We start from the raw sequence: 131,008 nt of genomic DNA, 5'->3' as shown, positions 1-131,008 counted from the left end.
TAATGTTAAAAAAAAAATTTTTTTTTAATCAGAACACCAATGTTCCTAACAGCATTATTCATAATAGCCAAAGTAGCAACAACCCAAATATCCATCGACAGATGAATGGATAAACGAAATGTGGTCTATCCATACACTCTACAACATGGGTGAAGCTTGGAGACATTATGCGAAGTGAAGTAAGCCAGAAACAAAGGAAAAAATGCTGTGTGATTCCAATTATATGAGGTACCTAGAATAAGTAAATTCATAGAGACAGAGAGTACATTAAGGATAACTGGGGGAGGGGAGAATTGGGAGCTATTTCAATGAGTACAGAGTTTCCATTTGGCATGATGAAAATTTTCTGGAAATAGATTTTGGTGATGGTTGCATTGTGAATATACTCAGTGCCACTGAAGTGTACACTTAAAAATGGCTAAAACGTAAATTTTACGTTATATTTACCACAATTTATTAAAAGATCATCTGGGTCAGCATCCTGAGTTTCATTACCATCTATGGCCCCAGGTCCCTTTTTTGAGTATTTGAAGGCTAACTAGTGTTGATGGAAATAACAGGTGAGAGTGAATGAGTCTATGTTAACATACGGCATCACGGACCCTGCTTAATTCTAATATCCACTGTTTGCCAGCTCCCTCTAGGAAAAGCAGGTCCCGTATACACACTTCCACCCTACCTCTTTGCTGAAGGTGGGTGGAGTCAGTATAACAAATTGCTACTATTTAAATTGAGGACAGGATTTCCTCAGTGTTATACCATCTTTCAGTGTGTCGGAAATAACGGACCAATTGGCTAGCTTAAGCGAAAGTGAACAATTTATTAGGAACACAAGTGGTGTCTCATGGAACCCAAGAATAGAAACACAATTGAGCCATAGGAAGAACCTGGAACTGTGGGTGAGGAACCGCAGCTGTCCACTTCTGCGTGCTGTTTGCTCTCAAAGGGTCCAACTGTCTCTGCTACTCTGTCCTCATGGAGTGGGAAAAGGGCCCTCAACTTCCAAGCCTACACAGTGACAATCTCCAGTACACCCATTAGAAGCTTTAGGAAAGAAGATCTGACCCAGTTTCAGTCAAGTATCTATCCAATCAGCTGGCAGGTAGCGGGGAGGGGTGCATGTAGCAAAGACCAGGCCACCCTCTGACCTGTAGACTGGGCCCAGGACCAGAAGAGGAGCAATCACTGAGAGACGGAAGACACCTAGAAAGGAGCCAGCTGGTCCACCCTGCTGTCAGTCCAGTGAAACAAGCTTGTCTGACTCCCGGTGGACCAGTCCAGGTGATGCTCTGGAGTTAAGGCAAAACCAAGATGGTAAGTAGCCCTCAGGACCTGAAGGACTTATGGAGCAAAGGCCTTTAGGAAGTTGTAGGTCACAAAAAGGCAACAGACTCTGCCAATAACAACAATAGCTTTGGGTTCACAAAGAATTTATATGCATATATGCACAACCCAAGGACACAGACAATGGTGGGGAGGGGGATGGGATGGGGTAGAACGGGTCATTGGAGAGAAAAAGGGACATCTGTAATATTTTAAACAAAAATAAAATTTAAAAATTAAAAAAAAACCAATAGCTTTGGGTTCAGAAAGAACCTCCTTAAGCAAAAGAGGAATACACAGCTGGGTATGTTGGCCTCTGGTTCAACTATTAAAAGCAACCCAGGACAACAAATTTGGAAAACAGCCGGAGTTCGGCTGGGCATGGCTCAGTGGCTGAGCATCGATCTAGGATCCAGGAGATCGCAGCTCAATTCCCATTCAGGGCACATGCCCAGGTTGAGGGCTTGATCCCCAGTATGGGGCATGCAGGAGGCAGTCAGTCAATGACAACTCTCTCATCGTTGATGTTTCTCTCTCTTCCTCTCCCTTCCTCTCTCTGAAATCAATAGATACATTTTTTAAAAAAGAAAAGAAAAACACCTGGATAGCAAAGGTTATTACTTCACCCAGTGCCCTTCAAGAACTGAAAGTGGCCCTGACCATTTTTTCTCAGTGGTTAGAGTATCAGCCCATGGACTGAAGGGTCTCAGGTTTGATTTTTTTTAAAAAGATAAATGGTTAAGACACCAACTGTATTTCAGATCTTTGACTATATTTTGCATTGTACAATGGATTTCATTTTTCATGAAATGTCCACTTTTCTACTTGTTAAAATAGAGGTACTGATGAAAAAAAAGCATCCCTGTTGTTATCTTCTGTCAGGATACGATCCCTGGCCCCAGTGCTTGTGGCTAAGGGAGCAATATCAATGTTGAACATCCCCCATGGCCTCCCAAGCACAGGAAATTAGGCAGAAAGAACTTCCTGGGCACCTTTCCTGATAAGAGCTGACTAGCTCAAGGACCACCTGGGACAGCCACCCTAGATGAAACCTGCCTCATAGTCTTTACACTCTAATGGAGTCTACAGTGGGATTCTTGGAGTAGATACACCTGCTGAGGGGTGTTCTCCTTAAATAAGTATGACCACACTCCAAAAGAAGTAGGATTGTGCATTCGGTCTTTGAAAAAGGGAAGTTACAGAGGGTCTGTGAACAAAGGATGGTCAATGGAGAGTCAGGTGCAGGTCCACAGGTCCCAAGCCAGGGATCATCAGAGTCTAAGGACTTTATTCCACCAAGCTAAGTTTTCTCCACTCCTCCCCCAGCCCGTCCCCACCTGCCCTCAGTTATAATGCTGCTTGGAGAGGCCTGAGCAGATAATGTAATAGTTTTCACTCAAGCTTTGGCCTGCAAACCCCTAGAGAACTAATTTGATTTCTTCCTTTTTAAATTGGATTTCCCCAAACCATCTGCTTCCCCTTTGGCTATGCAGGCAGGATCAGATCTTATCCCAGTGTAGAATTTTCACTAGGAAGGAGCCAGAGCTGACCTTCTGGCCAAGCAAGGCAATGAGGGACCAGCAAGGCTGTTCCAGCACAACCTGCAAGGACGGTACTGCTTCAAAACCTCCTTGGAGCTTTTCAGGTGAAATCCAGCTCAAGGGTCAACTAGCAGTGACATCCTCTTGATAACCTCCTCCAACACCTCACCCCTCATGATCAGCTCTTTCAATGCCTCATGCCCCCTCCTTCCACAATGTGTTCTGACTGGTCAGCAAGGGGTTTCACTAGCATGGAGGTGGCTCATTTGGCAGCTGTCTGCATAGGAGGCAGATGCCACAGCATCAGTATAGGCACATGCAAGAGAAAACAGACCATGGTTTCCAAAATAAGTAACAATTTTCTCTACCAAGAGTCATGATCCCAACCATTGATTTACTAAGACCCCTGGGCTAGGGGGTCCAATCACTAAGGTCCTCAAGTGATTTAATAAAGGTACATTAGCAAATTCATCAGGTATGAACACACAACATTCTGTTTGAATAATGACATAGGTGCCTTCTTGTGATGCAGTAATAACATCCAGAGCCATCCTAATTTGGAGGACAGTATTTCTCATTAGAGACACTTCAGTATTCAGTAGAGACAGGCTTGTCTGGCTGTCATTTAGGGCTTGCTGGGTGAATTTAGTAAGGGCTTCTATATGAGCTCTAATGTCCTCCAGGCCAATGGAGGGAATAGAGACAGCAGCCAGGTGATTGTACCAATGAAAGGCAGTGAGGACACCTCAGGCTCTTGCAGGTGAGTTCAAATGTCCCTCCGCATGTCCTGACCCCACAAGGGCACTCTCATGATCATCCATCCACCCCCCATCTTCCTGTTGTCCCAGCCATATTCTGAGTTCATTCAGCCCACTGGCTGCTGTGTGAGGGGCTCTACCTGGAGGCCCCCTGTGTACACTGCTAGGAGCTGTTGCTTTATGGGGGTATATTGGGGTTCTGTCCCTTTCCAGAGCTGGGATCAAAATCCTAGGGGCACTCTCCCCTTTTGTTGTCTCTGCCACAGTGCCCAACCCACACCTTCCAGAGTCACAAATACAGCTAACTCAAACAGTAGCCCTGATTGGGAGATGCCCAGAGCTTTAATCTCCTTCACTCATATTTTTGTCTTCTCAAAGGTGACTTGCTGCTCTGATCCCCAGTCCCACATGTGCCCTTTTTTTACCAGGAAGCATAAAGGACAGAGGCACTGTGCCAGGTGGGGAATAAAACTCCTCCAAAATCCCTATAAAGGCTTACACCTCTTTTGCATTCTTAGGGGTTGGATAGGCTTTCACTTTATCAAGCACAGCTTCTGGGACAACACGCATCTTACCTAACCAAATGATCCCCCAAAACTTTATGGCAGTGCCTATGCCTTGAATTTTCTGTGGGTTCCTCTCCCATTTGTCCCTCACATATGTTCCAGGAAAGTCTGCAGCGTCCTGCAGCAGAGGCACGTCTCCACATGTTAACATTATGTCATCAATGCAACGGGCTCATTTTACTGACGTGGGAAGGAAAACCATCCCATGTCATTGTGTGGGGCCATGCATGTAGCCTTGGGGAAGCACATGAAAGGTTCATTGTTGCCCCCTCCACAGGAAGCCAAATTGATCTCAACCTATCAGAAACCTGTACTGTCAGTCATTCCATGAATCTCCTTGAAGATGAAACACCTTGGCAGGAACACTTGCAAAAACATTAGAGTAAAACGAACTGTCTGTAAATGACAAAAGACTTAAAAAATGCTCATGGTTAGACATCTGGTAAGAATTCATTATAAAGCAATCATCAATAAATCAATAAATAGCAAGTGTTGGGAAGGATGTCGAGAAAAGGGAACCCTCATGCACTGTTGGTGGGAATGCAGACTGGTGCAGCTGGTATGGAAAACAGTATGGAGTTACCTCAAAAAATTAAAAATGGAACTGCCTTATGACCCAGTGATTCCACTTCTGGGAATTTATCCAAAGAAACACGAAACACTAATTTAAAAAAATATATGGACCCCTATGTTCATTGCAGCGTTATTTACAATAGTCAAGATTTGGAAGTAGCCCAAGTGCCCATTAGTAGGTGAGTGGATAAAAAAGCTGTGGTACATTTACACAATGGAATACTACTCAGCCATAAAAAAGAAGGAACTCCTACCTTTATGCTAAAAGTAAGCATGGATGGACCTGGAGAGTATTATGCTAAGTGAAATAAGCCAGTCAGAGAAAGACAAATACCATATGATTTCACTCATATGAGGAATATAATGAACAAAATAAACACACAGAATATAAACAGCCTCATAGCTGCCAGAGGGGAGGGGGATAAGGGGAATGGGCAAAAGAGGTGAAGGAATTAAGGGGAAAAAACCTCAAAGACACAGATAATAGTATGGTGATTACCACAAGGAAGAGGGGTAGGGAGAGAAATAGGGTAAAGGGGGGATAAATGGAGATGGAAGGAGTCTTGACTTGGGGCAGTGAACATAGTACAATACAGGTGATGTATTATTGAGTTGTACACCTGAAACCTGTATAATTGTATTAACCAATGTCACCCCAATAAATTCAATTTTTAAAAAGTCTATTAATTTTTTAAAAATTAAAAGGGTTAATGTATATGTAACAGGATGAGAACATGAAAGTTTCAACTCGGACATCATGATACAGTAGATATAAGATCCCAAAGTGGGGTGCCAGGTGCAAATTTTCTATGAATTCACCTAAAAACCAGTCACACAACTACTCTTTTGCTATGGTGATGCTGGGCGGCAGTGGCTTCCATGAACTTCCATGATGAGCTGGGGCTGTTCATTGGAGTGCAGGCCACAGTAACATCCTGACACTGGGGATGATACAGCTTTGATTAAGGTTCGTGGTAAAGTCACAGCTTCATTTAAGAGTGCACTAGAAGTGGTGGCATTTCTGAAACTCTGATAAAAGATGCGGCACACTTAAAACAAACTCTGTTAAGAAGCACTGAAGAAAAAAACTAGCTAAGGAGGGGAATGGGGAGAAGAGAGGAGCAGGAGGAGGAGAATGGGGGGGAGGGGAGAAGGGAGAAGGGGGGAGGAGGGAAGGGGGGGAGAGGGAGGAGGAAGGGGGAGGGGGAGGAGAGGAGGGGCACACAACTTCACTGAAACAGAGGTAAGTGGCAGCTACAATGGTCAATTGTTCCCTTTCGACAAAAGGCACTAGCATTTACCTGAATACTATTGCTTTGGTTTAGAAATAAAGAGGCGACAACTCTGTCTGGTCCGCTTTTCTTAATCTTTGAAGAAGTTACCAGCAATGAAGAAAATGAACAGAAGAATGAAGATGCAGAGATAGTATTTCAGCAAATGAAAGTTAGGCATCCTCTGAATCTCTTTGAAACAACCCCATGATGTCAAAAGAAACCCAGGAAAAACCTAGACTCAGTCAGTGGCCACCGCCCCTTTCCATCAGGCTACCCCATTATTTCCTCCTGGACCAGCATGGATTCCCCCATCACCTCCTTGCTCCCAGGCCTTCCTGGTGATGCTGATGTGATGGAAGGCTTGGCTCATGTGTGACATATTGGGCACCCTCTGGGTTTAAAGCAAAGGTGGACAAGGAAGATCACAGCACTTCAGTTAAGTATAGATACCTCTCCCCCAGGGAGAACAGTAGTATTTTATCAAACCCTGTCTGACATAAGCAAATGTTTAATCATTTTCTCCATAAATAATTGGCTGTTATGTTTAGTATAATTTACATCTCCTTGCAAATGTAGTCAGTTGGAAATTGCTAAATTGCCAATGTATAATTAGAGTCTGGTCAAGAAGACAGGATCCAAAATAGGTAATTCATCAGAGTGGATTTTATGTAGGAATTGGCCAAACAAGTTTTGGAAGACTACAAAATCAAAAAGAGTAGCGAGGGAACACAGGAATGATAACCACAAGAAACAGCTACCCTCCTAGGGTGTGGGGAACAGAGGGAAGAGGTGGGGTCATGGGGCCCTGGAAGCTCTGAGAAGGGAGCCAGCAGAGCTGGGACTCAGACCTCAAAGAGGGGCCATGTCCCCACTGTGGGTACCTCTGAGGGCTGTGGAGAGGCTGATTCTGAGAGTACTACACTCTCTGCCTCTGATAATTGCCTGAAATTCCTAAAATCTTCTCCAAATGGGAGCTCAGAAAATGCAGATAGGCAAGCAGACAGGAAAGAAAAAGCTGGCCACACCTCTTTCTCAGCAGCAGGCCTCTCCCAGCACAAGGAAAGTGGCGATAACTTTGACTATAATTGGAAGCTTTGACTATTACCTGTCACTGCACCTTGCAATTCTGGAATGAAGACTGTGTTTGGCAACTCAAAGTCACCATAGTACTTGTGAAAATAAATAAAAGAAAACCTTATTCAAATAGAGTCAGGAAATCCTGAAAGTGTAGCTCTCATGAACATATGACCTGTTGCACTTTACAAATTGGGGCAGGAAGAAGCTTACCTTACTACCCCCAGAAGAAGGGAAAGATTTTTCTCCTTGCCCAGCAATAGCCCAGCAAATGAGAAACCACCACACTCAGCCAATGAGAAGCCACTGCCACCCTGACCTCTCATTCTCCCCCAGTGGGCTTTTGCTCCTAATCACCCCTCCCAACTGTCTCCTTTCTCTCTATAAAATAACTTTCCCCTCTTTTGTTCTCCAGACTTGCCTGGTTCCCATAGTTTGCGTGTCCCAGATTGCAATTTCTCCACTATTCCCAAATAAACTGATTTTTGCTGGTAAAATAACTGGCTATATTATTTTAAAAGCTGACAAACTTTACCCTAAAAGTCATCAGGAAAGTCATGGGACTGCCACACATCTATCCTGGGCAAAGAAGAACTGCCTCCACAGAACACAGTTTAGGAACAGGGTGAGACAAAAGAGAGTGGCCGTAAGATCGCAACCCATGGGCCCTACTTGCTTGGCCTCCTAGGTGCAAATATAAAGTGCTTAGCACATAGTAGACACACAACAAATGGCCTAGGGCCCTGACTCCTCCCACAATGCTACAAGGACCATTATGTAAGAGTGTTAGAACTCAGCCTCAAAGAAAGATGACAAAATTCTCAGGTCTCAGTTGTGCCAAGAGCACGGCTATCTGAAAGAGTACCAACCACAAGCTCAGCTTTCCACAACTTAACAGGACTACAACATCCCCTGGGCTCCAGGGCTCCAAGCACTGGACTATTTCCAACTACTGTCAATAGTGAGCACCCAAATCCGCAATGGCTAGCCAAGCAGCCTTTGAGTCCCTTCATTAACAAGGTTGCTTCCATAGTTATCCTGTGAAAAAGGCCAGGGTCTTGCTGACCAGGCTTGTAAATTTTCCCTTCCCTCACCCCCCAAGGAATAAATGAAGCTCATTCCTTTCTCCATGCTGTGGAATTCATCCTGAATCCCAGTGATTAACAGGTAGGGACCCAGATAGAAACCATCAGCATAACAGTCCCAAATCAACTCTGGGGAACACAAAACAAAGTAGATTGGCACAGATATTCACAGCCTTCTATATTCTGGTCTCATTCTTTCCACCCAGCTTTATATATCTCTCCATCCCAAATGCAGGCCCTACCCCACTCAGGTCTTTTATTTTCTTTTTTTTTCTAAGAGAACATTTATTTCATTAATCACAGAGGTAGAAAAACTAATTCCTAAAAGAAATGGGTTTAGGAAACAAGCCTATTATAGAGGCAAATGAAGGGCCCTTGGAGCTTAGGCGTGAGGAAAATAATGCTAACAGGTCTCCTTTGAATCAGCTCTTTACCTTAATACACACTGTGCCCACCACCACTAACTGAAAGGCAGAATTGTAAAACCCACCATCCATGAAATGTAGTGATTTGTAATTGTATTGAAGCATGAAATCTGAATTTCATGCTGTGAGGATGGTCTATAAGAGTGAATCAATCAGCTGGAGAGGGAAGCTGTGGGGTGGAATTGCAAAGACTTCCCTGGGGAATGAAACAGACCAGAGTTTAAATCCCGGCTTTGCCACTGAGTCACCTGAGGCAAGTCACTCAACCTCTGAACCCCGTGCTCTCCTCCATAAAATGAGGGGTAATTTGTACCTTGCAGGGTTGCTATAGAGCAGGGAGAGGGACTCGGTAAAACGATGGCTGACCTTAATGTGTTGCCATCCTCACTGATGAGAACGCTTGGAGAGAATGAGTGAGAAAACCTAACTCAGACCTAACATCAGAGGCAGGTCGCCAGGGCTGCTGAGGCAGGTTGGAATGTGCCGGTGGGGTACAAGAGCCAGGTGCAGGCTCTGGGCTGGGAAAGGACACGGAAGGGTTAGAACTAGAAGTCTTTGAGTAACAATCACCCTGCTATCGTCCTCTATAATCTCCTGGGACCGTTTTTAAAAGAGTTTTGACCCTGTACTAATAGCTTTCTCTCCAGCACTACCCCTGAAAAGTCTTGTTGATTTCAGGATTCACAATAAAACCTCTCCAATGACCTGTCTTCTCACTTCTTCGACCTCCACCCACTCTCATGGCCAGTGGCTTTCAACCTGTTTGTCCATGACCCAACCGTACATGTGACTCAGTACACACACATCATATATAAATATCCACATCTACACATACATCAATAATATCAACGTACCCTTTCTGCATGCATTGTGTTCTGCCATTTCCTATTTTGTCCTATTTCATTTTTATAGATGCACTAACTTAATTCTGTCATTCACTAATAGGATATGTCTCTCAATTTGAAAAACACTGCCCTAGATTTTTTCATTACATCACTCCAGTTTCAGAGACCAAAAGGCTGGGAAGGAACCAACTAGGATACTGAGATGAAGTAGCCAATGAGGTAGAAGAACAAAGGAACCCTTCATTAGTGCAGTCATGCGCTGCATAATGACATTCCTGTCAACAGAGGACCACATGTAGGACAATGGTCCCAGAAGATCATAATGGAGCTGAAAAATTCCTATCACCTAGTGACAGCATCGCCATCATAATGTTGTAGTGCAACACATTACTTACTGCAACCTTTTTGCCTGATAAAATTTAAAAGGTTATAAAAGTTCAAAGTTAAAGTAAACTAAGGTTAATTTATCATTAATGGCAAGTGCCCTATATATACAGGTGTATCATTTTTAAATCTTTTAACCACATTTTTACTGTAACTTTTCTATGTTTAGATATGCAAATACTTACTGTTGTGTTATAATTGCCTACAGTATTCATGCTGCACATTTATAGCCTAGGAGTAATAGGCTATACCTTAAGGCCTACATGTGTAGTAGACTATACCATCTAGGTTTGTAGAATGCCCTCTGTCATGATCACTCAATGACGAAATCACAATGCAAGACTCTCACACTCTCTAATCTCTTCCTGTCACTCAAACTCATTGCCTCTAGAACTCCAAGTTCAACTATTTTCCAACCCCACCTCTTGCCTCCAATCTTACCACCTTCTCCTTACCTCTCACCCCTCATGATGTCACTTCTTCTTTATCTGATTTAGATTACAAAGCCCATAATAATCATCTATAATTGATTCATTTAATAAAGAGTTGCCTAGTTTTCCCACTCTATGCCAAGCACTATTCTAGGTGCTGGAGATACAGCAGTGAACAAAACAAAGACTCTGCCTGTGACGAGCTTTTTATTGGAGGGAAAACATAATAAGCAAATAAACAAGAACATTTAATCTATTTCAGTATAATAGCCAGTGCAAAGGCCTAAGGCAGGAGGGCGCCAACAGGTCCCAGGGCAGCACAGAGGCTAGCAAGCTGGAGCATGGTGAGCAAAAGGGAGAGGAGGTCAGGAAGAAAGCAAGAAGCCAGATGGTATCCTAGGCTATTCCAAGGACTTTGCGTTTTACTCTGAATGAGATGGGCTATCATGGCAAGATTTGAGAAGAGGGAGAATCCTCATCTGGTTTATGTCTTTAAAAGCCTCCTCTGTTTGGATGATAGATGGTCAGGAAACCAGGGAGGAAGATGCCCACTAAGATACTATTGCATTAATCCAGGTGAGAGATGATGGTGATTTGGACCAGGGTAGTGGGAAGGAGGCAGCAAGAAGTGGATATAATTTTGAAGGGAAAGCTAATAGAATTTGCTGATAGGATAGCATCAAGGCTGATGCCAAGGTTTTTGGCTTGAGCAGCAGAAAATATGGAATTGCCCTTTACTGAAACAGGGAGAGTTTAGGAGGAAGTTTGGGGGTGAGGGAATCAAGAATTGAATTTTAGATACATCAGTTAAAAACCCAAGTAGAGAAATATGTAGTCAGAATTTCAATATATGAAGTTCAGGGGAGTGGTCTGGGAAGGAACTGTAAACTGGGAGATATTAGCATCTACTTGATATTACAGCCAGGAGACTAGAAGAGAGAGAGGACCCACAGAATGAGTGAAAACAGGAGAGAGAAGAGCTCCAAGGACAGAGCCAAGAGGTCAGGTTGATGAAAAGAAAATGGTGAAAAAGACCAAGAAGGAGTAGCCAGTGAGGGGAGGGGAGAAATCAGAGTGTAAAGTCCAGGGATGCTGGGAGAGAAAGTGCTTCCAAAAGGAGGGAGAGATGCTCCATGCCACATGATGAAGATGCTCAGCTTTATCAGTAACCAGGGAAATGCAAATCAAGACCACAGGGAGATACCTTTTTATACCATTCAACTGGTAATAATTTGAAGTCTGTGAAGACCATATGTGAAAAGAGGCTTTATTCGATCCCCATCAGGACATATACAATAGTCAACCAATGAATGCATAAATAAGTGGGACAAATCGATGTTTCTCTCTCTCTCCCTTCCTCGCTCTCTCTCAAATATTTTTTTAATCATATTTAAATAAATAATAAATAAATAAAAATCTGAGTCAGCGCACGTACTTCTCTGCTCAACTCTGCCCCCTCCCCCTTGGCTTTCCTTCTCTCCTTGAGTGAAAGCCAGTGTTTTCAAGGGCCTGTAAACTCTCTGCCCAAACTGGTCCCACCACCTCTCTGCCTTCTGGCTCAGGCCAAGCAGGTACCCACTTCCTCTTCCTGTTTCTTCTGCCTGGAGATCCTGTCCCCAGATCTACACAGGTGCCTTTCTCATTGCTTTTCAAATGCCATTCTATCAGTGAGGACTTCCTAACCCAGCTAGCCCTCCTTGTTGCAATCTATCCCCCTTAACCTGCTAGCTTCCTTTCCACAGTTCCAATCACCCCAGTTTGTCTCCTTCAATGAGAATATAAGCTCCCGGAGGAAAGGACATTGTCTATTTTGTTCCAGTGCCTGCAAGGTGCCCAGAACTAGGGCTACTTCCAAGGTATGCAAGGTCCTGGGCAAATATTCCTTTTCTGGGCCCCCATTGAGTTACACAAAATCAGCCTATCAGCACCATTCTGACAACTCAATCTACCGTGATGCCACACTAGCCAGCAGGAGCCAGCTCACTCCAGGTTGTTCTCCTGGAGCTGAGCCCAGGGATGGGCCCTGGGCACAAGTCCCAGAGTTCCTCGGGTCAAGTCCATGCATGGGGTAGGGGGTTGAAGAGCTTGCTGGATGGGAAAGTGGAAAAATGGCTGCCAGCCCCAGGTCTAAATGTGGTACTGCCTAGCACACAGAAGATACCACTAAAAATTACTGAATGAATACACTGAAGTTATTTTTTCCCTTCTTCTCTGCTCCTCTGTCCAAATTCCCAGGCTAAGAGACCACAAGCGTTCACCTAAACAAAGGCTGCCCCCCACCCCGAGAATGCAGTTTGACAGCTCACATAGAGGAGAAGGCACAGAGCACAGCAGAGGGGGCTCCTGCCCATGACCAAGGCTGGATCATTTGGGGTATCATTCAGTGAAGTGGAGCATCTCGACTTGCATAAATGAGCTTCCTGGACCCCCAGGCCACAGGTTCAACCTACAACTGCTTACACGGGCAATGAGGTCCCCACTGCCCTAATCAGTGATGTTTACTAGAACCAGATCAAATCTCCCAATGATATCTAAGGGGCTTTTCTAAGCCCTGGTGAAAGCCAGGCCGGGGGGGTTGTTGGGGGCAGGACCCAGGGTTTCTGCTCCCTGGAGCTTGACTTGTGCTAAGTGCTTGCCATATCTCACCCATTCTTGTCCTCTCAGGAGCTCTCATGACAGAGGCTTTATGATCCCCATTTTTACAAATGAAGAAAGTAATGCTCAGAGAGGTTAAGTAACTTACCCAAATCCACACAGTAAGTGATGGAGTCAGGATTTAAGCCATATATATTTTGCCTCCAAAACCCTCAGCACCAGCCTCCTGTGCCACACACATCTCAGGAACCCAAAGGCTTCTGGACCCTGGGAATCTGAATTTCAGGGTGCTTGATGTCCAACCTTCAATGTCCACAACGGGAACAGGATGTATAGATACCTAAGGGCATAGGAAGAGACCCTCCTGCCCTCTGGCCAGTGTGCCTACTTGCTGTGGACAAGCCACAGGAGAGGACGAGTCACGGCCTTGTGTGGGATCAGAGGCTGGAGCCTCCAGCTGAGGCAGACTGAGAATCTATCATCAGGACAGATTCACCCGCCGAAGATGAGACCAGTGGAGGTGGCCTTCTCACCTGGCCAGTGCTGAGAAGGGCAATCGATGCCTGAATGGGCCTCGGATACTGCCTCATCCCAGCTCCTGTGGGAGAGGGAACCAACCCCCACCTTCCTAAGAGCACCTGGGGAGACAGAGGCCTGCCTCCTCTCATTAAGAATTCTCAGAAAGCATCCGGCCACTCCTGGGACCTAGCAGGAGGCCTGGAGCCAAGATGGGTAAGAGAAGGAGGAATTCCCCTGTAAAGGAAAATGAGAGAGATTTGATTTATATTTCTGAGAGGAAGAAGATAGCAATAAGAGAAGGCAGAGAAAGAAAAAGGAAGGAAGATGAGGGAAGGGGGAGGAATCCCAAGCAATAGGGAGCTGGAGCCAGGGATGTAGAAACAGCCAAGAGAAGCTGCTATTCTAAGAACATCTGGTCTACTATCTAATTTGCAGTCGTCACTGCCACTCTGGAAATTCCCTACACCTCCCTGGGCCATCAGTGAAGCCTAACACAAACACAGATGCCCCATGGCGGGGTGGGGAGGAGGTGGATTTTGAAATGAGGGAAGAAGGTTCCAGTTGACAAACAGGAACCATGCAGGCAGTGGTGAAAAGATGGCTGCCTGGGCAGAAGCAGAAACTCGGGGGGGGGGGGGGGGGGGGACCAAGAGCTGCATCCCAACCTGCACCCCAGGCAACCTTAGAAATCCTGGGAAGACATTGGACCTTCCACAGTGGGGGTGAAATGATGAACCAATCTTATCTAGACATTGAGAGGTACAGTGACCCAACCTTCTTTCTGGCTAAAGTGTTAGGACCTTCTACCTGGTTCTACTCATGACCTCATGTCTCTGCTCTGGTCACCTGAGTGTTGTTTTTCAAGTGTCATCATGTGCAGCCTGGAGGAGATGCCTCCTTGGTAACTGCATGCTCTGTGGCCCTGAGTCAACCTCTTTACTTCTCTGAGCCTGGGTTTCCTCATCATAAATGGAGACCTCAACACCTATATGGGTTAAACTGAAAGCCCCTGTGATAGTTAATTGTTTGTGTCAACTTGGCTAGACCATGGTGCCCAGATATTTGGTAAAACATTATTCTGGATGTCCTTGGGAAGGTATTTTGGATGAGATTTACATTTAAATCAATGGACTTTTGAGTAAAGCAGATTTCCCACCACAATGTGTGTGGGCCTCATCCAATCAGTTGAAGACCTGATTAGAACAAAAAATTGACCTTCCCTAGGCAAGAAATTCTGCAGCAGATGGCCTTTGGACTTGAACCACAACATCAGCTTTTCCCTGGGTCATCAGCCTTACAGCCCACCCAGCAGATTTTGGATTTGCCAGCCTCCATAATCACATGAGCCAAATCCTTTAAATACGTCTCTTTCTGTGAATATGTATATTCACATCCTATTGGTTTTTGTCTCTCTGGAAAAACCTAGCGCATAGTAGATGTTCCTTCAGGTGACTTTCCCCCGGGGCTGCTGTGAGGCTGAAAGGAGATAAGCTTTCTTTAAATCTGTGGGGCTTATCAGCTCTGAGCCTCACTGGCAAATACAGCCTCCCTGCTAATGAGAGGTGACCAGAGTCAATGTAATCCCCAAAGGAATGCTTTTGAGGAGTGATGGCAGACTCTGGTGAGAGCTGTTCGGTCCACATAACAGCTTCTCTCATTGTTCTGCTGGGTGGGCAGGGGCATGCTTTCTGGTGAGGGCAGGATTGCTGGGTGAAACACTGCCATCTTCTTCCTCTGGGGGAGATGTTCCACCTGAGTCAAATGTCCAGACGTGTAATCTGAAAAGTATACATTAAGCTAAAGGGTCTTAAGTATGGGGTGCCCTTGAAAACACCCTGGCCACGGCCCTCATTTTGCAGATGGGGAACAGAGGCATAGAGAGGGGAGGCCATTTGCACAGTTAGGGACAGAGCCAGGAACAGAGCCCTGGCCCACTGGTGTCATGCCAAGAGGTTTCAGGTAACTAAGTCAATGAAAAACAAACAGGTTCAGGAAGTTTCTCTAGATCACATTGCAATGAGCAGTGTAGTCAGGATTTGAACTCGGGTTTTGCACACTTTGAAACCCATGTTCCTTTCACCACCCCTGGTGTTAAGGTTAAGAGATAGCCCAGACAGAACACAGGCACACACACACAGCTGTTTGCATTCCCTTGTTTCCATTTCCATGTTTCTCCCTTTGACTTCTCTTGAACCAAACCACCACCTTGTAATTCTTTTCCCTCCCACAGTTCCAGACAGACCTGCCTCATTAAAACATCACAGTGAATGGAACAGCACACATTTTTGGAGTGCTTTCTGTGTGCACATGCTGCACATCAGATCTAACGGGAAACAAACTTGCCAAACTGTTAAATGGAGGGAACAAGGTACAGACAAGAAAATGGGCAATTACCATCCGGAGGAGGTCTCCACCCCCAGCATTTGGGAGAGAGTCCCCCACAATACTTTGGGACCCCATGCACCAGCATATGGTTCCCAGCCCTCTGCACTAGAGAGAGAAATCCCCACCCGCCCAGCGAGCTACTTTGGCAACCCCTCGCTCAGGAAAGGGAGCTCGCTCCCTCCCCCAACAGAGAGGGTTTACTTTTAAAGACAGGAAAAGTCTAAGCATGTTCTAATGCTGATGGAAGAAACCAGGAAAGAGAGAGGTTGAAGGCTTGGAGAGTTGGGGAGGAAGGCTAAATAAACAGTGGAGCGGGTCCCTGAGGAGGCTCCAGGTGCCCACGAGAGGGCAGGAGGGTGGTGAGGCAGGTGAGGTGGGTGTGGGAGGGAGGCTGGGGAAGCACCTTCTGTTTACTGCCTGTGGTGGAGATGACCCATCAGCTGAGAATGTGGGGGTGGATGAGAGGCGAGGGAAAATACGCAACACTTCCCAGTCTGTCCAGCCGAGAGTACCCTCTCACCCAGAGGACTTAACCGCGCACAGACAGTTTCTCAACCTGTCCTCATTCCATCTTCTCAACACCCGCAAGGAATGTTCTTGTCATGCCTCTTAGTGGGAAGGAAACAGCCTGAGGGGAGTGCACACACACATGCACATAAGCGCTTACACACCCACGAGCGTGCACACACGCGCGTACACACACTCCCTAAGGGCCATAGGGAGGCAGGGCTGCTGCCCACCCCCCTCGCCCTGGCAGGAAGGCTTTTCAGAATGCAGGTGCGTGAGAGCCGCCTTGCTACAGGAACGATCTCGAATCTGCTCTCCACAAAGACAAGTTAGTAAATGATTCACATGTGGAAAAAAACAAGAGTCGGGACAGTGGGAATAATATGCTAACATTTTGTAATAAGTGAGGTGGGAAGGATGTGCTTGCTTATGTGAATAAAACATTTCTGGAAGGATGCCCAAAACAACTATAGTGACCTAGGGGGAAGGGAGCTGCCAGACGGAGAGGAAGAATTTTTAGTATATTCCCTTCTGTGCCTTTTGAATTTTGACATAGTTAAATAAGTAAATACATGCTTTAAAATACAAACTAGTGGTTTGACTAGTATGAAGAACACACTGTGTAAAACAAGCCCACAGTGGATCTACGTTGTGGTGTCATGGCTGAGAACCCTGTTCCACCCATGGTCCCTTCGCCCTTCCTTTCTGACCCCCTTGACTTCTAGTCCAAATCTTACCCCTCCAGAGTCTGAGGCATCCTTATAAACCACAGGAACCAGTAACACAAGTGTAGGCAGCCGCAGGGCCCAAGCCATGACCCCCGTGAATGTAACGGCAGACCATGGCAGGCTCTACAGTCTGGGACTGGCCTCATTCACCTTGGTTGCTACGATCACTCTCACTCAATTAGGTCAAAAAGTGAGGGGATTCTTATAAGGAATTGACAGTGAGATGGATCTGAAGTATTCCAGGGAACCCAGAAACAGCCACACAGTGGGCCTCATAATTCAGGAAGGGGACAGTGCTGGGGACCCAGAGCAGTCCAGAGCCTGGGTCGCCTCTCGGGAGGGCTGCCTCTTTCTCTGCTCTTTCTGGACATCTTCCTGTTCCTGCCTCCTCTACCAGAAGGCCCAGCCCATCCCCACAGCTCCAATATGGGCACAGCCCCATCCCAGGCCCCTGGGGCTGCCTTTGCGTGGGTGCCAATGCTGGACCAATCATCTGTGGCCAAAGGAGCCAGGGCCAAATAGTTCAGAACAGTTCCTCTCAGAAGGGGCTGTGAGCAGGATGGTCATATGGAATCCCCAGAATCCTTTGGACCCTTTCAGTCCTGAAGCCTTACTTGACTGCTCTAGGCTGGCCTGTCTCACCTAACCCCTGGGAACTGTGTTCCTGTGAACAGAGGCAAGATATCTTCCCCAAGCCAAAGAGCCAGAAAAAATATCTCTGATATTTGTTACGAGAGAGAAACTCCAGATTTATAAATACTTGATTACAAAGGGCCCACACAGGCATACCCTCCCTCTCCTCTCCTCCGCCACAACCTCTGGCAGCCACCCTACTTGCTGCCTTTGCCAGGGCTCCAGTGGTGGTAAAAACATTTGGAGATTTTGGACAACTCCTGCACACAAAAATAGAGAAAAGTAAACCACAGAAACAGCATGGGATTTTCAATCAGAAAGATCTAGATTTTATTTCTCCACCTGCCACTGACTAGCTATACCACCTTAGGCAAGTTACTTAACCTCATTGAGCCTCAGTTTCTTCATCTGTGGCACAGGAGTAACGATACCTAATTCACAAGGTTGGCATGAGAATTAAAAGAAATAATGCATATGACCAAGCATTGATGCTCCACAGAGGACCATTTCCACCCTTCCCCCTTCTCCCTCCCTGCACTTTCCTCTCCCGACTTCCTGAAATAAATTCCCTCAGTTTAAAGTTCACCAGAGTCAGTCTCTGTCAGCTGCAACCAAGAACACAGACTGAAGAGCCTGTGACCCTCTCTTCACCCCCACGTCTCAGCCCCCACGTGGTGGACATTTCTCAGGTTTTTTTGCTGCCCAGCACTTTCGAATACCCTCTCTATGTTTGGGGAATTCCCTGTCTTGTGTTCCACTCTCCCAAGGTAGAAGTCAGAAAACTAGGTCGCCGATATGTGTCCCAGGCTCAATTAACCAGAGTAAGTGAAGTTTCAAATTGTGAGTGAAGAAAGAGTGTGAGGAGGCAAAGACCACATGGGACGCAATTGGTGATGGAGGAGACAGAGGCATCGGATTTGGGGTCTGCTGGAGAGGACACCCCAGTGTCTGGGGACCAGTGTTGGCAGTATGAGATGCACTGCCCAGGACCAGGGATGGTGGCCTTCACTGACTTGGTCAGAGAGATGGTCTGTGTAGCCTGCACGCTAGGTTCTCTGGTCCTCCTGGAGGTTCCCTAGGAATCAAATATGCTAAAATAAACTCCTTTACTGACCAAAACAACGAGTTCTATATTTTGCAACTAAGAACACTGACACACACATACATACAGTACGTGACTGTTTTTATTTCAGCTTTATTGAGGAGTAATTGACATAAAATTGTAAGATATTTAAAGTATACATTGTGATGATTTGATATACATATACACAGTGAAAGGACCCCACCCATCTACTTAAGTAATACATTCATCACCTCACATATTTATCTTCATTTTTTTGTTGTTGAGAACATTAAGTTCTACTCACTTAACAATTTCAATTATACAATACATTGTGGTCACCTGTAGTGACCATACTGTACATTAGATCCTCAGATCTTACTCATCTTAGAGCTGAAAGTTTGTAACCTTTTACCAACCTCTCCCAATATCCCCCACCCCCAAGCAACAACTTTTCTACATTGTTTCTATGAATTTAACTTTTTTTCTTTTTTAAGATTCTACATATAAGTAATACCATGCAGTATTTGTCTTTCTCTGCTTGGCTTATTTCACTTAGCATAATACCCTCAAGATCCATCCATGTTGTCACAAACAGCTGTATTTCCCTCTTTTCTGTGGCTGAATAGTATTCATTATATATTTTCATTATATATTTTCTTTATCCAGTCACTCATCAATGGATATTTCAGTTGTTTCCATATCTTGGCTATTATGAATAATGCTGCAGTGAACATGAGAGTGCTGACATCTTTCGATATCCTATTTTTTTTTTACTTTGGATATATACCCAGAAGCGGGATTGCTGGATGATATAGTAGCTCTATTTTTAATTTTTTGAGAAGCCTCCATACTGTTTTCCATTAGTAGCTATACCAATTTATATTCCCATCAACAGTGCACAGGTTTGTTTCCCTTTTCTCCACATCCTAACCAACTCTCATCACTTGTCTTTTTAATGACAGCCATTCTGACAGGTGTGAGGTGATATCTCATTGCGGTTTTGATTTGCATCTCTCTGATGATTAGTGATGCTGAGCACCTTTTCATGTATCTGTTGGTCATTTGTATGTCTTTTAAAGAAAAATCTCTATTTGATTTCTCTGGCCATTTTCTAATTCTATTCTTTTTGCTTTTTTCCATTGAGTCATATGAGTTCTTTATAGTTTAGATATTAAGCCCTTATCAGATATATAATTTGAAAATATTTTCTCCCATTCCATAGATTAACTTTTCATTTTATAGATAGTTTCCTTTGCTTTGCAAAAGCTTCGTCATTTGATGTGGTCCCTCTTGTTTATTTTTGTTTTGTTGCCTTTTCTTTTGATGTCAAATAAAAAAATCTTTGCCAATACTGATGTCAAGGAGTTTGATGTTGTTGAAAATGGGATAATGAAGTCCCAACTAGTATTATATTGCTGTCTATTTCATCTTCATGTCTGTTAATATTTGCTTTATATATTTAGGTGCTCCCATGTTGAGTGCATAAATATTTACAAATACTATACCCTCATGTTGGATTGATTCCTTTATTATTATACAACGACCTTCTTTGTCTCTTACTACAGTCTTTGGCTTAAAATCTATTTTGTCTTATATAAGTATAGCTACCCTTGCTTTCTTTTGATTTCCATTTGCATGGAATATCTATTTCCACACCTTCACTTTCAGAATAGATGTGCCCTTAAAGCTGAAGTGAGTCTCTTGTAAGCAGCATATAGTTGGGTCTTGTTTTTTATTTCATTCAGCTACTCTATGTCTTTTGATTGGAGGATTTAGACCATTTATATTTAAAGTAATTATTGATAAGTATGCACTTACTATTGTCATTTTGTTGTTTTCTGGTTGTTTTGTGGTGATTCTTTTGTTTCTTTCTTCTTCTCTTGCTCTGTTCTCTTGTGATTTGACAATTTTCTGTAATAGTATGTTTAGAGTCCTTTATTTTTATCTTTTGTGTATTTCTATAGGTTTTTGCTTTGTGATTACTATAAAACATTTGCTTTGAGACTTACATAAAACATTTTGTATTTATAAAACTATATTTTATGCTAAAGCAATTCAACTTTGGATGCATACTAAAACACTATATCTTTTCTCTCCCCACATACATATTTTATGTTTTTAATGTCACAATTTACATCTTTTTACCTTGTGTACCCATTACCAAATTATTGTATAGTTGTTTTTAATACTTTTATCTTTTAATCTTCATACTATATTTATAAGTAATTGACCCACCACAATTACATTAGAGTATTTTGGATTTAACTATATATTCACCTATACCAATGAGATTTATACTTTCATGTGTTTGTGTTACTAATTAGCATCCTTTCATATCAGCTTCAAAATGTACCTTTAACATTTCTTATAAGGATAGTCTAGTGGTGATGACTAACTTCAGCTTTTGCTTGTCTGGAAAACTTTCTCTCCTTCAATTCTGAAGGACAACTTTGTGGGGTAGAGTATTCTTGGTTGACATTATTTTTTGTTTTAGCACTTTGAATATATTATGCCACTCCCTTCTGGCCTGCAAAGATTCTGCTGAAAAATCTGTTCTTAGTCTTAGGGGGCTTACCTTGTATATAACAAGTTGTGTTTTCTTCTGCTGCTCTTAAGATTATCTTCTTCTCTTTAACTTTGCAATTTAATTATAGTGTGTCTTAGTGTGAGTTTCTTTAGATTCATCTTGCTTGGAAATTTCTGGGCTTCCTGCATCTGACTAATAACTTTCAGCCATTATTTCTTTGAATAAGCTTTCTCTCCCTCTTCTCCTGGGACTCCTGAAATGCAAATATTGCTACTCTTGATGGTGTCCCATAAGTCCCTTTAGTGATCTTTACTCTTTTCTATTCTTTTTTCTTTTTGTTCCTCTGATTGGATGAATTCTACTCTCATGTCTTCAAGTTCACTGATGCTTTCTTCCACTTTATCTAGTCTGTTTTTAAACCCTTCCATTGAATTTTTTCAGTAATTGTATTCTTCAACTCTGTGATTTGCTTGGTATTTCCTCATATTTTCTATCTCTTTGTTGAAAGTCTCATCTTGTACATTCATTGTTCTCCTGACCTCAGTGAGCATCTTAATGACCATTATTTTGAACTCTTTATCAGAAAAATCACTTATCTGTATCTCATTAAAGTCTGTTTATGAAGTTTTATCTCATTCTTTTGTTTGGAACATATTCTTTACATTTATATTTTATATTAATATTTCTTCATTTTCCTTGACTTTCCATGTTGGTTTCTGTTCATTAGATAAAACAGCCACCTCTCCCAATCTTGAGGAAGTGGTCCCATGTAGAAAAAACATTATCATTCAGCCCAGCCTGAGTTCTTGGTTGTCTCTCAAACCTTTCTCATTGTCCAAACTGTCTTCTTTATTCTTAGTGGCTCCTAGTAGTTGAGGATGTGCCAAGACCTGTCAGTTCCCCTAAGAAGCACTTAGATATAGGCTAATTGGAAGCCAAACCCTCAGGTAGCAGCTCTTAAAGTATGTAAATAGGTCTCTTTCAGGGAAAGACTGAGAGATGCATGTTTCTATCTGTTCTCTCTGCACTGAGCCCTGGGAGCATAGTCTATTAAGAATTGTTTCTTTCTTTGCTATAATCATGTTGGTCTCATGGATGCAAGCCCCATTGGTTTTCAGAGTTAGGTGTTTTGGGGGCCCATCCCTCAGGTGGAAGTCTTAAAAGTTGGAGTACAAGATAGTAGATTCAAATCCTTTGCTCCTTGGGAAGAAGCTGGGAATTGTGCATTCCCTCCTGATTGTATGTTGCTGTGCTGGGAGTGGGATTTTTGGTCAAAGTGTGTCTCGGCCTTTTTACCCATTTTTATGTGGGTATTTTCTCATTCATCCAATGTGTAGAAGTCACTTGGCTGATTTCTGGGTTTCTTTAAGAGGGAATTATTCCAGCTGTCTCTGTAAATTCAGTGTGTCTGTGGAAGGGGGTGAGTTCAGGAGCATTCTACGTCATCATCTTGAACCAGACAGTACCTGATTGTTTTTACTTATTTTATTTTTTTTCTATTTATTGAATATATTGGGGTGACACTGATTAACAAAATCATTCCGGTTTCAGGTGCGCAATTCTACAACTCATCATTTGCACACTATTCTCTAAGTTCTTCTAGTTGGGCTAATAATATTAATATGAGGTGGATTAACAGGAGAAAATGTCAAAAATTTATTATGGATGTACATTTTGGGTATCATAAGATATGAAACTCAAAGATACAGTGGGCAGTTGAGGTTTATATGCCATTTTGGACAGAGGACAAGGAGGGTGGGGGTCTGGAACTTCAAAGAGAAAGCAGCAATTCACAGGCAGATGAGAAAGAGCAAACATGTGGTAAACAAATTCTTGCTGGGCCACCCAGAAACAATGGGACACAGAGAAGAATCTATCAAACAGACTTTTGCTTGCATCTTCCTTGTCCAGCCACACATAATTCCAATATGCTAAGTGGATGTGCTAAGATTCCCTTTCTGAAGCAGGTTCTTCTATCTGAATTCCTCTTTTTAAATGGGAGGGTCAAAAGTTCTTTCTGAGTCTTTTGATTCTTTTTTTTTTTTTAAATATGTTTTTATTGATTTTAGAGAGAGAGGAAGGGAGAGGGGTAGAAAATTAGCAACATCTATGAGAGGAGTGACAACAAGATTGCGGCATAGGTAACAGCAGTACCCTCTGTCTCCCACACCACATCAAAATTACAACTAAAATAAAGAACAACCATCATTCAGAACCTCCTCAAATCTAGCTGATCAGAATTCATACAACCAGGGAACTGAAGAAGCACATCGAGACCAGCAGTAGAGGCAGAGACGCCGGTGGATCAGGGCTGAATCATGGTGACACGGCAGTGGTCCCCCACCCAGGTGCCACAGTTTAAAACCCAGAGGGTTATCTCAGGAGTGCTTTCCCAGAGGAGCAAGGGGTCCCAGACCCACATCAGGCCCCCCAGCCCAGGGTTCTAGTGCAGGGAAGAGAAGTCCCCACAACTTTGGGCTGTGAAAACCAGCAGGGATTGTTGCTGAGTGATGCAGAGGCTGCAGGAGTCCCAGGCTTTTCTCTTAAAGGGCCGGAACACAGACTTACTCAGACGCATTCTGTCTGAGCTCCAGGGCTGGGCAGCAGCTTGAAAGGAACCTAGGACATTCAGGTTCCTTTCTATCTTTCAACTATCTTGCCTGGAAACAGGGAGAGAGCTGGAGGGGCAGCTTTCTCCTAGACAGAAGAGCTGGCAGAGGCCATTGCTCCTTTGACAAGCCCTCCCCACATAGAGCCAGCATGCAGGCACCATATTTGAATCTCTAGCACCTGACTCACACCTTTGGTCCCACCTTGGTGATTCCCAGACCCCGCCCCTTCCTACTTACAAGCTCATCCAAGCCATTTCCAGTGACTTTTCTATGCAAGTGGCCTCTCTAGTCTCATGCTTAGGACTTTCCTAAAATCTTTCAAACAAGCAGCAGCTGGCCTCAGTGTGTCCCATACCTCTTGATAAGTCGGCCCCAGGCCTGGTTCTAGTGGCAGTTTGCATTGGTTCATACCTTGGCTTCTCCTGGACACCTCCAAGCCCAGCACCAGTAGCAGCCATCTAAGGTTTGCTGTGTAGCTCATGCTGGGTGGCCCTGGGCAAGGCACAGGCAGAGGCTGACTTTGCACCTCCCAGGAGGCCCCAGACACAGTGCACCTGGTAGTCAGCTTCAACCACGTTGGATTACAGCCTTATCACATCCACAAGTGACACATTAAAGGGGCAGACTCTGTGGACACCAAAGCTCCACTGAAGTAAATCCTGCTCCATAGGGGTGTCTTCAGCACACCAGCTCTTCAGCTATAGCTGCAGCTGTTTCTCACAGCCAATTGGTCTGGGAGTCAATTCCTCCCAGTGACACCAATAGCAACCAAGGCTCAACTATATCAGAATAGTGCACACAGCCCACACAGAGGAGCACCTAGAAGGCCCAGCTCAGGTGACAGGGGAGGCTGAGCCACTGGACCCAACAGGACACCTACTACACAAAGCTACTCTACAAATTCCAGGAGACATAGCAGCAGTTCCTAATACATAGAAACAAACACCAGGAAGCAGCCAAAATGTGGAGGCAAAAAAACATGTTGCAAAGGAAAGAACAGAAGAAATCTCTAGAAGAGGAACTAAATGAAATAGAACCAAGCAAGCTAACAGACAGAGAGTTCAAAACAATGTTTACAAGGATACTCAAGGATCTTAGTAAGACTACTAAGGAAACTAGTGAGATCATCAGTGACATAATAAATTACCAATCAGAAATGAACACTACACGAACTGAAATGAAGAATAATTTACAGGGAATCAACAGTAGAGTAGAGGACACTGACAATCAAATTAGCAATCTGGAATATGAGGAAGCAAAAAACACCCAACCAAAAGAGAAAAAAGAAAAAATAATTCAGAAATATGAAGATAGTATAAGGAGCCTCTGGGACAACTCTAAGTAGCCCAACATTCATATTATTGGGATGCCAGAAGGAGAGGAAAGAGAGCAAGAAATTGAAAACCTATTTGGAAAAATAATGACAGAAAACTTCCCCTACCTGGGGAAAGAAATAGACTTACAATTCCAGAAAGCACAGAGAGTCCCAAACAAGAGGAACCCAAAGAGGCCCACAGCAAGACACATCATAATTAAAATGCCAAAGGTTAAAGACAAAGAGAGAATCTTAAAAGCAGCAAGAGAAAAGCAATTAGTTACCTACAAGGGAGCACCCATACAGAAATTTTGCAGGCCAGAAGGGAGTGGCAAGAAATATTCAAAGTGATGAAAAGCAAGGACCTACAACCAAGATTATTCTACCCAGCAATGCTATCATTTAGAACTGAAGGTCAGATAAAGAGCTTCACAGATAAAAAAAAGCTAAAGGAGTTCATCACTACCAAACCAGAATTGCATGAAATGTTGAAGGTCCTTCTTTAAGAAGAGCTAATGAACAAAAGAATCTGACAAACAAAATATACCCAGATACATTGAAGCATGCAACAGACTGTTGTATCTCAGAGGGAAGAGGGAAGGGGGTTGGGGGATGAGAAGAGATTAACCAAAGAAGTTATATGCATGTATGCATAACCCATGGACACAGACAATAATAGGGTGAAGGCTTGGGGAGGGGCTGGGAGGGAGGTGGATGGGGTCAATGGGGGGGGGGGAATGGGACACCTGTAATACTTTCAACAATAAAGATAAATTAAATAAATAAATAAATAAATAAATAAATAAATAAATAAATAAATAAATAAAATAAAAGAGAGAGAGAGAGAAAGAGAGAGAGAGAGAAAGAAAGAAAGAAAGAAAGAAAGAAAGAAAGAAAGAAAGAAAGAAAGAAAGAAAGAAAGAAAGAAAGAAAGAAAGAATGAATTTATGAGAAACATTAATCACCTGTCTCCTGCACACCCCCAACTGGGGATCAATTCCAAAACTCAGACATGTGCCCTGACTGGGAATTGATCGAGTGACTTCTTGGTTCATGGGTCAACACTCAACCACTAAGCCACACTAGCCAGGGAGTCTTTGGTGTCTTAATAATCAGCTTAAAATCAATGTCCCAAAAGGCATATTTTGAGGTGGCAAAACTTTGGTCCCCTTTAATACCCAGTGAACTTGAAGAAAATGCTGATACCTAGGCCCTGCCCCCAAGAATTCTGATTGGATAGATCTGGGGCTCAGCCTGGGCATCAGGATGATTTCAATGTGCAGCTGAGGTTGAGCCACCACTCTTCTGAGGGGTGAGTCGGTGAGCCTTTAGGGAGCAGCTCATGCATTGTTCTTGTTCAGCTGTGTTTTCAAAACTCTTGTGTAGAATTCACTTTCTTCTAATTGTTTTTGAAGGGTGTTCTAGATTCTTCCATCAGAAGTACCCATGTCTCCTGTGGGATCTGCTTCTGAAGGAGTCATGTCTCCTCTCTGCATCTCCTGGCCTCTATCTCAGTTTAAGAAATTTTTCTCCTTAACCACCCATCAGTCTTCTCACCCACCCAGTGGGGTTCATTTCTTGCAGGTTCTGGGCAAGGTGGTCACTCCTCTGAACTTATTACCTGGAGCTGAGACCCTTGAACTCTGAGGCTCAGCCCAGCTATTTTGGCAGCCCAAGGACCTTAGTGAACCCTCACATCTGTCTTCATTCCACAGGTCTCCACCTGACTGCTTCATTATGACATGTGAGCTGGGTGGAGTGATTGCTTCCTCCCCTCCTCTTTCAATCATGTATTCCACCCTACAGTAAAGCTCTATCTGCCCGCTCCCACCTTGATAGCCTTTTCTGTTTGTCTTTGAATACTAGGTGTTATCCTGGGTAGCAGGTGCACATGCTAGGTGTTAGGCTAGGAGTCTAGGGACCTGTGTTCTGGACTAACTGTGTTCCCTGGGTCACATCACTTAACCTCTCTGACTTTCAATTTCCTCATGTATTGAATGAGCTGATGTACCCTGCCACCTCACAAGATTGCTGTGTGGTTCAAATAGGATAGTCTGCAAACATGTCTTTGGTGACTGCCAATTGTGACACCATTGTTATCTATATTTATCAAATTGGAATCTCTTTTCTAGTTGGCAGAATGAGAGGTAATTTGTCCTTTCTTAGGGAACACCCAGCTGGTATTAAAGTCCCTGACAATGGTATATCATAGAATCTTGTCTCCCTTCCTCATTGAATCAGAATGTACTCATTGAGAGCCTATTGTATGTACTCAGCACAGTGTTAGAGGTGAGGGGGTCCTGGGCTGTTTTTTGGGAAGTAAGGCAATCCACACAGAAAAATAAATGGGTAGAGCCTGGCCAGTGTGGCTCAGTTGGTTGGGCATAGTCCCATGCACCAAGAGGTCGCCAGTGCATTTTCCGGTTGGGGCACATGCCCAGGTTGCGGGCTCGATCCCCAGTGGAGGGTCAGTGTCGTACAGGAGGCAGCCCATCGATGTTTCTCTCTCATTGATGTTTCTAGCTCTCTCTAAAATCAATTCAAAAAACAAAAAAAAGAAGTGGGCAGTGCTAGGTGAACACAGAGTGCTATAACAGTGAGTGCTTTAGAATTTCCAAGGGACGATGTAGCCTAAATGGTCAGAGAATAAGTACTTTATTTAGAGATAGAGCCTGAACAAGACAATCCCAGAAGGCAGGGTTGGAATCTGGTGGAGGGAGAGAAGAATGTGGCAAAGGAAGGGTGCCCTGGGAGAGGCTGCAGAGTGGAGCTGGGGAGATGCTGAAGGAGAGAAGGCAGGCCACCCTTCGCCCCAGTTTCTGTAGTAACCCAGCTCATCAGGACTTACTGGGCATGGAAGCCTCTTAGGCACCAGCATCAAAAAATGGTGTCATAAAGCAGTCACTGAACAAGGCCATGGCCCCTTCCCTTCCTTTCCTTTGCTTTTCTAAGCAAAAAGACCATCCTCCTTCCAGTGGTGCCCTACCCTGCTGCAATCCGCTGCCTACTGGTGACCATTTTTTATGCATTTACAAGGAACGATGAATAAAAACCGCTTCTTCCCATCCCACTGGCATGGGGCAGAGGCAAAGCAGCCACACTTTGATATGTCCTTATGTTGCCAACACAGTAAAAGTTGCTTGTTGACAACAGTCTAACTGTGTTAGGTTGCCAGGTCACCCCTCATCATGACTCCCCAATAATCCTCTCTCCATCACTCCGGGTTCTCTGGCACCCCCTGTGCCACCTCATGCTGTTACTTCCTCCCCATTCCCTCCTCTCCGACATAACATGGTCTGTCCCTGCCCAAGTGCCCTCTACCCTCCACCCAGAGCCACCATCCATTGTCCTCCTAAAAACAGTCCTTGGAAATGGGATGCAACACGGGAAATCACTCTGTTTGGGGCCAAGAAGGAAGGAAAGAGGGACAGGAATGGAAAGGGTGGGTAATGGAAAAAGTGACTTCCCGCTATTCCCTGGAATTGGGCCTGGAAGGCTGCTCAGAGTGGTTGCCATGGTGACGGCAACCATTGGTTCCCCTTTCAGAACTGAAGAATGTTTGCTGTGCCTTTCCTCCCTACTCTGATACCTCAGTCCCTTCTCCATCTGCTTTGCACTCTAGCAGGCTGAAGCTTGCTTCTACAGGGCTCTCTTTCCCTCTGGTTTCCAGTCAGCCAATGGGAGACACCACCAGGTCCTGGAGGATGAGAGGAGTGGAGCTGGCACTCATCTCCCTGGCTCCCTTGCCGCTGTGCTGCTGATGGGCAGTGACTTCATTCTCCAGGCCACAGCCTTAGGCCTTGCTGGCTCCTGTCCCCTCGCCCTTGCTTCCTCATGCATCAGAGTGGTGGTGGCTTCCAGCTCTTGCTCCAGCCCCAGGGTGCTTCACCATCACTGGTTGGTTTCCCTCATCCCTGCCTGTCCCTCTATGATTAGTCCTTCCAATAAACTTTCCTCAGTCACCCCTTATGGATAAGTTCTCTCTGTTTGCTGCTGAGACCTGACTAATGCAGAGACTGTCTTAACCATAAGGAGGGAAGGCAGTTGTCTCAGGACTCCTTTCTTGGTGGGTCGGGCTCTGGCAGGCTGGCTGTGTGGGTGGGGTATCCTTTCAGGTGTGATTTGAGATGTACCCAAAAGCCTGCCCTGCCCAGGAATAGCTGGGCTGAGATCCTGAAGCTAGAGGGCCATTTCTCTGGATTAAAATGTGTCTCTGTAAAAATGCCACATTCCCTAGGAATGTGAGTACTTTATCTACTCATTCATTTCTCAACAGTCTTAGTTTCATCAAAGACTGTGTCTATCTTCATCGTGTAGACATGGGTAGCATGGGTCTGGTGAAGAGTAGCCTTAAATATCTATCTGTTGGATACATTTGTTTACCATTCAACAAATGTTTTTTGAGTGCTTACTATGTTCCAGGCACTGTTCTAGGTGCTTGGGATATATTAGTGAACAAAACAGACAAAGATCCCCCTCAAACAGAGAGACAGACAGTAATCCCCCTCAAGAAAAATACACATACACACACACATATATATATATACATACATATAATTTTGGAAAATTATGAGTGCCATAGAAAAATAAAAAGACCAGGTTTGAAAAGTCAGGAGTGCTGAGGGAGGTGTTATTGAAATTTTAGGTAGGGCGGTCAGGGTAGGCTTATTAAGAAGGTGACATTTGAGCAGACTTGAAAGAGTAGTGAGGGAGCTCTGCGGCTATGGAAAGGGAGAGAGATACACACAGAGGGAATAGCCAGGGCAAAGGCCCCATGTCTGGAGTCTGCCTGGCACCAATAAGGAACAATAAAAAGACCAGTGTGGCCCTGGCCAGTATGGCTCAGTTAGTTGAGCACTGTCCCATGCACCAGAAGGTCACCGATTTAGTTCCCAATCAGGGCACATGGCAGGGTTACAGGCTTGATCCCCTTTAGGGCGCATGCAGGAGGCAGCTGATCGATGATGTTTCTCTCTTCCTCCCTGTCCCTTCCTCTCTCTCTAAAATCAATATAAACTTTTCTTTTTAAAGCCCAGTGTGTTTGGAGTGGCATGGGGAAGTGGTTTTCCATGACAACTTCTTGCTTCTTTTCTGGGCCTGACCTACCTTTCAGGGTCTCTTGCCCTGGCCCTTAGGCCTCCGAGGCCTGCCACCCTCGCCAGAGAACACCACTAAACCCCATAACCCCATCCAGACTTCTGTCCCATGCTCTAAGGAGCCAAATCTCTTCCTGTTTCCTTAGTGCATCTAATCTCAGAGACAGTTCAATAAGAAAGCAAAATCTCCTAACAAATGAGATAAATGTGGCTCCTAGGAGTTGTGTTTTGTTTTTTAATTTAAAATATAAAATATTACAAATGTCCCTTTATCTCCCCAATACCAATTCCACCCCATCCCACTCCCCTCCCCAGTCCCTCTCCCCACCATTGTCCATGTCCTTGGATTGTGTATATATGCATATAAATTCTTTTGTTACTCTCTCCCCCTCCACCCACCCACTCTCCTCCCTCCCTCTAACATTCGTCAGTCTGATCTACGCTTCCATGTAATTGAATCTATTCTGTTCTCCAGAGTTTTTAAAGTGGATATTTGAAAATCCACCCACATTGGTGAAATTTAATGCAGTGTAACACACTGTATTAAATAACAATCAATGAGTATGTTCTGATTCAGTGAGGTAGGGAAACAAGATTCTATGATACGTATACCATTGTCAGAGACTTTAATACCAGCTGGGTGTTCCCTAAGAAAGGACAAATTACCTCTCATTCTGCCAACTAGAAAAGAGATTCCAATTTGATAAATATAGATAACATTGATGTCACAACTGGCAGTCACCAAAGACATGTTTGCAGACTATCCTATTTGAACCACACAGCAATCTTGTGAGGTGGCAGGGTACATCAGCTCATTTAATACATGAGGAAATTGAGAGTCAGAGAGGTTAAGTGATATGACTCAGGGAACACAGTTAGTCCAGAACACAGGCCCCTAGACTCCTAGCCTAACACCTAGCATGTGCACCTATTACCCAGGATAACACCTAGTATTCAAAGACAAACAGAAAAGGTTAGCAGGATGGGAGATGATGTTACCAGTGAGATCTCAGTTATTGTCTTCTTGAAGGAAAGATTTCAGTCAAGAGCAAAGTGCAGCAAAGCAAGCAAGAATTTATTGACCGCAGCAAAAACATACTCGGATGGGACATTTATTAAAGCCGGGGACAGTGAAACAAGGAAGGGCTTAACATAGAAGAAGTAATAGGAGAACCTAGGCTGGGCTGCTTTGGTTCACTGGGAAGTCAAAGAAAAGGGCGCCTTGGATACAAGTTCAGGGGGTTAGCCTGGGACGGACAAGCTGCCGCAGCCCATTGCTCCTCTGGTTCCAAGTTGCCTGAGGTTCCTTCACACCTCTGGGAGAAGGAGAGAGGGAAGAAGAGGGGGAAGGGAAAGGTGCTGGCGTGCTCCCCAAAGGGAGAGCATGCTGGATCCTTCATCATGAGGGTATTTATCTCTCTCTCTTGCAGGTAGGAATCTTAAAGGAGGTCTCAGAGGGGGGTTTCAATAACATATTCATCAGCTTTCCAGGTGATCTCTTTCAGGGTTGTGGTCTCCGATCATTGGTCAGCCCTAGGGCGGGGTCATTAGCCAATACAGCTGGTCCTGAGTTAGCCATGTCTAATTTTGCTGTCTAATTTTCTGGGCCTGGAACTGAAATACAACTGAGGCCTAGATGTTATCTTTAGGGAGGAAAAGCCTGGGGGGTCTAAATCACATGACCAGCGATATGAAAGTTCAGGCATATCTGAATGACCAGTGATAGACTAGAGGAGGAAAGGTTACCCTGAGGGTGAGGTCCTTGTTTTCCCAGTTTTGCATTTTGCTAGGCCCCCAGGCTTTTCGCCCTGGTGAACTTCTACACTTGGCCCATCAACCTTGCTCTGCTCACATCTGTCTAATGGCCTATCACAATGACAGATATAACTGTGCTCCAGGGTAGAATACAAGACTGAAAGACAAGGGGAGGAAGCAATCACTCCACCCAGCTCACATGTCATAATAACACAGTCTAGTGGAGACCTGTGGAATGAAGACAGACATGAGGGTTCACTAAGGTCCTTGGGCTGCCAACTTGGTTGGTCTGAGCCTCAGAGTCCAAGGGACTCAGCTCCAGGTGACAGAGCTCACACATGTGACACAGGCACCCTTCAAAGCCAATTAGAAGGAATCGACTTCTACATCTGAGAGTCCAGTAGGCATCAGCATTTTCTTCAAGTCCACTGGGTACTAAAGGGAACTAAAGTTTTGCCACCCCAAAATATGCCTATTGAAATACTGGTTTTAAGCTGGTTGTTAAGAAACAAAAGACTCAGAAAGGTTTAGAAATACAGCTACACAAGAAAAATGCATGAGCTGCTCCTTTATGGCCTGACTCATCCCTCAGAGCAGTGGTGGCTCAAGCTTAGCTGCACACTGGAATCATCCAGATGCCCAGGCTGAGCCCCAGTCCTATCCAATCAGAATTCTGGAGGGCAGGGCCTAGGAATCAGCATTTTCTTTGAGTTCACTGGCTATTAAAGGGGTCCGAAGTTCTGCCTCCCCAAAATATGCCTATTGGGATATTGATCTTAAGCTGCTTATTAAGAAACAAAAGACTCGGAAAGAACCTTTGACCCTCCCCCTTACGAAAGGGAATTCAGATAGAAGAACCTGCTTCAGAAAGGGAATCTTAGCACATCCACTTAGCATATTGGAATTATGTGTGGCTGGACAAGAAGGGTGCAAGCAAAAGTCTGTTTGCTAGATTCCCCTCTGTGTCCCATTGTTTCTGGGTGGCCCAGCAAGAATTTGTTTACCACGTGTCTGCCCTTTCTCATCTGCCTATGAATTGCCACTACCCCTTTGAAATCCCAGACTCTGCCCCCCTTGTCCTCTGTTCAAGATGGCATATAAACCTTAACTGCCCAATGTGTCCTTGAATCTTATATTTTATGCCACCCCAAATGTACATCCATAATAAGTTTTGGACACTTTCTCCTGTTAATCCATCTCATGTTAGTTTCATTACGCATCCAGCTGGAAGAACTTAGGAGGCAGGAGGAAAATTATTTTTTGTAACAAACCCAGCCCCCATCAGTTTCAATGTACAATCAAGGATGAGAATCATTGCTCTCCAATGGCCTGGGAATCTTTTTGTTTAACATGCTCCCCATATGATTCTAATGAACCCCTAGTCCATCTCACTCTGTTGAAAGGTCTTTGCAAAGCTTTGCTAACGGAAACTCTCTAAAGCAGCAAGTATGGTCTACTAAGCCAGCAGGGGGAATAGTTGGGGCTAAGTCCAGGGGCAATAGGGATAACTAGCAATGTCACAAAAGTCACCCTCGTTGATCCTCTTCTGGCCTTGTGGCCCCTGAGGAGAAAAGACAGGGCTTAGGCCACTGGCAGGAGTAGGAGAGCCAACAAGGCCTCCTCTGCCAGAGCTGCAAATGACACTGCTCTTCAGATTCCCTGAAGATGCAAACCACTTACAGTATATTACTAGTGTTAACAAGAAATGACAGACCCAAAATGGAGTCAGTTTTGCTAAGCCTCACCAAGACCTAATACCTAACCTCATTGCTGTTTCAACCGCTCCCAGGAGTGGCATTTTAAACCAGTCAGTCCCGAATTTCCTGGTCAACTTTAGTCAGGAACCCTGCCTGATAAGACCCCAGGCCTTCTCCTAAGGGAAGGTGACTTTGCCTGAAACAATCCACTCTTTCTTGTCCCCTCCTCTTTCTGCCCACAAAAACCACCCATTTCGTACAACTTCTCAGAGTGCTCTTCTAGTTGCTGCCAGATTCATGAGTCACTTAATAAAACAAAGTAGATCTTCACATTTACTTGTTTTAATTTTGTTCTTTGACACTAGACTCGACCAATATTTGAAGTCAGTCTCATGCACACAGCCTGTAAAGTCAGAGGGGTCTGGGTTTAAGTCCCACACTGTACTTCCTAGCTGTGTGATCCTGTGCAAGTTACCTAACTTCTCCCAGCTTCTGTTTCTTCAGCTGCCATATGGGGATGATAACAGTATTTGTCTTAGTGTAGTTGTGAGAATCAAATGAGGTAATTAATACATGAAGAGCACTTGGAATAATACTTGGCACGCAATAAGTGCCCTATAAAGATTAGCTAATATACTACACACACACACACACACACACACACACACACACTAATTGGCTGTGTGCAGGCTCTATTTTAGGCACTTTCCATATACCTTGTGAGTGGGATGCCCAGACCCAGGCGCTCTGGGCCTCCTTCCTGAAGCCGTTGGACAAGTCACTTCCCTTCCTGAACCAGATCTACGAAGCAAGAAAGAGCTCAGCAAGATCTCTGGCAACTTGACCACTACTAGGTTTGAGCCAAACCCTCTCTGGGCACCTTCTTCAAACTGCATTTAGGACGCAGGGGTTCCTATTCCTCTGATTTACTCTGAGAAGAGGCGAAAATACCCAGACACACCCAAGAAACAGAGCAGGCTCCCTCCCAGTGGTTTTGGCAGGGGGCATGCTTCCCTCCGGGGCCACCCACAGCCCAGCCCTGGCACAGAGAAGTCCCGCGGATCCCAGCCCAGGCCAAGGCGCGGCTCTGAGCGGGTTCTGGAGAGATGTAATTCCCGAGGGGCGGGGAGGGACCTCGGCCCGCAGGGAGGGCCACCCTGGCCCAGCCCCAGGGCCTCCGCGCAGGGCAGCGCCTTGGCTCCGGGAGGCTCGCACACTCTGCCCTCTGATCTCGCCCAGAAGGGGCATCTGTCTCCTCCAGGAACGGGAATCCCGGGGGAGCAGCCGCCCTGGAATCCCGGGGAGAGGCCTGGCCCTGGCCCCAGAAAAGAAAATGCGAGCCACCAGTCCGAGCGCGAACCCCGCAGGAGCCACGGGCTGCTCCACGCGCGGCGAGGGGGAGCCGAGCTGGATTCAGGGAAAGCCGGGGGCCCTGAACCCCGCTGAAAAGGAGGCCCGGGGCGGCGGGCGGGGGAGAGCGGGGCGACGACGGGGCGGCGCCCCGGGCCGGCGCTCCCGAGGCTCAGCTTTGAGAGGGCGGCAGGGCGCCGTCGAGGGGGGAGCGAGGGACCTTGGGGCGCAGGAAGCTGGCAAGGGCTGACTCATCCTCCTACCGCCTCAGTGAGTCACCCGCGAGCATCTGGGCCCCACAAAGCGGCCACTGTCCCGCCCCGGTCGCTGCGCGGTGCCCCCTCGCGGCCGCCTGAAAGCGCGGGGGGGGGGGGGGGGGGCAGCGCCCCGCTGCCGGGCCTGGCTCGCCGGGCCGCACCCTCTGGGCTTCCAGCGCCCTCGATCTGCTCTTAGCCGGTGTCTGAGCCGAGCAAGATGCTGACAGCGACGGAATCTAAGCGAAGACTATATGAGGTTCCCGGTAGTATTTGTTTCTTTTCTTTTCTTTTTCAAAATATGTTTTTATTGATTTCGGAGAGAGGAAGGGACAAGGAAAGAGAGAGAGAAACATCAATGATGAGGCAGTCATAAATCCGCTGCCTCCTGCGCGCCCCCCACTGGGGACAGAGCCCGCAACCTCCTGCCCCTGCCGAGAATCCAACGTATCTCTGCTTCATGGGTCTAAGCTCAACCACTGAGCCACGCCTCTCCCTCTCCCTCCCCCTCTCCCTCTCTCCCTCCTCCTCTCTCCCTCCCCCTCTCCCTCTCCCCCTCCTCCTCTCTCTCTCCCTCTCTCCCTCCTCCTCTCTCTCTCTCTCTCTCCCCCCTTCCCTCCCCCTCTTTAGTATTTTTCCATTTTCTTGTAGATATGAGCATTTTCAAAATAAAAAGTTGGAGAGATCTCTCTCTCACTTTTAAAAAATGAGTTTCCTGGCCTCCTGGGGACCCCAAGCCGAGACTAGATTGGAGCTGGAAACTGGCAGGGCCTATCCACCCCACCCCCACCCCACCCCCAGCCTCCAAGAGAACAGACCAGAAATACCCCTTTGCTCCATGGGAGCCAATGAGCGACCTATCCTACTACCTCTGTCCCCACCCGGATGTGGGTTCTTCACCCCATTTCCCACGTTAAGCACATATTTTCATACAGTAGGCCCTCAACAAAAATGTACTAAGTGAGCCCTGGCTGGTGTGGCTCAGTTGGTTGAGAGCAGCCCATGCACCAAAAGGTCACAGGTTCGATTCCCAGGTCACGGCACATGCCCAGGATGCAGGCTGGGTCCCCAGTAGGGGGCATGCAGGAGGCAGCCCACCATGTTTCTCTCTCATTGATGTTTCTTTTTCTCTCTGCCTCTCCATTTCTCTCTCTCTAAAATCAATAAAAACGTGTGTGTGTGTGTGTGTACACGTGCATATTTTTTTTTAATGTACTAAGTGAAAGAATGGATGAGGGACCTTGGAGCACAGGGGGACAGGAAACACGCAACAAGAATGGGGGTCCTATCCTCTCCTCCAGCTACACTATACCTAGAAATCTCACAAGACTTGCTCATCAGTAGGCTTCGGCCACCTCCTTCACCCACAAGGAGCTAAGGCATTAAGAGTGAGCACCTGCCAGAGTGAGCACCCACCTGCTCACCATGCCAAGCGCAGGTGGATTCCATGCCTGGCACCCAGCATCCTGACTCCCAGCTTTCAGTCTGGCACAACTACCTATTTCCCTTGCCTAGTAGAGCCTGGTCCTGAGTCAGTAAAGAATTCACTGGAGACAACACGGGACTAATAATAGTGGCCAACATCTACCCAGTACCATGTGCTAGTCATGTGTGCCATGCTAAGCCTTTTATGCATATTATTGTATTTAATACTCACATCCACCCTTGGTAAGTGTTATTATGTGTCTATGCTTAGAAAAGGAAATGAAAGGTTAAGTAATGACATAATGACATTTGTAGAGCACTTAATTATTTAGGCAACACTTACATTTAATTCCACAACAATTTGGGGAATGAGGGACTCTCCCTCCACCCCTTTTACAGATCAACTAAATGGAAAAGTAAATGATTTGTGCAAGGTCACACAGCTCTAGGCCTCACACACCAAGTCCTCAGGTTCTTTCCGTTTCCCTCCACCTCTCCCTGCCCCAAGCAACAAAAGTGACTCACTCTCTTAACTCCTTATCCAGATTCCAGTAGCCATGAGTAATTTAATCTGCTGGTAGCTTTTGCATCTAGAACAAACCCCAAACAAATCTCCCTGCTAGGCAACCAGCTCATGGGATAGGCTTTTTTTTTTTTTTTTTAATTGACTTCAGAGAGAAAGAGGAAGAGATAAAGGAAAAAACATTGATCACTTATTTATGCATTCATTGGTTGATTCTTATATGTACCCTGACTGGGAATCAAGCCCACAACCTTGGTATATCTGGACGATGCTCTAACTAGCTGAGCTACCAGGCCAGGGCAGGACAGGGATTTCTTTTCTCTGTTTTGTTCACTGCTGTCTCTCCAGCACCTAGAAGACTGAATCTCTACATATCTTGGGGCTCAATAAATTGGTGTTGAATGCATGAAACTTCTACACCAAAAGAGGCCAGATGGCCCCCATCAGACCTCAATAAAATTGGACGATCAGGAAATGAAGGATTGGGGGGAGGGTGCTAAGCATCCAGCTTTAGCACCCTGTCCTTCTTGTGGTCATCTCTGGCCTGGCCACTCCTCCTCCTTCCCTGAAGACTCAGCTCCTGGCTCACATCTTGCTCTGCACCCTACTCCTCTCATTCTTCCAGGCAGTCTCACCCTCCACGTGGGTGGCCCACACATCTCCCTGGGCTCTCTGTTCCTGGTCCTGTTTCTCCCTGAGGACCATTTCCTCCACCTCAGCCTCCCAGTCCCAGGTCATACCCCGGATCTTATTACTTACCTGAAACAGCCCTGCCTCCCCGGGCACCCTTTCCATTATCTTACTCTTTGGCCACCTGTTCTAAGACTGCCTTTGAAACAGTTCTTTGGTGACACAGAGACTCCAGCCCATGAACCCTCCTCTGCCTTCTCTTCACTCTCCACCAATCAAAGAGAGTCAATGGATCTTCATTAGACTCACTCTCTTGCAAAAGTCCCCAGTCCCCTTCCTTCTTCCTCCTATCATACTCTCCTAACAAAATCTTGGCCCTGGAAGAACTACTCTGGCTGCACCAGCAGAGCCAAGCATTGATGGAGAAAACACAACCACCAGGCAAATGGGGACCCTATGATTTCTTGCTCACCACCGTCCAGTGAGCCCCAACAGCACCCGACAAACCTAAGATGTTTTTGCTTTAAGCTCCCCCTCCCATTCTCCTTGCTCCTCCTCAAAGCTGCCCCGGCCCCCTGCCTCCTTCCAAATTTCACCTGGCAGCTGGAATGTAGAGCCATCAGACAAGAGCTTTCTCAACTTCTTATGACCAAATTCACCCACCTACATCAGACCCCAGGCCCCGTCTCCTTTTTCTTTCCTGATACCACAGAGGAAGAAGGGTCCTTCTCCCAAAGGCGAGCTGTCCACAGGAGCCCTGGATCCCATCCTCTCACTTCCTCTTCAGTTATTTTCCCCACTCTGCTAACTGCATCTTCACTCCCCCCACCAAGCATCCCCTTTAGCATCAAAACATGGTCTTCTACAAATACATTTTAAAAATCTAAAACAACCACCAAAACCCCCATCTTTCCCCACATCCCTCTGGCTCAGGACTGCCTCACTTCCCTGGGGTCCTTGAGAGCCCAACTCAGAGCTGTCTGCTTATACCGTGTGCACTCCCTCCCCTCCGTCCTCTCTCTGTCGGCCTCTGCCTCTCCTTCTTGACCAGAGAGCTCTTGTCCACATCACCAACACCCCCATGCTTCTCAGACCAGTGGGTGCTGGTCCTCATGCCATCAATCATCACAGAGGACCACTTCATAAGGGACCACGATGGTGTGGGGGCTGCCGGGCGCTATGCCTCCTGCTTCTCCTCTCACGTCTCTGTCTCCTCCTCAGCTTCCACCTCCTCCACCCAAATCTCAACATCTGGGTCTGGTTCTAGGCCCCATCTTCTCCATTATACTCTGCCTTGGATATCTTGGCCATCCCATGACCTTAGACACCATCCATATTATGGTGATTTCTAAAGTCTCTCTCTTGCCCACAAAACTCATATCCAACTGTCTACTTGACATCACCACTTGAATGCTTCCCAGGACTTTAAAAATAGAACAACACTGTTCACTGTTCTCCATCAACAGGCTCACCATCTCAGGATAGGCCACTCCATCTAGACCATGTAACATCCTTGCACTTTGACCATCTTCAATCTCTTCTCTACCCCATCCAGAGTGATTGTTCTTCCTAATTTATCATTTCCAAAATATTAATTAAAAAATAAAAACAATTGAAAGCAGAGCCTTAAAGAGATATTTGTACACCCATATTCAGCGCATCAGTCACAATAGCCAAAAGGTAGAAGCAACCCAAGTGTCTATTGACAGGTGACTAGATAAACAAAACATGGTGTATATATACATATACAATGGAATATTATTCAGCCTTAAAAAGGAAGGAAATTCTGACACATACTACAACATGGATGAAGCTTGGGGACATTATGCTAAATGAAATAAATCAGTCACACGCATACACTCACAACCTGTGCAATTCCACTTACATAAGATATCTAGAGAAGTCAAATTCATAGACAGAAAGTAGAATGGTGGTTGCCAGAGGCTAGATGGGAAAGGATGGGGAATTGTTGTTTAATGGCTATGGAATTTTAGTTTTGCAAACTGAAAGAATTCTGGAAATTGATTGCACAACAATGTGAATGTACTTAACACTACCGAACTGTAAACTTAAAAAATTAACATAGTAAATTTGATGTTTTGGGGGGGGTTTGCAATTAAAAATAAAACAGAAAAACATAAATTAGCTCATGCTTCTCCCCTGCTTAAAACCTACGATGGTTTCCCATTTCTCTGAGAATAAAATCTGAATTCCTTACCTGCTCTAGAAAACCCTGATGACTTCTGCTTCCCTGTCACTCTCACCCTTGCTCAGGGTGCCCTGCTCAGCCACTCTGGCTGCCTCCGAGATGTGTACCCAGGCTCTATGTTCACATCTTCCCACTGCAGTCTCCTTCACTCTTTACGCTGACCTAACGTTCTATTCCCTCAGACAGGCCTTCCCTGACAACCTATCTGTAGATTTCCCCATTTTTTATGTTGCTGTCCTCTGTTTATTTCCTTCAGGGCACTTTTCTCAATTTGCAATTTCTTGCTCACTAGTTTACTGTCTGTGTCCCATTAACATGACCACCACAGCCACCACCTCCAGATGCTAAGCTCCAAGGCAGAAAACAAAGTTGTTTGTTCTCCTCACATGGATACACACTCAGCCTCTCATACATCTTTGCTGATGAGTGAATGAGTCTCTCACATTTTTCTCCATGTAGTAACAGAGCACTGAGAGTCGACCATTCCTGGAACTAAATCCCAGCCTCTTAGTAGCTTTGTGACCTGGGCCAAAGTACTTGAACTTCAGGTTCAAATGGAATATCTTGCAAGGTAGTTTCAGAAATTATGTTAACATACCAAGTGCTTGCCACGGGTAGATGTCAACAACTTAGTACCTAAGATCACTATGTTCTACACCTTCAAGGGGATACATTACATTCTACACTTCAAGGAAATGCTATTGCTTTTGGGGGGGTGGTCACAAGTCACTTTGAAAGTTTGATTTAAAATATAAAATATTTCTCTAGATAGAAAAATGTAGCTAGCCACAGGCATGCATAGTTTACATATAAATTCTAGATGTTCACTGACCATCAGAAGCCTGACCATAGTTACCAAGTTAAGAACCCTGAAATAGTGGAGAAAAACAAAGTTAAAATGATGAAAGAACTGAGGGTTGGGTAGTGTTCAAGAATGCCTGGAGGAAAACAAGAACTGTAACCAGACTCGCGGGTCCAAGGCAGGCATCCTCAGTTCAACAGTGCCTCCTGGTGGTGGGCTGTACCTATTGCATAGGACTCCCAGGCCAGAGGAAGAAATAGGATTCCATGGGAAAGTGCTCCTTCATCCACTCTCTGAGTCTCCCCTTCAGCACTTCAGATGGCCTCTGTCCACCTACCCGTCCTTCAACCATCTTCCCCACAGTCCATCTCTTAGGCATTTAAAATCTCTTGGAGCAGTGAAATGTTTCCAAGGACAGTTTTATCCATGGGTCCTCGGGTAGACTGGTAGTTTCAGGGGAAAAAGTAATCAACAATGTTGTCCCTACCTTTCACACATGTGAAATATGGCATTGATTATGGCTGTCACAAACATCTCATTATGTTAATAATTACTGCATGCCTAATAATTATTACAATCTTAAAGGTTTCAGAACTGCTTTAGCTACAGGGGTCATTTACCTTGGCTAATCTTATTTTCCTGTCATATGTGTATTTTTATTTTTAAAATGTGCTTTATGTGTCCCCAAATTACAAAAAGCCATTAATATGGCTTTATAGCAAGGAAGATATTAAAGTATATCTGACAACTCAGAACAATGTCATCCGTACACAGTGAACAGAGTTTCAGTGGGAATATAATGAATATGTCTGTATGTGCTGGGATGATGGAAATGTAGGACTGATCATTTTGCACAAAAAGCAAAAAGAAGCTGCAGCCCTGGCTGGTGTGGCTCAGCTGGTTGAACATGGTCCCATGCACCAAAGGTTGCCAGGTTGCGGAGCTAGATCCCCAGTAGGGGGCGCCCCTTGATGTTTCTCTCTCACATCAATGTTTCTCTTTCTCTCCCTCTCCCTTACTCTCTAAATTCAATAAAAACATTTTTAAAACGAAGAAGCAGCAGCAGCTACAGGCAGGAGCTGCCACCAAGATTATCTGGAACTGGGTTTTATTGGCTGTTCACCTCTTATTCTCAATGTATATCTGCTCAAAATATGGCTCAGAGTCATCAAAGTTTCTATACAGGTTCCAGTCAGACGCTACTGATTTTTTTCCAGAATAAGCACCAAATAACATTGCCCAGAATACAAATTTAATTTTGTGTTAAAGACAAAGAAAGACACCAAGAGTAGAGTACAGCACTCAAAGTTGGACTCACTGCTCAGAACGAATACAGGTACAAGACACTAGCACAATGTCAGAGAAGCCAGACAGATCAGCTGTGAAGCCCATGAACAAATACTTAGGGAGAAAGCAGTTTCATCAAGTGCCACCGCTGGATGCCACACGAAAACGGCAAACAACGTGCAAGAGCGATCACCATCATGTGCGCCTGCTTGCAGCATTCAGCTCTCATTATGGTTGGCTAAAATCCTGATTAACAGGCTGTGAAATAGCTTTTAGAAGGGGAAAGCACATGCTATGGCAAAGAAGTCATTGAAATTTTGTTCGCCTCTCTCTAAAATTCCCAGCAGCCCAAGAAAACATTTGTGTTACTAGAGATTTTTTTGTGAATGAAAAAAACACACCAGAATCAGTACAGCTGGAGCACTGGCTTTGGGAGCAAGAAGGCAGTGAGTTGATTTTTTTAAAATATGTTTTTATTGATTTCAGAAAGAGGAAGGGAGAGGGAGAGAGGGAGAAAAACATCAATGATGAGAATCATTGATCAGCTGCCTCCTGCACGTCCCCTACTGGGGATCAAGGCCCAAATCCAGACATGTGCCCTGAGGAGGAATCTAACCATAACCTCCCCATTCATGGGCCGATGCTCAACCAGTGAGCAACACTGGCCTAGTGGGAACTGATATTTTAATAAAAGAGGTTGTGCCTCTCTTTGCTTCAGTTTTCCTTCTGAAAATTGGGAATGATGATGACAGTAATAGTAATAATAATCCTCTTTCATACAATTGTGATAAAGATTAGTGAAGAAATACAAGCGAAGTCCTTAGGACAATGTCTGGTGTAAAGTACTCAATCAAAGTTATCTATTAGTATTCCCATTACATCAATGCCAGTTTTAACACTGCTTAATTCACAGAGAACCACTGACAATCCTCAATATCTTCCTGAACCCAATTCAGTGTTGCAGGAAATAGAAAACATTTTCACCATGATTCAAACAGCAGTCACTAAGGATACATTCTTTTCAACGTGTTCATGCAGAAATAGGGAGCAAGGACAAGAAACTACTTCCTCTTCCCAACCCCTAGGAAATCTGCTGACTCTAGAGAGCAAAGGTGCTCCTATAAATTTTGTTTTGCTTTAACATTTTTATTGAGATATAATTCACATACATAAAATTCACCACTTTAAAGTGTACCCTTCAGTGGTTTTTAGTTACTCACTATGTTCTGTAACCATCATCACTATCTAATTCCAGAATACTGCCATCAACCCAAAAGAAACCTCGTACTTATTAGCAGTTAGTCCAAATTTCCTCCCACCCCCATCCTCTGGCAACTGCTAAGCTGATTTCTGTTTCTATAGATTTTCCTGTTCTAGGCATTTTATGTCAGTGAAATCATATAATATGTGGCTTTCTGTGGCTGGCTTCTTTCACTTAGTACAATGCTTTCAAGGTTTATCCATGTCATAGCGTGTATCAGTTCTTTATTCCCCTTTATGACTGAATAATATTCCATTATATGGATATACTACATTGTGTTTATCTATTCATCACTTAGTGGACATTTGGGTTGTTTCTACTTTTTGGCTATTGTGAATAAGGCTGCTCTGGACATTCATGTGCAAGTTATTATGTGAACATATGTTTTCAGTTTTTCTCAAATATTTCCTCTTAACCTTCTGCAGAACTGTCAAACTATTTTCCACAGCAACTGAACCATTTTACATTCCCACCAGCAATGTGTGAGGGTTTCAATTTCTCTACCTTGTCACCAACACTTACTTTCCTTTTTTAATTGTTATAACTATCTCAGTGGGTGTGAAGTGATTTTCCATTATAGTTTTGATTTGCATTTCCCTAATAATTTCTGTGGCTGGCTTCTTTCACTTAGTACAATATTTTCAAGGTGCTGAGCATCTTTTCATGTGTTTATTGGCCATTTGTATATCTTCTTTGAAGAAATGTCTATTCAAATCCTTTGCCCATTTTTAAATTGTTGTCTTATTGTTGTTATTGACAGTTCTTTATATTTTCTGGATATCAAACCTTTATTAGGTATATGATTTGCAAATATTTTCTCCCATTCTGTGGGTTGTCGTTTCACTTTCTTGTTAGTGTCCTTCAACCCACAAAAGGTTTTTTATTTTAATGAAGTCTGGAATAGAGACATATTTCTTTTTTCTTTTTTTCTTTTTTGTGGGTTTCTATGTTACAAGATCTGTTTGTTTGTTTTTATTGTTTGTGCTTTTGGTGTGATATCCAAGAAACCATTGCCTAATCCAAGATCATGCAGATTTTCACCTATGTTTCTTCCTAAAAGTTTTACTTTTAGCTCTTATATGTAGGTCTTTGGTCTATTTTGAGTTAAGTTTTATATATGGTATGGGGTAAGAGTCCAAATTCATTCTTTCGCATGTAGATGTCCAGTTGTCCCAGCACCATTTGTAGAAAAAGTTATTCCTTCCCTGTTGAATGGCTGTGGCATCCTTGTCAAAAATTAATTGACTTTAAATATGCATTTATTTCTGGCCTCTCAAATCTATTCCATTGATCTGTCTGTATACTGGTGACACACTGTGTTGATACTGCAGTTTGTGGTGAGTTTTGAAATCGGGAAGTATGGGTCCTCCAGCTTTGTTTTTTTGTTGTTGTTCAAGATTGTTTTGCTTATTCTTGGTTTCTTGCAATTCTGTATGAAATGCAGGACTTTTGTTCATTTATAAAATATAAAATCAGTTTTGATAGGGATTGCATTGAATCTGTAGATCAATTTGGTGAGTATAGCCATCTTAAGAATACTAAGCTTTCCAGACAACGAACGCAGATGTCCTTAGGCTTATTTAAACCTTCTTTAATTTTTTTCACCTATGTTTCATAGTGTGCAAGTCTTGTACTTCTTTGGTTAAATTTATCCCTCAGTATTTTATTCTTTTTTATGTTATTTTAAATGGAATTGTTTTCCTGTTTCACTTTCAAATTATTGAGTGCTAGTGTACAGAAATGCAGTTGAGCCCTGGTCAAGTGGCTCAGTTGGTTGGAGTGTCATTCCATGCACCAAAAGGTGGTGGGTTCGATTCCCGGTCAGGGCACATGCCTAGGCAGGTTCGATCCTCAGTTGAAGTGCATGTAGGAGACAACCGATCAATGTTTCTATCTCTCTCTCTCCCTTCCTTTCTCTCTAAAATAAAAAATATATATATCCTTGGATAAAAATTAAAATAGAAATGCAACTGATTTTTTAATATTGATTTTGTGTCCTACAACCTTGCTCTAATTGGTGTTTTTGTAAATTCTTTAGGGTTTTGTGTATATATAATATCAGGTTATCTGCACATAAAGATAGTTTTACTTCTTTCTTTCCATTACACTAGATTTTGAAATGCAAGGTAACACTTTGTGACATCAATAATGTTAATAAAGGAGAGACAACAAGATGGCAGCATAGGTCACAGCTGCACCCGCCGCCTCCCGCAACCACATCAAAATTACAACTAAAATACAGAACCACCATCACTCAGAGCCTCCTGAGATCTGGCTGCACAGAAGCCCCACAACCAGGGACCTGAAGAAGCACCGAGACCGGGAGGAGGGGCGGAGACTCGGCCGCGGGCCCACACCCAGTGCCGAGAGGTAAACCCGAGAGGGACATCTCAGCGGCGGAGCTTTCCCAGCCCCACAGCAGGCCCCCAGCCCAGGGCTCCAGGGGCTGGAAGAGACGTCCCCACAACTCCAGGCTGTGAAACCAGCGGGGACTGTCCCTGAGGGTCACGGAGGCTGCGGGAGCCCCAGCAGCTCCTCCTAAGGGCCCGGCACGGACTCACTCGGACGCTCCCTCTGAGCCCAGCGCCGGGCAGCAGCCGGAAAGGACCCGGGACACTCGGGGAGGAACTAACCTGCCTGAGATCCGGGCGAGAGGTGGAGGGGCGGCTTCCTCCCAGGCAGAAGGGCTGGCAGAGGCCATAGCTCCTTTGGCGAGTCCTCCCCGCACACAGCCCGCAGGCAGGCGCCATATTTGAATCGCCAGCACCTGACTCCCACCTTTGGCCCCGCCCCGTGATTCCCGGAGGCCCCGCCCCCCCCACCTGCAGCTCATCCAGGCCATTTCCAGGGGCTTTTCTATGCAAGTGGACTCTCCAGCCTCAAGCTTAAGGCTTTCCTAAAATCTCTCAAACAAGCAGCAGCGGGCCCCATACGGCTTGATAAGCGGCCCCAGGCCTGGCACTGGCAGCAGCCTGTATTGGCTCATAGCTGGGCCTCTCCTGGACACCGCCAAGCCCAGCACAAGTAGCAGCCAACTACAGTTTGCTGTGTAGCTCATGCTGGGTGGCCCTGGGCAAGGCACCAGCAGAGGCTGACTTTGCACTGTTCAGGAGGACCCAGAGACAGTGCACCTGGTGATCAGACTCAACCATGCTGGATTACAACCCTACCACATCCACGAGTGACACTCAAGGGGTGCATTTGGTGAGCACCAAAGCTCCACTGAAGTAAATCCTGCTCCATAGGGGTGTCTCCAGCACAGCAGCTCTTTGGCTGTAGTTGCAGCTGGTCCTCACAGCTGATTGGCCTGGGGGTCAATTCCTCCCAGGGATGCCAACAGCAACCAAGGCTCAACTACAACAGGACAGTGCACACAGCCCACACAGGGGAGCACCTAGAAGGCCCAGCTCAGGTGACTGGGGAGGCTGAGCCACTGGACCCAACAGGACACCTACTACGCAAAGCCACTCTACAAATTCCAGGAGACATAGCAGCTCTACCTCATACATAGAAACAAACACCTGGGAGCAGCCAAAATGTGGAGGCAAAGAAACATGTCACAAAGGAAAGAACAGAAGAAATCGCTAGAAGAGGAACTAAATGAAATAGATCCAAGCAAGCTAACAGATACAGAGTTCAGAATTTTGTTTATAAGGATGCTCAAGTATATTAGTGAGAGTATTACGAAAACAACTAAGAGAATTGATGACATAATAAAGTACCAATTTGAAATGAAGTCTACATGAACTGAAATAAAGAATAATTTACAGGGAATCAACAGTAGAGTAGAGGATGCTGAGAATCAAATCAGCAATTTGAAACATGAGGAAACAAAAAACACCCAACCAGAAGAGAAAAAAGAAAAAAGAATCTAGAAATATGAAGATAGTATAAGGAACCTCTGGGACAACTTCAAGAGGCTCAACATTCATATTATTAGGGTGCCAGAAGGGGGGGAAAGAGAGCAAGAAATTGAAAACCTATTTGAAAAACTAATGACAGAAAACTTCCCCTACCTGGGGAAAGAAATAGACTTACAAGTCCAGGAAGCACAGAGAGTCCCAAACAAGAGGAACCCAAAGAGGCCCACAGCAAGACACATCATAATTAAAATGCCAAAGGTTAAAGACAGCAAGAGAAAAGCAGCAAGAGAAAAGCAATTAGTTACCTACAAGGGAGCACCCATACAACTATTAGCTGATTTCTCAACAGAAACCTTGCAGGCCAGAAGGGAGTGGCAAGAAATATTCTAAGTAATGAAAAACATGGAACTACAACCAAGATTTCTCTACCCAGCAAAGCTATCATTTAGAACTGAAGGTCATATAAAGAGCTTCACAGATAAGAAAAAGCTAAAGGAGTTCATCACCACCAGACCAGCACTACAGGAAATGTTGAAGGGTCTTCTTAAAAAAGAAGCTAATGAACAAAAGAATCTGACAAACAAAATAGATCCAGAGACATTGACACATGCAAGACAATCATATTTCAGAGGGAAGAGGGAAGGGAGGTGGAGGGTGGGAAGAGATTAACCAAAGAAGTTATAGGCATATATGCATAACCCATGGGCACAGTCAATAACAGGGTGAAGCCTGGGGAGGGGGTGTGAGGAGGTCAATTGGGAGGGAAAATGGGACACCTATAATACTTTCAACAATAAAGATAAATTTAAAAAAATAAAATAAATAATGTTAATAAAGAGCATTTCTCCAATAGCAAATAGTGTATACCTTAGTTATGTATCAGAACCTATGACTCTGGATCCAAATTTCATAATTTTAATGTTGGGGATACAATATCAGGACTTCTTAAAGCTAGGACTCAGTCTGGCACTATTGCATCATCCAAGTTTTACTATTTCCCAACATTTGGGTTTTTTTAGAAAGAAATAAAAAACATATTACTGGATATATTTTAAAACCCAGTATTTTTAAATGGTAAACTTTGTTATGCATATTTTACCACAATTTTTTTTTAAAAACTTGAAATTCTACATCAGAACAAAAAGTACTTTCCAGAGCTGAACAAAGCCAAGGATTACATAAGAATCCATTTTCCACCAGCTCCCAAGTTAGAACAGTCCATCTTCCAACTTCTGAACATAATATGCTTCCAGACTTAGGTTCTGGTAGTTCTGCAAACCATCTTCATGAGAATGTTTCCCATGGTTCTGAGTTCAAGTCTCATCTGCTCATCCAGGACTGTCTAATGAAGCACTTGATGCCATTCCTTACGTTTTCCTAATTTAGTAGAAATTGTTAAGAGAGAAAAACCTGACTGAATATGGCACCTGAGCTATAGCTCAAACTATCAGACAGCAAGCTAAATATAAATACTTTAGTGAAAATTACAAATAATATCTTTCTCATTGATTTAAAGCAAAGCCATTGTTATTACTTTTTAAATGTTCTATTACATTCTTTTAAAATTTGTGACAATTTTTAAAATTTACCAAAGAGTTTGGCAATTTGTATGTATCAGACACCCATTAAAAAAGTCTGTGGAACCCAGGCCCGGTGGCTCATTTGGTTAGAGCATTGTCCCATAAACTAAGGTTGTGGGTTCAATTCCAGGTTAGGGCATATACCTAGGCTTCAGGTTCGTGTCCCTGATCAGGAGCGAACTGAGCGATGTTCCTCTCTCACATGGATGTCTCTCTCTCTCTCTCTCTCTCTCTTCCTCTCTCTTCCTCTCTCTCTCATTCTCTCCCTTCCTCTCTCTCTAAAATCAAAAAACATATCCTCAGTGATGATTAATAATAATAAAATTTTTAAAAGGTCTGTGGATGCCAAAGTTTAGTAGAAAGTAGTAGATTTAGAAAGCGCACTGGACTGTGAGCCAAGAGGTCTAGATTCTGGTTTTGTTTTTCGCCTTGGCCATGCTAATCAGCTTCTGTAAGTCCTTGTCCCCCACTTTAAAATAGATTGGCATTTCCTCTGCTGGCTTCCTCACCGGGCCTCTGCGGAAGCCAGTGAGAAAACGAATGCACAAGTGCTTTGTAACCTTTGTAAGTCTCCGTGCAAATGTATGAGGTGAGATAATCTTTTAAGAAGCCATCTGTCCCTTTGGCTTCCCTTTCTTTTCGTGCCTTTGTGTATGTCCCTACCAGTTGTCAGCCTGTTCTCCCCCTGCCACCCCCTACCAGCTTTGCCTGTCACCCCCAGCACCATCTTGGGGAACAAACCCTGCTTGTCCCTGATGACCAGGCATCTCTATCTTGTTCTGCCTCGTCTGTGCCCCAAGGTTCTCTGTCTCTCTCCGTTCCCTGGGCTCCTTTCATAATTATTTGGATGCAGTGGGGTTTCTGATCCACTTGGAGCTGCACATCTCTCTCTCACACACTGCACATACCCCCAGGCCCATCTGCAGAGACCTGTCCCTTAACCCCACTCAGCCCCTTGCGCCAGCCTCGATCTTATTCCCTCCCAAGGAAACCGGCACTTGACATTCCACAGACAAAAACTCTCTACCCCATCACCTTTGCTATAGCCTGGGAAGCTCTGCAAGGTTGTGATCCGGAAAAGGGAGAGGAAAGGTCCCCACCCTGTGGGCCCCACCCTCTAGGAATGGATTTATGCTTCATTGTTGGTGGCAACCACAGAAATGACAGGTGTCTGTGAGTCAGATGGTAATAAACAGGATTCTTTACTAACAAAAGTTGCCTGGGACAACCCTGGGAGGGCAGGGCCTTACATTTCTAGGTTTGGCCTCTGAGAACCTCCTAGAACAGTGGGAATTATTTGCCATTCTTCTGGACTTCCTTCTCAAGACCCCAAGCCCCACTTGAACTGAGTTCCCATCCTGAGCGTCTTTGCATTTCACAAGCTCACCATGCTTGTCCCTGTGACTCTCCACTTTCCTACCTGAGCTTCCAGTTCCCTGAAATTTGTCTCCTTTTTACTTAGAAAACACCTATTTGTCCTTTAGAGCTCAGGCCCTTTGAATGTCAGGTCCTTCTCTGTGTCAGGAACCCCATAAAAGATGGAATCTTAGTTCTCTCTCCCTTGAATGAAATCTGGAGGTGCAGGGCGCTCTCCCTGGAGTCCTTGGTAACCCAGGCTCCTTCCCACTCTGCCAGCCTGCAGGGACTCTCTGCACTCCCAACAGCAGGATGGGGACAGGAACAAGTAGAAGAGGAGCCGAGGACTGTGCTGTAAAACAGGTCATTAAGTCTGCCAGGAGTACTCAGCACATTGAGAGGCAATCGATTTCCGCCATTGCCTCCTTTCTAAAATATTCCTGCCTGCAGTCAAGGCATCTTCCTGCCCTCCTGTCCCACCTGCCTGTTGACATGCACCACGGCTCTGCCACTTTATAAAAGAAAGGTGGAGGTCTTCCCAACCATGTGCTAGAGCAGAGTAGTGGGGACAGCGCCCCCTCACCCCACACCGAGGGCTGGCAATAGGGTGCCTTGTCTATACAGAATTTAAATTTTAAAACAGTAATGAACCAATAGCCGCTGCTCCTTATTACCACCCTGACCGGCAATTCTAAACAGCAGTGATAAAACATTCCTCCCATGAGAAATATTTTGTTGGTCTAAGTTCCAAATCTAAACAAATGCTGTGGTGCCATTGGCCTTTGAGGGGGACCAAAATTTTGCCACCCAAAATATGCCTTTGGGCATGTTAACCTTAAGCTGGTTATTAAGAAACAAAAGACTCAGAAAGAACTTTTGCCCCCCCCCCTTTACCTGCCTAGAGGAATTCAGATAGAAACACCTGGTTAAAGGATTATAATATAAACTAAAATTGGCAAACAGGGAGAAATCTAGCAGAGCCTGTTTGCTGCCCTTCCCTCTGTGTCCCATTGTTTCTGGGCGGCCCAGGAAGAATTTGTTTACCAAATTTGCTCTTTCTTGTCTACCTGTGAATTGCCTATTTTTCCTTTGAAATCCCAGACCACTGTTTCCCCTTCTGCTTGGTCCAAAATGGCATATAAGCCTCAACTGCAGAGTGAGTTTATGAGGGCTCCCCCCTTGGGAACCACCCTAGCCCCCTTCACACCAGGTGGGCGCCTCTGTCCCTGTGGAACTACATATCTCTGCATTTAAACAGCAGATTCAAAGGAAACAATGACAGCACCATGATTGTAAACACAAAGAAATAAATCAAGTTATTTCACCTCCATCTACTGTACTTTTAATCTCTGTTTAAATTTTAAAACAGTAAAAAGGAGAACAAATTTGCTAGTTGGGCTATTTTTGTTTAGTAAGAGCAAACATGAAATGTAATATTTCATTTCATTATCGCGGTGTTAAATAATAATCCATGCCATTGCCAAACACCTCAGGTATAACTTAGCCTCTCATCCCTCTCAAATTTTATTAAGATATAATGCTCAGAATGTAAAAGCGTCATGGCCCCAAACAAAAAGAGACGAAAATACTGATTTTGGTGAATCTTCTTTTAATTGAAATCACCGCAGACCTGTGGTAGGTCTTCATGTTTCTCTGTCATGTGTACATAGTTATGGGCACAATGTGGAATTAAAAATAAGATATTTTGCCTGGCCCGAGTAACTCAATGGTTGGGCATCAACCCATGAACCAGAAAGTCATGGTTCAATTCCAGGTCAGGGCACATGCCTGGGGTGCAGGCTCGATCCCCAGTGAGAGGCGTGCAGGAGGCAGCTGATCAATGACTCTCTCATCATCTATGTTTCTGTCTCTCTCTTTCCCTCTCCCTTCATCTCTCTGAAACCAATAAAGATATATATATATATATATATTCATATTTTTAAATATTCATAATTCTTAAAAAGCATCTGGGTGACGTCTCTGGGCCATTAAGCACGCTCAGTGCCCTTGCTCGGTTCTCAGTGGTTAGCTAGAAAAAGCTTGGCCAGCACTCAGCCATCCTGCCTGGGTCTGTTCTCCTTTGTATATTTGCGTGGCTTCAAGGAAGAGGAAGTGAAAGTTTCACTTACTTTCAACAGATGAACATGACATTTTTAAATAAAAAGAATATATATCAGAGGCACTTTAGTGTTTTACATTTTTGTAAACATTTATTGACTTATAGAAAATTTTTTTCCATTAACTTTTACCCCCAAATTATTGGATAATGGAAAGTCACATTCTTTTTGTTTTGCCTTGTTTTGTTTAATTTGGACACATGCCTCCTGCTTTCTGTCAATCATCAGTCATTCTAGACTCATTTGTTTATTCCTACCATTCCAAAAACATTCCTACCATGTTCTTATTAGGTTAACTTAGCACTGTGATGTGATCCCCTTGAACAGAATGCGTTTAACAGCGATCACTAATACGCCTTTTGTAAGCCTCCACCTTACTAGTACTAAAACCTCTTCATGTCGTTCATTTGCTCGGAGCCCTAGTTATTCTAACAATAAATCATTATTTATTCATTGATTCATTTTATTTATATCAAAAACATAAGTTGTGCTTATAATATATCAGGTGATGTTCCAAGCACTTTATGATAGTAACTTTTTTGGTCCTCACCATCACCATATGAGATAGATACTATTATTAGAAAGAGTTCGAGGCACAGAGAGATTAAACAACTCGCCCAAGGGCACACAGCTAAAAAGTGGTAGAACCAGGATTCAAATCAAGGCTGCCTGACTCTATACATGACCCAGACAACTGCACTACACTGCTTATCTGAAAAAACTGTAAGGAAGTTAAAGGGATGTTCTGCCCATCTCACTGGGGAAATACAATCCCAATAATATTTTTCTTTTTAAATTTAATATGAATTTAAAATATATTTCTGTTTTGATCAATTTTATACTAATAACAACTCTAAAGCTATGTGGAGAGAGTGTGAGAGAGCAAGTGGGGCAAATATTAATAATGGATGAGCCTAGGAAAGGAATATACAAGAAGTCACTATATTATTTTTGAGAATTTTTATAAATTTTAATTTTTTAATAAAGTTAAAATAAAAGTGAATCGTTTTATTTTAAATGTTAATATTGATAACATGCTAAAAGTTACATTGAAAACTATAAAGGAAAATTTTAAATCTAAAAAATATGCAAAGATGCACATAGTTTTCCAAAATTCTTTTGGGCATGGTAACAAGAACAAAGTTTGAAGACAGTCTTAAGGAACATTTAGGAAACCACCATGTGACTCTTTTGTTTTCACCCCATTGGCCAAAACTTGCCACGTGGTCACTTGCATCCCATCTCACAGGTGAGTTCCAAGAAATCAGACTCTAAGATGGAAATAAGAGGTCTTTTGGAAGCACTCTTAGATTCAACCCCTGTAGAGGAGAAACAAAGCAAGACTGGGCAGAGGGGGAAGTAGGGAGATGATGCAGTCACAACAAAGACCTTAGCCAATCCCATAGGCAGCTCTAGAGCTAGGATGGCCCTGTAGAATTGTCCCAAACTGGAACAAGGGGACTAGAACTTTATACATCCACATTAGCTGGTCATTGAATGCAGGCTGCCTCAGGGAAGGGGATAGAACCTTGTGTGAGGCAACCCTTCAGCTGAAGCAGTTGCTGGGAGACTCAGCTTCAAGCTGTCACTCGTGTCCACTACATCCCCATTTCACAGACACAAAAGTTGAGGTTCATCGAGATTAAATAATTTGCCCAAGGTCATACAGCTGGTAAATGGTTGTACCAGTTATCTATTGCCGCATACAGTAAATGCTGCATAACAAACATCCACAAAACCTTCAATAACAAGCTAATAATGATTATTTATGTTTGTGCATGAGTCTATAGGTTGGCTAGGAGGTTCTGCTGATTTGAGTCAGGCTAGGCTGACTTCAGCTGGGCTCACTTATGCATTTGTGGCCCTGGGTCAGTTTTACTCTGCCTGCCTAGAATGGCCTCAGCTGGGATGACTTGGCTCTCCTTCACATGGCCTCTCATCCTCCAGAAAGCTCTCCTGGGCTTGTTCTCGTGATGGTGGGAAGATTCTGAAAGCACCCAAAGCCTTTAGGACCTAAGATTGGAACCAATACATCATCACTTCTTCCACTCTATTGGCCAAAGCAACACCAGGTACTGATGGAGAGGGAAGGAAAAGAGAGATAGAATGGGGGCCCAGGAAGAAAGTAGTTTTCTAAATCCCCCCTCAACTGTCTACTCAGCCCCTTAGGATTTCCTTCTACCTGCCTTGGACATGCATTGAATGCCCAACATGCCACAGACAATCATAGTCAATTCTTTTATGGGTTTACTAGCCACCCCCCCTTTAGTATGTTTGGTTACACTGAGCAGAAGCGTAGGCAACACTCCCAAAGGGAGCACAAGAGTAGATGGCTTTCTGAAGGAAAGGGAATGCAGGCGCCGGACAGGAGCGATCAGAAAGGGGGGTTGGAAGGAGACGGGAGAGGTCTGAACAGATGCTATGAGGAGTGATGTTTTGGGAACAGAGTGACGTTTGAAGATGCCTTTTTTAGAAAATGTTGGTGTGTGGTGAGCCACAGGACCCTATGCTCCAGGACAACAGCCTTTAGCGAAAACCAGTGTCATTTCTCAAGGCTTTGGAAGTTATAGTTCTGTTTCTTTGAACGCTGAGATGACCTTTAGGATCGAAACAAGGCAGTCAGTTTTCTTTGGGTTTCTTGCCATATGACAGGCATACCCATAGCAAGCAAATTTTTCTCCTGTAAGACAGTGGCTTTGGAGTGAGACCATTTGAGTTCAAATCCTGGCTTTCTTCTTGCTAACTTCGTCATCTTGAATGTGGAATGCAACCTCTCTGAGCCTGCTTCTTCATCTGTCACAGGAGGGTAATATCTAACTCAGGGTTTGTAAGGATTAAATGAAACGAAATGTGTCAAGTGCTTAATTATGCCTACACGTAGTAATTGCTTTATTAAAAAGGTAGCTGGTATTATTATCATGACCCTAAAATTTAGTCGTATTATCCTCATTTTACATATAAGGATGGAGACTTACAGAAATCAAGTCTGCCTGCCTCCTAAACCCTTGTGAAGGGCTTGCCTTGGTACAAAGACACTGACAGAACAAAGAACAATAGGAAAGCATAAGGCCATGACTGAAGGTGGAGAAAGATTCATGCAAAATTAGGGTGGAGACCAACATAAAAGGGAAGCGAGGTCAGAGGAAGTCCTGCATGCTTACAGAGGCCTCCTATTTGGAGTCCAGTGGTTGGACCAAATGCTCACACAAAAGCCCTGTTAGATGTGGGGATTAGATCCCAGCTGTTCCATATGCTGGCTTTGTTTTGTTTTTTAATTTTTTTTTTATTATTTATTTTAGAGAGAGAGGGGAAAGAAGAGAGAGAGAGGGAAACATTGATTTCTGCTGTCTCAATTATTGATGCATTCATTGGTTGATTCTTATATGTGCTCTGACCAGGGATCGAACCCACAACCTTGGGGTATCAGGACTATGCTCTAACCAACTGAGCTACCTGGCCAGGGCCCATATGCTGACTTTGTGACCTTAGCCAAGTTACCTTACCTCAGAGACTCAGCCTTGCATCTATCAAATGGGATAATAGCAGGAGTACCTGTTTCATTGGCTTATAGTGAGGAGGTTGATTAGTGCATGCTGACCATCCAGCACAGTGCCTGGCACACAGGATAGGTCCTGAGACCCAGGTGCCTGCCCATATGAACCCAAACTGAGAACCTGGTTCTCTAAAGGATCAGGTTCTGGATCCTGCAAAAATGACCCAAACTGTGGTTCAATTATCCAAAAAGGGGTTCATGATACAGAGAAGAATATTCCCCAGAGCATGAGGAAATCACTTTAAGCTTGAGATGGAGGTATTTGGGTAAGACATGCGAAAGAAGTTCCTGAAAATCAGGTTTGTCAAAATAATTAGAAACAATGATTTAGGATTGTTGTGCCAGCATATATTCTAAGAGTAAAATATCTGCCCATCTTCCTGGGCTGGACACGATGTGTCATAATGAGATGGGCTGAGACAGTCAGCCACGAAGTATATGTGCTACCAGCAAGGACTGGATGTGACTCTGGAGCTAGTAGCAGTTGACCATGGTAGAAAGTGGGGCTATTCTAACTTTGAAAAGTGACCCAGAGCCTTAAACTTCTTAATTACATGTATGTTTGCTCACCCCCAGGCTGAGGAGGTAGAGACCCAATGTCAGTGCAGACCTGAGAGAGGAACTAAAATGACTGCTTGGAGCTAAGGGGGCTTGAAAGAAGTGACCCCACTGTCACTGGTCAGAGCCATTTGAAGAAAGACATCCTGAGAGCAGCATTGCTGGAGGTTGTCAGGCAGAGGCGGGGATCATCTGCCAAGGACATCAACCAGCATTCCTGCATGGGGAGGAATGTTAGACTGCAAGGCCATATGGGTCCTATTAAACAGGGAAAGGTGGGACTCCGGAGCCTGTCCACTCCCTGGCTCCAGAAACCAAGTGAAATGTCATTGCATTTCCGGGGGCTGCCACTAGGGGAGACTGTGGCTCCTAGGAGCAATGGGGCAAAGGTAAGCAGCCATGACCTCTAGAGATCATTCACTTTTATTACGTTCCTGTCATTCTTGAAGGCCTGAGCTGCATGGGAGGAGAGAGAAGTGGAGAACATGCTCACAGGTAGGGGACTCAATGTCATCACCTTAGTCTCACCTGCTAAGGAACCTGCCAGGGGTTCCTGAGCCACATAGGCCCTGTTGGCCTGGCAAAGGTTCCACAGTCCCTTGGATGCTGAGCATGTCAACAGCAGGAGGGGCTTGGTCAGAGCACAGACCTGGACTTTCAGACACCTGGCACCAGGCTCAGCCCCAAGAAATTTCCAGAGGGTAAACCTACCTTTGGAGCCCTCGCCTTCGCTTCTTTTTTTTTCCTTCTTTTTTCTTTTTGTTGTTGTTGTTGTTTTGTTTGTTTGTTGTTGATTCTCACCCAAGGATATTTTTTCCGTTGCTTTTCAGAGAGATAGTGGAAGGGAGGGAAGGAAGGAAGGAGAGAGAGAGAGAGAGAGAGAGAGGGAGGGAGGGAGGGAAACATCGATGTGAGAGAGACATGTCGATTGGTTGCCTCTCGAATGCGTCGCAACCAGGGGCAGGGAGCAAACCCACAACCCAGGTATGTGCCCCTTGACTGGGAATCAAACCTGCAGCGCTTCGGTGTGCGGGCCAACCCACGCTCTAATCACTGAGCCAAACTGGCCAGGTCCTCACCTCCTCGCCTGTTCACTTTCCCCCTCAGCTTCCACCAGAAGCAAAGGTCCCGTGACCTCACAGGGCCCCAATCTTGGCTTAAGGCAAGAAAAGTATCTGATAAACTAACCTTTTCACACTAAAGCAGAGGGAGCCCCCCTGCCCCCAAGACAGGTGTTGCTAAGCCATCTTAGTGCTTTTTCTTCTGAGCTCTCCCCTTCGATAATCCACAGAATCTTTCTTAACATAATATTCCAGGGAAACCACTATTAATCCATCAGAATTGGCATGCGAGGAAGGTAAAACTTACATGAGCACTTGTCCTGAAAGGTCAGAAACCTTTATAAGGAGCACCGAAGAAATGCTGAAGCTACAGTAATGAACCAGGAATGCCAAACTGAAGTTATGGAAGAATTCCAGGTATTTAAAAAGCCAAGGCAGAGACAGAGATGACAGAGTAGGCAAGTCCACCTAAATGTCGAACCTATCTGATTCTAGCAAGTCAATGCAGCTCAGCTCCACAAACACTGACCCAGAGCCTTCAGCTTCTTAATGTCATGTACTTTGGTCACCCTCAGGCTGAGGTGCCCAGGCCCTACTAGTAGCTGGTCCCTGGTCTCAAGGAGCTTGGAGTGTATTAAGGGAAGTGGACATATATGCCACAGTCCTGGGCAGAATAAGAATGATGCCTTTTAAAGAAACGCAGTGGCCACGGCCGTTGAAAACAGGGAGGAAAGCGATCGCTCTGGTTGGGGGATCATCAGGAAACGTTGCCTGAAGAAAGCAGTCCACAGGAAGGACCTTTAAGGAGGAAGAAGTGGAGATGGGAAGACAAGGGGCCGATGCCAGCTGAGGGAAAGTACTTGAGCAAAGGCATGGAAGCAGGGGCCGGGGCAGATTTGGAGAGTAGGAACGTGGCCAGGGGTGAAATAGGGGGTGGCAGGTGAAGGTCAGGAACTGTACTGGGGTCACACTGTGGAGGTCCTTGGATGCCAGGAAGAGGGTTTGTCCTCCTAAGTCACCACCCGGAGATCAGCTGCTGGAGGGCGGGATGTGCCCAGGAATCCATCAGGGCAGACTCTTAGAAGGCCTTTGAGAAAGCCTGCCCTGTCCCCCTTCCTTTTTAACTGTGTTTCTCTATATCTCTGTGTCTTAGCTCATGTTGTTCCCTCCTCCAGAAATGCCCTTCCCTCCTACTCTACCCAGCAAATTCCTACCCATCATAGAGTTCAAGCACAAAGTTTACCTCTTCTGTGAAGCCTTCCTGACTCCCTTATGTAGTTATTAGTCCCTCCAAAGTGCTCCCACAGCTCTTGGCTCATTCTTTAAATGTATAACTTAAATATCAACGTTCTGTTCACCATTAGTCTGTCTGTCTCCCCATACTAGTCTGCAATCTCCTGGAGGTCAGGGACTGTCTCTTATTCTAGGAATAGGACTATCCCTCATATCCCTCATGCACAGATGAACGCTGCCAGTAAGTGTGGAAGGAAGGGGGAGAGGGGGAAGAAAAAAGGTAAGGAAGAGGACATCAGTTCTGCTCTAAGTCACTGGCAGCTTTGCTCAGTGACTGGCCTCCTGGTTTTATCTGCCTCACATGACCTGGTGCCTCCCAGATTGAGCTTTCAGCACCCTCTCCCCCACTCGGGGCCAAGGAGGACACCCTTGCCATCAGCTGCCTCCATTAGCGCCTGCCAGCACCTCGTTAACCCAGATGGCTGGGCCCTGCCTGAGAGGTGTGGACTGGGCAAAGCTCAGGGCTCAAATGAGTATCCTTGACCTTCCTTCCTATGGGGGGGGGGGGGGGGGAGAAGAGACTTGGGGCCTCCCTATGCCAGCCCCAGAAAGTTACCCTCATGCTGCATCAGATAGAAGTTTTCAATCCACAGAAGCCCTGTCTTGGACAGACACCCTCTTGTCAGCTGTGGGTTTGAGCTAAGGGCCTGATGAGGGGTATCTGTGCTAGGAGAGAAACTGAGGCATGCAGAAGGGATAGGACTCAAGCTGAAGGTGTAAGGAAAGTCTGGGGCCAGCCAGGAAGAAAGACAAGTATCCAGGTCCCCTCTCTGGGTCAAAGGCAGGTGCTCCCCAGTGCCACTCAGTAGGAGCCAACCCTCCAACCTCCCAATTCTTCAGGCTTCATTCAGCTCCCTGAGCTGTGTTTCCCTCGGCCTGTCACATGGGTCTTCTCTCCACAACACAGAGGGGCCGGGGCAAATGGAGGTTGTGAGAGCAACAATCTGGCACGGAGGCCAGAACAGAACAAGTAGACCGCAGGAATCCCAACTCCCATCCCACGCAGGTGCGCAGCCACACCTCCAGCTTTCAGACGCCGCTCTCCTGGACAGGCCCTGGGGCAGGGAGTAGGTGGAGATCGGATCCCAGCCTTGAGGGAAGTGAAAGGGTTAATTCTTCCAGTACCCACCAGGCCAGTCTAACCATCTCACCCCAGAGTGCCCTGAGTCCAGGCTTGTCTCTGGCGTTCTCTCAATTTCAATTTCCCTCTTACTCCCCTCCACCTCCTTCTTGGAGGAGAAGCTGGGGACCCTCGATACCAGCTCTCTTCGGAGAGTCATTCAATACTGCCAGTAATCACCACCTCCTGGTTTATTATTAGCTCTCTTTCCCTCATGGCTACTCTTGTCATCTCTGGATCAATTGATCTCTCTCTCTCTGAATGACAACAAAAAAGTGTCGCTATAATAGACACACACACTGTAAATGGAAAGGAAAAAGGGCTTCTCTCTACTGCAGTTCCTGCCCTAAACCCCTCCGATCCACTCGGAGGCAGGAAGCAGGAGGTAGGATGCAGGGGCTAAAGGTACAAAGAATTCTTCTGAACCAGCAGAGCAATCACATAGCAGCAAGCTCAGAAAAAGAGAATATTGAAGGGCAAGTATGAGGAAGGCAGACAAAATTAGAAACCAACAAATGAGTGTGGTGATGGCAAGTGGGAGGGGGGTGGGGAATGTGTGGAGGGGGGCAAAGGAGAAAATGGAGACATCTGCAATAGTGTCAACAATAAAAATAAAGTTTAAAAAAGAGCAAAAAGAAAAAAAATGAATAGCATAAATAAAAGTGGCCAAAAAAATGATCGCTGTTGAATCTGGGTATGTGGGAGCTCATATTATTTACACTTTTTGTATGTTTAAATTTCTATCATAACTTTAAATTATGTATGATGTTTACTAACAGCTTAAGCTGTTTGACACTAAAAAAACAACAACAAATGATAAAGATTTCTCTCCCAAACAAAATAGTCATCAGAGTCAGAGTGAGGGCTAGAACACTTCAGATCATTTAGGTGTTTAATATGCCAGAGAGGAGAGGAGCGTGGAGATCTTTCCCCTGGTGATACCAGATTATGCTTTTGAACGTATTTGGTAAATGTCAGAGTGCTCTACAAGTGTAAGGACTTGTATCAGTCCCTGCATAGCCGGTTTGCAGGAGGAAGACCACAGGACGGATGGGGGGGGGCACTCAGACCTGCCCCTGCCCCATTACAGGGTCTTTGGCTTCCTGGCTGTATGATTATAATGATCACACATCCACGGACACTTCTGATCCCCAGTATCCACTGCTTCTGCCAGGCAACGCGTCATGATTGAGGGATATGAAAATGCGGTCCTTTTATGTCATGCCCAGCAAGTGCCCTTCCTCGAACAAGTCTGTCAGCAGCTGCGGTAGGTGCTTGGATAGCGCTCGCGGAGCCTGGAGGTGCCCGTTTGCCGGGAAGGGTGAGGGTGCTCAGGCCTCCCACCCCAGTCCCAGGCAGTGGGAGAAACGTTAGGTCAGGGACCTGGCACCAGGTGCGGTCCCTGGGGCAAAGGCAAAGTCCAGCCTTCCACAGATGGCCAGGGCAGTGAGAGATAAGGGTCATACTTTGGACTCCAAACCAGAGAGCCCCACGAGGACCCCGAGATCCCGGGCCCGCATCCGTCGCGTTGGCTGTCCCGCTCCCCCGCCCGGTTAAAACAGGAAGCGGAGGCAGGGGGAGGGGGATAGCCTGTCGCTCACGGCCCTCAGAAAGCGAGGCGGCACCTGCCGCAGATCCCTCGGCCGTTCCCCTGGCCGCCTGCCCGCGCTCGGCCCCGCATTTAGGCCCCGTGGCTCCGCAGCCTCCCCGGGGGCTGGCGTCGGGGGCGCCAGGTGGCGCGCGGCTCTAGCCCCACCGCCCCTGCGGGAGGGCGCTGAGCTCAGCTGCAAAGGAAAGCGGGACACGGGGGCCCTGCGAAGCGATGCCTCCTTCCCGGGAGAGCGGAGGCTGCGTCCCGGGCAGGGGCTCCTCAGTCCTCAGGGCCCCGGGGCGTCCTCAGCGCGCGCCGGGTCCGGTGCCCACGGTGAGAGGGCGGCGCCTGCCCGCGTCCCCGCCCCTGTCCTGTCACCTTCCCTCCCGCCCGGCCCTGCGCTGCGCTGCCAGGGTCCTGCGGGCCGCTCGGTCCCAGACCCAGGCCCGGCTGCGGGGCTGGCATCGCTGGGGGAGCTGTCGGCTAGCGGGCGCCCCCGGGCAGGGGCCGGCGGCGCGGCGGGCTGGCGCCGGGACACCTGCGGGCACAGGTGAGCGAACGGGGGCGGGGCGGCGGCGACGGGCGCTGGGAAGCCGGGTGGAAAGAGGGCGAGCGGGAGGCAGAGCCCTTGGAGAGAGAGCTGCTGGGAGGGGACCTGGGAGACAGTGACCTCTTTTCTTCCCTGCTCACAGACCAGAGAAAAAGTAAGGGGAGGGCCGATTAGAGGCCTCGGGCCCACCTGGAGGGGGCCCGGCAGCGGTTTAAGAGGCTTCTTCTATTCAAGCCCTTCCCACTCAGAGGGTGGGTCCTCTACCCAGGTGGAGGGGGAAGGGATGGAGCCCCACGCCTGGCCCCCAGCTCCGTATAGGGGCTTCCACAGAAGCTGGGGAAGACCAAATGTATCCCAAGACCAGAGAGACTCTGCTTCTGCTTGGCTCATCTCTAAGGCCCACGGCTTGATAGCTGTTCCTCCCTCACATCCTTGTCTGTAGCCAGGAGGGCCCAGGTAAGGAGTGGGCAAACTTTTCAGTAAAGGGCCAGATGGTAAATATTTTAGATTTTGAAGACTATGCGATGTCTGTCGAAACTAGCTGGAAAGCAATCATAGACGACCAGTAACAAGTAAATGTGTCTGTGTTCCATTAAAACTTTCATTATGGACACTGAAATGTGAGTTTTATATAGTTTTTCTGTGTAATGAAATAGTATTGTTTTTAAAAAACTTTTTTGAACTATTTAAACATGTAAAAAGCATTCTTAGCTTGCAGGCTGTACAAAAACAGGTGGACAGGTCTGGGCAGTCTCCTGCCCTCTCTCTCCATGACCTACCTGCAGCTTTTCCCCAGGCTGTGCATGGGGAAAGGGGGGCTGTAACTAGGTGCAAGGGGAATGAATCCCCTCACCTGGGAGCATCCAGGAAACTGGGGACTTGTCTATCGCTCTTGCTCTCAGCTCTTCTTAAGACTACAGCCTCATTTGAGGCCAGTGTGGGCACTTATATGCCAAACGTGCACACATGTGAAGGAGATATAGCTCCAAGGGCTTTCTACCCAGCATGTGGGCCATTCCCCACCCCCACCAAGTCAGAGATGAGGCAGCCACACTCTCCCAACAAGTGACCAAGCCCTTGACCCTCCGCCCCCCTTCCCTCCCCACCCTGACCCCTTGGTCTCAGACCTAGTGCCATCTACTGATCAAGGCTGGCCCTTCCATTCCTTCATTTTCTCTTTGCAGCCTCAGGGGACCCCTTCCTCCTGGACCTTGCAGCTATGAATCTTTGGAGGTGACCTAGGAGAGAAGGGATGCAATCTTCTGGTCCTCCAGATGAGCGTCCCCGCCGAGGACTTGTGGAGTCCCACATTGAGGCTTATGGGGGCCAGCATCGGGCTTCTTCCCAGAGCACTGCTGGCAATCTCCATGCCCGAAGAGGTCCCATGCTGGTGAGTCCAGGCTGTGCCCCAAAGGTGACCTGGGTGGAGCAGATGGGAGGATGCCCAGGCTTTCAAGTCTCTGCCTTTCATAGGTTCATGGGCTGCTCTATCACTATCCCTCACCCTACCTTCTTTCCTGGGTTGGGAGAGATTGAGGAAGGCAGTGCTGAGCCAGGCTCCCAGGACTCTACACCCATCCCAGACAGATGGGGCACTGGAGGCAGAGGGCCAGGAGAAGCCAGAGGCTCCACCGAGGTGCTGTTAGACAGGTCTGAGGCAGGGAGCTAGGGAGCTTAGCCAAGCCCTGGGGATGGCACCTCCCAGACTCCCACCTTCCTTGGGAGGAGGAGCCTGTGGGCTCTGAGTCAAGGCTGGAGGAAGAGCAAAGGTTCCGTGTCCCTCCTCTGAAAGTGGGGAAGGGTGTGGGGGGCTCCCTGGACTCCACCCTGGCTCCACCCTCCTGGCCTGCCTCCAATGCTGACCAAGGAAAGGGGTGTGGAAGCCAGCGGTCTCTCCCTCGGCCTCCAGGCTTCCCTCTACCTTGAGAACTGTTCTGCTTCCGGTGGGGGTATCCCCAGCCTTACTAGAGGAAGATTTGTCAAGAGATGGAGGACAGCTGGGGATTCTCCCTGGCTGAGGGTGGAAAAGGAGAATAGGAAGTCTGTGGGGTAGATCAAGCCACAGGCCGATCAAGGAATGTGACCAGGCCTGTCCAGGAGGAAACTTGTGGCCACAGCCTCAGCCTCTCACACGGAAGGGCAGCTGCTCCCCCCTGGATGGGACAAAGGCTTCATGCCCCTGGGGAGGAGCCGCACATGTGTGTGCCTTCATCCCCACATGTAAGGGAGGCTCTTCGCAAACCAGGGAAGCAGTGGGGGACTCAGATGTAGTGTGCACCATGCATTGTGCGTGCAAGCCTATGGCACAGGGAGCACATACGTGAGTGTGCAGACATGGGGAGGGGGACACACCAGAGCCCAGGCGTGTGCGTACCTGTGCGCTGCTCTGCAGGAGGCCCCTGCTTCTGCCTCTGGGCCCACTTGAAGAGCCAGCTTAGCATGTAACTGCCCAACCCACTTGGCCTCCCTGGCAGCAGCCACTGTGACTCAGGGCAGGAGCGGCTCACGCCAAACTGGTTTAAGGGGAGAAGTGAGTCAGTTCACCTTGCACGGGTGAGGGGTACCATCTGGAGCAAAGCCTGGCCCCACCCCACCCCAGAACTTCTCCTGCTCTTTCCCCAGGATCCTGGTCGCCTACGCCTCCAAAACTATGTCCCATTTGCCAAGGGTTCTGGCCCAGCCCGAGGCCTGTCTCCCTTGAAGTTTCGAGAACCAGAGCCTGAGAAGAGGCATGGAGTATTTCGGGGGGCTGGCCCACCTCACTCCCCCAAGCTCAAAGTAAGGATCCCCTCTCCCCCCATTCCCATGCTCACAACCTGAGCTGTGATGTCCTCCACAGACATCAGAGCTGAGAGCTCGGCAGCTCCTCCTGCCTGGCTCTGTCTGGAGGCCTTCTCGGGGAGACATCCCTAAGCCATGCAGCCTCATAAAAATGTCCACATTATGGGCAAATGTCATAATGCTGCCTGAGACCACTGGTTTCCTAAGTCCTGTTCTGGTCTCCATCTGAAGGTCCCGCTGAAGGGTTCTGTCTCAAGAGACCCCTGGAAGGCACCTTTCTGGTCAGAGAGCCCAGGTCAGACCCCTCCATCCAGGGACCTTTCTGTGGACCAAAGTGCCTCTCCATCCTTGTTCTAGTCACACCCTTGCCCCTGTAATCACAGCAGGGGTCGATCCCCCAGGCTTCCATGTCCACACACACACACACACACACACACACAGCCCTCCCTTGGCCCCTTGGGCTGGGCGCCCAGGCTGTGGCCACGACCAATCCCTTTCTCCATTCTACCAGGAAGTCATCAAGGGCCCTGATCTGGAGAGGAGGCTGTATACATTCAGCATGTTTGGGATGCCCCGCCTGCCCCCTGAGGACCGGCAGCACTGGGAGATAGGAAAGGACAGTGACAGCAGCCTGACCATTGAGAAATCCTGGAAGGAGCTGGTGTCTGGGCACAAGGTGGGCCTATAGCACAGTGTCTGTCCCCATGGGGTTACAGACACAAATAGACACATCTCACCTTGCCTCTTCCCAAAGGAGAGGCCTGGGATCACATGGGGAAAGCGTTTGGAGACATCGTGCTCTAGGTTCAAATCCTAACTCTGTCTCTTACTAGTGCTACTCACTGAGCCTCAGTCATCTCATCTGTAAAATGCAGATGACACCTATACACTGGAGGTTTGGTTTGAGGATTAAAAAGTCATCTATGACATAGACCCAGTAGCATTTAACAAATGGGAGCTGCTATTCTGTTCTTGTCATTGTTCCCCAACTGAACCAGCCCCATTCCCACCCCAGGAGATGAGCCGGGAGCTTTGCCACCAACAGGAAGCACTCTGGGAGCTACTGACCACAGAACTGATCTACATACGAAAGCTCAAGATCATGACCGATGTGAGTCTCCCTCAGTCCCAGCCCTGGCCCCATTCTCAGCCATATACCCATCTCCCTTGCATTTTCCCCAATATTCCCAGACTAGAGGAGCAGGGTTGCTGGGGGAAGGAGGGGCAGGATACCAAGAGATCCCCCTGATTTGAGACCTTTCCCGGATCTTGGGAGAAGGTTGGCAATATTGAAGTTGGGGGGTAGGGATGCGTTGAAGGGCTAGGCTGAGGTCCTGAGAGGGAGCAGTCAGGTACTGAGACCCTCATCTCTCCCTGCATCTAGCTCCTAGCCGCTGGTTTGCTGAACTTGCAGCGAGTAGGACTGCTGACAGAAGTGAGTGGGAGCTCGGGGGGGAGGGGGGGGGAGCCTGGTACATCCCAAGCTCTGAGCCAGAGGTGGGGGGTGAGGTTGGGGCTGAGGTCACAGAGAGCCCTCTAGGCTGCCCCAGTCTGAATTTCCACTGCCCCATTTTCTAGGACACCACCTGCCCTCCCGACTCCCCTTCTTGCTCAAGACCCCAAGCAGACCACAGGTCCCACTGTCCCGCCCCCCATCCAAGCTTAGCAGTTCTTGCCTGTCCATGACAGTGCTACCTGATGGTGACCTGCCAAGGCATGTTGCTAAGTCATGCTCCTCCTCCAGGTATCAGTTAAGACCCTGTTCGGAGATGTCCCCAGCCTGATTCGAGCCCACCAGAGCTTTTGGAAAGAGGTGCTGGAGCCTACCCTAGCGAAGACTCGAGCTTCGGGCCAGCCCCTGGACCCTGTCAGCCTGCAAGATGGCTTCCTGGAGGTGAGGCATGGCGAAGGGCTGGGTGAGGTGGGGCTGGGAAAGCCTGGGGCCCTGTCTGCAGGGCATGTCTATGCAATTGGAATCCTTCCATGATTTGAGGGGGTCCAAGGGTACAGCCCCTACCCCTAACTATCACTTCACCCTCTGCCCTTCACTTGACAAGTGTGTCCTCTGTCCCAGAGGTTCTTTGGTCTTCTGGAGACCATTATGACATGAAAATGCAGCTGTCTCAAGAAAGAGATACACTTAAGCTCTTATCAACTATAAAATCTCACTTCTCAGACAGAGATCCATTGACAAACTGGGAGCAAGAATGGGGCCTAGGTGAGGTATCCCCCCTAGGGGACTGGGGGAGGGGGTAAGAGGCCACAGGGGTACCTGCAGCATGGAGAAGTATGACAAGAGAAAGCAGGAAGGCCCAGGAAGACATGGGCCTTGCAAAGTTGGAATGCAGTAGTGGGGGGTGGGGGGGATAATCTCCTGGGAACCTTAGGTGGTCCCCTTCCACAGGACAGGGCTTCTGGGCCAGCCGCAGATCACCACCCCTCTGCCGGGTGAAATGGAATCTGCAGTGTCCTGAGAACGTTCCAGCTGAATTATTGATGGCAGGAGTGAATTCAGAGCAGCAGGGCACAGCAGGGGCTGTGGACAGGAGCTCAGAGAGCAGCAGTAGGTCGACCTCTCAGGTCCTCAGCTCCTCCTTGGAATCCAGAGAGAAGGGTGGGCAGTCATGGGAAGCAGGGATTGACAGGAGTTAGACTAAGGTTCTATGACAGGCGTCTCCACCCCCCACCCCACCCCACCCTGCACCCCATGTTCTTCAGCCAAAGCCTGTACCTCATGGCCTTCTTCCCCTTCCTGCTCCCTGCCCCATCTGTCCCTGTAGTTCAGCCAGCGGTTCCAGCCCTATGTCCAGTACTGCATGAGAGTGAAGCAGACCATGGCTTACGCCCGGGAGCAGCAGGACAATAACCCTCTCTTCCGTGCCTTCGTGCAGGTGGGAGAGGGGCGCCAGGAAAGGAGAGGGGTGGACCCTAGGCAGCTGGGTTCCCCCTCCCTCCTGATCTCTAGCCAGGCCCACGGCTGAGTTCACCACTAGGGTGGGGCAGGCTGGGGCTTGCAGGCTGCTGACCCCCTGCCCACCTTCCCTGGCAGTGGTGTGAGAAGCACAAGCGCTCAGGGAGGCAGATGCTGGGCGACTTGCTCATCAAGCCCCACCAGCGCGTCACCAAGTACCCACTGCTGCTACAGGCTGTGCTCAAGAGGACCCCTGAGGCACCAGCCCGCGAGGCCCTAAATGCCATGGTAGGCGGCCTGGCAAGGCCAGCACCCTTGGGAGTTGGGGGCCGGTGTGTGGAACTGCCCACACTAAGGACTCTTGAGGGTCTCTTTTCTCGGTGGATGGGACACTCAACAGTCAGTTTGGCACTGACTGGCGACCTATGTAAGGATGCTGTGGTTGTCATTGATCGGGTGGGACGTACAGGGTGTGGAGCCGAGCTGCTCCTTCCACACCCCACCCTCACCTAGATTACAGCTGTGGAGTCGTTCCTGCGACACATCAATAAGCAGGTCCGCCAGGGTGAAGAGCAGGAGAGCTTGGTGGCTGCAGCCCAGCGCATTGGGCCCTACGAGGTGCTGGAGCCATCCAGCGAGGAGATGGACAAGGTGAGAGAGGGAAGGGGGCTTGGGAAAGAACAAGGTTCCCAGGAAAGTGGGTGAAGTGGAGGCCTGGAGAGGAAGGTGCAGAGGTGCCACAGAGGAGTGTGCCCACCTTTCCTTCCCGGTGGTGCGGGCACCAGGGGTAGAGTTCAAAAGAGTAGAAAGGAGGCGCTGAAACTCTCTCCCCCCAAGCGGAAGACGGTTGTGAAGAACCTCCTTGGCCGGGAGGTAGATGCGAGTCCTACCCAATCCCCTGACCCTCTCCTCTCTGTGTCCCTCAGAACCTGCGTCCTTTCTCCAACCTGGACCTGATGTCCCCCATGCTGGGGGTTGCTCCTGAGCACACCAGGCAGCTGCTGCTGGAGGGACCTGTGAGAGTGAAGGAGGGGCGAGAAGGGAAGGTGAGGGAGCTGTGGGCAGGAGAGAGAAGATGAGAGATGGATTGAAGAGAAGGGAGAGATGGTGGGAGGTAGGGTAAGAGTCAGATAAGCTGGAAATGGGAGAAAGGGGGGGTGTCTGTGTCTGTGTCTGTGTGTCTGTATTTGTGTGTCTGTCTGTGTGTGTCTGTGTGTGACTGTGTCACTTCTGTGTGAGTACTGGGAAGAGGACATTGTTCTGGCTACAGCTCTGGTTGTTTGTATGTCCCTGAGTCAGCCCCTTTCCCTGCCTATAAAGTGAGAGAAAGGACCAAGCTGACATCCCCTCCAGCTGTAGCATTCCACAGTTGTGAACTTGTCCCTGTGTGTGTGCACACTCATGCTTGAGCCCCGATCCCTGGCCCGCCCGCCCCCTGCTCCAGCTGACTCTGCCTCTCTCCTACACACTCCCAGCTGGACGTGTACCTGTTCCTCTTCACTGACGTGCTCCTGGTGACCAAGCCCCAACGCAAGGCAGACAAAGCCAAGGTTATCCGCCCCCCCTTCATGCTGGAGAAGCTTGTGTGCCAACCACTCCAAGACCCCAGTATGTCTCTCCCGCGGGCAGCTTGTCCTTTCCTCCTGGCAAGGGGAGAGAGGAGCTGGGCTGGGCTTCTGGACGGTTAGCCCTTGACGCAGACCTTCTGCACCCAGACAGCTTCCTGGCGATCCACCTCACCGACTTCCAGTGCGTCTCCAGCGCCCTCATTGTGCACTGTCCCAGTGCTGCAGAACGTGCCCAGTGGCTGGAGAAGACGCAGCAGGCCCAGGTAGGTGAAAGCCAGGCCAGGGGAGGGATGGCTGTGGCCCCCAGAGCTCAGAACTGGAGCACCAAGGGGAGGAGTAGGAGAAAGAGGCTGGAGTGGGTGGGGAGTCAAACTGTCCCCAGGAGGAAGACCCATCTGTAAGAGGGAGGAAGAGGTCCTTGAGCCAGCTGCTCTGCCAGTCCTTGGTAGAGCCCAAGACGGTGTCCCCTAAAGGGTTCTACACCCTGAAACAATTCACTTCTGAACTTTTCCTCCGGCAACAGACATTAACGGGGCCCTTGCTGGCTGAAGGCACCAGCTAGGTGCTAGGGAATCAGAAAGGAGTAAAACGCCATTTCTGCCCTCAAAGAATGTGCACCGCAGCCCAGCCAGACAAGTTAGTGTGCGAACGTGGAAACAGACATACGTAATGGAACTTGGCCCAGGAGGGAATCATTTGTTCCGCCTGGTGGGTTGGTTAGGAAAGGGACAGTCCAGAGGGAGGGTGCGCTAAGGAGTCTTCGCAGAGGAGCGCTTGCCTGAGCTCTGTTTGGAGGAGTATCTAGGAGTATTTCAGGGAAACGGGTGGGAAGGAAAGGTATTTCAGATGCAGACACGGAATGTGCAAAGGTCGGAGATATGAAGCAGCTGTGTGTGTTGAGACGCACCGGCCCAGTGGTTCGCGTCACGAGGACATAAAGCGCAGGGCAGGCAGAGTGCAGAGAGGCTGGGAGGCAGGTACCGCCAGCATGCCCATCTGATGCCACGTAAGGAAGCTGAACTTTGTCCCTCAGATGACAGGGAACCAGTGAAGGTGTTAAAAGTGATGTGGGCGGGTTTATGTGATTCAAGCTAGAGGACTTCAGAAGAGAGAGCCAAATGGAGCCTTATTGGCACCACAATCTGGGTGACTTAAAGTAACAGAAACTGGTTCTTTCCTAGTTCTGGAGTCCAGAAGTTGGAAATCAAGGCATCCGCAGGGCCTTACTTTCTCTCTAAGGTTCTAGGGAAAAATCCTTCCTTGGCTCTTCCAGCTTCTAGCTGTTCCTTGGCTTCTCCACTCTCTGCCTCTGTCCAAATTTCCCTCTCCCCTCTCTCCTAAAGACACCAACCATTACATTTAGAGCCCACCCTAAATCCAGGATGATCGCATCTGGAGATCCTTAACTTAGGATCTTTGCACCGTCTTTCTAAATAAGGTGACATTTCTACATCCTGGGAGTCAGGACCTAGACAAATCTCTCTGGGGCCACTGTTCAACCCACTGCAGGAGCACAATGACCCAAGCAGTGTGGGCAGTCCAGCTGGACTTTTAAGGATGGGGAAGACCCTGAGCAGAAGAATCAAGAGAGCACTTGGGCTGGATTTGTTTGGGGACAGTTACCTTTTCTGTCTGAGTCTGGAGCGAAGGGTTGATGTGAGCTGGTGATTGAGAGGCAGGGCTCTACAGGATTCCAAGAGCTACAGACGAGTGTGGACTGGATGAGACTGAACTGAATTGGGTTGACTAGAGAGAGCCACCATCGATTCTTGAGATAGGAATGCCATGGTGAAATCAATGTGTTTTGTCTTTGTCTTGAATTGTAAGGTGGGCTGAGGGAGGGGGAGATTGGTGGCAGGAGATTTACTCTGCTAGTTTGGGTGTGAAACATTGAGGTTTAGTGCCATGGCCTTGGGGACATGTTGCGGAAGGAAGGAAGGAAGGAAGGAAGGAAGGAAGGAAGGAAGGAAGGAAGGAAGGAAGGAAGGAAGGAAGGAAGGGAGGGAGGGAGGGAGGGAGGGAGGGAGGGAGGGAGGGAGGGAGGGAGGGAGGGAGGGAGGAGGAAGGAAAAGGTGGAGGGGAAGAAGACAGGAGCAAATGAAGAAGAGACAGTTGAGCCTTCAGGAGACTGGTTAAAAGCCTGTACTGAGTGCATGAAAGTCTAGGCTGAAACACCAGTTCTACCTCTTACTAGCTGGATGATCTTGGGTGAGTTATGTGGCCTCCCTGAGCTTCCATTTCTTTGCCAGCAAGTAGATATAAATAATAACAGGGAAGATTCAAAGATCATTCGGATTAAGCACACGCATGGTGCCAGCCCCAGGTCAGAGCTCTGTAGTCCTTCTACAGAGACAGGAGCGTTTGCTCCCCAGGTTTCCAAGGTTTCCGTTTGAAAGACTGCTTTGGCAGTGGTGCTCCTGACAGGAATGATTCCTTAGAAAGGGAAACCTGTTTGTTTAGTTGTTGTTTCCTGGGAGATGCTGTTTCCTAGGGTAGCATATTCAGTTTAAAAACAGAGTACTTTGGAAATGCATCAGTGGGAGACAGCCAAGGGGAGGTCATCTTGGAGGCTTGTGAAAATATGGAAACACAGACCTGAGTTCAGGTGAGAAATGAGCATGAACTATGAAAGTTGCTAAGAGAGTAAATCTTAAAAGTTCTTCTCACAAGGATAAAATTTTGTAATAATGTATGATGATAGATGTTAACTTGACTTATTTATAACATTTTGTTATATATATATATATATATATATATATATATATATATATATTTTGTACACCTGAAACTAATATCATGTTATATGTCAATTATACCTCAGTTTTAAAACAGGAGTATTTTGAACAAGGAAAGAAATCTTATCATAGACTATTTCTAAAGAATGCAACTTAATTATTTTTAAGGTGTTTAAACCAAATTAGTGTTCCTCATAGGCCTTGCTGTAATGAATAGATAGTAATCATTTGTCATTAGCCCTTAGGCAGTTAGGGCTTCTGAAACTTTCGAGAATATGTGAAGAGTCCATTCTTTAAATAATTTTAAGCATTCTTTCTGCAATCTTATCTAGGATATTGTATCATAATGTGGAGAGTTTATTTGAGAAAAGGAAAGCCAGAGCTTAGTCTCTGTTTAAACACTGTATTAAAAATTCTGAATAAGCAGAGTAAAAAATAAATTTGTTTTTTGCCATTTAAAAAAAGAAGAAGAATGAATTAAGGAAGAAAGGCGGAACCTCAAGATATTGTGTCCTCCAGCCCTGGGGGCTGCCACTTCCTGAAATACCTAACAGGATGGTGACAGTCCCCAGGAAGGCAGAGGTAGGGCACAGGGCTGGGTATGGGGGTGGTTTTGGTAGTGAGACTGGTCTCCATCTGCCCTGCTTCAGACCCACTCCATAGTCCCCTCTCTCTATGTGACAGGGGCCTTCTCTCTACACCACTCTCCCCAGCACAAACACAGTGTCCACAAGGCTGGACTGACTGACAGCTGACACCACTCCAGTGGTCAGCTGAGTTGTACTGAAGGCTGGGTAGGAGTGGAGCAGAGGGCAAAACTGGAAACAAGCCCCAGCCTCTCCAGGACAGCAGGTGGGGGGCCCTTGCCTGCAGGCAGCCTCTCTTCTTCATCACCCCCACCATCAGAACTTTCTCCTTTCCCTTTGGTTCTTAGTCCCAGGACAATACCCCCACTCCATCTCCTTTTAGAACTCCCAGGGAACCACAAAAAATTGCTGGTATTTTATTATGCAAAATAATTTACCCCTTTGAAGTCTCACTCCTGGCTAATAGAGGAAAGGAGGTCACTTCTGATGCCTAAAGTTCCTGGCCTCCCTTTGTAAAACAAAGAACCAAAGCTTTGAAATTTGTCCGGCTGTTATCTCGCACCAAATTCTTAGAGAATCCCACTCTCCGTCACCATCAGTCACTGTAGACTGCAGAGGGCGGCAGAGTATCTACTGCAGCCCCCGGGGATCAGACGTTTTCTCCCCCTACAGAAAAGTAGGTGGAGATTTATTCCTAGTAGGTCTACCCCCAGTGGCTTAAGTGTTTAGAGAAAATGAGCTTCTCAAGGGAAGAGAGACTGAACCTTGGGAAATGCCCATATTTAGGGGATGAGAAGAGGAAAAGACACCAGTGACAGGAACAGAAAGAGACGAAGGCCAAGAAATGAGCGGAGGGGAGGAGCCAGCCTCTGAGGCGGAGCCCAGCTCCGGTTATCAGTGTTCTCGCAGGAGGCACTTGGTTTCTCTAGGCCCTGTCCCGCTGGGGAACTGCAGTGACAATGGGAACTGCCCTGCAGGATAGACAAGAGAATTGTTTGTAAACCTAATGGGCGCTCCATAAATGCGTGTTACTGTCATCATGAGACGTTGTCCATGGTCCCCAGGGGCTCCATGCTGACTGAGGAACTGCCTCGGCATCTGGGGGACTTAGGAAGGAGAGGGGGTGAATCTGGGAGCCGCCCCAGGGCAGCCGGACAGGAGGCATTTCCTCTCCAGGCTTCAGTTCCGCACCCGGGCAAAGGAAGAAGAGTGGTGGTAAAGGAGCCCTCCCCTCCTTTTCCTGGCTTTGTGGGGGTGTCACATTCTGGCTCAAGCACCAATTTCCTCTTCCTTTCCCACCCTGCCCCCAAAATGTCTCTCCTCTTATCTACCCTGGTAAAACCCTCCCTGGGTTGCTGGAGAGGCTTTGGGGTGTTTGGGTACCCTTCAAACAACCCCAGGCCCTGGTGCCTGGGGCCCCTGCTTATTCCTGTGGCAGGGCCAGGGGCAAGGTTAGTGGAGATGCTGGTACTGGATGTTCCTTACAGACACGCCACCCCCTTTCCAGTTCTTTTCTTCCACATACCATCCCTATCCTGGATATCCCAAAGGGCCCAGCATCTCAGCAGAACAAGCCAGCTGCCCTGGCCCCTTCCACACTCCACACAGCTGGGAGATTCCGTCTGGGGACAGAGAGAGGTCCCAGGCCCTGGTTGATGTCCTGGTTTCCAGTCCCCCGGCACCATCATCACTTGCTCTGGGCAACAGACCAAGTCTTACGAGCCTGCTAAGAATCCTTGTAATGCTTTCTCACTCAGGAGACTGAGTGACTGAGAGCCAGGGTCAGAATTGGAAACAGAAGCTCATGTCGTTGATGTCATTTTCCTATCCCTGTTCACCATTTCTCCAACGTGCCTCTTGTACTACCCCCGATACTCAGTTTCTGAGAAACTTTAGGAAGGTCCAGGTGCCCAAGAGTTGCTGGTTCTTATACCTGAAGGGGGGAGATAGTCAAAATGCTTAATAACCAGTATGGCATGGGCATCAACCATCAGAGTGGAGCATTGGGAAGGGGGGTGGGTCTTAGAGGTCCCCGGCTGTGCCGGATGTTATCCCTCCAACTGCTGGATCTTGGGGGGCAGGGTAGTCCTGGGGAAGGGAGGCAGGAAGCAGACAGCAGCCCTTTGCTTACCAGCATGGAAGTACTTCAATCTTTTAACAGCGATGGGGCCATCAGTGAGTACCAATGTCAGCGCTGCTCGAAGCAGCCACACCCTATTGCCAAGCAGCGCCCCCCCTTCAGCCTCTCCAAAGTTCTGCTGCCTCCCCTCCTCCCCCCGCACGTGTTACCCTTTAATAACTGTGCCCTTAAAGGCTGCCCTTGAAAACAGTGCAATTACTGCTCTAGGACTCACAGGGAAAGGCCCAGACCTAGTTCTGTTTCTCTCTACCGTGTGACCTTGAACAAGTCCCTTCATCTCTCGAAGTCTTGTTTTCTCATCTGTAAAATGGACTAATAACCCATGCTTTCCACCCTGCAGGGTGATGGTGTGTCTCAAACGACTGTGTGCATGTGGAGGTGCTCTGTAAACCATTTCTTCCATGTCAGTTTTATTCTGATGACTCGTGTATGAAAATGTTGAGACAGGAAGACAGAAAATATAATGTATCCTCTCTCCAAACCTCTTGAGACAGTCTTGCGTTCATCTCTGAAGGACAACAGAGTCCTCAGCACAGGATAAAGACTGCCTCTACCCACCCTGGTGGCAGGAGGAAGAGTAACCTGAGGACCCAGGACTTTTACCACCATCACCACTAATCAGGGAGGGCTTCCTGAAAGAGGAGACAGACCAGATAGAGGGCTTGCCAAGGGGGCATGAGAAGCAGGAAGAACTGTACATGGAGGAAAGGGGGCCTTCTGCTCAGCCCACCCTCCCCCAGGACCAGCTTGAGAGTTCAAATCATGGTTCTATTCCACTTTCTTACTGCATGATCTTGGCAGTTACCAACCTCAGTCTCCATTTCTCAGTATCAAATTAGGAATAAGAAACAATATCTGCCTCATTGGGTTGTTGTGAAGATTAAAGGAAATAATGTATGTAAAGCACCTAGCCCAGTGCCTGGCATACAACAAATGCTCAATAATTGAGGATCTTTTTCTTTTTTTTCAGATTTTTAAATCTTTTTTAAAAATTAATTTTAGAGAGAGAGGAAGGGAGGGAAACATCGATTTATTGTTCCACTTATTTATGCATTCATTAGTTGATTCTTATATGTGCCCTGATGGGGGATCGAACCTATAACCTTGGCATATCAAGACAACACTCTAACCAACAATAATAGAGGATCTTAATGAAATTATCCCCACCCCAGGTCACCCTGCAAAAGCTGAAGGCAGAGGAATATGTCCAACAGAAGAGGGAGCTCCTGGCCCTCTACAGAGACCAGGACCAGGAGTCTCTGGGCACCAGGCCCTCCACGCCTTCCCCAGAGGGCTCTCAGAGCAGCGTGGAGGGGAGGTAAGACCCATAGGGACCACAGGCTTTCCCACAGTAAGGAGGCTCAGGTAAGGAGTGAGAGACGAAGGAACCACAAGGCTGAAAAATTACATGACAGCGCTCAGAGGGATTAGGAAGAGAATGAGAACCCAGGCTACAGGCTGGAGAACAGGTTGGCACCAGCTGTAAGAAGGGCCTCCTGGGACAGACAGCCTAGGAGGTTAGCCAGCCTAGGGTTGGCGCAGGCTGAAAGAAACAGACACAAGGAGCATGAACTCCCTGAGAGGAGCAGGCTCCCAGGGCTAGGAATGGAGAGTGAAGACTGGTAGGGATTTGCATAATGTTGGAGTTGCAAGGACCAGCTTAGTCCAAATTCCCATGCATGAGAGGTTCATCCTGAAAAACACAGCCATTCAGCAGCATATTTAAGGAGAGAAAAAAAGATCCATCACAGGGCTAACCTCAGGGGATCTCAGGAACCCTGGAGAAAATTCCTGAGCACTTACTTGATATAAGGACCTGGACCAAGTGTTGTGACTAAAATGTCTTAGAGGAGCTTACAGTCCAACTAGAGATGATAAAAACAGCACAGTGTAAAGGCGATACCAATTAAGTTTGGAGGAGGGACCATTTCTGAGTGGAGTGATCAAGGGATACTTCCTGGACTTGAACTTGACCCCTTAGCATCTGACTCTAACCATTCATTAATTTGTAGGACTTCTGAGTTCAGCACTGTCATCCCCCATCTGGTGGTGACAGAAGACACAGATGAAGACACTCCCTCGGTACCAGATGACACCTCAGACTCTGGCTACAGCACTCTGATCCCAGTCTCCCCCAAGAGGCCCCACTCCCCACTGAGCCATCTACACCCGTGGGCTCTTCGGCGGCACCCCGGCCTCACCGTCTCCGCCCTGGACCTTCGGGATGTTACTTTGCGCCCCCAGCCTCCTGACCCCCAAGCTCCCCAACGCCGAAGCACCCCTGAACTTCCAGGGGAAGCTATCCGAAGAGGAGGCAGTCTTCCCAGGGGAGAGCGACCAACCTGGTCTGAAGAAGAAGATGGAACCTCTGGGGGAGGGAACCTGGTAGTGGAAACCTTGCATAGGGCACAGCTTCGGGGGCAGCTGCCACACTCCCCGGCCCACGCTGACTCTGCTGGGGAAAGCCCCTGGGCATCCTCGGAGGAGGAGGAAGAGGAGCAGCCCCTCTCCCTTGGCCCCCTCAGTGCTGCGGACATGCTCAGAGAGATCCGGGAGGATCTGGCCAGCCAAAGGATTGAGGGCATCCCTGAGCCTGGGGACGGCAGGCCTCAGAAGCTGACTCGGGTCCAACTGCAGAGGATGCGCGTGCCCCACATCGTACGGCTGGACACCCCCCTGTCCACATCGTAAGTGCTGAGGGGGCAGAGGGGAAGGCCAGGGCGGAGTGGGAGGGGGTGTCAGAGTAGGAGGCTGGTGGGGAGGGGGTCAGTGTAAAAGGGCAGTGCCAGCGCAGGGGCCGTGTCTGCCTTTACCTAACCCCACCTCCTTTCCTTTCAGAGAGGCGTGAGGAACGCTCAGGCCTCTGGCATTGCTACCTGAGGAAATCTCTCCCCAAGAGTGCTGGTCACCACCCCCAGCCCAGGACTCCACCTCGTGGTCCACGCTGCCCATGAAGAAGCCTGGCCCAGGATTCCCTGTGCTTCCTGCTCTAAGAACTTGGGATCGAGAGCTGTACAGTGTGTACCATAGACACCCGAGCCCCCCATAAAGTTGCGCATAAAAATGCCTGCCCGGTCAGCGCTCGATGAGTGTGGGAAGAACCCGAGCGGGGTGACAGTGAGCAGAAGCTACTCTTCTGGCAGTTGGCACGATGGTGGTGGGGTATGTGGCCCAAGCTCAGGACTTCTCACCATCCCACCCATCAGGATCCCGGTCTCTGTCCCAGGCTGCCACCCCCACTCACAAAGACCACTCCCTCCAAGAACAGAGCTTTAATTCTCCAGTTTTAGTGTATTTACAAAAGTCCACAGCTCTAGCTGGAGGCCCCATTGTTGTGTGCTTGTCCCTGCCTGGGGACAGTTCAGCTTACTCTGTGCTTGTCCAGGCAGGGAACAAAGGGGTGCCACGTTTCTATTAGTATAACATGATTGATACAAAGACTGCTTATGTGCTGTGAAAAAGGCTCAGCCCAAAATAGGCAATGAGACGCCGCGCTCCTCATCCCCACAACCACGCGCTGGGGCTCCAGGCGCACTCAGCCCCTCACCCACACACACATCTATCTGTCTACATTCCCCTCCCCCCTGCCGTCTCTCTCTCTCACACAAACACACACACACACACACACACACACACACAGAGCTGACCCTCCGGCAGTGCTCAAACAGCTGAGAAAGCTATGTACACTGAGAGAGTAGCACCAAGTAAGTGGCTGCCAGCTCATGCCTGCCCCTCCAAGACCCTTCCTCTCCAGAAAAAAGGGAGGTCCCGAGGGCATCTCGCAAGGCCCTCCACAGGCCCGGGGGCAGGAAACATCCGTCCTCAGGGCAGGCCCCTCCCAGGAGGCGTGGCCTCATCGGGGAAGGTGGGGCTGCGGCGAGAGGGGGGCGGGGCCGCACAGGGCCGCCTCGATGTCCTCCAGGCAGCCGCGCAGGTCCATGTCCTGGAGCACGCGGCGCAGCGGCTCGAGCGTGGCGTCCCGCCGGGGCGTGCGCTGCCGCCAGGCGGCCAGCATGCTGTAGTGCGCCTCGCGCAGGCAGCGGCCGTTCTGCAGCTCCAGCCGTTCGATCTCGTGCTCGCTCAGCCCCAGGCGCCGCATGAACTCCTTCCAGCGCGAGGGGGGCACGCAGTCCACCACCGCATACAGCAGCGCCGGGTCCGCTGCAGGGAGGCGGGGCGGGTGGTGAGCCTGGCGCTGCAGCTCCCAGGCCCGCCCTGGCCGGGTCCCTGCTCGTGCACGTGCCCTCTCGGAGCCCCGCCCGCCTACAGCCCTAGCCAGGATTCCTGGGGTGCTCACCATCTGGGCGCTGCGTGTGGGTGCTGTCTTCCCTCTTCTGGAGAAGGGTGGGCATGGGGGTGGAGGCTGGAGCTGCTGTGAGGAGAGGGCCAGCCCCCTGGTGGGATGAGGCCATCTCTCCGGGTGGTGATGCAGCTTTGAAGTTGGACCACTCACTGGGGATAATGGTGAGACTTGGGGTGGAGTTGGGGATGGGACTGAAGTTGTAGCCTGGGGCCGAGGCCCGCTGCTCAGTCACCGCCTGAAAGAGACAAGGCCCAGCATTAGTGGGGAGAGTAAAAACAGCCCAGCCCTCTTTATTCTGATAGGGATGGAACTAAAGGGAGTTAGGAGATCCTGAGGGTCACGGGTGGCAATACTTGATTTGGTTCTTACAAGACTACAATGGACAGTCAGGGATGAGTGGAGGTAGGTCCCTAGTTTCGTCTTACCTCTTTTACAGGTGTCGATTTCCCACAGACTGAGAAAAAAAGAAACAAAGTGTCACAAATTTCACTTCCTCTCTCAACCCTGGAGCCCAAACCGCCCATACCGGGACTGCCCTGGGGACTTGTGGTGACATGCTTCAGGGCCTATGTGGTCCCAGGGACGAGAGAACTACTGATGCAGTATGACCTCTTTCCAGGGCCATCTCCTGCCAAGAGAGCTTTCCTCAGCAAACTAAGGGGATGCTCATTTCCCTCCATGCTGGTGCATCTTACCACCCAGCCTCCTCCCACATCCCCAATGGTAACCTTTCCCCTCCCAGAGGCCCCACTCACCAATGGAGTGGAGCTTGGGCTTCCATCGTTGGAATTGGCATATTAAACCCATGAAGAGGAAGGATAAAAGGCAGAGACCAAAGAGGATCACCAGAGGCAACAGCACTTCAGTGCCTGGAGACAAAACAGACTGATCAGAGGAGGGCTGCAGGAGGAAGCAGGGCTGGAGGGGAGGGTGCAGGAGGAAGGTTAGGAGAGGGCAGGTGAGCATGGGCACCAGGTTATTTCTCCTCACCTGGGTCCTGAGGGACCTTGACATGTTCAGTTGTGGGTAGGCACAACTTTGTGCACTCTGCGTGTTTCTTCTCACAGCTAAAAGGAGAAATTTCAGGGTGAGTAGGGGTCCTACCGTAGGAGGAATACAGGTTTAAGAAAAAGAAAAAAAAACACATTGTTGGAAATTCTCTGCTTTACAAGTATTTTAGCTACCTTTTGATATATAGTGGAAATTAAAACTATCTTGGGAATTGATGCAAAGGAGTGAAACAAATTAATCACAAAATCATTTAATTTAGAACTGGAATTGATCTTGAAGAGGCTGTATTTAAAAAAAAACAAACAAACTTAAAAGCAGTCAGTGTCAGGGTTTAAATTTCAGCCAAGTCATTGGCTAGCAGTGTGACTCTAAGCAAGTCATTTAACCTGTATGCCTCAATTTCTTCATCAGGAAAACAGGGATCCTACCCACCTGTCAGGATTGAGTGAGAGAATTCTGCCTGACATATAGTAAGTGCTCAACATACAGTAAGTAGCTGTCATTGAATTGTTATTTTATCATTGTTCTTCTAAAGAGAATCCTGTGTCAAAAAGAGGTTAAAGAGCTTTTTCTCAAGATAACCCTGCTATTGACAACACCTGACTTTGAGAGAGGGGTCAAACGTGCACGTGAAAAATTTAAAAATACATATTACTGGGTGGCACCAGAGAGCACTCTAGAACACACACGTCTTCCCATGTTGGGAGCTGTCACTGGGCAGCGTGGAGTGATGAGAACCACATGCACATGGGCTGCCTAGAAGGACCTTGAGAAGGTGAGTTCTCAGCAGGAATCTGAAAGCAGAAAGAGGCCCTTCTGCCCACCTCACAAGCTCATGAGAGAAATACGTGGGATGGGTATAAAAGCTCTTTCAAAAGACAAAACTTAGCGGGACAAAGAAAATAGTTTCTTGTCAGACACTTTGTAGCTATATTTTGTGGTTTTTACAACTTCACCAAGTGGATGTCATTACCCTTACTTAAAAGGTAAGAAAACTAAGGCTCAGAGACATTAAATCACTTGCCCTAAGTTGCACAGCCAATAAATGGCTAGGTTGAGATTTAAAAACAGGTCAGTTCAACTTTAGAGCCCTCAGAGTTTCTTCTTTGCAAGCGAGTATGTACGAACAGCCTCTGTGGAGCCAGTAGTGAGGAGGGCTAGTCAAAGAGACTGGGGAGGAAATGCCATATTGCATCAAATCTAAGATACCACCAATAATAAGAGGCACCACTATTTACACAGCACACAGTCACACAGAGCTGCCAATTAAACATCAATTTTTGTAACATGCAGTCTGATTTCAGGGATGTGAATCAATAGTAGACCCTGTCACCCAAGAATTTCAATGTCAAAAAAAAGAATCCGAATGTCTAAGAACTACAAGTCCCTGGTGTCTGAGCCTCTATCCCCAAAGACTTCTTAAGACTTGATGAATAAGTTGGGGGAAAGAAGAAGGGCTATCTGGTGTATTGACATGAATTGTCTCCTACTGAAACAACCAATAGGAGCCAGAGCACCCAGGGGTGTCTCCCTTGTCCTGCTGGTGGCTCTCACCGCAGCCACCCCATCCCAACCCAAGTCCCCTGACCCAGTGCCCACGGCGGACAGAGATACTCACTTAGCGCAGGGTATGCACTTGTTGTCTTTTAGAAAGAACCCTGCGTGGCAGATGCACACGGTGTTCTGCTTCTCGCTGCCTGTGGGGAGAGGGGCAGCACAGCTAAAGGAGGACTCCCCGCACCCTGAGGAGTAGAGGGAGAGCCAGGAGGGACTGGGATAGATGGCCAGAGTGGAAGTGTTACCACAGGCTGCAGGAGTGGGAAGGATAGAAAGTGCTGCCTCTTGGGGCAGCAGTGCAGAAAGGTGGAGACGCTCCCCCTGAGACAGGGCCCACCCCTGCACTGAGGATGGGGCTGGGTAAAGAGGGCCATGCTCACAGGGGATCTGCACTGAGCCATTGAGGCAGGGGCTGCAGTTCCGGCACTGGAAAAGAGTGTGCACAGTGTTGCTCAAAGATTCCTGGTACTGGTTCTTCCTGCAGCCACACACGGTGTTCCGATCCACTGTGCAGGAAGAAATCTCCACCTGGTCCATTTCTGGTGAGGGGAAGAGATGGGTATGAGCCTGTCTGTGGCTCTCCTGTCCACACCCAGCAGCACAGACCAGCACACCGCCCCCCCCCCCCCCCCATTGCCCGGCCCATCCTATTTAGAGCCCTTGCCCTCTCCCGAGACTCACCTTTTCGGCATTTGGAGCAGCTGAGGCATTGTTTGAGGTAGTTCTCAGAAGCAGTATAGGTGCCGTTTGCACATACCCTGCAGTCTGTGTCCTGCCCTGGGGCTGGACAGTGATTGTGCCGGTAGGTCCCTGTGATTGGGGTGTCTGGATTAGGCTGCAGCTGAGAGCTCAAGGAATGAGCCCCATGCTAGGGAGAACAGCCTGGGTCACCTCTCCAAAGTTTTTAGAAGAAAGGAGAAAGAAAATCTCAGCCCAAGACAAGCAGCCAAGTTAGGAGACTTGGGGACAGAGACCCCAGGTTCTAGAACATCTGGAAAAAGCGAAGAAAGTAGCTGGGCTCCATCACCGAGGAGATTCACTGTTAGCACTGCCTCTTACCTTTATGGCACTTCGTACAGCAAATGGAACTATTATCAGGGTGGTTGTATTTTCCTTGGGGACACAGGCTGTCTCTCTTCTCCCTGTCCCTGAATCGAGGGACCAGTCCAGTAACCCCTGAGGGGTATATTTCCACCAAAAGAGCCAGGAGCACCTGGGGAGGAATCAGTAGAGGAGATCCCATCAGGATCCAAGCTTGGACAGTTGGCACTGTGCAATCTAGTGCTTAATTGTTCTCTAGTTGTACTAATGTGTACTAATGCTTGTGTCCCTTCAACTCAAGGGTGGGAGACCCTGGGCCCAGTTGGATTTTATCTTTATTTCGTCATAGCACCTAATAGTGTTGGACACAGGGCAGATGTGCAAGGAATTTTCATTTGTTTGTTTGATTGGGAACTGGTAGGTTACCTTAGTTCTGGACCTTCCTTCCCAACAAGCAGTCCCAAAGACTGAGGTGGCGTTTCTCCATCTGAGTGCTGCGTTACCACAAAGTGAATTTTTGCTGAGGTGGCCAATGGGATCGTGCACTTTCTTGTATTCTTATACCATTAAAAATTTCTTTATAGCCCAGCCAGTCTGGCTCAGTTGGTTGGGCATTGTCCTATGCACTAAAGGGTCGCCAGTTCGATTCCTGGTCAGGGCACATGCCCTAGGTTTCGAGCTCGATCCCCAGTAGGAGTTGTGCAGGAAGCAGCCAATTGATGTTTCTATCTCTCCTTCTCCCTTCCTCTGTCTAAAAAAATTAATAAAAACATTTTAAAAAAATTTTTTTATAAAATCAGATTGGAGTGGAAGTGCCTGTGGGCACTGTTCCTGGTCAGTGTGCAGAAGCAAAAAGTTGATTTATAAATTTTTATCAAGACCTCACTCAGGATCCCATCTTCAGACTCCATGCTGTATCCCCTTCCGCCAATAGACAGGGGAGTGAAAGGGAAAGTTCATGGTCAAGGATGGCATAGGTGGGTGACAAAGTTTTGGTGGAGACAGGAGTGGGCAAAAGCATGTAGGTTACATGCAACTGGAGCTGGCCTGAGGCCGGTGATCCAGCTCAAGTAACCACCAAGTCAGGAGCTAAGGGTGTGCCAGGAAGTCCTGAAGCTCTTTGCACACTGAGGCATTCTGGAACACCTGTTTTATGGCCTCAGGCTAAGCCCACAGCAGCTGAATCACTGGACCATTTCTGGCTTATATGCCTGGACAGGAAAACCAGGAGTTGGTGTTAAGCTCCAACCCAGACTTTGTTCTTTGTTCAGCTTCTTGCTGGCCTTTCCCTAGGCCTTGATTTTTTTTTTCTCTGCAGTTAAGAGCCGCTTTATGTAAAGATAAGAGGATGTCCTCAAAGTATGTTAAACAATGGGGAGCAACAGGCTAATCAGATCACGGAAACCCCAGTCCCAACAGGAGGGCCTAGCAGCCAGAGCCTCAATGGCTCCGCGTCTCAACAGGCAGGTAGGCAGTTCACACACCTCAGTCACCCACTGGGAGACACTGCAGCAACCCCAAAGCCCAGGCCTCAGGCACAAACAGGGGAAGACACTTTCAGAAACACAGCATCATGCCCCCCTACTCTGAGGGCAGCGGCCTTCCCTGGCCCACTCTAGGCACTGTGCCACCTCCCCTGAGAACAGGACTGGGTCTTCCAGGGCAACAGGAAGAGTGTGAGAAGTTAATGAGAACTTCCCGTTCCTGAAAGAAGAGTTTTCCCCGAAGAAGAGCTCACAGCACCTAAGGTCATGGGCACTTGGCATTCCATCCAGGGAGGCTGGGAGCAAAGCCAACCAGCAAAGACAGAGTCAGGAAGAACTGGGGAGCTCCAGTTCTGGAACAGACTTTGGGGGTAGTTTTTCAGGAACCTCTGGCTCCTGAGGAATAAACTTCCCAGGAAGGCAGGAGGGGGAGAGGTCACGTGTCCCCTCATTCTACAGCACTTCGGGGGTTAAATTAGATCCGGGAAAAGGAAATCTTTTCCCAGAAGCTCCGCCCAGTGACTCAGGCCAGAGGGAGGGAGAGGATCTGGGGGAGGGCAGAGGGAACCAGAAGCTTCCCCAGCTCTTCAGGGGTCATGAGTCAGCATAAAGATTAAGGGACCAGCCAGCAGTTAGTTTCATCTAATCCCTTCCTCCTATGGTCCAGCCTCACTTCAATCTCCCCATGAGGCCCCCTTTCCTCCCCTCCTTCTCAAAAGAGCCAGGCAATGGACCCCTGTCCCACTGGGCCCCCATATTCGGGAAATGGCTCTCTCTGCCATTCCATCCCAAAGGGAAGTCTCCCTCCACCCCTGGCTTCCTCCCATCAAGTCACTACCCAACCCTCCCTGAGGGGGCCACTCAATTCCTTCCCGCCCCTCAGCAGCCTTCCTTTAGACTAGGACCCTTCCTGGCTCCTCCTCCCAGTTCAACCAGTCCCCTACAGCTAAACCCCATCCCTGGGCTCTCCCCCAGGCCCCAGTTCCAGAAGGAAGCCAAATAAGGTTGCCCTCCTCCCACCCAGTTCACTGCATTCCCACAGCCCGGCTAGTTCTGGCCAGTTAGGTTGAGTTTGGAGACCTCCCTGGGGTCCCAGACAACAGTTAGGAAATAAGGCCAGTTCTGTCTCCTCAGCCCCTCCCCCAAACCCACTGGCAGCAGAGGAGAGGCTCCAGAGCCCTGAAAACCCGCTTCCAGGAGAGAGGGAGCAGACCAGAAGGGATGTGAGGCGGTCAGTACCATTGCCCAGCTCTCCCATGGCCCCCAGCAGCAGCCATTTGTTAACACTGGTTGACTCCAGTGAACACCATCCTTAGCAGCAAAACAGAAACAGGTGAGCCTGGAGCACCCAGGCCCTAGCTTGAGTGCCTGTCACCTGGAGCAGGGGAAGGGCAGGAAGCCGGGGGTGCCTGTGGAGACACAGTTGAGGGGGTGGCCCAGCACCCCTCCAACTCCCCCACAGCTTCCGCCTGGGGAGGCTTTAAAGTGTGACTTCCTGCCCTGGGGCTGCAGCGTGGGGTAGAAAGCGACCCTGTGGTCTACTCTGACCTAGCCACCTCACTAGACGGCTCAGCTGTTCCCTTCCCCCGTAAAAATTTGTCCATTAAATTGTTCATTTACTGTGAGAATCGTTGAGGAGCTCATGATAGCTTCTCCAAAAGCCCAGTTGCAATCCCGCCTCCTTGCCCTGAAGCCCTCCATTAATGACATTTCCCATACCCATGCTCATTAGATGCTCATCCCCCTGTGAACTTTAATAGCATGAATTAACTTTATGTATCCTTGGCGCTTATCACAGTATAATTATCTTGGGTGAGTAGATATGATCTCCCCCAATAGACCATAAACTCTCTAAGAGATCAGAGAGAGTATCTTGGTTAGAGATAGTGGCCTATCTTCCTGGGTATCTTTTCAGCACCCAGAACTAGGGGAGCAAAATAAACATGGTTGATCTGATAGATGATCTGTCCCACTCCAGGTGAAACCAATGATTTCCAGAGGGAAGTAGGGAGTCAGTGCCCCACCACCACCACCACCCTTAGCGAATATATTTATCTCCAGGGACAGTTCTCAAAGTACCTGCCTCCATCCCACACATGCACACCCTCACTGGAGATTGTGATTAGTGTTCCTTTCCTCTCCTTTGAGAGTCACTGGTGAGTAAAAGCAGCACCTATGAATGATACAAAGGCTGATAAGAGTTTGAGAACCTCTGCTCTGGCCTATTAAGACACGTACTTCACTTGGCTATTCCCCAGACCCTTAACATGCCCCAAATTAAATTCACCAATCTCCTGGCCTAAAGAAATGCCCCACCACCCACTTCTCAGCACCAATGCTGAGACCTCTGCCATCTTTGTCTCCTCAGGGCCTTCCCCATCCTTGCTGCCATCCAGTCTGTCATTCCTCTTGCCAGTCCCCCCTCTGTAATCTCTGGGTCTTCTCCATGTCCTTGGTTGCCTCACACCTGGATTATTGCAACTGTCTTCTAGCCGACTGCCCAGCCCCTTTCCTGCTCCAACCCATCCCACAGACTTTCTTATCTGCATTCACGCTTCAACTTGCACACACATGTGTAGGAATCTTCCTCTGCAGGGCCTGGCCTCGTAATCATTTACACAGGTCACTGCTCTCCTGAGAATAGCAGAGGTACCTCACTGCTATTCTGAACACATTCGTGGACAGTGGGCCCTCAGAGTGCCCTTTATGAATGAATGAACGAATGAATGAATTCCTGTACCTGGGACCACGGTTCAAGATTCTCTCTTCAGCCCTCCCATACTCCCTCCAATTATCTCATTCTCATTTCTTTCTTTTTTTAATTTTTAATTATTTTTTAAATTTTATTATTGATTTTAGAGCGAAAGGAAGGGAGAAGGAGAGAAAAAGGGAAACATTGATTGACTGCCTCCTGCACACCCCCTACTGGGGATAGAGCCTGCAACCCCTGCATGTGCCCTGACTGGGAATCAAACCAGCACCTCTCGATGCATGGGACAACGCTCAACCAACTGAGCCACACCAGCCAGGGCTCATTCTCATTTCTTGTCCCCTAACATGGTCTTTTCATTCCAGCCAAGGTGTTTGGCTTCCTGCCATCACCACTCCCCAACACAAAAACCCTTCTCTCCCTTCATCTAATTTTCCTCAATCAATCTCCTTTCTTTCTAGCCACCCTGCCAACCAGTTCAAATCTCAGCTCCAAATCCACTTTTTTAATCCTCACCTGAGATATGTTCATTGATTTTTAGAGAAAGGAAGAGAGAGAGAGAGAAACATTCATGCGAGAAACATCCATCGGTTGCTTCCTGTCCGCACCCTGATCAGGAATTGAACCTCAGCCTAGGTATGTGTCCTGGCCAGGAATCAAACCCTCAACCTTTTGGTGTACAAGATGACACTCCACCCAGCTGAGCCACCTGGCCAGGACAAATCCACTTTTCTATGGTGTTTTCCCTCCCTCATCCCATCTGACCAATCTTTTGTTCCTTTACTCATTCAACAAACAGTTAAGGAGCAATCATTCTATGCACCAGGATCCTGGCTAGTGTGGCTCAGTTGGTTGAGTATCATTCTGTCCCGTGCACCGAAAGTTCCCCGGTTCGATTCCCAGTCAGGGCACATACCCAGGTTGTGGGTTCGATCCTTGGTCAGAGGCAAACCATCAATGTTTCACTCTCACATTGATGTTTCTCTCTCTCCCTCTCCCTTCCTCTCTTTCCAAAAACATCAATAAAAACATTTTTTTAAAAATCTATGTGCCAGGTCCCACCTGGCTACCAGGGAGGCAGAGAAGAAATAACACAGCTCATGCTCACAAGAGTTCTCCATGGGTTGCAGACAGTCAATTGTAGGCTCTGCGATCTGTGCAACGTGTGCTCCGGAAGCACGGACACTAGAGTTGAGATCTGCTACCCAAGAAAAGGCAGCTGGGCAATGCTCCTTGTCCTCCCTGGCTCTGCCTCCCGTTGGTGTTCCAGGGCACCACATCATGACGCTTTTATGAAGATTTTCTTCCAAACTGTTCTGAAATCGTTTTTTGCCGAAAGCTGTCTTGGCTCCTAGACTGTAAGCTTTTTGGGGAGTAGCAAAGTCCTGTTTGCTTGTCACACTGTCTCCTGTATTCTTCACACTACCCTCACCCCACCCCCACCTGCACCCCTGCGCACACACTGTGTGCTCTGAATTGTCCACTGGATGCTGAGCAGCTGGAAAGTTCACGGACAGCCTTACCCAGACCTTGCACACCTGCTGTTATCCCTCCAGCTCCAGGCTGAGCTTGTGTCCCTTAACAGTCACACTCTCCTATGGGCTGGATCAGCCCCAGCCCCAGGCACTTTCCTTTAACTCTCAGGCTACTGTACCCTGTTTTCCAAATACAGTCACCACCAAGTAGTTACTACTATACTACACTACGAACAATATAAAAACTAACATTTATTGAGTGCTTTCTGTTTGCTATAACCTATTCCTCTACTAGAATGAGGAAGAGATTTTGTGTACACCCTAATCCCAGCACCTAAAACAGTGCGTACCACTTAATAAATTGAATGCTTTATACTAATCTATTTAATCTTCAGAACAACATTTTGAGGTACTGACTCTTACGTTCATCTTAGAGATAAGGAAACTACGGCATGGAGGGGTTACATAACCTGCTCAAGTTCAGGCAACTAGTATGTGAGGGAGCCAGAATTGAATCCAGGTATTTACTCCCAAAGAGAGAAGAGAAGGAAGATAGCAGGGCAGCTGGATGGGGTGGCCTGGGAGGACAGCCTTGAGAGAAGGGAAGAGATGGGGCTGGGGAAACAGGAGGTGGGAGAACCAGAAGATTAGTGAGACCAGGGTAGAGAGGTTGCATGGGGAACTAAGGTCTAGAAATATGGAGAAGAGAGGGAAAGGGAGGGAACTCGAGAGAAAGGGTTTCAAAAAGGAGACTTTGAGAAGTCTGAGGAGATTTCTGGAAGACTAACAGGAAAGGAAGGAATGATCGGGAGAGAAAGTATATAACACCCTGAGGAAGGAGAGGAAGGAGCCACAGGTGGGTCAGGGACTCAGAAGAAACTGGCTAACACAGCCGGGAAATCTGCCCAGCCAGGTGGGGATTGGGCTCCGGGCATCTGCACAGGGTGACTCGGGACACAGAGAGTGATCAGGGATACCTTGACATAAGACTGAGGCAAGAGAAAGGGACATTTTCCAGTGACGAAAACAACTTTCTTCCAACTTCCTCAAACTGACTATAGAAGAAGAAACCAAGGGATTGTTGTTCAGGGCTGTGGGGAGGGGCTGGAGGGCAGGCGGAGGGGCCGTGTCCCTGTGGAGCTGGTGCTAGCTACCTAGAGAGGGGCAGTCCAGCAGAGGCCACCTGCCTGGAAACTGAGGCAGAGCAGAGGTTGAAGAATGTTCCCATTGATACTAGATTTACCAATATAACTGGCATCTCAAAAACAAAAACACACACAAAAAATAATGCCCCCAAGAGGGAGGCCTGGGCCTGGGAAGAGCACTGGAAATGCTCTCCACGGGCTGGCCCAGCCCCTATTCACTTCCCACTCCATTCCTAAATCGCTCCCACCACATGGCATCCCAAACTTACCCCACCAACCTACCCCCTCTCCCAGACTCAGTTTCCCCACTTCATTGTCATCCAACTCCTGCCCTCTAGCAGTGTTTGCTCAACCAGGGCTCACTGGCAGCCTCACCTCTCCACAACCCAACGCTCTCCTGGGCCAGCCAGCTGACCAGACGGCCAGAGTTGAGTCATCTGGAATCTCAGAGGACTGACTTCTCCGACTCCTTTCCTTTTCCTACCAAATCCGCCCCGCCCTCAGCGATCGCCAGTCCCAACATTTTCAGACACCCCCTAACCCCAGCAAACTTCCTTGGCTGTCAGGAGCCAGAGCTCCTTTTTACTCCCCACCTTTCAAGCGTCTCCCCGGCCCCGGATTCAGGGAAGCCTGGGCTTCTGGCAGAGTCTGAGGTCAGGCCTTGGCCAGGCCCTCTCCTGGCGAGGGCCCATTCCCACCCACCGGAAGTACCCTGCGCCCACCAGCCCACTCGGCCCTTCATCCCTGGTCTCACCAGTGGCAGCAGCAGGCCAGGCACGGTGGGGAGGCCCATGTCCGGCCAGCTGAGGCCTCTCACTCCCCCATCAGGGCTCAGGCAGTGGTGGCAGTGGTGGCCACAGGCGAAGTGGCAGCGACTGAGTCCCGGGATGAGCAGGTCAGGAGGTCCCCAGTGGAGCCCAGGCCTTAAGTAGGGGAGTTAAGGCTTGAGCCTGAGATGAAGATCTTGCCCTGGTCCCAGGGGTCTCAAACCCCGAAGGCCAGAACCGGACTATGAGAAAATTAAAGCAAAGAGGTGGGAGAGGAAGGGAGAGAGGCAGAGAGGGTGTTGCAACAGCACAGCACGACAGGAAGAACTTGGGGGAGGAGGCTGGAGGAGGCGGGGAGAGGCGGGAGGAGGGGGCAAAGGTTTTTTTTTTTTAACCTTTTGTGGCCCAGTCAAAGGCACTAGAGTCCTGAATCCACCAATCAGACCACTCCCAACCAAACACCAACGTGCAGTAAGCCCCCTCCCTCCTCACCCCCATCACCTGGCTTCTCCCAAACAAACAGCAATAGAAAGACCCAGGGCTTTGGGCTCAAATTCCCTGGGGTACAGTTCAGAATCTTCTGCTTTTTAGCTAGGTGGTCTTGGACAAACAATCTAAACTCTCTGAGCCTGTTTTCCAACTTGCCAAATGATGAGAACCTATCTCATGTGGTTGTTGTGAGAATTTATTGAAACAGGACAGATAAATGTCATACATGACAAGCACTCAAGTGTTCCTTAGCAACTCTTCCCTTTTCCCCACAGTTCTCCACTGACATCCTAATCTCCCACTTTCTTGGAAATTTGCTGCTTCAACCCAAACCTCAGAGTAAATCCTAACCCTAGTTTTCTGCCCTGGCTTGGGGCCCTCCCCCTCCCCCCAGTCTGGTTCCTATGCAGTCTGTGCTTGGCTGGGTCCCACAGCTACTGATCCTGGCTCTGCCACCAAACAATGGTGGGACCTCAGGCAGGACCTCCACTGAGTCTCGGCTCCTCATCAGTAACTGAGAGGAACAATGTCCGTCCCACCAACACGGGAAAGTGATGTCATAAGGATTAATGAGATCCTATCTGTGAAAATGCTTTGGGCATTCCAGATATCTTGATTGGATGTTACTAGTATGGTTCCAGTGGCTTTTTTCCAAATATTATTCTGTATTTCAATGCAAACTGACCTGAGAGACAATCTACTGCACCCTCTTCTTTTATGGATGAGAAAACTGAGGGCCGGAGACACACACAGGGCATGTTCCCAGCAGATACCAGATCCCTGACTTCAATCCAGGGGCCCATTTTGCTACAATAGACACATAGCCACTTGTCTATCTGTGCCTTTGATTCAGACCCACTCCGTGATTCTGGGTATTGTATGCCATCCCCATTCGGGCAGGACATCTCCCAAATGAATCACACAGGGTACAACGTTCACTCAAATACCCTTTAGGCATAATATCCAGCCCAGGCCTGCTGTCCTCCAGCGGCTGAGGTTGATAGAAATGCAGGAAGACCAGAGAGGAGTGAGGTCCAAGGGCTTTGTGACTTGGAATCAGAGCTCCTGGCTCCTTCTCCCCTTGATCCAGCAGCTTAACCCCCTGCCCCAGAGTCCACCCTGCCTGGCTTTTCCTGGCCTCCGCTCTCTAATCCTAAGGGCAGAGCATCTATAGATGAGAATGGAGCTTGGATGTCCCCACCTTGAAATGACTTCACTCTACCCCATCCTCCAGCCTCTGAAGAACTGGAGAGCTGAAACTGGATTCACAGAGGAGCTCACCTCTACCAACACACAGGGAGCCTCGGAGTACAGTACAGAGTACCCAAAGCAGAGCTCTCAAAGAAGCAGAATCATTGGAATAAAGCACGAGAGTCAGAATGTCGTTTCCAGTGTGAAGAAGCGGGGGGGGGGGGGGGGGACAACCACAGGCTCCTCCTCTACAAAGTGGGGAATGTGCCAGTCCCCTCATGTCACATGAACTGATGATGAAATGCATGTGAAGTGTTCGGCAAGTGTTTGCCGTCTACTAAGCAGTCAATAAGTAGTAGCAATACTAGTAGTTTGTATTAATAATTAATAACAACTTCAATGTCCTATTTTTAATATTTCAAAGAATTTTTAATAGTCTGTGCCAACTGTTTAAGCCATTACACAGAGCCTGGTACAAAAGGAGAATCTCCTTCGTTGTTCAGGATAAGTCAGGACAAAGGCTCATTTACTCAATAAGTTTAAAGTTTTGAGAACTGTGGTATTAAATTGTTCAATTAAATTGTTTTTAAAGAGCGGGTGAGAGGGAGGTAGACCTAGGAATATGAAAACCTAACTGGTTTCATGGAGGATTTCTTCCAGGGGAAGAAGAAATAATGGTGAGGGAGAGAAGGGGGCAGATGGAGGGACAGAAGAGAAGCAAACTAGGGGATGACAGAAGTGGCTGTTAGGGTCTATGGAGCAAAGGACAGAGAGAAGAGAGCTTCAGATAGCAGAGCCCCCATCGCATGTCTCTCCCCCCTCACTCTCTCTCACGCACACTCCATAGCACTACAGAGTGATCAAAAGGACACTGGACTCCAGGTGAGGGTGATGTGGGCTGAAGTCCCAGCCCTGCCATTCTGACTCCATGGGTCACAGAAGGAGCCCCAGGTTCCAGGCTGGTTCTGTAAGAATCATGAACTTGGGCAAGTGACTTCACCTGCTAACCTCAATAAGGAAAGCAGGCTACTTAACCATTTCTCCCCTAACACTAACTCCTCACCCTAAGGTCCAGGGGTAGCATATAGATAAGGGACGGAGGGAAGGAAACACCGCAGGGTGGAGGTGCAGCAGGCCAAGAGGACTCCAGGCGGGGGGGCTGGCTGCTGTCCTCTATAACAGATCCAGCTTTGTCCAGCAGGTCCTGCCCGCCCCAGCCAGACGACAGGCTGCTGGGGACAGGTGGGGCAAGGCTGAGGCTGGGCTGCGGCAGAGAGCACACGAGGGCAGGCTGAACTTGAGCTCTGACGGAAGAGACTGTTGTGACACCACCATTTCCCCCTCCTCAGCTTGTGTCTAGGAAGGGGAAGTGGGAAAGCACCGCATCAGTTCCTGGTCACAGCCTTTTCCATCTCCACTCCCTTCACCATCTCTTCCCCTTTCCCCAAGATTCACTTGGCTCCTCAGGACAGGGAGACTGTAACTGAGGGAAATAAGACCAGGGAAGCAAGGGAAATGTCCCGCAAGATGGCAAGGAAGGGTAGCTTCTAGTTTCCAAGTCTAATGCTGGGGTGCGGGAAGGAACCAGGGGTCTAGAAACTGGGGCTCCACTCAGACATCCTTCAATTCCTCCTCTATTAAAACCTGGGAGGGTTCCCACTGCTGCTGTCTAGGATGATGCGAGAATGAGAACACCAGGCTTTGAGGGCCCAGAAGAATGTGGCCTGAGCCGCCTCTGCCTCCACCCCCGGGCAGTTGATGGGGGGGGGGGAAGGGGGGCTCGCAGAACGGAGTGGAGGTTACCGATGGTGGTAACTAAAGCTGGGAAGGAAAAAGGACATTCCAACAATGGACAGGGGGCAAGTTATTCCAAGCGCTGCCTAGTAGGTCTCCTGAGGGGAGCACCCATGGTGATGGGCACAGCAGCATCCATGGAGGAACTAGGAGAGTTTGTCTCTCCTAAGGCCCCTGAAGGATGCTCATTTCCATAGCAAAGCCAAGGGGTATAGGAGTCTCTCTCCCCCACCCCCACCCCAGGACCTCCTGGGAGCTTGAGCAGAGATCCAGGGACTGGTACTCACTCCCTACCCCTGTCAGGGCACCCCAGCCAACTCTCCAGACATTCTTCATGCAACAAATATTTATTGAGTGCCTGTCTACTTGCTCCAGGTGAGATACTGGGCTAGACCCTGAGCTTACATAAATGAACAACAGTCCCTGACCACAAGGAGCTCACAGTCTAGTTGGGGAAGCAGACATAAATGAACCAGAAAGTAAAATGCAAAATCGGCAATCCAGCAGACATTAGAGTGTGCTATGGGTATCCAGGGGAGAAGGGAGTGATCAATTCCGGGGAAGGCAAGATGGGGCAGAAGCCTTCATAGAAGTAATGGTGTCTGAGTAGGGTTCTAAGGGATGCATAGGAGTTCTCCAGCTGATGGTGGGGAAAGCTTCCAGATTTAGGAAATAGTTTGAGCCAACTTGCAGAGGGTATGAAAGACACAGGGCAGAGGTGCTAGGATGTGGCTTTGTGGGGGCATGGCATAGATGAGGCTGGAAGGGTCCTAGGACCGACTGGGAATCGCCAAGCCTTTACTACATTGGCCTGCTCTGGGGAGTCAGGGAAGGGGAATTGCCCAAGAACTAACTAAGGGGGCTTTTGGGTGGGGTTCCCCATCCAAGTTCAAGAAGAGGAGCAAATGTCTGTGTCACTGGGAAGCAGTGTGGCCAGACCTGTCCAGAGCTGGCTCCAGTCAGTCTTGGGTAGGAAAGCTGGGCATGCGTTTGTGTGCCCTTGTTTATGTTTTGTACTGGTCGTCAGTTGTTTCCTAGGAAAGTTCCTTGTCAAAGCTCCAAGTCTGACTTGGCTGATCCAAGGGAAAAGGAGATTGATCTGCACTTGGGTAAGGAAACCAGAGTGTTCTAGAAGCAGGACCAGAGGGTAGCCGGCAGGAGCCAAGGGCAGTTCTGGGCAGCTTCCTTGGCCCCTGTTTTCCAGGCAATTTCTGTAGCCCCTCATTCATCCTGCTTTCCTCCCCCACACCAAAGCCAGTTGGGGCAGCTCTAAAAGCAAGCTCAAAACATTTGTTAATCCTGCCAAGGTTTGTCCCCACCCACCAAGGGAAGCTGCTTGCCTTGGGGGCTGACACTCTCCTTCCCTCTCAGGCTTCCTCTCAAGGCTCCTCCAGAGTGAAGGCAGAGGCACTGGCCCCTGCCAAATTGGATGGAGCTGGACAGGGGGCCAGGGTGGCATAGGCTGGTGGAGGGGCAGCCAAGGTTGAGGAAGTATGAGGGGTTGGCAGGGATGAGGTAGGGGAGTGGGGCTGGGGGCGAAAGCGGGAAGGGAGGGAGGAAGCTGGAGTGGAGGCCACCTCCTGGGCACCTCTGCCCCCTCGGCCTGGAGACCAGTATCGGCTTCTGAACCTCCGGAGCAGCATGAGGAATGTAATGACCATGAGGTCAAAGATGAGCTCAGCCATCTCCACCACAGACAGCACTGAGGAGCCGAACCACAGGCTCCACTGGCTGCCCAGGTTGGATAGGAGGGTGACCATCTGTGAGGGAGAAAGGCACACTGACCACTGGGCAGAGGACCCTGGATGGGCTACAGCAGAGAAGCCCCATCCCTCCTCACCTGAGGTTCTCAGCCACCTCTCTCAGCCTCTTGGTGACCCCCCAGGCCCCTTCTGTCCAAGTCATCCCCATCTGGCACACAATTCCCTCCCACTACCCCAAGGAGCTTCAGCCCCAGCCACGTTCCCCTTCTTCCAACCCTCTCAACCTCACCCTCACTCCTCGCCCCTTTCCTTGGTCCCCTACCTTCAAGGCCCAGATACTCTGACCCAACAGAGGCAACCCCTCATTTTCCCTGACAGCCGCCCCTTAGACCCCCCCTTCCAGAAAATCACAGGCTCAGTGAGACATGACTCACCGTGACAGAGGGAGACTCAGAATTGGTTTTGTAGTTCAGCTCCTTGAAGAAGACGTTGAGTTTGGCAACTCCATTTCTTGATGTAGGGGAGAGGATGGGAAGAAACAGCAGAGGATTAACTTCTCGGACCCTCACAAACACCCTCCTCCAACCAACTGTATCAGTCCTTCTTTCCAGATCTATTTTCCCTCCCAAGGATTCCTTTCCTGGAGCTGGGACCAAAGTAGGACCGACCTTTTGTTTTTGATGGTGTAATTATTCTGTAGGGATAGCATCCGGAAGACCCAGTCCTGGGAAAGAATTGGAGTGTCAAGGGGGTCACCCCATACTTTTCAGGCTTACAGGGTTGGGAGTGGGGTCAAACACACCCGTATACATATACCCAGAGAAGACCACAGTGTCACACACACACACATGACCCCTGTCCTTCCCCTTCCCCACTTTACCTGGGATGTCACTGAGGGCCATCGTGAGTAACCTGCAGAGAGCTTGTAACTGGTCACACTGGGGATGGAGAAAGGCACTCAGTAATGGGAGTGGGGCTCTCCCACGCAAAGGCTTAGCTGAGCACCTGTATTCTACCCAGCCAAGTAGCCAGCTGCCCAACCTGTGACCCAGGGGAAGGGGACACTCACCTGCATGGCTTCCGACACTTGGTGAAACAGCCCAGGCGATCTGAGGAGAAGGCATCCTGGAGCTTATAGTAGCAGTAGCCTGTGGGTGCAGATAGGTGTCATTTTCCTAGGGCACCTCCACCTTCTCTATCTAACCCACACCCAAGAGGTTTCTCAAGATCCCAGGACACCCCCTTCACAAGAGTATCAAATAGATTACAGTAATGTCTCCTGAGTGGCTGCACCAAAGAAGTTTAAGAAATGAATCTAACTCGGGGGGGGGGGGGGGAATAAAAAGGCAAAAGAAGAATGAGGACAATTGTGTAAAATAGCGAGATTAAACCACAATGGCAAGCCACTTCATCCCACTAGGATGGCTATAATTGAACAAAAGACCAATGTCTCCCCAATAAATTCGATTTCAAAAAAAGACAATAGCAAGTGTTGCTATAGAGAAATTGGAACCTTCTACGTTGCTGTTGAGAATGTAAAATGGTGTGGCCACTTTGGAAAGCAGTCTGGTAGTTCCTCACAATTTTAAACATAGAGCTATGATCTGACCCAGAAATTCCACTCCTAGGTATATACCCAAGAGACTTCAAAACATATGTTCACATAAAAATTTGTACACATATATTCATAGCCACAATAGTAAAAAAAACAAAAAAAACAAATGTCCATCAGCTGATGAATGGACAAACAAATGTGTTCTATCCATACAATGGCACATTATTTAGACATAAAGATGAATGAAGTTCTTACACATGCTACAAGGCGGGTGAGACGTAAAAATATGCCAATCACAAAGGACCAGATGTTATATGATTCCATGTATATGAAATGTACAGAATAGGCAAATCTAGAGACAGAAAGTGGACTGGTGCTTGCCAAGGATGGAGGGAGTGGGGGTAGGTCAGGGTGGGGGTGGGAGAGGGAGAAGGGGACTGTGGGTGCAGGGAATGGGGAGCTTGAAGAGTGCTAATGGGTACAAAGTTTCTTTCTGGAGTGATAAAAATGACTGTGGCCATTGTTGCACAAATCTATGACTATACTAAAACTTAAAACTATACTAAAATTGAATTGTACACTTTAAATGAGTTGCATTATCTCAAAAAGCTGTAACCAAAAAAAAAAAAAGGAAAGAAAGAACAATGGGTCTATAGATTCTGTTTCTCCCCCATTTGCCAAAGTCTACATAAGATTATTTTGTCATTCTTTTTTTTTTTTTTATGTCTTTATTGATTTCAGAGAGAGGAAGGAAGAAGGACAGAGAGAGACAGAAATATCAATGATGAGAGAGTCACTGATTGGCTGCCTCCTGCACGCCCCCTACTAGGGATCAAGCCCGAAACCAGGGTACCTTCCCTGATCGGGAATCGAACCCTGATCTCCTGGATCATAAGTCGATGGTCAACTGCTGAGCCACGCTGGCGGGGCTATTTTGTCATTCTTGCTACTTTCAGTCACCCAGTCCAGAAGTCCTCCTTCATTTCTGACCCAAATTCCTCAGTTAACCAGGGCTAGGAATCTTTAATTAGGAAGACTGGGGAACAGCTGAGCGCTTTTCCCTGGGAAGTGAGAGGTCCTTAGGAAACTCGACAGACTGAGTTTTTAGCCTGTTCCTTTCCCTCATCCTCACAGCTTCTCAGCAATCAGTATTGTTCTTTTCCTCCCACAGATCTTCCAACTCACAACCACTTAGAAATCACTGTTTGGGGACAGAGGGAAGCAGTGGGCAGGGAGTGACATCTGGACTTCCTGGGACACCCGGGGATGTCCCATCTCCCCTCCGGGAAAGGAGGTGAGATCAGGAGACCTCTGTGTTTTCCTCCAGCTCAGGCACGCTACGATCTTCTCAATCAGAGAAACAGGAAGGGAGGCCCCAAGTGCAAAGTACAGGCAGGGGAGAGAGCTGTGTGGGGCAGATCCAGGGAAGGAAGGGGGCAGAAGCACCAACACAGGCAGAGCCAAGACAGAGGCGGACACTAAACTCTGGCGTCTGCAATGCCCCCATCTTGTCCCCAAGAGGTGTGAAGGCTTGTTTCCTCCAGCAATGGCCAGTCACCCACCTACTGGGGGAGAGCTGGTCCCAGGGGAACCAGGGGAGAAGGGAACTCGCGGACCAGTCAGCTGGGACAGATAAGAGCGTGTGACCAGGAAAGCCAACCCTGTTTTCCATAGCTTCTTGTTTAGGGTGCTTTCTGTCTTAGCTTCCTAGTACACAGCTTCCCTGCTGAGTAACCCAGCTGTAGTGAAAAAAGAAAGGCACCTGTCTACTCCTAGACCAGGGTAAGAAGGAGATTGCAGGGCTCTCCGGATTGTTTTGGTTGTGTCCTCCTGTAGGTAAAAACTTCTTAAATAAGCAACTCCAATACATGTATTTGGTTTATAAAGTACATACCTGCTACTATTGAACAGATACATAATGTACATTAGAAAACATACATAAAATGGAAGATGTAAGGAAATGATATACATTTAACTTCCAGTCTTTTCTCCCTGCACCCAGTGAGTTATCGCGTGCCTCACCCAGGGCCTTGAGGAGTGAGCCGAGGAAGCTATAGGCAGAGTGTGCACCGAAACCTCAGCAGGCCCAGTAAGGAACTGGGAGATTTTCCTCACGTGCTCTTCCTTCCTTATGCTGCAAGTTATTTTTAAATGGGGCCATTTCTGCCTGGCCAGGCATGGCTCAGAGGTTGAACATCGACCTAGGATCCAGGCAATCGGGGTTCAATTCCCAGTCAGGGCACATGCCCGGGTTGCGGGCTCAATCCCCAGTCCAGGGCCGTGCAGGAGGCAGCTGATCAATGACTCTCTCATCATTAATGTTTCTATCTCTCTCTCCCTCTTTTTTCCTCTCTCTGAAATCAATAAAGATATATTTAAATAAATAAATAAATGGAGCCATTCCTTTATAAACACACAGAAGCCAAAACAGAAGGAGAAACTGTGAGGAAGGAACAGACATAGTGAGTGGAAAACAGAGAGGAGAGAGTCTAAGGACTGGAAAACAAGAAACAGGGAGAATTCATCAGGGCCAGTGGGAGCCAGAAGCAGCCCAGGCAGAGGGCGCTGAGAGGAGAGGGCTCCCAGGAAAGTCCTGGGTCCGATGGGGCAGGCCAGGGGCTCCCTCCTAGACTCTCACCCCAGGAATCATGCTTCCTGTAGTCACAGTACTCCACATGGTCAGGCCGCGGGTAGAAGATGTAGGCACAGCCACACTCCCGGACCATGCTTTCCTGGAAGCAAGAGTGAATACACACCTGGAGGGGAGGAGAGTGAAGGGGAAGGAGGTCAGGCTGCCCTTGCCCACAAACAGCCCCAAAGGGAAGGAGAAACAAGTCTCTGTGCTGCACCTCCATCCCTCTTTCCACTGGTTACACACACACACACACACACACACTCCAATTTTGACTGACCAACAGTGCAGGCTTGAGAGATGGTTGCTATAGATACAGACAAGCCTCACCTGCTGTGTGTACTTGGAACGGTAAAGGTTCTTGACAGAGACGTCACTGCCATTATTGGTACAGTCTCCATAGTTGCCTCCAAGTCTGTCCAGGGCTTCCTGTGAACATACACACACACCAAGAAGTCAGAGGTCACAGGTCAGAGCAAGTGGCCCAGGCCTCCTCCTGAATTCTCTGTCTTCCCTCAGTCTCAGGTTGCATCTCCTACCCTGCCAGCCTCTCCTGTCTGCCTCTCCATTTCAAAACATACCCCAATGTCCATCTCAGTGCTACTTTCAAGGACACTGGGCTCAGAGCATCCCCTGGTATCCTAAGCATGTTCTGAACCCCTTCTCATCACTCTCATCCAAGGTCCACTCCTCTGGTCCCTTCCTGCTGTCCACTCTGTCAGCCCCCTTGCCCCTAATTTCTGCTCCTGTAGACCTCCACATGCTCAAAGCCCAACCTGAATGATCCCCCTCCCTACCTCTGGCTGTCAAGTCCACCTCCCATGCCCTCTCCCTAGCCCCTCGCCAATCTAGGGCCCTCCTCCCAGGCTTCCCAGGCAGCATTCTTGCCTTCCTCATGCTGATGGAGGTCTCCACACCGGGCCGCAAGTTAAAGCCACCATCATCCATAAAGGGAGGCTCATCCTGCCCGTGCACTGTTACCCTAGCCCCAGTCACAGTGGACAGCAGCGGGATGAAGTCATTCTGCTCTGTGCGCAGAGTCAGGGACAGACCTGGGACATGTAGAGGGATCAGAGTCAGGGAAAGGCCTTGGAAAGCATTAGGGGATGGAAACCCACTCTCCCACCCAACCCAGTTCCTAATACTCCAAGGAGAGCAAAGCAGGAAGACACAAATGGATGTGACAACCCATGGGCTGGATTCTGGGGACAGGCTGCAAGGACTGGGACAGGATTCCTATCACACCCAGAATGGACAATGCAGTACGCATAGTGGAGAAAGAACAGTGAGGACTCCTTTCAGGACTGAGATAGGCATGTTATGGTGAGACCCCAGAGGCACACAGCATCTCTAGGATGGAAGCTCAAAGTGGGTAAATGTGGGTAGGCAGGGCAGTAGGAAGGACTGAGGCAGAGATCAGGGACTGAGAGTATGGGGAGTTGCTCACCATTGTTGACCCCAGGCATAGAAGACATCCAGAGGTTGGAGTTGTTCTCACCATTGAAAGTGTAGCAGTTTCCATATATCGGGTGGTGGAAGTGAGAGTAATTCCTATTCAGGAGAGAGAGAGAGTAGGGTCACAGAGAAAAATATAAGGGGTCAGGGAGAGAGGAACTTTCAGCGCCTTGTTTCCTGATAATATACTGCGTGCCAACAGCCTTCAAGGGCATCATCTCCACATCACAAAAGAGGAAGATAGGGCACAAACAGTGATGACAAACTTGTGACTCAAACCCAGGTCATCTACCTTCTAGCCCAGGTTCTTCCCAGCAGGCCACCTGACCTGCCTGGCCTTGTGACTTCTCTTGTTGCATTATGAAGACTTGCAGTGTCCCTAGCTTCTCAGGTATCTAAGTCTTAGTTCACCATTTGGACTGTGATCTCCTTGAGGACTGGAGCCACATCCCATTCATCCCAGAATGTTCTGAGAAGTGCTCGAAAGTCAACATTTCCAGAGCAAAGGCTGGATTCAGGGAGGGAAGGAAGAGGAGACTATGAAAGAAAGCAGAGGCCAGTGCTGAAGGGCCTGTGAGCTCTGCCCACTAGTAGATGTACCATGTGGTGGATGCATACTAGGGACTCTATGCAACAGGTAACAGAACAAATGGAAAAATGTGGATGGATCTTAAAAAGAGAGCTTGGTAAAAAAAAGAAAAAGTGAGAGGTGAAATGAGACATATAACACAACAGCATTTATATTACATACACATTTTGCAAAAATAGTTACAAATAGATAATCACTAAGCACATTATAAGAATATATGAGAAGCAGTATAATATGAAGAGCACAGACTCCAGAACGAAACTGTATTTGAATCCTAGCTCTAACAAGTATTAGCTGTGGGACCAATGAAGTCACTTTATTTTGGGGGCTGCAATTTCCTTATCTGTAAAATGGGGATACTACTTACCTCACAGGGGTGTTGTGAGGATTAAATTACACTCAGAACAATGCTTAGCACTTAGTAAGAACTATTTAAGTTTACTATTAAGATGATAGGGATTCATTAAGATGGCTAAAGTCAGCCCTAGCTAGGTAGCTCAGTTGGTTAGAGAGTTGTTCAATTCCTGGTCAGGGCACATACAAGAGTCAACCAATGAATGCATAAATAAGTGGAACAACAAATTGATGTTCCTCTATCTGTCTTTCCCTTCCTCTCTCTCTAAAATCAATTTTTTTTTAAAAGATGGCTAAAGTCTAAAAGACAGACAATTCCAAATCGAGAATTTAGAACCCTCATACATTGTTGGTGGGAATGTAAAATGGCACAGCCAGTTGGAAAACAGTCTGGCAGCTCCTCAAAATGTTAAACATAGAGTTACCATATGACCCAGCAATTCCACTCCTAGGTATATACCTAAGAGAAATGAAAATATATCCATACAAATACTTATACAGAAATGTTCATAGCAGCATTATTTATAACAGCCAAAAAGTGGAAAGAACCCAAAAGTCCATCAGCTGAGGAAGAGATAAAATGTGGCATATTCACACAGTGGAATATTATTCAGCCATAGAAAGGGATGAAGGACTGATACATGCTGCAATGTGGATGAACCTTGAAGACACTGTGCTAAGTGAAAGAAGCCAGGTGCAAAAGAACACATAATATATGATACATTTACATGAAATGTCTACAGGAGGAAAATCTATAGACACAGAAGTAGATTCGTGGTTCCCAGGGCTTGGAGGAGGGGAGGGAATAAGGAGTGATTGCTAAGGAGTACAGGGTTTGTTTTGGGGGTGAGGAAGATGTTCTAAAATTAGTGGTAATGGTTGCACAACTCTGTGAATATACAAAAAAAACCATTGAATGGTAAATATAAAGAGGATGATTTTAATGGTATGTGAATTATATCTCAAAAATATAATATTGAGAGAAGAGGAAAGGGTGCTGGATATAGGGGAGAAGAGTTGGGTGAGAAACACATGATAAAGAGCTTCAGCTAGATTATGAAGGCCATGAGAGATGTTGAAGGATATTAAACAGGACTAACTGGAATAGAAAACTCAAGTAAGAACAGTGAAGTATAAAGCTTCCTGTGATTACAGAATGAAAAGAGGATTTAGAGAAAGAAATACAAATGTGGTGTGTGTGGGGAGGGGGGGTAATAAGAACCCAGCTGAGAAATAATGAGGCTCTGAGCTAAGGAAGTGACCTAAGCATCAAGACTGAGATGAACTATGGTCTTTCAATTCATAGGGAGGTAGGAGCATGGGGCAGACAGAGTGAAAAGATCAGTGGGAAGGTGACAGACAGAGAGACTCAGTGGCAGTTGTGAGCTGGCCCAGGCTCAGGTGCTGCTACTGTCTCACTTCCCAGCTGGTAACTCCTGTCCTCAAACAAACACAAGACTAGAGACAGGAACAAAATTGTGTGCTGGGCAGAGTGTGTGTGCCAGGTGAGGGGTGGAGGCAGAAGCAGGTGACACCTGGCCCTGCTGCCAGTCAGCAGCAATATGGGAGAGAAGGGCTCCCTGTAGAGTGGAGAGGCTGCCTCAACACCCTTCCTCCGCCAGGCAGAAGCAAGGAGGTGGCACCTAAAAATCAAGGAGCAGAATCAGAGAGGGGAAGGTGGGGGTAGGACGGAGGTTTCCTTCTGTAGCCTCCCTTACTCCTAGTCTCTCCCAGCCCTCAGAAAGCTAGCAGCTGCCATGACCTCTTTGCAAGGACATTATAAAGGAAGAATGCCTGGTAGAAAGAATCCTTAAGCTAGGGCTGCCCTGGTGGCCTAGGGCAAGTCACTTCTCCTGCTTACATCCAGAGTAATAAGACCCGTCATTCATTACAGTTTACAAAGTGCCCTTGAATTTGTCATCTCATGCACTTGGAGATGAATGTTATCACCATCTTCGTCACTGGAGTAAAAGTGCCAAAAGGGCAATGATTACATATATTTTCTTCTTTCATGTACCCCAAATGCCTAGACCAGTGACTGGCACATAGCCTAGACAGTCCAAAATATTTGTTGAATGAACATTGAATAAATCTCATTTTCAACCTATTTTACAAACATAGAAACAGGCTCTGAAGAGTGATAGGAAATGCCCAGAGTCACCTGGTCAGGAAGTAACAGAGTCAGAGCAGGAACTCGGGATTAATCCTCACTCAGTCCATGCTATTTCCACCACACTATGCCCACCTCATCTGAGAAAGTGAAGGATGGAACCAGACAACCTTCCAGGCACTTTTGAGTTTGATGCTAGTGAGAAAGAGGTCTTAGGTAGACAGGGAGGGAACCATGCTTCCAGCCCTTGGTTTCTCAAAGCTGGGCCTCAACCCCAGCCTTCCCAGGGCAGCCATATGAGGCTACCTCACTCAGACCCAGCCCTGCAGGGAGCAGCAGAAGTCCTGCAGAATGATCCATGGATCTGTGGGACAGAGGTTTGGACCTGAGATCAATATGTCCCCTCCTCCGTGCAGGCATTTATTCAGTCAACAAGCTTTTCCTGGGTGCCACTCATGCTGGGCCTCAGGCTGGCTCTGGGAAGGAGACACCACGGGGAGCACAGAGCTGGGCAAGACAGACTCACGCCTGGCTGCAGGAGGCCTGGTTGAAGCGGCAGCTGAAGATGAAGTTGCCCAGCTTGTCCTCCTCCAGGGATGTAAAGGTGTCTGGCAGTCTTGACAGAATGTTAATGTAGTGGAAGCGGTACCACTCCCTCACCGCATCCACCCCCGATGAGTATGTCTGGTAGAAGCAGTCGGATTTGTTCTGGTTACACTGGAAACAGAGACCAGAGCGTCAGAGGACCAACAGCAGGGGTCAAACAGCAGGGCAGGGTCAAGGTCAAGGAATGAGTGGTCTGGGGTCCTGAGGACCCATCGGCAGGGGTGGGGAGCCCGGAGTAGACACCGACAGAACGCAGAGGGGAGCAGAAGCCCCGAGGAGAGTGGGCAAGGAGGGTAGGGGATTAAGGGAGTGGGAGGCTCAGGAGACCAGGAGCTGTCATTTATACAGTCTCTGCCAGAGGGTGGAACAAGGATTCTTCTCCCCACGTCACTGACCGGAAGACTGAGGGATGAAGAGGTTTGTCCCAGCGACAGAGCTGGGACTAGAACTTTGATCTCCTGGTAGGATGACTAAAGGGGGCTTCTTTCTTTTTCCCCCTGCTGGTCTTCCACTTCCTCTTACTCTTTTTTATTAAAACTTTTTTAAGTCTCCCTTTTCACCATCTCCTTATTCTCTGAGGCCTGCAGAACTCCAGTTCCCTATTACACCGGAGGTTCCCAAGTGAGTCCCACCAGTGGGAACTGCATTTCAGAAACGTGCATTCAAGCTGGCGCACAGAGAGCTGTTACTGTATTTTATTTTTCAAAATGTATTAATTAATTTTGACTGCAAGCCGACCGGGTCCTCCCTCATCACTAGGCAACGGAGGCGGGTCGGGAAGAGGCACGAGGTGCAGGGCGTGGGCGGAACCGGAAGGGCGGGGGTGCCCTCAGGCGTGTGGGCGGGGCCGGGGCGGGGCGGGGCGGGGCGGGGCGGGGCTTACCAGCTTGAAGCCGATCTTCCAGTCCTTCCAGTTCACTTGCGGGTTGTTGTCTCGCAAGCTGGAAGCCGCGCTACGAGCTTTGCGGGCCACCGAGGGCGAGACCGGGTCCCGCAGGAGCTGCAGGGGGTGCGGCAGGGTCTCCCAGAGGTCGCGACGGCCCCGGGGGCGGGCCCGGAGGGTGTTGGAGGAGTTGTATTTGTACAAGTCGAAGAGCGTCTGTTCTGTGATGCGGTCCAGCTCCTCCAGCTCCCCTTTAATTTGCGTGTACCTGGGAGGGGCGATGGGAAAGGGATCAGGCTAGGGGGCAGCCTCCGTTTTCTCGTGTGAAACTGGTGAGGCAGGAGGGGTGGGGGCGGGGAGTAGACAGGTGTGTCCCAGGGGTTAGTGGAGGCGACCGTGCGCCCCCGCGGTGACGGCATTGATTGTGCCTGTGTCCTGTTTATCGAAGGAGAGGCGGCCCATGGCGCGCTCCTCCCGCCCGCCCTGGCCGAGGAGGGAACCCGGAACTTGTGCGCCTTTTCCCAAGACTGGAGAGGGGGTGGCCTTGGCCTGCGCCCATCGCTCCCACGCAGGTCATCCCACCCTGATCCCCTCAGGGGAGGGTGGCCTTTGGGCCTGTCTGCCGCCCAGCACCTTCTAAATCAGGGATTCTCCACTTCCTAGGAAATTCCAAAAAGTACCAATGCTGCACACTACCCTCCCCCAACCAGGATTAGATTTAATGAGTTGGGGTGGGGCCCAAACTCCCTAAGTTAAACACTGCCCAGTATAAATCATCACATTCCTCAGTACTGGTCCTCTTACCATCTCCATCATGAAAGTCCAGAGTAGCAGGGCCTTAGGGACAGAACCTACCAAAACAAAACGCACGCACATGCACACACACCTAGAACTAATAAGGTTGCAGGATACAACATCAATATACAAAAATCTTATTTCTACATACCAGCAACAAGAAATTGGGAAACAAAATCATAAAAACACCATATTAATAGCATAAACAACATCAAATACCAGGAATAAATCTAATGGGAGATGTGCAAGATTGACCTTTACACTGAAGATCCTGCTGAGTGAAATCAAAGACCAAAGTAAATGGAGAGTTATGTACGTTTACGGATCAGAGACTCAGTGGAGTTAAGATGTCTCCCAAATTGATCTTTAGATTCAACACAATCCCTATAAAAACTTTAGCAAACATTTTTTAAAGAAATTGACAGGCTGGTCCTAAGACGTATATGGAAATAGAAAGAATTCAGAATGGCCAAAGCAATTTTAGAAAAGAAGAGCCAAGTTGGAGTACTTACTCTACTTGACTTTAAGACCTATTATAAAACCACAGTAATCATGCCCAGCTGGTGTGGCTCAGCAGTTGAGCATTGACCTATATGATCCAAGTGATCGTGGTTCGATCCCACGGGTCAGGGCACATGCCTGGGTTGTGGGCTCCATCCCCAGTAGGGGATGTGCAGAAGGCAACTTACCAATGATTCTCTCTCATCATTGATGTTTCTATCTCCCTCTACCTTTCTCTCTCTGAAATCAATAAAAACATATTTTTTTAAAAACCATAGTAGTCAAAAGAATGTAGTGCATATATATATGTTTTTATTGATATTAGAGGAAGGGAGAAAGAGAGAGAAACATCAATGCAATAGATTGGCTGCCTCCTGCACATACACCATACCTGAAACTTAGGTATGGGCCCTGACTGGGAATCAAACCTGTGACCTTTTGCTGCATGGGACTATGCTCAACCAACCGAGCCACACTGGACAGGGCAGTAAAATAATTTCGTAACATTTGATGCTGGAACAATTTCAATACTGTACTGGAAAAAAAAAAAGTGAACCTCAACCTCTAGCTCAGTCCATGCACTAAAATTAAGTCATAGACCTAAACTTAAAATTCGGAGCCATAAAGACTCTAGAAGAAAACCTAGAATATAACTTCATGACCTTAGGTTGGCAAAATTTTTTTGAATGAATATCTAAGGAAGTACTCCTCTGAAACATAAAGATCTCAGGAATCAGCTCCAGCTGCCCCTCATCCCCTCATAGGAGAAAATGTAGCGCAGGTCAAAGGTGTGTGTTTGATATTCTGAGATTTGTTTGTTATTGGTAATTAAAAGAATCACTGTAATAGCAATATTTATTGAGCACCTACTATAGCCAGGCACTGTGGTATTAGAATGTACATTATTTAATCTTCAGTGAAATTCAGCATACTATTACCCACAGTTAGCTAATACTATTGTCATTCCCTTTTACAGGTGAAAAACCTGAGGCAGGTGACTTGTTCAAGGTCACACAATCAATAAATGGGTCAGAAAGCACTCTAACCATCACACTGCCCTCTACTGTGTCCCTGCTAGCTCTGGATAGTTTAGGAAGTTGGCGAGGTGCCCCAGAAAGAACACCAGTTAGTCGGCTGGATATGGGTCCTGGTGTTCCAGCTGTACACTTTCTAGCTGTGTGATGTTGGTAAGTAAACTTTCTGAATCCAACCTATTTCATCAACTGTAAAATGGGCCTAACACTATGTCTACACATGAAGCTTTCAGAGGGTTAAGTGAGAAAATAGTGACACAAAGTAAAGGAGGCCATCAAATATCAAGAAGACAGAGACAGAGCCCTGAAGCCCAAGAAACTGAAGTGTCTCCCTCATAGTCACGTTGCAAGAATCCAGGTGCCCCGCCCAACCAGGTGTGGCTCAGCGGTTGAGCGTCGCCCTAGGATCCGGGCGATCAGGGTTCGATTCCCAGTCAGGGCACATGCCTGGGTTGAGGGCTCGATCAATGACTCATCATTGATGTTTCTATCTCTGTCTCTCCCTCTCCTTTCCTCTCTCTGAAATCAATAAAGATATATTAAAAAAAAAAAAAAAAAAAGAATCCAGGTGCCCCAACTTAGCTGGAGTTATTTCCACAACACAAGCCACCACATCTCTGGCTGGGCCTCCATTTCCATCCACCACCCCCCATCCTAAGCTGCCCCAAGTCCCTCTGTGCCCCTCTTCTGCCTCCTACACCTCCCTCATTCTCGTCACCAACTCCAAGCTCTCTGTCCCTTCTCTAGTCATCTCTCTTCTCCACTGAGCCCCACACTGTGCCTATGCCAGGCTCACCCTTCAGTGGCCCTCCTCATATTCAGCTCCCTTCTGCCTCTTCCAGAGAGGCCTTTGGTGATCACTTCCTCGACTCCCGCCTGTGACAAGGTCCCCAGAAGAGGCCAGGCTCCATACAGAATGCCACTGCTCCCCAATGTCCACTTCTCTCCCCTTCTTGAGGCAGCAAGAAGTATTCCCATATCACCCCTTCAATAAAGAAACCTCTCCCTCCCTTTCAGTTGACACCTAGAGCTAAAAAACTGTCCACTGAGTAAAAACCACTGATTGCATCAGATCATGTCCTGCAAGCAGGAGGACCCTGGCAAGAAGAGAGCAGGGCTGAGAGGGGTAAAGTGCTGACAAGGGGGCTTCAGCAAGACAGTCCAGCCCTTCTAACCTTGACCTCCTATCTAGTGAGGACTACCCTCACTCTCATCTGCTCTGGCAGGCAGCCGTACCTTGGAGAGGGGGTGAGGGTGAACCCTTGCACAACTTGATCAGGCAGGCATTACTATCTCCATTCTATGGTTGAGGAAACTGAGGCCCATCAACTAGGTAACTTCCCCCAAGGTCACTCAGCTAGGAAGCATAGGAAACAAGATGTGATCCCAGTCTTTTTCCACTCCGTGGTCTGAGCTCTTTTCACTACTCTGTCTTGGGGTTCGGAAACACCTGAGATTGGGCAGCAAAATCTTTCCCCACAGCTGGCCATATCTCCACCAGCCAATTTTCCCCTCAGGACAAACTGGAAGGGTCAGGGACACTGGGAGACTGAGCGACTGATACCTTGTTCTCTTCCTATCGTGTCTCCTCCTCTCCTCCCTCTTTCCCCTGGATGTTCTCCTCTCACAGAGGAGTCCATGCTCACCAGGCAGCCTTGAGATTTGCCCAAACCCTCACCCCACCCACCCACCCACCAGGCGGCCCCCATTGAGCATTCTCAGCCAGCATTCTGGAAATAGGGGACAGAACTGGGCACTGGAAACTCATCAGCTTTCTACCCAGCCAATGTGCATCTGGGGACCTAGTCCACTCCTTCCTTCCTCCAGGGATCACCTAGAAGTCTTGACTTCCCTTTGTTCAGCCCCTTCCCCAGCTCATTCTCCTTCACACCTCAGCACCTCCAACCTGTCTCCCAAATCGAGAGACATGCTCCTTCCACCATGGGACTTATATGAACTCAGTCTGCACCACGCAGTGTTCATAGCATCTCCTCACCTGTGAGCCCCCTGGAGATAGTCATCCCCTCTAGAGTTGGTTCTGAGCTCTCAGATCACATGTGGAAGTCAACTGTGGCTGTGACATTTTAAGAGCAATAGATGTTCATAAACCAATGATTATTTAGGCAACTAAATGGGGATGGACATCCAGGGTGGTGAGAGCTCTAGGAACCATTTCATCCAGGGAAAAGACACAGTGTTTCAGGTTGATAGCCTTGCAACATGTTAGACAGTTAGCCTTGGAGACAGTTATTCTCTGTGCCTCTGTTTCACCATCTATAAAATGGGTATATTAATAGTACCCACAGCATCAAGTTGCCATGAGGATGAAATGAGTTAATATATAAAAAGTACTGCAAAAAACACCTGGCAGGGTAGGTACTATACAACTGCTGTTGTTGTTTTTTATCATTACTGTTATTATTACTATGATTGGAGAAGAAAAAGCTAAGGAGACACAGGAGCACTGCCTGCCACGCATCTACCGTGTGACTCAGTCTTAACAAAAGTGGAGCCTGAGACCAGATTCCAATTCTGACCCCTCCACTTAACAGCTAGACGATCTTTGCAAAGCTTTTAGTTCTTGGAGCCTCCATTTTATCATCTGACTCCAGGGTGATATTTCCTTCCTCACCTAACAAGTTTATTATGAGGATCAGAATGCATTAGTGGCCTTTGCAAGCTGCAACACAGTTACTGCTCTCCTAGGTGCACCTGAGCTGATGGCAGTTGGGTAAAGAGGAGACATCTTTAGGGTTGCTTCAAAGAGACAGAACTGGGACCAGAAGGTAGACATTATCATGAGGTCAACTGCAGCTTTAACTAAGGAAGAACTTTCTAACAGCAGCTTCCCCAGAGGTAATGAGATTCCTGACACGAAAAGGAGTCCAGCACTGTGGGGAGAGTGGAAGGATTCAGCTCTAAGGGTCTGGTTTTCTGTCCCTGCTACGCCTGCCACTGTGGCAGAGCCTGTTTTCCAGATCCTGCAGAAAGTGCCAGGTCTCCCCACGGAGGTTAGACAGGAAGACTTTGCTCAGATCCCTTCCCTCCCTCCCTGCAGCTTCTCTCTTCAGGGAATTGCCCCCCTCCTCACCCCATTCTGCTGCCCTGCCTGCCTCCTGTTTTGCCAAACATCTCCAGGAAGGAAGGTTCCATGGCCTCCTTTGTTATTAAGAACCTCAAGTCCTTCCATAGGTCAAGCCTAAATCTTTCCCGGAATTGGATGCAAAATTATGTTCTCTGTTTTCTGGAGATGTGAAGACTGGCCCTCTCTCTTGGGTGAACAAAGCCCTCTCCTCTGTTGGCCAGAAAGAAAGAGACCACAGTGGCTGACCCTTCACATTGGATTCTTAGAATTTCCTTGCTTTGTGTGGAAGATCTTTAGCCTTTATCCCCTTTCCTGGAAGTTACAGAGCAGCCCAGAACCCTGCACCTCCTCCCTCCTCCCCCTCTGCTGGCCATGCCCAGGTGCCAGTAAGTGGGCATCCCCGGTCCGACTTTGCCTCATTCTAGTTATCTTGTCCACTGATTTCCACCTCCTCCCTGCTTCCCCTGTAGGCGTCATTCGTCTTGCCTCGCCTCCTGCACCCGCCACCAGCATGATTCACACTGGGGTCACTACCCACCAAGCTGCATTAACCTATCTACCCATCCCTGCCTCTCTCCTTGAACAGAAGCCAACAGCCCTGGACCCCTCCCTTCTGAACTCCTGACAAGTATACCCTCCTCTTACTGATGTTCTTCCCCAGGGACTCTCACCAATCCCCCAAGACTGGATACCTCTACCTGGCCCCTCCTTAAAGCACAACGGGAGAAAGAGCTTTGAAATCAAACACACTTGGTTTGTTACTCAGCTGCTAACCTGGGAGGCACTGGCTTCTGGGGATGGGATGAGGGGTGTTTAATCCCAGGTCCACCACCTGCTACCTGTGTGAACTTGGGCAAGTTACTTCACCTCTCTGGGCCTCCGTTTCCTCATCTAGAAAACAGGAGTAATACTGGTACCTACCTCAGAGGTCTGTTGTGAGGATTTAATAATTTAATTAATGTAGAATTTAATTTGTCTGGCACATATTAAGTCTACATAAATTTTAGCTATAGTTGCTGTTGTTTTATTTGCTGTGTGACCTTGTTCAATTATTTCACTTCCATTTTCTCATCTGCAAAATGGAAATATTAATAATGACTGGATTTGTCAGGATTAAATAAGATAGTGTTTATAAAGCACCCAGTGCAGGGTCAAGCACATAGTCGGTGTTCAATAACCTTCCCGTGCACTAAGGAGCTTTCCCTGACTCCCCTCCCTTCCTGGGTGCTCTCTCCACTAGGTCCCGCAGCAGCCCAGCCCATCATGCACCAGGGATTCTTTCTGTGTAGATGCCTATCTCCTGGTCTTCAGGGACATAGAGGCAGAGGCTCTGGTTTTCATTCTCTGGGGCTTTTTCCTGGACTGTTCAGGGCCTGTCCCCAGCAGAACCTTAGAAAATATTCAGGCCTCAACAGATGCACCCCTGCCCTCTTCATTTCTCACCTACATCATTTTGGGGGTCTGGGGGAGTTAGGGGGAGAGAACAGGGAAATGAGTTGTAAACATCTCATAGGAAACATCATTAATTCTACATCCCACACCTTGGGTATTAAGGAGAGGCAGGGGTTTGTGATTAGGCAAACAGAGGTTAAGTCACAGCTCAGTCACTGTCTCTGTGACCTTGTGACTTGTCTCTTTTTGCCTCAGTTTCCTGAAGTGTAAAATGGGGTATTAATAGTACCTGCTTGGATAATTGTTGGGAGAATTAAAGGAGAAGCCTGTAGAGTACTCAGCAGTGTCTGGTACATAGAGCAGATTCATAGCAAATGGCCCCTTAACACTGGACGCTATATGGAGGCTAATCAATGGAACGGCCCGGCAGTTTTTCCTCTGCAGGACAGGACGTCCCAACCCTTATTAGCCCAAGACACACCTTTGGACACAACAGAATATATGGGGGGCCTTCACCACCAATATGTGGCCAATCCCAGTCCTCTAGCACACACATACGCAATGTGTTTGCTCACCCACACACACACACTCACACAATCACAAACACACGCACTCATAAATCTTCTACTCCTTGAAGGCAGAGACTAGACCTCACACAATTTTTACTATAATTAGCGCAGTATGCTGCAGGCATTTGTTGATATGCCTATATCTTCCATTTTTTCTTTCCCAGTACCTGGCAAATTACCTGGCCTTCAATGAAGATGGCATGGATTATTAATAAGCCCATTTGCCAGGTACCTAGCACTGTGTCTGGCTTGCCGCAGGGGTTCCCACAGTGAGGCATGACTGAGTGACCACAAATATAAGGTATATACAAACACCCAGTCCCACCTTCCTTTTTTCTCCATAGTTTACCACCTCCTCTGGCTTCCAGACCAAAAGTTGGCAAAGAGCAGTGATGAAACCAAAAATGTCAGGACACACCCAAGCACTTAAAAGTCAGGCTCCTGGGCAGGTAAACTGTGCAGCTCAGCAGGGGTCACTTCCCCATTTTCGCCTGGGTCTTTGGGAGACCAGCTGGACAAAGGAACAGGGGAACAGCTATCCTGTCCCATTCTTCTCTGGCTTCATAACTCATCCCAGTCTCAAGGCTCACCATTGCTTTGCCAACATCCCTCATTTTGCTTTCTCCAAAACAAACTCCCCTTCTAACCTAAGACTAACATAGCAGGGTCTAGCCCCAACCAGCTCCCACTACCCACCACCGTAGCACCTGAGATAGGTTCTTCTCTGGAGAAGACAGAGGTCCTGTTCTTTGCTCTCCTCTCCTTCCAGGGAAAGGCTAGGGATGACCTCCACCCTGCCCCTTTGGAAGTTACCAGCATCTTGACCTCATCAGCACCCCCTCCTGCTTGTGGGAGGAAGGGAGGAGGAGGGCACTGTTTTTCCAACAACCACACTCTGGATAAGCAGAGGGCACTAGGAAGACTCCACTGGACTGAACAGCCAGCCCATCAAGTGTGGACTCCCAATCTTGCCCAAGGGGAAGTCTGCCTGGGGGCAGTATTGCCTTCTACCCCGAGGTCTGAGGGTCTGCCTGCCCAGGGGGCACCTCTGCACCGTGCACCACCCTTCCAGGCACCGGGAAGTGGTGGAGCACAACTGACCTGTAGGGATTGAGGGTGCAGACGGTAACAGCGGGGAAGACCAGCTTGTCAGAGTTGAGGTTGATGTTGAGGCTGACGGGGTAGCTAAAGTACTCTTCGAACAGCAGGCCGAACTGCCAGTACATCATGCCGAAGGTGCAGAGCCAGAGCACAGCCCAGAAGGCCGTCTTCATGCGGTTGTGCTGGGAGCACACCAGGCGGATGGCACCGTGGATGGTAGTGTTGTTGCAGAAAAACTGGAAGAGGTCTCGATAGGAGCGGTGGAACTCGATCAGGGCTTCCTCCTCCTCCGTGGGCTGCTGGGGGGCCTCAGGCTTGGGGCTCGGCCCCGGCTCCTCACACTTGTCTCCCTTCATAAGCCCTTGGGTGGGTTGTGGAGGGTGAGGGTCAGGGTCAGGGCAGAGTTCTGGACTCCAAGTGCCCACCCCCATCATCAGCTTGACCCCAGAGAGAGGCTGCCCCAGGCCATGCCCACATCCACCCTGAGCCCACCTTCTCCCAGCCCTCCCTCCCTCCACTGGCCCAGGAGCCAGCTGACCTGCTGGAGTCAGGGCCAGGGCTGGAGCTGGGCTTTCCTGGAGTGGCCTCTCCTCTGCTTCCCTGATAAGGTCACCTTTTGGTTTCAGTCCCAGCACCTCCCTTTTCGTCTCCTCAGCCATCAGCTCTGCTTAGTAGTCAGTCTTGTTCTTGGTATCTCTGTCCTAGCTTCTCTCTCTACCTCTGCACTCTGCTCCTCTTGGTCTCTTTCCTGACTCCCTCCTTCCTCCCCTCACTCCTCCGTGTGCCAGGCTCTCTGATCCTGCCTCTCTTCCTTTCTCCACCCCTCGCCTCTCAGGCCGGGCTTACTCCTCCAGTCCCACGCCCTGGTCCTGGTCCTGGGCTCTGTCCTGACTCCCTCTGTCCCAGGGATGGCAGGACTCCAGGAGTCCTGGCTGTCACCTGCTCCCCACTCCCAAGTTGTGACTGGACTGGGACTGGTTCCTTTCTAGTTGAATCTGGCAGCCTCTCCTCCCCCTCACCTGACAGGTGCAGCGACTGGCCTGGGAGCCCGCCTGCCGGCCTCGGGTGGAAGCAACAGAAGCCTCATTAGCATCTCAATTAAAGGTGAGCAGGACAGGGGGAGGGTCAGAGGAGGAGTCTGAGCGGAGAGTTCCCCAGCGGGAGGAGGGCTCCTGAGGGCAGGTGACCTGGGAGTGCTGGCACTGGAGAAGACCGCAGGAGCGCCCACAGAAGAGTCGGGGCCTGGGGAGAGATAGGAGGCCGACAGACAGGCAAGGAGACCGGAAAACAGAATGGCAGGTGAGGCTCAGAGATCTTGGCCAGGGAGAAGGATCCTGAACACAAACCCAAGACAAGGAAAAAGGACAAGTCAGGACAATGAGGCTAAGGTGGGGAGACCAGGAGAACAGGAAAGGCAGAAAAAGGGAGACAGAATGAAGGGCTGGGGGGGGCGGGGGGGGGAGGCAGAGAGAGGAAGGTGAAGAGGAGGGAGCCAGCCCCAAAGGAACTCTCCCCTCCCCTGCAGGAGAGCAAGTGGGCTTCCAGAAGCTAGGTCCCCTCCCTGGGGAGTCCCTCCAGGGGCATCCACAGGTCAGCCTCAGCCCCCAGGTTGTGGAGAGGATTTAGTGGGAGTACCTCCTGGCACTCAGCTCGAAGCTCCCCTGTCTCTCCCTCCTGGCTTATCCTCTCCCTGACTCCTCGCCATCACCCCCACCTTGTCCAGGCTAGGGAGGGACTCAGGTGAAGCTGGGGGCTAGGCGGGGCCCTGGGACATTCTGTTCTTTTTTACACCATTGGCTGCCAGGTCAGGAATGTGTAATGTCCCCTGTTGTGGTCACGGGGTTGCAGGAATGTGGGCACTGAGAGGCAGGTAGGGGACAGGCAGGGGCACTTAGGCACAGACCCGGAGCCCAAGGACAGCAGGCACTGAGGGGGCAGGGAGGGATGTAGGCAGCACTGGGTGTCCAGGAAGAAGAGGGCAGGCATGGCCAAGTCTACACCAGCCCTGGGAGGAAGGGAAAGCTCATTGGTAGGGGCTTTTCCTCCAAAGTCTCTTCCCCAAGAGCATAAAGAGTGAAGTACCAAGCAGTGAGCAAGCAGAGTGGGAAGGATCAGAGAATCATACTCAAAAAGAGGGCCCAGACAGGCACAGGATACCCATCCACACAGCCTGGGCCCCTTGTGATAGTGAGAGGTCAGCCACTTGTGGACCCTCAGCAGGCAGCCCAGAGTGTGCTCACTGGCATCTCCCTCCTCACCTCCTCAGAGGAGCAGGCTATGGGCGTCCCTACGATGTGCCCAGCACAGGTACTGATAGAGACTGGTGGAAGAAGACAGGCCTGCAATATAGTAAGATAAGGATTCTAGTGGCAGAGATAAAAGCCCAGTGCTTAGTGATCCTGGGGAGGGAGGGAGAGACACTAACCCAGAGAGACTGGGGAAGACTTCCCGGAGAAGGTGGCATCTCAGCTAGGTGTTGTGAGGAACAACAAGGACTTTAGCAGGCAAAGAAGAGAAAGCAGGGAACTCCAGGCTCAGAGTACAGCCTGGTTGCTTTCTGTCTGGGCAGTTTCTTGTGGCCTCTTAAAGTGAGAGCCACTGTCAACCAGGATTCCAAACCCAGTCCCCTGCTTCCTTTGATGCCTGCTGGGCACACCCAGCTAGGAAGGGAAAGACTGGCTTTGTCTTCATTTTCCAGATGAATAAACTGACCCTCCACAGAGATAAGCCAGTTTTATGAGGACACAAAACAAAATAGCAGCTGAGTGAAAACAGAATCAGAATTCTTCTCTTGGTTGTCTACTTAGGGCTTTTGCCATTTGCTTCCAGAGACAGACCAGCCACAGACTCCAGGGAATTGGGGCTCCCCTGTGCCTGGTTTTAAAAGTCTGGAAGGTTCACACTCACAGAGAGTCCATGGATTCATGAGCAATCTGGTCCTGGGTTACCTCCCTAGCTCTGTAAAAAGCTCTCTACACTGTCCCCACCTTCCCATGGGACCCAGACACCCCCAGCAGCTCTATTTTCCCTTGATCCAGATCCTTAAACTAGGGACAGTCCTGCCTACAAATGGGGTAGCAGCGCCCTGCCCGTTTGATCTCAAAGCTTCTGAGAGACACACCTCCCTGCCTTTTCCATCCGCTACCTGGTGCCTGAAACCCCGTTGCTGGTTTAAGGCAGCACAAGCAAACAGTTTTCATTTCAAGGGCTCTGGGAGGGGAACTACGAAGGCCTACTCCGGGCCGAGCTGGGAGTGTGGTGTCCCTGCAGGCGCCTGCCAGGGTGCAGGGTGGCAGCGCTGCTCAGACGGGCAGCAGCCTGGGCCTGGAATTGGCCAGAGCCAGCTTGTTGTTGTGAGAAAAACAGAAATCTGAAACCTGCACTTTTGTCATAGCTCCATTTTAAATATTATCTTTTGAAGTGCAGAAATAATACCCAAATACATGTTTGTGGCCGTACAATTTTCCAACAATACAGAAGTATACAGAACAATGAAAGCTTTTCTTTGTCCCATTCCTTTTCCACCCCTCAGCCCAAAAGGGGCAATTGTAGTTTGTGTATCCATCTATATCTTTTTGTGTGCCTGTATAGACCCACTTGTATTTTTAAAAAACAGAATATAGCCCTGGTTGGTGTGACTCAGTGGTTAGAGCATCAGCCCACACACCCAAGGGTAAAGGGTTTGATTCCCTGTCAAGGGCACGTCCCTTAGTTGCAGGCTCAGCCATGCCTGTGGGAGAGGCAACTGATGTTTCTCTTCTCTCTCTCTCTCTCTCCCCTCTCCTCCTTCCTTCCACTCTCTCTAAAAATCAATGGAAAAATATCCTCAGTTGAGGGTTAAAAACAGCAACAACATATATATATGTATATATATATACACACACACATATATATACACACATAGTTTTTTCATAATTGAGATGCTCTATGTTTATTCTATGAGTTCCATTTTTGCCTATAAACTCTGTGATTTGAAAATGAAATTTGACCTCTGAAAAGCAAAATGGCAGGAAGGGGTGGATAAGGCAGCCCAGATAGTTGCAAAGGCCCTTTCCAGCTGACTCTGCATCTAGTCCCTTGCTTAACACATGAGGGAACTGAAAAGCCCAGAGAAGCAAAGTCACTTGCCCACAGTCACCCAGGAGCTAGGGGTGGGGCCAGATTGAGAGTTAAGCCTCCCCTCTCCAAGCTCAGTGCTTCTCCTTGAACTTCCAGAGAAGCAGAGTCTTGTTCTGTGGGGGAACTGGGGTGTTGCAGACTTTGTCTTAGAAGCTCCCCCAGCCTCTCTCAGAGCTCCTGCCCTTCCTTCCCTGCAGGGCTGCCTTCCCCTCCCAACACCAGCCATTCTCTAACCTTGTGGTGTGGCCTTAAAATATGCACAGGCTACAGGGAGAGAAGTGAAACAAGAGGGTCTATAGTGGGATGAGGGATATGAGTTCAAAGGGTCTTCCTGCCTCTTGCTCTCTGGGGAACAGGAGACTATCATAGTAACCGCTTTCTCCACCACACTCTCAGACAGAGTCTTGTCTACAACACTTTTGCAGCACATACATCTGCATACTATTATTATCCTGGGGTGTGCGTGTGTTCATGTGTGCATTTGTATCTACGTATGGAAGGGTCATATTATGAGTTCTCTGAAGATAGGCACCAGGCTTCTTTGTCTTGGTGGCCCCACTGTGTAGCTGTCACTACTAGCTGACCCACTGTACAAAGAACAGCAGAATTAGCATCTGGGGTAAGACCCAAGTTTCATCTTTGACAGCGAGTGACGTATATGAGAAAGCATCCCCAATACATCAAATATCCTAATTTCCTCTGGTAACCCATTCATTTGTGGTCTATTAACTTATCTAAATTTTATTCACTTTTTCTGTTTCAGCCTCTGTGTTTTCTAGGGTAAACACAAGTCAGTCATTTAAATGCGCCTCTGTAGTTTTAATACTTAAGAGATAATTAGGCTCTCTCTCCACAGTGGCCAGCCCAGTGTGGAAAACAGTGGTCCTTTTATCTGCACTTATATAGTAGCAATTTCTCTTTAATCTAAAATGATGTCCCAGAAAATCCCTCCCAGACACTCCTAGTCCAGCCGCCTGGCAGGGGGCTTAGTTCATCATTACAAGTATATTCCTTTGGATGAAGGCAGGAATTTTCACCCTCGGCACTACTGACATTTAGACAATTCGTTGTCATGGGAAGTACTGTACTGTGCACTATAGGATGTTTAGCAGCATCCCTGGCCCCTACCTACTAGATGCCAATAGTAACCCCTGAAATGTGACAATCAGAAACCCCTCCAGATGTTGCCAAATGTCTTCTGGGGGGCAAAGTCACTCCAGTTGAGACGACTGGGCTAAGGGGTTGTCCCCAGTGATAATGGAAACACTCTGGAGAAGGATGACCCTCATCAGTTACACATTTCTCAGTGTTTATCAGACCCCTTCCAAGGGCACCAGTTGGTTAAGAGCAGTGTGGCTAAGAGAAGAGGAAAAAAGAGTATTTAGAAGAATTCATTCTCACCAGCTCCCTGTTGGATTCTTCATGAGCCTTTAGGAAGACGGTTCACTCAGCAGTCCCCTCTAAAGAAGGCTTAGGAGAAGAGCCCCCCCACCACACACACACACACATTCTGAGGGTCTACGGGGCACTTAGTCTGGGTCTGGTGTTGCCCAATGGAAACCAGTAATACTTTAAGGAACCTGGCAAAGAGCAAAGACAATGCCCTGGTCACAAAGAATTCATGGATTCCTCGCTCCTGTGAGTCTCTCCCTTCATCCCCTTGGAGAAGATTGGGTAGGCATAAAAACCATTTATTGATAAAATTTGTCAATCATGGTCTAGCTGGGAAACAGGAAACACTCTAAGTCTTTCAAACAAAAGAAATTTAACACAGAGAATTGGTATATGGCTGATGGAGGAGCCAACAGGAGACAGCGAGGCAACCCAGAAGACAGCAAAGCGGGAAGCAGCTACCATCTCTAGGGCTGGAAAGACAGCAGGGTAATGTCACATTATAGACCCAGAAGCCTCCAGAGCTATTTGCCAGCAACTAAATAGTTGGGGCTGCCTAGTAGGATATGGGATTATGAAAGGAGGAAAGGAAGAAATACAACCAACTATAGGAGATGTTAGAAAGCAAAGATGGGGTGAGGGTGGTGGAGAAACAGCCTGGCTTCTTCCCTCTTCCCACCCACCTGTCCTCCACCCACCTGTCTTCCTATTGACTGAACCTACCCAGCCAGAGGAAAAAGGAGTCTGGGAAACATAATTCCCAGTAGTGATACAGCTCAGAACATGGGAAGGGTGGAGAACAGATCTGCAAACAAACCAGGCATTGACTGTCCCAAATAAAAGAGCCCAGAGAGGTGAAGTGATGGGGCCAGGATGAAAGTCCATTTCTTAGGGCTCTTTCCTTAGGACGCAGTCATTGCAGGCTGAAGTGAGAGCATGAGACTGGCAGCAGAAAGGACATAGTTTGGTCAGCTGGGCTTGAAAAGACCTGAGATAGTGCCTACTGTGAAGCAGGGAGCTTCAACTAGATAGGGCATGCAGGAACATTTTGGGGTATAGGAAATGTTCTGGGGAGATACACGCGATATAGAAAAGTGAAAGTCATTGATCTGCATACATAAGATTAGTGTACTTCATGCACTCCATTGTTATACCTCAAAAGAAAGAGTTGCCATCTTTTAGAGTAAAATCCTAAAGTAATTTCGAAGGAAATGACACATGTCTAGGATTTGCTTCAAAACAATTAAGGGGAGATTAGATGAGTGGGGAAGGATTGTATGGAAGAATAAGACTGGCCCTGAGTTGAAGCTGGGAGTTCACAAAGCTATTTTCTCTCCTTTTGTGTATGTATGTTTATATGTGAATTCCCACAATAAAAAGTAAAATGAAAAAAGGATCTAAGGCCATTGCACACACACATACCTTGATACACTTAAGAGTTCAGTGATACATCCAGTCCCAGCCCCCAATTTCCTTGACCTGGAAAGAGCTGCAACCCTGAGCAGTGCATGCTCTTCTGATATGTCTCCCCTCTCCAGGAAGCCTTGAACTATTGTGTAAATGCAGCAGAGTGCAGGTCCTAGGCCTGCACCAGGGAAGGAAAATGAAGTGTCTAAGTTCCCTCTCTGAGCCCTCCCCTGGCCCCTTCACCCTGTGAGCCCTCCTCCCCAGGTGCACTCCTTCACCAGGACTTCTCACAACCATCACCTAAAGCTTGTTCAGCCAGTCAGATGAACCAGGGTAAGGATGAGCCCTGAAACGGGCTGGGGGGGGGGGGGGGGCAGTGTCCAGGTCACCTGTCTCAAGAGAGTAAGTCAGCCCTGCATACTAAGGGCCGCCATGCGCCTGAGCCACAAGGAGGCAGCATGGTTGCTAAAATGAGCTGGGACCCAGAAATCAGTAGCCCTGGACTCTAGGCTAGTTCTGCCATGGACTGGCTATGTGACATAGGCAAGGCCTCATTCCTTTATCCATGGCTATGTACTGGACACATGGTATATGCCGGACCTTGTGCTAAATACTGGGAACCCAGACTTAAAGATTCCGTCCAAGCCACTGCAGAGCTCACAGTAAGAGGGTAAGCCGGCAAGCAGCAGGTTGCAGGGGGCAGTCTGAGTGGGGCTGTGCAGCTTGGGGTGGGCATGTGTCCTAGAGCCCCAGTGAACCTCAAGGACAGGTGGAACTTAGCCAGGAGCCCAGAATCTTGGAGACCAGAGAGCCTGGCATAAGGCAGAGGATAGGGAACTGCAAGTCATTCCAGGGGCGCTGTTAATGAGTTGTAGGGAAATGGAGAGAGAAAAGGGACAGGCACTGGACTAAGCCCCGCTGGAACCCTGCTCTCTCCTACCTAAGCCTCAGTCCCTTCATCCTTTCGGTGAGGGGGCTGGACTCGGTGCGCTCTCAGCTCCCTCCGGTTCAGAGGGATTCCAAGGCTCCAGGGTGGGGAAGCTGGGGCAGAGGGCTGTGGCTGCCCCCACACCTCGGGAACTGTCTATGTGCCCTCTCTCTTCTCTAAGGACAGGGGTGCCAGGGAGGCACCCCCTGAGTGTCCTGGAGGGACCTGTGCCCATCAGTGTGTGGACTGGCTGGATCTGGGGAGGACTGGCTGGCTCATTGCTCCTTTGTAATTTATCTTAAAAAGTAACACAGGGCAGGAACCCAGGCGTCCAGGCAGCCTGCCATCCAGGGCTTCTGGTTCCCAGACGCTGTGTCTGGCGGGCTGTGCATCCCCAGGTCCCTGCCCCCCCCCCCCCCCCCCCATGTCTGGCAGTCGCAGGCCCTCCATTTTTCAGATCCGGCGCCCGAAGCCCCGTCTCCTCCGGGCAGCTGCGCCCCGCTGGCCTCACCGGGCCCGCCTGCGGCCGGCCGCCAGCCCCGCGGCCCCGGCGGGCCCGTCCCGTCCGCTCCCGGCCGGGCTTCGGAAGAAGGGAGGCGGCCGGTTCCGCCGCGGCCCTCACGTGCTTTCCCGGCCGCCCCTCCCGCCGCCGGGCCTGTTCCTCTTCCCGAGCGATTGCGACAGCGCCGCTCCCGGCTCCCAGTCCCCGCCCCCCGCGTCTCCACTCCCACTTCCTGAGCCCGGCGCTGGAGCCTGGAGGCCAGGCCCGCCGGCCGCTGGGGCCCCCGGGCGCTTCGGCCTGAGTCCTGCCCCAGCCCGGGGCTCCGGGGCCGCCGCCGCCTCTGCCCTGGGGTCCGGCCTCTCGCCCGGCTCCCCGCTGCGCCCTCCCGGCCGCCGCCGCCATGCGCGCGCCCTGGGCCGCCTGCGCCCGCGGCCTGGCCTGGGGGCCGCTCCTCCTAGGCCTCTGCGGCCTCCTGGCGGCCGCCCAGCCCCCACTGGTGAGGGAGGGGCCGCGCAGGTGGGTGGGGGCTGCTGGGGAGAGGAGGCGGTGCCTGGCCCCTCTGCCCGCCCCGCCGACCCCTGAGTAACTCTCCCCCATCTCCATCCCCCCTGAAGGGGCGCCCCTACCACCCGGAGAACCACACCTGCCGGGACCAGGAGAAGGAGTACTACGAACCCAAGCACCAGGCTTGCTGCTCCCGCTGCCCCCCAGGTGAGAGGCAATGGGCAGAGGAAGCCTGGCACGGGGAGGGGGGTTAGGGGGCCTCCAGCCCGCCTCCGCCTCAGAAGACAGACGCCGTCTCCCCGGAAAATCAGCGACAGGGACAGAGAGACACTGGCCGCCCCTCATGTGCAGGCGCCGAGCGGGACAGACCAGGGCCACCCGGCGAGTGGCAGGCGGGTGGCAGGCGGGTGGACTCCGGCTCCCTGACGCTCCTCCTGCCCCGCTCCACGTTCTAGGCACTCACGTCTCAGCTGAATGCAGCCCAGGTCGGGACACAGTTTGTATCCCGTGCCCTGAAAGTTCCTACAACGAGCACTGGAACCATCTGTTCATCTGCCAGCTGTGCCGACCCTGTGACCGGAGTGAGTGGGGTGTGCCTGGGGAGGGCCGGGATCCCCTGCCGTGTAACCCGCCACTGAGCTGTCCTGTCTCTCCAAAAGTCCTGGGCTTCGAGGAGACTGCACCTTGCACTAGCAAACAGAAAACCCAGTGCCACTGCCAGCCGGGAATGTTCTGCGTCCGCTGGGACCATGAGTGTATACACTGCGAGTCGCTCTCTGACTGCCCACCGGGCACTGAAGCTGAGTTCAAAGGTCAGAGGTCACTAAGGGCAGAAGGCGGGGAGGAGGCTGGGCGCCAGGGATCTTGAATGGGGGCAGGGAGCACGGTACTGTGTGCATGGTGAGCCTCCAGGTAGTTCTCTTTGGCATAAAAAGCCTCTTCTCCCTCCCTGTGAAAGGCTCACAGAAGGGATCTATCTGCAGAGAAATGGAACTGGGACAGGGGCAGGGACAGTGGGGGGTCCCCTCAGCACTGGGGAAACTGAGCAAGGGGGAGATCAGGAAAGGTACCAGCTACAGAATGGGGTGGGTGGACAGGGAGGAGCCATCCAGTGGATGTAAAGGAAGCTCACAGCCGGCCAAGAGGCTCCTTTTGCCCACAACCTGGCTGGCCTTGCCTCTCTCTTACCAGATGAAGGTGGGGAGGCTAATAGCCACTGTGTGCCCTGTAAGGCCGGGCACTTCCAGAACACCTCCTCCCCCATCGCCCGCTGCCAGCCCCATACCAGGTGAGTGTGCCCTTGTTCCTCCCACCCACCCAGAAGCCCCAGCTGCTGACAAGTCCACCCCTATGCTCAACTCTGTAGGACCCTCCTTGCCACTTGCCACTTTCAGCCACGTGCCCTCTTGAGTTGGGCCTTTCTTTCCTTCACAGGTGTGAGGACCTGGGCCTTGTAGAAGCAGCACAAGGTACCGCCCAGTCTGATACCAGCTGCAGAAATCCAGAGATCCCTGAGATACCAGGTAAGGCGCCAGGGCTAAGGGGCACAGGGTGGGAATATCTGGAAAAATGCCTTAATTCCTCCCATCTGAAAGTATGGGGAAAAGATGAATCCTTCCCTCTCAGAATGAGGGCAAGAAGAAAAATTCCTTAAAGAGAAACTGGAGTGTCCCCAGGCCAGCTTGCTTACACACACACTCATGCACACACACACACACTCTTCTAAAGTTATATGTTATAAATTAATATAATAATATAATATAATGCCAAGGAAAACTCACACTGAGGTGCAACTGTAACTAGCATCGCTGTCACCATTCTGGACATGCCACCATCATATAATCCATTTACTAGGCTGAGTACCTCTTTATTAGATTACACACTTTCACTCTTCAAGAGATAATTTCACATTTGACTCTGTTTTGTTTTTTTCTGTGCAGTTATTGGCTTCCTAGCCTAATAGACAATTACAGGATGTTTCTAATGATTGTAATCATTATCCTTTGGGGGAAAGTTTATTTTATTACCTTTTTTAAATTAGTAGATATTTATCATCTCAGCTTCCGCTTACTCAGAGCAAGTGTGTCAGGCACTCTTTGAATACTTGACACTCACTAATTCATTTAATCCTCTTATTGAGCCTATCAAGTGGTTCTAGTATCAGCCTCACTGGCAAGATGAAGAAAACAAGGCGCAGAGGTTACCTGACTCGCCCGAGATCATCCATGTGGGAACTGGCATTATGAAGACCTGTACTTGGGTCTTTTTACTTTGTAATGCATGCGCACTGTAGAAAATTAGAAAATTCAGGTACATAAGACTAAACATCACCCACAGAACCATCACCTGGCATATCCACTCTTTTTATATGTCCTCAAACATTTTTCTATGTAAGTCTATACATATAATTTTTTTCTAAAAATGGAGTCATTTGAATATTTTGTAACCTGACTTTTCATTCAACTATACCATAAATACTTTTCCATGTCCTCTTATTAATTTTTAACTATGTATCAAATATGATAGGCATTTTAGAGAGTCTAACCCCTTTATTTTATATATAAACAACTTGATGCTCAGAGAGATGAAATGACTTAAAAAGTCACACAGCTGGGCAGGAACCCAGGTGTCCAAGACTCCAGGTCCAATTCTTCCCATCCTGTACTCCCATCAGCCACAGAATTAGATGTACTGGAGAGAGCCACATACCAGGGTGCAAATGTCCAAGTCTCCCTGACCTTCTTCAGGCGTAGTTGAGGGGCATTACAGACTCTTTGCTGTGGATGGCAGCACTGAGGCCCATAGAAAGACAGAACTTATCCTCTGCCCTACACTGGGTCCTGAGGAACCAAGCACCCAGCCTCCTGGTCCCATTCCATCCTGGAACCTACAAGGGGGTGGAGACCTTGCAACCCTTAGTCTCCCAGGCAACCACAGGCAGAACTGAGAAGTGAGGCTCCCCCACTCTCCCACCTGTGTGAACACCCCACAGTACAGAAGGGCACTCTCAGTTGGCTGTACCCTGTGGTCCAAGTCTGTTTAGAGCCCTGAGCCCCACCCTCCCTGTACTGCCTCCCACCCCGACTTCCAGTCCTTGGGAATCAACTGCCCAAGCTCCTGTCCTCATGCAGCTGGGACCTGCACCACCCCAAACATCTCCATCCACGACACTGTCCTGGCTGTCAGGAGGTGCCCCCAAGTCCAACTGAATTCCCTTTCTCTGCAACTCAGGGAAGTGTCTCCAATTCTGCCTTTAGAAACTTTTTTGTCTGGGTTGCCCAGAGAATTGGAAAGCTATTCGCTAACGTCCTTCCCCTCTGCCCTTCTTGCCCTGTCCCCCGTCATGCCGCCTCCTGTCTGCTGTCCCGGCAGGAACTATGCTGGTGCTGGCCGTCATGCTGCCCCTGGTCTCCTTGCTGCTCCTCACCACCATCTTCGCCTGCACCTGGAAGAGCCACCCCTCTCTCTGCAGAAAGCTGGGTAGGCAGGGGCTGAATGCAGGCAGGGATGCGGTGGTTGGTCCCCACCTGGATGGGGGAGGGGCTGGAGGGTATCTTCATCTCCCCCAGTACAACCTGTCTGCCCTTCCACATCCTCAAGATTCCCAATGCCTGCCCCCAACATAGACATCATCTCCATCCAGCCCCCCATTCTGAGCCTGGAGAGAAGGGTAATGATAGCCTGTTCCTTCTGGGACCCCAGGGTGGGCAGCAACAAATTATGGTGGGGTGTGGAGGGTGGTAGCCTGGGGGTCTCAGGTCTGCCAGAGGCCCTACACCCATTTCATTTTCATTGCAGGATCCCTGCTCAAGAGCCGTCCAGAGGTAATGAGGAAGGCTGAGGAGGCAGCAGGGAGGGGCAGAAAGAGAGAATGAACAGTGTGGGGGTGCGCAGGAAAAAAGTGTGCAGGCTTCGACATTCATTCATTCATTCAACAAATAACTCTAGCATGCCATATGCCAAGCACTGTTCTAGGCATATGGACATAGCAGTAAGTAAAACAAAGTAACTACCCTCCTGGAGTTACACACCAATGGGGCAAGAATAAGGGTAAATAAATATGTATCAGGTTGTGACAACTGATAAATAAAGCAGGACAGGGGAACGATGAATGACAGTGGTAGAGGATGGGGGTATATTATCTTAGACAGTGGACAGAGGGCCTCTCTGATGAGCCAGTATTTGAGCAGAGGGCTAAAGAAATGAAGGCATCAGGATATCTGGGGAAAGTGCTCAAGGAAGCAAGAACATCAAGTGCAAAAGCCCATGGCAGCGAGCGTGGGGCCTGGGGCTGCCTCAGCTGGGGTCGGGGGTGGGAATTAAAGAAAGATGGGGTCTGAGGCTCACATTGGCTGGTTCTCTGCTTCTCTCCTGCAGGGAGAGGAATCCAATATTGCTGATGGGAACTGGCAGCCTCCAAACATCAACCCACACTTTCCTGACCTGGTAAAGCCACTTCTGCCTATCCCTGGAGACTCGCCCCCGGCCTTAGCCTGGCCCCCAGTGCCCCCAGCTTTGGAGGAAGAGGTGCTACAACAGCAGAGTCCTCTGAGCCAGGCCAGGGAGCTGGAGGCAGAGCTCCCAGAGCAAGGCCCTGTGCCCCACGGTGAGTAGGCTACAGGGAGAAGAGGGGTGAGGGAGGTGCAGTGGGAAGGATGGTGGGCAGGGAGAGAAAGTGTGAGGTGGGGAGAAATGAGAAGACTAACAGGGAGGCAAGACAGAGACTCCGATGGCCAGCAAGAATGTCCCAATTAGAGAGAAAAGAAGAGACTGAAAAACCCAGAAACAGAAGTGAATGCAGCCCTGGCTGCTGTTGCTCAGTGGTTAGAGCATTGGCCTGCATACCAGAGGGTCTTGGGTTCGATTCCCATCAAGGGCATGTACCTAGGTTGCAGGCTCGATCCCCAAGTCAGGGTGCGTGTGGCAGGCAACCGATCGACGTTTCTCTCTCTTCCCCCTTCTACTCTCTCTAAAAAATCAATGGGAAAAAAAGATCCTCCCTCACTCCTTGAGCGAGGATTAAAAAAAAGGAGTGCAGAGCTCAAGAAACCAATAGCAAACGGGACTGGGAACAGAGAGGAAAGGGAGAAGGCAGAGGAACCAGCGCGTTCAGGACGTAGGGGCACCGATGCAGTGGGCAAACAGGCCATCCTTCCTCAACAGTGCCTCTCAGCCCCTCTCACTCTGCTTCCCTTCCCACAGGTACCAATGGCATTCATGTCACCGGCGGGTCTGTGACTGTCACTGGCAACATCTACATCTACAATGGGCCAGTACTGGGGGGAGCACGGGGCCCTGGAGACCCCCCTGCTCCCCCGGAGCCTCCATACCCCATTCCTGAAGAGGGTGCCCCTGGTCCTCCCGGGCTCTCTACGCCCTACCAGGAAGATGGCAAAGCTTGGCACCTGGCCGAGACAGAGACACTGGGGTGCCATGCCCTCTAACAGGACCAAGGACCCAGTTTGTCACCCATGCCTCATGGGTGTCTGGAAGAAGTCAGGAGAAGGGACGCACGAGAGCACCTTCTCCCGAGGCTGCCCTACCCACACAGGATTGACAGAGAGCCTGGGTAGGGCCTCTGAGAGGCAAACCCTAAAGGGCCAGTCCTCAGACACATCTCCAAGGGCAGGGCCGGGCACTGGCTGGGTATGGTGCCCGCCACAGAACTCTCACCACCGCCTGAGCAGGCCCAAGACTTCATTGCAGACCCCTCTGCCCACTGGGGCTGCACTAGCTCAGCTTCAGGCACAGAGAGCATATGATGCCTGCTGCTGCCCAGCATGGCGTTCTGCACCCAAAGCATGGCACAGAAGGAAGCCAGCCACATGGTCACTTGCAAGGACATCACTGGGACTTCTAACAGATTCGTGGTGCTCATCCTCAAGCTTCAGAGGCCTTTTGAGGACCCACACGTCACATGGACTGAGGTAGACCCTATATAAAGATGGAGTTACATGGAGCACCACCCCTCCCCTCCTAGAGAAGAAAGGGAGTCATTAAAAACTGGGGGTTTGGGTAGGGTTACTAGGTAAAGGGAGAGTTTTGGAGGGGAAGGAAAATGGCAAGTGTATTTATAAATTGTAACCACATGCAAATAAAGTGAAGACTGAGACCTAGATAATTTATTTCCTGGGAATTCATACAGAAATACTATTCCATTGGGCAGTGTCAAAGGCAAAGGTCAAAACATTAAAATATAATCCCACAAAGGTATTTCTATGAGGGACTGGTATATGTAATTCAGTTAATAACAGTATTAGTCAGTGATCACTGACAACGTGCCAGGTAGTATTGAAATACTTTGCAATAATAATTTACATAATCCTCACAATATCTCTAAGAGCTAGATACTATTACTATTCCCATTTAATGACTGAGGAAACCGAGGCACAGAGAGGGTAAGTCACTTGACCAATTCAACTGCACATGGCAAAGCTGGGATTTGCACCCAGTGAGTCTGGCTCTAGAGGCCTCCAGTAAAAACTCCACATACCACAGTCTTCCAGAATTTCTTTGGTGGGTAAAATGCACTGGTTTTCTCAGACAAACAGACCTTCTGCATGCCCCACATGCATTAAGCCTCACAGCCACAGTGCAGAGTGAAAAAGTGTTCTGCAAGGTTGCCTGAAGGGGAAAATATGACTTGAGACATAAAACGTGAGAGGCCAAGTTCACATTCTGTTGGTGTCGAGATCTAGGCTGGCCTCCTTTCACTCAGAAGTAGCACTCGTGATTTTTACTTTGTTTATTTCTTTCATCTTATTTTAATTTTTGTCCAAAAGAACTTTAAATCTTCTCAGGCTCTCCTATCGGTAAATGTTTGGGCCCCCAGAATTTATTTACCATGCTGCCTGGTGGAGACAATCTTAACTTGAAGGATTGGGACGGGAGCGGCTGCCAGCTGACTGCTCCTTCCATAAAAGGCCACCATCTGGGTCTAATGTTAAGAACTCTGTGGCTGGGGCTCATCAAGATAGGGTGGCTCTAAAACATACTCCAGGAGGCGTCTGATCCAAGTGAGGGGATGGGTTATTTAAGGTTGACCATGAAAGTATTCGATCCAGCTTCCTTGGTTGAAAAGTAAATAATGGTGAGCTGTATCTTTAGGCAGTTAAATCCTCCTGATTTGCAGTATGCTAGAGCCAGATGACATGAATCCTTAATAATTGTTCCCATGTGTTTAGATAAAATAAAAAAAATTCTATACATTGTCAAAAAAAATAAAAGGAAAAACATTTTTTTAAAGTGGTGCAAAGGCACAGTTCTATGTGACACCATTCAAATTTAGGATTATGTCTGCCTATATTAATTTGCTAGAATTACCATAACAAAGTACCACAGACTGGGGGGCTTAAAGAACAAGAAATTATTTTCTCACAGTTTTGGAGGCTAGAAGTCCAAGCTCAAGGTGTCAGCAGAGTTGGTTTCTCCTGAGGCCTCTCTCCCTGGCTTGCCGATGGCCGTCTCCTCATTGTACTTCCACACAGCCTTCCCTCCGTGTGTGTGTCCTAATCTTCTCTTCTTATAAGGAAACCAGTCACACTGGATTAGGGCCCATTCTAATGACCTCATTTAAATTTAATTATCTCTTTAAAAACCCCATCTCCAAATACAGTCACATTCTGAGGCACTGGCCTTAAACATATGAATTGTGAAACACGCAATTCAGCCCATAACACTGCCCATGCTTGTTTTGCCGGTGTTGAGTTAATACAGGCTCCAGAAGCACGCTTGATACTGAGAGGAGCTCCCGTCTAGAAGGAAAGTGGACGTTAAAATGAATGAAGACAGCCTCTTGACAGTTGCCTTAGAAAGATGGAACCGAATACAATAGTAGTTAATGATGGGATGATTAAGCCTGAATTTAGGTAGTCTCTCATATAATATTTTTGAAAACCCACTCCTATATCACATGGGGGAAAAAGCCAATACTGAATCCAACCAATGTCAACATGGGTGCAGGGAGGCCAGTGAGGAGGCTAAGGCAGCAGTCAGTCCAGGAGAGAGGG

At 48.4% G+C, this 131,008-nt stretch overlaps 4 protein-coding genes across 5 annotated transcripts; 2 read left to right on the top strand and 2 right to left on the bottom strand.

Annotated features, from left to right (window-relative positions):
• Positions 1-63,305: 63,305 nt before the first annotated feature.
• On the top strand, positions 63,306-77,507 carry PLEKHG6 (pleckstrin homology and RhoGEF domain containing G6). Its single transcript, XM_016221775.2, has 14 exons — positions 63,306-63,484; positions 64,717-64,872; positions 65,387-65,551; positions 65,891-65,986; positions 66,260-66,310; positions 66,620-66,769; positions 67,656-67,766; positions 67,925-68,074; positions 68,300-68,437; positions 68,713-68,832; positions 69,262-69,394; positions 69,502-69,617; positions 75,989-76,134; positions 76,829-77,507. The coding sequence occupies exons 1-14, from the start codon at positions 63,347-63,349 to the stop codon at positions 77,505-77,507; spliced, it is 2,349 nt and encodes a 782-aa protein (XP_016077261.2). The 5' UTR covers positions 63,306-63,346.
• A 566-nt stretch (positions 77,508-78,073) lies between these two features.
• Positions 78,074-90,653, bottom strand: TNFRSF1A (TNF receptor superfamily member 1A). The gene is made up of 10 exons (XM_016221779.2): positions 90,297-90,653; positions 82,747-82,900; positions 82,369-82,497; positions 82,068-82,226; positions 81,749-81,827; positions 80,110-80,186; positions 79,875-79,988; positions 79,545-79,573; positions 79,114-79,354; positions 78,074-78,977 (listed from the first exon to the last, which is right to left on the bottom strand). The coding sequence occupies exons 1-10, from the start codon at positions 90,333-90,335 to the stop codon at positions 78,670-78,672; spliced, it is 1,329 nt and encodes a 442-aa protein (XP_016077265.2). The 5' UTR covers positions 90,336-90,653; the 3' UTR covers positions 78,074-78,669.
• A 3,387-nt stretch (positions 90,654-94,040) lies between these two features.
• Positions 94,041-115,502, bottom strand: SCNN1A (sodium channel epithelial 1 subunit alpha). Of its 2 annotated transcripts, XM_087814829.1 has the most exons (14): positions 115,184-115,502; positions 114,686-114,809; positions 114,148-114,508; positions 105,671-105,938; positions 104,708-104,898; positions 101,121-101,224; positions 100,562-100,725; positions 100,004-100,102; positions 99,680-99,797; positions 96,556-96,634; positions 96,367-96,424; positions 96,155-96,210; positions 95,921-95,996; positions 94,041-95,543 (listed from the first exon to the last, which is right to left on the bottom strand). In XM_087814829.1, exons 1-14 carry the CDS (start codon positions 115,238-115,240, stop codon positions 95,163-95,165), a joined length of 2,136 nt encoding a protein of 711 aa, XP_087670955.1. In that variant the 5' UTR covers positions 115,241-115,502; the 3' UTR covers positions 94,041-95,162. The 2 variants fall into 2 exon arrangements, with proteins under 2 accessions (XP_087670955.1, XP_016077262.2); XM_016221776.2 differs by lacking the exons at positions 114,686-114,809; positions 115,184-115,502 and having other exon boundaries at positions 114,148-114,530.
• A 7,393-nt stretch (positions 115,503-122,895) lies between these two features.
• LTBR (lymphotoxin beta receptor) lies at positions 122,896-128,534 on the top strand. The gene is made up of 10 exons (XM_016221713.2): positions 122,896-122,991; positions 123,110-123,206; positions 123,455-123,580; positions 123,659-123,811; positions 124,191-124,287; positions 124,434-124,522; positions 126,372-126,479; positions 126,798-126,823; positions 127,377-127,605; positions 128,202-128,534. Exons 1-10 carry the CDS (start codon positions 122,896-122,898, stop codon positions 128,441-128,443), a joined length of 1,263 nt encoding a protein of 420 aa, XP_016077199.2. The 3' UTR covers positions 128,444-128,534.
• The last annotated feature ends 2,474 nt before the right edge of the window (positions 128,535-131,008 follow it).

Source organism: Miniopterus natalensis, chromosome 2, assembly GCF_054644295.1.
Source record: "Miniopterus natalensis isolate mMinNat1 chromosome 2, mMinNat1.hap1, whole genome shotgun sequence".
NCBI classification, from domain to species: domain Eukaryota; kingdom Metazoa; phylum Chordata; class Mammalia; order Chiroptera; family Miniopteridae; genus Miniopterus; species Miniopterus natalensis.
This window is presented reverse-complemented; position numbering and strand designations above follow the sequence as displayed.

Coding starts and splice junctions, on each gene's coding strand:
- PLEKHG6 (XM_016221775.2), top strand. CDS start 63,347: ATGCAATCTTCTGGTCCTCCAGATGAGCGTCCCCGCCGAGGACTTGTG. Junction 66,311..66,619: donor GAGTAGGACTGCTGACAGAA/GTGAGTGGGAGC, acceptor CTCCTCCTCCAG/GTATCAGTTAAGACCCTGTT. Junction 76,135..76,828: donor CAGAGCAGCGTGGAGGGGAG/GTAAGACCCATA, acceptor ATTAATTTGTAG/GACTTCTGAGTTCAGCACTG.
- TNFRSF1A (XM_016221779.2), bottom strand. CDS start 90,335: ATGGGCCTCCCCACCGTGCCTGGCCTGCTGCTGCCACTG. Junction 82,498..82,746: donor CTGTACGAAGTGCCATAAAG/GTAAGAGGCAGT, acceptor CCCCAATCACAG/GGACCTACCGGCACAATCAC. Junction 79,574..79,874: donor GCCCAAGCTCCACTCCATTG/GTGAGTGGGGCC, acceptor TTTTTTTCTCAG/TCTGTGGGAAATCGACACCT.
- SCNN1A (XM_087814829.1), bottom strand. CDS start 115,240: ATGCTAATGAGGCTTCTGTTGCTTCCACCCGAGGCCGGCAGGCGGGCT. Junction 101,225..104,707: donor CAGGCCTCCTGCAGCCAGGC/GTGAGTCTGTCT, acceptor TCTCCTGAATAG/GAATTACTCTCACTTCCACC. Junction 100,726..101,120: donor TATGCCTGGGGTCAACAATG/GTGAGCAACTCC, acceptor TACATGTCCCAG/GTCTGTCCCTGACTCTGCGC.
- LTBR (XM_016221713.2), top strand. CDS start 122,896: ATGCGCGCGCCCTGGGCCGCCTGCGCCCGCGGCCTGGCCTGGGGGCCG. Junction 124,288..124,433: donor CGCTGCCAGCCCCATACCAG/GTGAGTGTGCCC, acceptor TTTCCTTCACAG/GTGTGAGGACCTGGGCCTTG. Junction 124,523..126,371: donor AGAGATCCCTGAGATACCAG/GTAAGGCGCCAG, acceptor CTGTCCCGGCAG/GAACTATGCTGGTGCTGGCC.